The sequence below is a fragment of the Juglans microcarpa x Juglans regia genome, chromosome 3D, assembly GCF_004785595.1.
Source record: "Juglans microcarpa x Juglans regia isolate MS1-56 chromosome 3D, Jm3101_v1.0, whole genome shotgun sequence".
NCBI classification, from domain to species: domain Eukaryota; kingdom Viridiplantae; phylum Streptophyta; class Magnoliopsida; order Fagales; family Juglandaceae; genus Juglans; species Juglans microcarpa x Juglans regia.
In genome coordinates, this window is record NC_054598.1 from 6,631,627 (window position 1) to 6,753,784 (window position 122,158).

Sequence of the window (122,158 nt, forward strand, 5' to 3'; positions counted from 1 at the left end):
AACATGGCAGCTCAATCCTCATATCACAGCCCTATTCTGATATCCTTAAAAGGTCGAGATAGAAGATGGCCACAGGAGGAAAAGACTAGACAGAGAATTTTCAGGTTTGAAGCTAGTTGGAACATACATGAAGAATGCAGTAAGATTATCAAAAGAAATTGGCAGAATCATCCTCTTCAACAGAGTGTTTTAATCTCGGTTCATAGCAGTCTTGACAAATGTAGAGAAGCTCTTGATCAATGGAACAAAAACTCTTTGAGATATCAAAAGAAAGAAGCTCAAATAAAGCTTAATCAGTTGTCCTCTTTACAGAATTCGAATACGGGATCAGATACAGTAGCAGTCAAGGTGCTTCAGAAGGATATAGACAAATTACTTGAAGAAGAAGATCTCAAATGGAAGCAAAGAGCAAAACAGTTATGGTTAAAGGATGGAGATAGAAACTCAAAGTTCTTTCATAAGTGTGCTAATCAAAGAAGAAAGACTAATGAGATTAAAAATCTGGTTTGTGAAGATGGTAAAGTGATTAATGATGAGGATGGGATTGCTGAAGCTTTCAACCAGCATTACCAGGCTCTTTTCTCTACAAAGCAGCCAAATGATCTTAATGAATGTCTGCGAAAAACACAACCAAGAGTGACCGAGGATATGAATAATCATCTTTCAAGAAGTTTCATGGCTGAGGAAGTTAAGGAAGCCCTTTTTCAGATGAATCCACTGGGCTCTCCAGGTCCAGACGGATTCTCAGCAGTTTTCTACCAAAAACACTGGGAGATAGTGGGAGTTGTGATTACTAAGGCTGTTCTTGAAGTGCTCAACGAAGGAGGGGATCTATCTCTTATAAATGATACCTTCATTGTTTTAATTCCTAAGTTAAAAAATCCCAAAACTGTACTGGATTTCAGACCTATTGCTTTATGCAATGTTCTCTACAAAATTATTTCTAAAGTGCTGTCCAATAGGCTCAAATTGGTGCTCCCTCAAATTATTTCTCCAACACAGAGTGCCTTTGTCCCGGGAAGAATGATCCAAGATAATATTATGGTGGCTTTTGAAGCCTTGCATTCTATGACTACCAAAGGAAGAGGTAAACAAGGTTACATGGCCATTAAATTAGATATGAGCAAAGCATACGATAGAGTGGAGTGGATCTTTTTAAAAAAGGTTATGGAAAAGATGGGATTCAATGAGAAATGGATTAGATTGATCATGAAATGTATTTCATCTGTTTCCTACTCCATACTAGTCAATGGGAAGCCAAGGGAGAGGTTTATTCCTTCAAGAGGTATCAGACAGGGGGATCCTCTATCCCCCTTTTTGTTCATTCTTATTACTGAGGTCCTGAGTAGCCTGCTGAATCATGCTGAATCTATTAAAGACATCCATGGTTTTCCTATCCGTAGAGGAGTATTAAGTATTAATCACCTCCTATTTGCAGATGACAGTTTACTTTTTTGTAGAGCAAACTCAAGAGAATGGGCAGCTATTAATAGAATTCTCCTTCTGTATGAAGATGCTTCAGGACAGAAAATTAACAAGGCAAAAACTACTATCTTCTTCAGTGCAAGTACAAGGAAGGCTACAAAGGATTATATCTTGAGTATTGCAGGTACTCGTGCTTCATCTAGCTATGAGAATTATCTGGGTCTACCATCTCTAATAGGTAGATCAAGGTATGCTTCCTTCAAGGGAATTTTGGACAGAATTAGAGGCAAAATCAGTAATTGGAAAACAAAATTTCTCTCCCAGGCAGGTAAAGAGATATTACTGAAAGCAGTGGTTCAAGCTCTTCCAACTTATTGCATGGGGGTCTTTAGATTACCAAAGGCTCTAATTAGTGAAATTAACAGAATCATGCAACAATTCTGGTGGAACCATATGGATAAGGAAAAGAAGATGCATTGGGTCTCATGGGGACAGATGGGTAAATCTAAAGGGGCGGGTGGCTTAGGCTTTAGAGATTTTGAAAGCTTTAACTTAGCCTTGTTGGCTAAACAATGTTGGAGGCTCATTCAATTCCCTGATTCATTGGCTGCTCAAGTTATTAAAGTGAAATATCATCCTTTTTTAGATTTTTTTCAAGCTAAAATGGGTTCTCGTCCTTCATTTATCTGGAGAAGTCTGCAGGCTGCGAGAAGTTTGCTTGAGAAGGGGTCTTTATGGAGAGTAGGGAATGGCCAGGATATAAAAATATGGAATTGTAGGTGGTTGCCTCGCCCTTCAAGCTTTAAAATTCAATCTCCTATACAGGTTCTACATGAAGATGATCCAGTAGCCGAGTTCATTAATAGGGAGACCAAGCAATGGGATCGAAATTTGGTGAGATCTGTCCTGGGAACTGAAGAGGCTGATATAGTTTGTAAAATTCCCATTAGTGCATCAGGTGCTAGTGATAAACTGATTTGGCTTGGAACAAAAGATGGAAGTTTCACAGTAAAAAGTGCATATCACAAACAGAAGGAATTATTAGATTGGGATAAGGGCCAAACTTCTCATGTAAATCAGGAAAGTAAATCTTGGACATGTACCTGGAAATATCAGATACCAAATGCTACTAAAGTCTTCTTGTGGAGAGCATGTCTGGAGTCTTTACCAACAAAATTAAATTTGTTCAAGAAAAAGATTATAAACTCTCCTTTGTGTCCCATATGCTGCAGGGAAGAGGAATCAACTACTCACGCACTATGGAGCTGCTCCTCAGCCATGGATGTGTGGAGTCAAGGGCCAATGGTTTTCCAAAAGAGTTCTAATAGAGGAAGCAACTTCAAGGAATTGTTTGAGTATTTGCAGAGTAATTCAAATCAGATTTCAATGGAGGTGTTTTGTGTGATTGCTCGAGGTATTTGGCTAAGAAGGAACAAATTGGTTTTTGATGATTTATTTTCTCATCCCACTAGTGTTGCAAATCAGGCTATAACAACATTGGAGGATTTTAAATCAGTACAGATTATATCAAGAACAAGTGGGACGCAGCACTAAGCTCAACAAACGGCAGAATTGGCATTGGGTTAGTGGCTCGTGATCATGAAGGAGTCATCATAGTTTCGAAGCAACAATCAACTTCTGGGTTTATGGACCCGCGATTAGCTGAAGCACAAGGAGGATATCAAGCTGCAAGATGGGCTAGAGAGCTGGGAATAAACTCTGTGATATTAGAAGGGTTTTCTCAACAAATTGTCAATGGACTGAATCAACAAAGCAAACGGTGGGATAGTGTGGGTATGATACTGAATGATACTAAAATTTTATTATCAGAAATTGACATGTGGAAAGTTAGTTATGTAAAGAGAAGTGGCAAATGTCTTGCTCACTGTCTAGCTAAGAGATCTGTTGAGCTGGCTGAGGATGTATTAGAGTTGGTTGAAAGACCATCTGTGTAATCATTTTCCTCTTATATCTTTATAAAGTGATGAAATATTTCCTTCAAAAAAAAAAAAAAAGTAATATAATTGATAATCCTTACTGTTCAGCTTTTTTTTTTTTTCCTTTCTATTGTTTTTTAATCTAGATTATAAATTTTAAAATATGAACTTATATAATTTAAAAATAAATAAATTCAATCAACTAATATAATAATATATATTAATTTAAAATAAATTTAATAATATAAAAATTGAACTAAAGAGCAAAAGAATATCAATTTAATTTATTTTTAATTAAATTACATGATTATGTTAGTTGATTGAATTTATTTTCTTCTAAATTATACAAGAATGTCATGTTTTGAGATTTTTAATCCATATTTAAAGAGTAAAAGAAAAAAAATAAATGAATAGTAAAGTAGTAATAAAAGAAGTATAAGGCTGCGTTTAGATGTTGAATTGAGTTGAGTTAAGTTGATAAAATATTATTAGACTATTATTTTTTAATATTATTATTATTTTGAGATTTGAAAAATTTGAATTGTTTATTATATTTTTTATTAAAATTTAAAAAAATTATAATAATGAGTTGAAATGAGTTTAATTAACAAATGAAGCCTCTAAATATCATTACTCTCTGGTATGGTGCTGCTATTTAGCTTAGCACATCAATTTGTCCCCTCAAGTGTATTCTTATTACATTTTGAATTTTTTATATTTATTTTAAATGTTAAAAATATACAATTTATTAGTGTTAATTTTTTTAAATATCTAAAAAAAATAAATACATTATCAACACATTTGAGGAGGCAAATTGAAGGAACAACTTAGATTTTTTTTCTAGTATATTGCTTTATGAGAGGCAGATCGGTTGAGTTTTAATTTCTTATTACTTTAATTAATAATTAATAAAAACATAATAATTAGAAAATATAAAAGAAAATATACATACAAATGCACTGACGATAATTTAAATGATACGTTTGGGAGAGTATAATTTAAATGATAAGAATATTTTTTTTTTTTTTAAGATAACCCAAATTTATAAAACTTTACACCCTAAAATTACGTCTGGCGTTGGTTTTTTGAAAAAAATGCTGGCAGCCGCTTAATTCCTACTGTTATCTAAAAACATTTTTTTAATAAAACTTTGTTACTCACCATCTATACACATTAAATACTATATTTTTATTATCTTCTTAAAAAAAAAAATTATTTTTTAAACTAATTGAATTTTTATACTCATAATCTATACATCACATATTTAATAAAAATAAAAAATAAAAAATAAAAATAGTGGATGGTATGCAATAATGAATGAAAAATTATATTCATCATCTTCACATCATACATTATATATAACTTTTTTAATTTAAAATTTTTTTTCTTATTAAATATATAGTGTATGAATGATGAGTAAAATAATTTATTTAATTTAAAAAAAAAAAAAAAAAAGCGTAACGTATGATATGTAACTTACATAATGTAAGTAATAAAACTCAAGATAATAGAATTGCTTTTTCTAATAACCCAAAAACTATAACAAGAAAAAGAAAGCAGAAACACACTCCAGGTCGTAGACTCATAGTAGCTAAGTAACTCACGCGCTCAATTCTTCCGCTAAGAAGAAGACAAGTGTCGTCTCCATATTGCACCCCAGTAATCACATATACCACGCGCTTTAAAAGGCCGTGGACCCACGCAGCACACAACCCATTGCCTCTCCCTCCCGAGATGACTCCCGCTTCCAAAACTCTCTTCTAAACCCGGAAAACACAGCCGTGGGTTCAAAAATCACACTCCTATCCGTCGGCTCTGTCTCTATCTCAAAATCCCTTCAAAATTCGTATCTAAAACGAAACCGAAAACGACGAGTAGAAGAAAAAGGAATACCCATTGAGATATAAACCATGGAAACGCCTACAATCAAGCACCCGAATCTGAACCAAACGGCAAAAGTACTTGATTTTCCTTTGAAATCCCACACCAACTCACACTCTCATTCTCCGAGCTTTCTCCAGCACAACGGCTTCAACTCCTCCGAGCTCCCAATCTCCGACATAGAGATGATAGCCATACAGTCAATGGAGTACACGAGTCTCAAGGACCTGTTGCCGCTGTCGAGCTTGTCACCGACAAACAACTCGAGCTGGTACGACGAGATCCCGATCAAGAATCCGCTGGTCAAGCACGCGGCTCTGGCTTATCTCCAGCCTATGTCGACGCCTCGGGAGGCCGGGGACAAGGGCTTCTTCGGGAGGCTCAGGGAGCAATATTGCTCTTGCGAGGGCGGTTGCTTATGGTGGCTCGGCTACGTCGTTTCGATAATTAAGGAAGCTTTTCGAGAGAGAAGAGAGATTCTGTATTATGCTGAGGATGAAGGGGAAGAAGACGAGGATGATGATGACGATGATGAGAAGGTTGACTGAGACAGAGAGCAGAGTTGCTTTTTTGCAACCATGGAGGTTTGACCGGTAGATAAGAATTAGGAATTTCTTCAATTTGTGAATAGATTTTCGTTCTCTTTTTTTAATAACAATAAAATAATTAATATTTTTATATAATTTCTATTATACCTTTGGCCTTTTGGGCGGTTGATTTTTGTTTGTCAGGATTAGAGATTGTGTCCAAACAATTAAAATATATGGAACTCTATGGATTCGTGGCGGAGAGTTGAATTTTTTTGCTATATTATATGGCCTTTTTCTCTTTTTTTTTTTTTTTTTTCATCATATGATTATCGTTTATCGAAAGTTTGTTCAGTGGCTAAGGCTGCCTGAGTTGAGCTGAATTTTTTATAAATAATAGTAAATTAAATAGGTAGAATGAGTTATATAAAATCTATTTAAAATGAATTTAAATGTGTTTGAATATTAAGATGAGTTTAGTACTATTTATAAGAAATTAGAAAAAGTTATGAGTCTCACGTATAAAGATGTGTTGAGTAGAAAAAAAAATTATAGGTCTTACATATAAAGAGGTTTTGAGTTGAGATGAGTTTAATAATTTGAGAGTTAGATATTTAGATGTTAGATTCAATTTAAAATTAGATTAAATTGAATTGATCTCAATTGAATCTTGTAATTAAACGTAACCTAACACATCTAATGATTTTTTTATTATTATATTGAAAGAAGAATAAGATAAGTTCAAAATCAGTTTGTTCTTTTGGAGGGGAACAAAAAAAAAAAAAAAAAAAAAAAGCTGTATGAGGACACTTGAATGAATTTTTGCAAGTTCAACTTTCAAGTGTTGTTAACGATTGCAAAGTCAATTTGACAGGACCACATCAATGATGATAATCCATAAAATTTTTATTATTGGTTGTGATAAGAACATAGCAAGCATTACTGTTCTCTTTTCAAATAGTATCATCCAAGGCATAAACTTGGATCCCCATCTTAATTGCAAGCATAATTATAAGGATTGTTTTTAATCATCTATCTAATTCCCAAAATTTGATTATGTTTGGGAGGTAATTACTAACAAAAATATTAGGTTTCGATGAATTTTATGAAATTTTACTGCATACAAATCGGTGTGTTTGTTGTGGGATATATCACAATTTTAAATGTCAAAGCACATTAATCATTTTTTAACTTGGCTCCTGCGGAAAACTTCCATATCAATAATGTGTCGGGTTTATTAAAAATGAGACTTATAAATATATATATATATATATATTTATTTTATATGAGTATATAAAAGAAATTGCATTTATTAAATTTATATTTTTATTTAAATGAAATATAATTAAGATTTGAAATAAAGTTTTTAGCTTTTTATCTATATTAGACGACAAGATGATTAATTTTACAAATTTATTTGTTGAGATACAAATTTTTTGCTTTCAAACATTATTTCCACCGGTAAGGAAGCATGTGATTTAGGACATTCTATTCTACTCATGCCTTTAAAGTCTTCTGTGTATAGGCCCCGTCATCCATGAATATGACATTTCTTCACCACTTCCCCCATTTTTAGTGTCTTTCCGACGTCTCCTCGCGCGCGTGAATACAAGTTGAGTCAGTGACCAGTATTACCCTGACTGTACGTTACGAGGGGATTCAGCGGAATGTTCGTCTTAAATTTACCTGCTCTGAAAGTCAAATTCACCCATCTTTTTTCGGAAATTCCACTACATTTCTTGTGCTCTAAGATTTAAGTTTAATCACGCTCACGCATACAAAATATGTTATCTGTGACGCCTTGATTGACTCCCCATTTGTTTAGTGACCACCTGATGCTAGCTTTCACACCTAGGCTCAGAGTGACAAGAATTATATGACTCATCTGGTTCTTAAAAAAAACACCAAAGGAAAAGGAAAAATAAAGACTCCAGACCTCTTTTTTATCCTCAAGTTGCATATTTCGATTTATGAATTTCGAATAAATTCAGCAATTATATTCCCCATAACTAAAATGTATAACTTTTTCAAGTAATATATACATTGACTGGTGGAAAAGAAAATATACATTGTCAGCTAGAACTTCTGTCTCATTATGCTATTACAACACATCTATGGACTCTTAACTGGTCATGTATCTCTAGTTTCCCAGTTTTTTCAGAAACTGCAGTCGCCACTCGTTTAAGGGGGAAACACAAAACTGCAGTCACCAATAATCCTTACATGAGCAATGCCCATCTCTGAAGTGGTGAAAGACCTTAGAGTCCCCCACAATTATTTCTCTCCTAGTAAACTCTGAAATCTTCTTTGCAGCACTGTGGCAAGCTTCACATATTCTAGTGTTCTTTCTTACAAGAACAGGGCTTCCCAACTTAGTAGATATCAAGCCAAAAGCAATAGCCAGTCTTACGCTGTGTTTCTGTGATGAGTTTGCTCTTCTCTTTCCCAATTCTGATGGTCTGAACTTGCTAACACTGTGAACATAAATGTCTTCCCCTATTTTCCTCGTGATTGTATCTAATACGTCATAAATCATGTTTGTTTCAGCATGGGACTGGTCTTCGTTGATGAATCTGCAACTTTTACCATTGTTTTCGACCACACTGCATGCCTTAGTCCTCTCCAACCCTTCTTTTATCATATGAATTTTAATTCGCTCTACATCTCCCCACCTTCCAGCTTCAGCATACATATTAGAAAGCAAGACATAGCACCCGGTATTATCATGCTCTAGGGATAGTATATGCTTAGCAGCAAGTTCAGCTAATTCTATGTTTCCATTGTTTCTGCTTGCAGTCAGCAATGATCCCCATATCCTGGCTGTGGGGGCCAAAGGAATTTCTGCAATGAATCTCTTGGCTAGCTCAAGATTGCTGGTGCGGCCAATAAGATCAATCATACAGCCATAATGCTCTATTCCAGGATCAATATTGTAGTCCCTCTTCATCGAATTATAGTATTCCCACCCTTCATCAACCATGCCAGAAATGCTACAAGATGATAGCAGGGAAACAAAGGTGCTTTCATTGGGTTTGAAGCCATTCTCCTTCATCTTAGAGAACAACTGAACAGAAAATTTCCCAAACCCATGAATGGCATGTGCCATAATGACCGTATTCCATGAAACCACATCCTTATACAACATGCGATCAAAAACTTCTCTTGCAGTCCCTAAATCCCCACATTTAGCATACATGTAAACAATTGAATTCAAGATGAAGGTATTGGTACCAAGCTCTGATTTAATGATAAAATCATGGATTTGCTTCCCTTCTCTCAATGAGGCTAATTCAGAAAAGGTTGGTAGAATGCTTGCAAATGTAAATGCATCTAATTTAAAAGGCTGGTTCCAAATACCTCGAAATAGACCCAAGGCCTCATTGTTCCAACCATTCTGTACATAAGCAGCGAGCATGGCATTCCATGATATAAGGTTACTTCCAGTCATCTGACCAAATACACGTTCTGCCAGATTCAACGCTCCGCATCCTCCATACATGACAACTAAAGCGGTTTCCAAGACTGAATGAGGAAGAAGACCTTTTCTAAGGGCATAGCCATGGACAGATTTACCCTGTAACTGTGCACAAGAGGGGAGCACATTTATCATTGTGATTACATCAGGATTCAAGCCATCGGCATCTTGCATCCCTTTCAAGCAAGAAAATGAATCAAAAGGACAAAAATTTAACGCATATCCTCCTATCATTGCATTCCAAGCCACAATGTTTCTCGGAGAAATCCTGTCAAACAACCTCTCTGCATAATCCATCCTACCACATTTGCCATACATGTCAATAAGTGATGTCTGAACCTTGTAATCCAATTCAAAACCACACCTGAGCACTCGGCAGTGAATTTCCTTCCCACTTTGAAGACAACAACCTAGAGAACAAGCACCAAGTGCGCTGATCATGCTAATTCTGTCAGGTTTCATTCCAAGTGCCTGCATTTCAAAGAAACAAACCAATGAGCTCCAACCATTCCCAACAGCAACATATCCGCTAATCATAGAGTTCCAAGATACCAAGTCTCTAACTGGCATTTCAGCAAACACCCTCTCTGCAAGCTCAATATATCCCATCTTCGCATACATACTGATAAGTGAATTACAAATGTAAACATCTAAATCCATCCCGATCTTAATGATATTTGCGTGAACTTTCTGCCCTTCCATCAAGGACAACAATCCTGTACACGCCTTGATAACAAACGGATAAGTGAAATTATCAGCTCGAACACCTTCATATCCCATTCTACAATAAACATTAATTGCCTCTCTAAAAAAACCATTATTGGTTAACCCTTTAATCATAACATTCCAGATATACGTATCGAAATGGTTCATTTTCTCAAACAGGTAGAGAGCATGTTCAATATACCCAGCGTCAACGAAATGAGAAAGAGCCCGTGTGAGCGAAAGAGTGCGTGGTTCAACCAAACCCTTTACATTATTCGATCGATTCCTATCATGCGAAGCTGTTTTGGAGATGTTGGGGCTGTTTACAAGCCCGGGTTTCCAGTTTGTTTTCATCGTTTCGACTTGTTTACGCGAAACATCTTCGGGTGCGTTGGAGTTGTAGAAGTGGGCATGAGCAAGCGTTACTGCCATTGTCAGCTGGGGTCGGGGGGGTGCTTTGAACTTTAAGTTCAGGATAAGTAGCCGTTGAAAACCATGGATTTTTGCTTCTCTACAAGAATGACAATTTGATACAGTTCATGACGTCGTTGTCTCTGCGCGTTTTATTTTTCTTGGCCGGTGTTTTGAGCGTTCTAAGCTTTTACGTCCATTGATAGTGTGTCTTAACATATCACCAAGGAAGATGCCTAACAGATCGATTCATTCAAATATATCCCTTTTTTTTTTCTTGACTGAGATATACAAATAATTATCAAAGTAATCTCGAATTAAATGCGTGTGGCATTCACATCTAATTTCAAAGATGTCATATAATTTAATGATCTGATCTTTTCTGTTTGATAAGAGTATCATGTGTTTATAATATATAATCTTAGTTTTAAAACTCAAGATATTTGACATCTTTTTATTAGAATGAGATATCAATTCCAACGACGGTTCAATTAGATATCTTACAATTATAATCCTTCTTTTTATCTCTTCAGTTCTTTCACTACAATAAATCCCAATTAAATTTAGGCATGATACACTTTTTAGTTATTAGTAAAAGTGTAATCGATCCTGTCTGGTTCAGTTATAGATATATTTTAGAACTGAATCGATATACACTGATTTTAAAAGTTAAAGAATTGATACCTTATCGATTATACCCTTAAACCGATACTTCCGATTTTGCCAATTCCGATCCGGTTTGATATGATTTTTCTGGTTTTATTATAGTATTAGTAGATTATATAATTAGTATAACTATACTGTAGTGATATAGTGGATTATATAGGGATATATTATTAGTATAACTACTAATACTATAGTAATTTATATAGTTATTTATATATAGTAGATTACTAATAGTATTAGTATTAGTATTAGTATTTTATATAATATAAAAAATTAATATATATATATATATATGAATTGGTTCGGTCCGCTGTTAGGAAAAGGAAAATCGGAATTAAACCGATTTCAACCAGTTCTGAGAAAAATAAAACCGGTACCGGACCGAACTGGTCTTAAACCGGACCTAACTCATCAATTCACTGGTTTTTTTTCTTCACTCCTAGTTATTGGGAAAGCCCAAGTACTCTCTTTTGGATCCATGAAATGGCTCTCACAGATTTTTTTTCCTTTTGAAAGATACATGAATGAAACAATTAACCTATTGATATTGGAAAAGTTAAAAATTCTTCAATGTAACATTTATGGATTCAATGAAATTCATAGGTATAGAAAGAAGTCTTGTCAAATAGAATATTATAAATTATTAAAAATATATTTAGAAGAATATGATTAAATTAATTATATAATTAAAAAGGTAATAATTAAGAATTAGCAAAATTGTCATGATATTATTCTAGTTCATTCATAGTATGGTATAAAATGGATTTAGACTAGAATTATTATTTGAATTCTAGTATATAGAGTGAAAAGATATAAATACATGGTGCTACGGTAAATAACTGGATAAATATTTTAGCTGCAAAGAGATTTTATAAAAATAAATTCATAAACTGACGTGATTTGATATGATACTTCAAATCCTAAAATTATTTTTATTATGAAATAAATTTAATATATAATATAAAATCACGTTTGTTAGAGGGTAAAATTCCCCTGGCCCATTTGGCATCCCAAACCTAATCTAAAGGGTCATTATTAGGAAGAGACAAGGAGTGGACAAGAAAAAGCAAGTAGATGGAAAGAAGGAATGTGACATAAAAGAGAGAAAAACGAGAAAGAAAAAAAGGCAATTCAGACATGTAAGGGAGAAGTGAGATAAATATGTCATTCCTTATCACTCCCAATAGACACTATAAAAGAGGGATCAAATCAGATAAAAGGTGGAATTCTGTCATACGGCTAAGTGACTATTATGAGAACCCAGAGGTTATCTTCAATCTTCGAATAAAAGCTTCAGAATATCATCTTCGCTAGAAAAGAGGTATCCAACTTCCCTTATACAGAAAGAAAGAAGAAACCATGAGAGACGGTAAAATACCCATATTATAGTGATTCCAAACGACTCGTGAACGTAGCTAGGCCCTATGCCGAACCAGGTAAATACGTGTCTCTATCTCTATTTATATTTTCTGTATTTATTTTCTATATATTTACTACTATAGATGTACATACGACACCATACCACCGCTTCGGATTGTCATCGTGGGTTTCTAACCGTCTCATCTAGTCTTGGACTACCTCATTGAGCAACAAATGATTATTTTTTTCGGCCTATTGTACGATTTTTTGATATTAACAACATTAATTTATGAATTTTTTGTTTGTAGATATATTTTTAATGACTGTAACGTTGTCAAGTAATTGTAGCTTGCCGCGATGAGCACTCAACTTTTGGCATGAGCTTGTGCTAGCTTGCTCCTGTCTAGCTGTCTGGCTTCCCATTTATTAGAGAGATTAGAGGACATTTAAATATTGAAGTGAGTTGAGTTGAAATGATAAAATATTATTAGAATATTATTTTTTAATATTATTATTATTTTAAGATTTGAAAAGGTTGAATTGTTTATTATATTTTGTGTTGGAATTTAAAAAAGTTATAATGATGAGTTGAGATGATCAGTTAAGAGGAGTTGAAGATCCAAACAAAACCTAATAACCTCACGTTCAATTTCTAGTTATAAGTTAGGGTGTGGCTACTATGTCGCCCCATCTTGACCGCTAGTGGTATGCCCAGTGTAAAAAAGTTTTTTTTTCACATTTTTTTAACATATTTAAATACATTTAAAAAATAAAAAAAATATATCAATACATTTAAAATCACTTTCTTAATTATTAAGAAAAAAAAGAAAAAATTTGATCAGTAATCAAATAGAGGTGTCAAAAGGAATAGACATAGTAATATTTTTTTATAAATTATATGACAGTTTCTGTTAGCAGAAACTAACCAACTTTTAATTAGCTCAAGTACAGTTGCAAATTTGTAAAATAGACTTGCCGACTAATCGTTTATATAAATACAATCATCGTGTACAGATCATTTTTCAATAAATGAGATTTCTTTTGTGCAGCATATATGTATAGAAAATACTTTAGCTCCCGATAAGACATTCGATAATGGGTCTCGGTAAAATTTTTTATTTTTTTTTAATTTTTTTATTTAGTGATTAAAGAAGTATTTTGAATGATATTGTAATTTTTTTTAAACGTTAAAGTGGATTAAAAAAATATATGAAAAATAAAACAACAAATGCACTAATCCGGAGAATGTCTTGGTAGCCATCATCGATGGCTAGTGCTACCCTATATGTATATAATATGTGTGTGTTTTTAAATTATTCTATTGTCAAGCTGGCATATGAAGCACATAATATTAATATACACACCTTATTTAAATAATAAAAATTAATTTATAAAATTTAAAATTTAAATTTATCTTTAAAATTAAATTATATATATTCTCTCGCTTTCCTGCATCATAATTTGTCTGTTAAAATTTACCGATAAAATTAAGGACTAGGAATCCAATCTTTTTTAAAAAATTATATTCATTATTTTCACACACTATATACCATATTTTTTTTTTTTTTTTATAAAAAAATAAGAATAAAACTCATAGATGATGAGTTGAAGAATTTAATTAATTTAAGAAAAATAAAGTTAAAAAAATTTAAATAATAAAAATAAATATGATATGTGACGAAGATGATAAACAAAAAAAACTCATCTTTTTCACTTTTTTCCTCTCTCTGTGGGATGATCTCATATCTGCTAGTCTCACGCAAACACGCGCGCAAGCTCATTTATGTGGAAAGGAAACAAAAAACAAAAAAGGCAGTAGCAAAAGACCCACATAACGTGGATATATATGCAACCTTCATTTCTCAAATCATGGAGTATTTCTGTATTTCTTATAGGGTGTAGAAGTAATAAGTTTTGCTGCGCGCAGAGAAGGGCCGAAGAGATGGATTTAACAGGTTTGAGCCACCTCTTTGTAACGGTTTTCCTCTCGGGCTTTGCTAGCTTCACGGTGGTTCCATCCATCACCGATGTCACCATGTTGGCTCTTTGCCCTGGTCAAGATGAGTGCTCCCTCGCAATCTACCTCACTGGTTGCCAACAGGCGGTATGTTTGGGATATAATAATTTGTTTCCCTTCCTTTCCCTTTCTTCGTGGCTCTTAATTTCATGTTCCTCTGCATGCATGCTCTTCATTTCTTCTGCAAGATGGTTCCAAAATCCAAATTTTAGTGTACGTTTGAACTTTCTCCCACCCAAAAGTCTGCAACTTAACAGAAACTCCTGCCAGTTTTGAAGTGGGGAAGGGAATACTAACTCAGGAACTTACTAAGCACGCTCAGATTTCAGGTTTTGCATGCATGTTTAAGAAACTGAGGGAACTCTACAAACAGAAGCAGATGATCTTTACTAGAACTACATAATATTAGAGTGTAATAGTTTCATTATTTTCCGTTTTATTTAATAATTAAGTTCATAGATAAAACTTACATGGTTTCAAATTAAAGGCGGACGTAGATTCGAAGGATGATGGAATAGGGTTTAAATGTGCGCACGTGGACGTATAGGCCAGTAACTCGCAAGGTCCTGATCAATTATGTCTGTATTCGATCCCTACCTAAATTTCAAACCTACCATGCTGGCTATTCTTAGCCATCTAAATTTTATGATCCATTTCTCGGGACTTTTCCTCCAGATCTCGGAATAATTAAGTAGATCTGGCCGGATATCGAATGCTGGGAGCAACCGGCAACGACATGTTTGTTCTATGGCGCCGAATTAACGTGCATGCTCATGCTTTGGCTGCAACTGCTACACATAGATTCTTAATTTGCCAAACTAACGTCTCTAAGGTAGTATCTCAGATCCCCTTCTCCCCGGCCCACAACGTTACTATAAGAAAAATAACATTTGTGACAGATTATTTAGGCTGGTTTTAATAGAAAATAATCATTTTTACAGTAAATAACTGGCCACAGGCGGTGCGTCCAAAGATAGCTTGATTTGGTTTTTTCTGCACTGAGTTTCCAGTGGCCGGAAATGGGCTAGCTTAGATATATATATATATATATACTCAGATCACTCGGTGTTGCATTCCGGCCGACCGGAGTTGGTGATTTGATTTCACAGAAATTAAGGGTGGGTTCTCGATAATATTGTTACTGGCCAGTACTTACTAAAGAGATCATGAGACATAGAGGGGTGGGGGCGAAGGGAATCTGCTTTCGGTGTCTCATGAAATAAGAACATGAGGTACTGGACTATTTTCTTTTTTTAGTGTACCACTTTATTACTTGACAATGAGCGATGAGGCGTGGACTCACCTTTCCGTAACCGGTATTCCTTAAGAAACAAGCAAAAAAAGAAAATAAAAAAACATTAAACACAAATTAATATATATTCACAGCTTATATACAAGTGATGATCAGACTTTGGATCGTATAACATATTAATTAGAACTTAGGAAGTTATTTAATTTAGAAGATTAATTTATAGAATTAGGCGTAATATTATTGTCGGTAACATGTTGCTATCTAGCTGTTGATTAATGTCTCGTAATTATATAATATTATCAAAACGGTACGTAATCACGACATGCAAGGGGGAAAAACGTGTACTTTAATTAATCCTTTTGGTTATTGAATTTATTTATGTTTCAGGAAACTAATTGGAAATATTATAAACAGCTCGATATCGTTAATGTTATTGAATTTACATGATTTCGGAAAAAATGATAAAAAAGCAGATCTTATATAAATCCATTTATATTAATGATGTTATAATATTGCAGATCATAGGATTGGGAGCAATGATAATTACACCCCTCATTGGGAATCTATCTGACGTGTACGGCAGGAAAGAGTTGCTCACCCTCCCCATGACTCTCTCCATTCTTCCTCTAGGTGGGCATTGTTTCCTTTCCCTAATAATATTGCTGATTCCTTAGTGCTTCCGTGGCCCCCATAAACCCACGCATGCTGCATGCTTTAATTTTTTTGTATGCTTTTTAGTGCTTTCAAGGATGGTTGGGTCGCTTGTTCTCGACGATCGACTTTTGACACAAATATCTGTGTTCGCGCGAATGGTCAATTTCTGCTGGTCTACATGTATAGTCCTTTAAACATTTGAGTGCACCGTCAAATTAATTTAGATATTGTCTCAGAGGTTTGCGCGCGTATATACAAGGTTAACAAGTAACAGTACGTACGTTCCGTTTATAATTGTGATAATGCTGCATGTGATATCTGTATATATTTGATTTGAAATTGCAAGACTTTCTAGCTAGCTAGCTATATATAATCTGAGTCTTGTAAACACAGATTGCAATGATTTATTAATCCAACAAAGGTCGTTAACATTTATAATTGCTTTAATTTATTGTTTTCTGTTTCTTTCCTATAAGGCTTTCAAAATTCTTGAGATAGATTGGCTTACATGAGCAGCTTTGACGTAAAGTACTACATGCATGCATGATAGATATATATCGTGTTATAATTATTTAAGAGTGAAGAAAATAATTTTGCAGTGATAATGGCATATAGCACGACGACCAGCTTCTTTTATGCCTACTTCTTCATAAGGACTCTCACTGCAATGGTCGGCGAAGGCAGCATCAATTGCCTTGCTCTTGCTTACGTGGTATTTACCCCTCAAAGCCACACATGATTATATATATATATATAGCTAGTTTATTTGCTTAATTTATATTGTACTTGTCCTAAGCGCCACTGTTCTGCAAAGCTGTTCCAGCTGCTGGATGGCACTTTGAGTTAGTCTCAGCTGGTACAAATAATTAATGAGCTAAGATCACAGACGACAGAACGAAATGCGAGAAGGGTTAGAGAGTAGTGGGAATATCAACGCATCCATATAACGAAGCTTTCCATCATGCTTTTTCTGGCCAGAAATTAAGCAACATCATACGATATACCAGATAAAATCTTCAGTTACATTAATGTGATCATGTGCTGATGTTTCTTTCTTCTGATCAGGCAGATAAAGTCCCAGATGGACAACGGGCATCAGCATTTGGAATTCTAGCCGGGGTAGGTTCAGCTGCATTTGTATGTGGAACCTTAGCGGCTCGTTTTCTCTCCACTGCTGCGACATTTCAGGTTGTCCCTAGCCGTACGTCTTGAACTTCTCCTTGGAATAATCAGTTCTTTACTTTGTATATAGCTAGCTTGTTAATTGTGATTTGTAACGATCAATTTTTTTTTATTCAGGTTGCTGCTGTCATGTCGATGATTGCAGCAGTTTACATGAGAGTTTTTCTCAAGGAAAGCATACCCAATGGGGATGGTTTAAGACAGCCAATGTTGAACGGAACACCTCATGGTGATTTAGAAAAGACAACAACACAGGCCTTCAAGAGGATTCCATCAATTGGGGATCTGATCTGCCTGATGAAGAGCAGGTAACGAGTTGCATAATTGCTCTTGTATTTGCATATATATGGTCATTATAGTAGGTTAATATTATATTTATCCTCAAATTTGGCATGATATATATATATATATATATATATATATATATACACACACATATACATACATACACACTACGAGATCAGCTCCCTGTTTAAGACTCTGGACTCTCCTACGGCCGAGTACTCCACCTATTGTATGCCCATTGTTGGTCTAAACATGATGACTACGTTGTTTATTACGAAATATATATATATATATATATATATATTTATTATCGAATTTTGTCCTAATTAATTTCTTACATTGTGTTAAATTGTGAAAACATCGTATTCATGCAGTACGACATTTTCACAAGCAACAGTGGTTTCATTCTTCAATGGTCTTGCAGAGGGTGGGATTATAGCTTCGTTACTGGTACAGTTCTTCTTTAGTATCGAAGTGCGACATTTATATTAATGATATGATCAGGGGCCAAAGGTTTAATTTGTTTATTTGATTATCTATGGTACGCGCATGCATGCATGGTTACTGGCAGTTAGTGCATACAGCAGCAGATAAGGGTGTTAAAACTTTGAAACTGCAACCACCCTTGAGAAATCTGGCCTACGTTTTATAGTCTCAGGGTAGAATCTTATATATATATATATATATATATAGCTCTGTAACTAAGTCCTATTATAGAAAATCAAAGACAACGCATGCAGTACTTAATGTTCAATGGATAAGAGAAAACTTAGTTAAAAGATCAAATTAGATAAAATAGATATTAATTGTCTACACCATCAACTAATTTTACCGATCGAGAAGTTTATAATCTTACTATTATATCGCGCACTCTACCTTTTTAGTAATGCAATCAAATTCTCTCATAAATACCGACATGGAAGCTTTCGATCCATGCAGTACTTCCTGAAGGCCCGTTTCCACTTCAATAAAAACCAGTATGCTGATCTCTTGCTAATTTTTGGAGTTGCAGGGACCATTTCACAGGTATGCTTTACATAACTCAATTTCTCTACGTTCTGCTATTCATTTACTACATTTCTATCCTTTTTTCTAACATTATTTCTTCCAATACTACGTACTCATTCATTCTCTATTATTGCGTTTGTCATATGTTTGCTCTTGAAAACTTGTGAATCCTGCAGCTGCTTTTCATGCCCATGTTGGCACCTGCCATTGGAGAGGAGAAGTTGCTTTCCATCGGTCTCTTCATGAACTGTTCAAACGTAAGTGCCTTGCTCCAACTGTTTCTCATGTTATCCACGCAACCATTTGTTTGTTTTTATCTGTGCGAGCGAGCTAGCTAGCGATATATAGTAACTGTTTATATATTAAGCATAGAGATGATGATGATTACCTGATTTAATGCAGATATTTTTTAACAGCATAGCATGGTCAGTTTGGGTAATCATTCTTCAACCAAGTCATCTGCTTCTTGCCTAATAAAACATATCATATGTGCTAATATCATTCTAGCTTCCTTCAGATTATAATTTGATCATCTTCTTCTGAGTATCGATCTCTTTATTCATGCTCTGGCTCTCATAGAGTACATATTCAAACTTCAACATATATATGCAGGTTCCTTATGCCGCTACTGTGTTTTCCATCTTTACTGTCTTTGTGCAACCAAGCGTATGTTCTTAACTTTTTGTCTTGGTAAAAGCTACATTTCTTACGCTGGCGTTGAAGTCCTAAATTAAACGTTCATGAAATTTACTCCTACAGATACGCAGCATCGTTTCGAAACAAGTAGGGCCCACCGAGCAGGTATAGTTTCTACAGAGTAGGAATGGAGTATCCAACATATATGTTACTTTGTTCACTTCTTCTGTCTTGACTTGTTTTCCTATATCCTCCCAAGCTCCACCAGCTTGTTCATCTTTTATTATTTTATTTTTTCTTCTTTTCATTTAACTAATAGAAACAGTGAAATGCATGTCAGGGGAAGTCTCAAGGATGTATTTCAGGCATAAGTTCCTTAGCCACCATTGTTTCTCCATTAATCTTTAGTCCTTTAACAGGTATGTATATATATATATATATATATATATATATGGAAGATTGAATTGGAAAAAATAATTTATTATGCATAAGAATAATTCAAATTGACAATTTCTCCTGCCATGGCATCCAGCATTGTTCCTGTCTGAAGAAGCACCGTTTCCTTTCCCTGGTTTCAGTATTATGTGCATTGGGTTTGCCACGGTAAGAGCCTTTTACTTTATGATAAAGCTGATGGAATAAGATTATAGTACTTACATAAGAAATCACAATAGAAATATTGGTCATATTCCAGCAGAAAAGAACGATGGTCCATGCTGTTTAAACTGTATGCATGAAAAACAGGAAAAAAAAAAAAAAAAAAAAAACTGCATATGGAAAATATCATGCATGTCAGTGATGCCAAAGTCCAACAACGCGACTGGTCTTATTCTGATCTTCTCTAGGGCTAGGACTGGGTGTTTCATGTAACTATCCTGTCACAGTCACTGTATAATTTTCTTCCGTTGATCGGGATCGTGCTTCCTTTCAAGTTCTTTTACCCACAATTACAAAGCCTACACGACATGCATTACAGGCAGAGCTTTGATTTCATGAGCTTTTGGAGAGAGCCCTTAAAAAGCTAGTACTAGTTTAGCAGCATTAGAGAAACTCACTTAAACAAAGTAGCTCTTGCTCTTCTATGCACTCAGTCGCTTCAACAAGGTCAGGCTGTTGTATAACTTGGGGGTGTAAGGTTGTTTCGTTTGTTTTTTGGCTGAGATCTGTACGGCGGTGTTTACTCTCTCTAAATGAGAGAGTTGCCATGATAATTTCTGTTCGCTTAGAAATAGGGTGAAATGAAAAATCATTCCTGACCTTCAGTACTCATTTATAATATAAAAAATAAAAGTCAGGATGTTGATTATTTAATTTTTTTTTCATCCTATATCATTTTAATGTTTCAGTTTGTAAATTATCGTTTATGGGAGCTTGACGAATCACATGCTGTCATGCAGATGATTGCCTTTATCCAGAGCATTATGATATGGGGAGTTCCTTCCAGTCACAAAACTGACAATAAGCAAACCACGGAGGCCTAGTTATGTATAGAATATAGATGATAATGTTATAGTACTCTAACATGAGGGGACTCTGATCTCTCTATAGCCATTTTGCTTTGGGAGCAGTCTTGTTCTTTACGAGCCCCCAGAACATACTTCAGATCAAGAGACAACGGGGATTGATTGTTATGCACTAAACTATATATTCAGAACAGCATACAACAATCTTGGAAGATATAATTAAGGGCATTCTATGATTGGGAGAGGAGAACATGGCATATTGAAGAGATTTTTTTTTTTTTTTGGATGACGTTGATCATGATCTTCTTTCCTAGTCAAGTAAAACATGAACCATGACGACCATGACAGACTCATTGCAAGCTGGAGTTGTAAAAAATGAACACTTCGCAAGCAGCTCTATGAGTGGTCGGTGGTCACAGACCCAACACAAAAAACCATTTAAAGCTCAGTACACACTATCTAGAAATGGGATCCATGAGCATCATTCTTTCTACGCCCATTGAACAAAAATTTTAAAGACCCAACCATTGATTCAAAAGCTTTAGAACTGTTGGATACTAATTTAGTTAAACATTTAACCCTCAAGATCATAACATTTCACTACACTTCTGAATCCAACATCCACGGCGGCCCACTCTATCAACACTGACCTGGTAGTAGCCATTTTTCTTTTGACGGCTTCACTCATCTATCAGTATTCAATAACTTAACAATATGCTCGTACATAGTACCAAATCATTTTAATCTAGCTTATAGGTCGCCCCCTCCGTGATTTGAACTCGTGACGTGGTCCCTGTTCTGATCCCAATTGTAACAAGCCCAAGTAATGTAATAAAAAAATGAGCAAGAAAATGGATAGAAACTGTAGCAGGACTCTTCTGGAATTGATGTCACACGTAACGATACAGCTCTCTTAGAGTGGAACACCTCCAGAAAAAAAGGAAAAGTTTAGTATGAATATTCTAATGCCTTCTAACCTCTGCTGCGAAATATAACAAACTCCAGACCTATTCCACTACCCGCCCTTAGCCAATAGTAAAATAACGGTAAAATACTATTTTGAGCGTAAATAGAAATACAAATGATAAGATAAGTTTTGGGCCTGCTAGAGCCCACTAAGTCGACGGCCAGAGGTCTGATCTAGCCAGCATAACTCTTGTAGTCTTGTTCCTTCTTCTACTAAAGCCCAAAACTCCCTAAAGCCCACGGCCCACGACCACACTTCACTTCACAACATGACACCCACTTCACTTCTCTTCACATCTCATGTCTTCACACGAAACCTAGCCCCCTTCTGCCATGCCGTGTGACAACGCCATCTACAAGTAATATACAGCACTTGACGCAATTGACTACAATGAAAATGCTTTCTACCCTATCAGACTCACTAATATATTCCCCCATGGCTTTCGTTGGGGATGGTTAAATTTAAGACTCACTAATATATGTGGATAGGACCATGCATTTCCAATCCCCACCCCAATTCTCCCCACTTACCTTATCTTTCCCTCATGGTAGTTTTCACTTTGTCCAAGGATTGCAATGGAGTAGAATATCTTAGCTGAAAAATGGGAGGAAAGCCAGTCTGGATCATTGGACTAGCCTGCTCTTCCATGAAGAAAGATGGCTATAACCAAGAGAAAGATGAGAAACTCTCTTCAAAAACTGAATTGTGAATTGCTCAATTTTCATCCAGTGTCTTTTGGGTCAGAAAACAGCATTTGAAGAGAATCAAGGAGAGAACAATCGCCTGATGACTATAACCAAGAGAAAGATAAGAAACTCTCTTCAAAAGCTGAGTTGTGAATTGCTCAATTTTGGGTCAGAAAACAGCATTTGACCATCACAAATTATGAAATTGGCCTGCATTGGGTTTAGAGGGAAAACAGCATTTTACCATCACAAAAATAGAATTGGTATTGGGTTCAGGGCAAGTAGGGGTGTAAATTCAAACCGGAAAACCAATCCGGTCCGGAACCGGTTCTTAGAATGTGAAAACCGGCCGGCTCTGGTCCGGTTCGGATTTTAGGATTTTTCGGACCAGACCGGTTGATAAAAAATGTATATAAAAAATAATACTTGTATTATTGTATATATATATTTTATACAAAATATTATATATATATATTAATATATATAAGTTTAATATATTATGTATAATTATAAATTTTTATGTGAAATTTTTATATATAATATATATAATTATATATATTCATATATGAAATAATTTCTTATTATAATTTATAAATTATTACATAAAATGTTAATACTAAATCACTAAAAGTTTATAACTAATACTAATGTTAAATATATAGTTTATAACTAATACTAATATATAACTTATAACTATACCAATAGTCTAATATTAATACACTATTATATAGTCTAATATATTAATAAAAGTATAAAACAGATTTTTTTAAATCAATTTTTTTTTTTTTATAAACAAATTTTTAATGAAAAATTGTAAAACTTACATTTTAAAAAAACCGGAAAACCAGACCGGACCGGAAACTGGAAGTACCGGTTTAGGTGGGTAACCGGTGCGTAATCGGTTTTGAAAAATACAAAACCAGTACATACCGGTTCGGTCCTAAATTTTGTCCAAAACCGGACCGGTTACACCCCTAATGGCAAGCAACAAGCCAATTTACTTGGGCCATTAGGCCGCCAATTGGTTTCGGGCTAACAGAAGAATTTAGAGCTGAACAATCGCCTGATGGGTTTGAAGGATGATGGGAGAAAAAAAAAAAAGAAATTCCATAAGCCCAGTGCATTCCTCAGCCACAGGAGTTTGAACTCGGAACTGGAAAGCTTGAGTCAAGGGATCAATTCCGAGACCATCAACCATGGTAAGATTGCAAGGGTGATCGTATTGGGAAATTGGAAAAAGGATAGGAGATGATGATAGCAATCTTGGACTGCGTAACATCTAATTCATCCCAAAAAAAAAAAAAAAAAAAAAAAAACAAAGAAACAAGAGAGAGTTACCAGGCGAATGCACAATCCTTAATATAAATACATATATTATTAACCCCAGAATACAACCCAGCCATCAGATACTGAATTGGAAAAAATGAGTCTCTACAGAATAACCTCAAGAATATATATGCCAATCAAACTAAGATCCCACTAGACCGGTCAGAATATACATACTCTATAAATGGACCAACCAGCTCACTGGATAGGAAATATGTCATTATCGCCACCTTCTGTGTCCATATATTTGAAGTTAACATTATCCCAGCCATGACCCCTATAATCAAAGCCTGGGCTGAGATAGCATTTCATGTCCTGAAACAGGTTCAAATTATCCACGAGCTTATGAAATGCGTTGCACCCACAACACTACAAAACAAAAATGAAGTATCCTTAGTAGTTAAAGTCACCTCAATAGCATTTATCAATGAGATAGGTACTCAAATTAATAAAGCCTCAACAAGAATATAACCTTTCTGCTATTAATTACCTGCACAAATACAGTGCCATCCGTATAAGCATGGGGGTTAATGGCCCGTGTTGTCCTCTGACTACAAATGTTACAAGTAAAAGAAACAAGCATTCTTCGGCGAGGTGATTTTGTGAACAGAGACCACGGGAAAGTGGAGACATTCTCGGTGCCCGTGCTACTCTCAATCCCGGCAGGAACTGAAGGACCTTCCATACCTGAACCAGTGGTCCAACCTCTCCCGGTAGCTGCGTTCAGCACTAATCCCATTGCCATATCCTATTAGGTAAAAAAAATATTTATTGGTTTAGAGAAAAAGTAAATGAAAGAAGATTGGTTTCTGTGAAGCGTCAAGGAAACTAAAAAACACGATGGTTCTTCCAAATTTTTTTTTAAAAAAATTACATTACCTAGGAGCTAAAAGATTAATTGATATCTTAACTACAACAAATTGGGTTCAGTCAGGAAATCGCGACAACATAAAAGATCATTTCCTTATGTTTGGCTCAATTTTCTAAGGACCCAAGCAAAATTAAAAAAAATCATTTTGCATGAGTGCACGTATGTAAGAGAGAGAGAGAGAGAGAGAGAACCTTTGAGAGAGGGGAAAGGGAGAGATGGCGATTACTGAGAATTGGAAAGCTGTTGATGTCCTTGGAATTGGACTGAGGGCTGTTTGATGCGATGTCCTTCGAATCGGACTGAGGACCGTTTGGCTCAGGATCGTTCCCTGGAATCAAAATATTATTAATCCCATCTTAAGCAAAATATGAATTATTAGAAATGAAAGGGCCAAAGTCGGTTGCTGAGAAACAGTACGAAACCGAATAAGAAAATATGAAGCTCCCCAGACTCAATAATTTATCAAATCAAAGTTTCCGTTTTTGACGTTTTCTGAGGAACCAAAAGGATAAAGAGAATAAAAATAAAATGAGAACAAAATAAGAATTACTACCTTTGGAGGCGAAAGGGAACTGAAATGACCTCGAAGGAGGAGTCCGTCTGGGAGAGAAATTGGAAAAAGGAGAAGACGAAGACATGAAAGTAACAGAGGAGGAGCTCATGAGGGTTTCCATGGAACCGAGAGAGACGGAGACAGCTGACTCAATGAATCGGTCGGACTCGGTCGCCTTTGATACCACCTACGCTTCTGCGTCGAAAAATATCAGTATATATCTCAGAGACCTGAGATGGATTGGGCCCCTTCCATCCAATCTGTGCCATTTAAAGATCTGTTCAGCTTGGCCCATTTTTTGTGGGCCGACTTGCTTACAATTTTTTTTTTTCTTTCGACCAAATGCATAACCCTATTCGCATTAGAGAAATCGTATAATGAAACCTTACACTATACGCTACATTCAATATGTAATTTGTTATTTATTCTTTTTATTTAAACATTATTTTTATTTAAACATATATATTTATCTTTAAAAAAAATACACACATATTTAAGCATTAAAATAGAATGACAAAAATGACAACTCACATATTAATTAGGTGGAGATGTGTAGTATAAGCCTTCGTTGTAGAATTTTTCTTCTCGTTATATTAATTGTACACGTCTCTTATACTGATTATTCATTAATTTATTTTATGTGATTTTAATTCTTATAACTCAGTTATATATAATTTATATGGTTATACGAACTATATCATTTGTTTTTTACTTTCAAAACTTGCAAAGTCTCAATTTGCATCTTAAACTATTTATATTCTATACCGGATACAGAAACCCTCTCAATCCATCTCATCTCATCTCATTATTACAATTTTTTCAAATTGTCATATAAAATATAATAAACAATTCAACTTTTTCAAATCCTAAAACAATAATAATATTAAAAAATAATATTCTAACAAGATTTTATTCAACTCCTTTAAAATCATCTCATTTTATCTCACATCACTATCCAAACAAGCCCAATTTACAACATTTACTGAAATGTGGCCATTATAATTTATTACGTGACTAATTTCTAGTTCATCTAAACATCCATATCCAAAACTAAAAATATCTCTACAGCTTTTAATTTTTTTAAATTTGCACTCCAAATAATACGCAACAGTTTTTAAAACAATCAACTCAATAAGATAACAGTACATCTCAATTCAATAGGTTAAATTAATAAGGGCTATATTAAAAAGAACAGGGTAATCGTATAATCAAGGGAAGTGCAGATGTTAACTTCTTCGTTTTTTGGTTTGCCCAACCTTCTTTTTTTTCATGTGCTGGCAGTACATTATCGTTGTGATTTATAGTCCAACAAAAGAAATTCAGAAGTTGATGGACAATGCTCGCTTATTTTAGTGCAATAACTGTGAGATGATGTATCCAGCGGAACCTAGAAGAAGGTGACTCGGAGCCTAGAAGAATCAAACATACGAATAATTAAAGGGAATCATCTGAGCAAGAAAAAAGTATGTAACTCAATATCTGACATAAATAAGCAACTTATACCGCATTCACAAAGAGTATGAGAAAAAGAAAAGGATTAAGGAATGATGGAGAAGTTGATATAGGAAATAACTAGTGGATGTGAAAACCCAAAACAGTTTTTACTTAAACCCTATGTTATGTACATTACAACCATTTTTCATGGCCAAAAGACTTCTCCAGCATCTCAATAAAACAAGTCATCCTGGCTGATGGTATCTCCTTCATTATCTGAAGAAGCATCACTATTGGCATTGAATGTCAGAATTAGGTCCAAAAGTTCCCGACGCGCATCCGAAGTTTCTCCACTGCGACCAGGGCTTGTCCTCTGCCTTTGCAGAGAAAATAGTTGCAACATCAAATCATCAGGCGAAGCTATACGATACATCCAGCCCCTGGCCTTGGGTTTCTGCTTAAATCAAAACCATCATCAACATTCATCACAACCACAAAGAAAATTATCATTATTATTGCTACCAATAGCAGCATCAATACAGTTGCCATCAATCATTACCATCAAACCAGTCACAGCAATCCTTGACACCATTGTCATTTTTAATATCATCGTCGTCATCATCAACAGATACTTCATCATCATAGAACCTTTGATCATCTTAATACATGATTTTCTAGAGTATTTTTCTTCTACTAGCTAGGTGTTTCTCGTATGGTACCGTACTTGGGTTGCACCATTGGCTTATTAATAAAAATATTCTTTTAAAAAATTGAGGTTTAAGGTTTTTGTCCAAACCAATCAAGCCAAATACAATGGGAAAATATCAAGCTTTTGGGTTTAAATTATAAACTCAAAACTGTAAAACATACCTCTTCAATGTTTGTAGGCAAAGTAGCTCTCTCAATGGCCTTCGGGGTCCATATTTTGATGTCACTTTCAATTCCACTGCTTGCAAGTACCATGGTATGAGGATGACACTCAATACAGTTTACAACAGTCTTATCTGCTTCCATGACACGAATGAGCTCCCCACCTTTTTTCTTCCATATGAATATCCGGCCACAGTCTGATCCACTCACAACATACTCACAATTAGGCCCAAAGAAGTTCACACCTTTCACTGTCTCACAGTTTCTGTGCCCCTTGTAAACTTGAGGAGTACCATTTTCATCGGTCTCCATAGTTGATGGACATGCTGAGAATTGATGATCACCTCCTATTTTGTCACTAGCATCAATGCCCAGAGACACTGGAGAAGCTGGAAGTGGATTAGGTCCCAATCCCATATCCCGTGTAAAGAGATAGATGAATTCATCATTGTATGACACAAGCAGCTCGCTCTGTTCTGAAAAGGCCAAGCCTGTTATTCCAACATGCTCATCACCAATTAAGTGTAGAGGGCAAAAATAGTTTGTGGGTTGACCAAAATCGGTTGATCCATCCCACTTGTATTTGCGGATGTCGTAAAGTCGAGTATATTCATCAGAGCCTGCAACTGCAAAGAGATTTGGATTCCTTGGATCAATAGAAATGGCATTCAGAGGGATAACTGACATGTAATTCCTCCTGTCGTCAATAGGTTGGCATGTGAAAAGTTTTGTGGCAGCCTGAGTTCTCAGATCAAACTGTAACAATAATGACAGGGTCACACCGCCATATAACCAAGCAATCATAAATACTAAGGCCAAAATCATGTGAGAAAAAGGGAGAGGTCGACCAGCAGCATAATGCAAGGGAATGCCAAGGGACTTGCATTTATAACTGCCACCACCATAGCAGACTGGGAATCAACCAGTCATTTAATATTGAAAAGTAAAGATTATTGGCAAAATCAAGTAAAATCAAAGAAAGGATTGATAGAACAGAGAATTCATTTCCTATTATAAAGCCTCCAAATGAAGCCCATCAAATGGTTAGACCTCACCCAACTTTTGCCATACAGAGGTGTTTAGGCTTGTCCCAGTGTAAATCAATTCTCCAGATAAGTGAGGCTACTATATCAGGGATTAAAGTGGCGAGGGGGAATTATAACTTACATGCTGCACCAACCCATCTTCACCACAGGTATAAAATATATGAGGGCTCCCAGGTTCAATAGCCAGCTTATGAGCTCGTGCTTGATGTTTAGCAAGCAATTTAATTTCCACTCTTCCACATTCTGAAATCTCAGCAAGTCTCACCTAAAATTGATCAGGTGTAGCCCAAGAATTAAAAAAGCTCTGTACTCAACAAAATAGAGAAAATTCTTAATCTTGATAGCAAAAGAAAACAAGGTGAAAACTCTTTTGATAGGAAGAATAATAGACAAGCAGCCGTCGTCAAATTGTCATAACAAGATCTCTAATCCACTATCCTGGAGAATGGATATTCATCATATGAAGATTTCCTCTAGAATATTAAGAAAAAACACCAGCAAAAGTTATGGAATGGTCAAGACAACTGACAAAATAATTTGTAGACTACATTCAATTGCTGGTTCAGTTTATGCATGACAAGAAAGGCATTGGAAGTGTCTAAACTCTTTAATATTCAGACACTAAAAGACAAACACCATCGAATTTCAAAGTTGCAAGTCTAATTCGTTTGCAAAATAGCAATTCAAAACTTTCTCCCAATTGAGCACAACTAGCAAATTTTTTCATAGTAGCAGGATCACTTTATATGTGTGTTTATATATTGACCGGGAACTTTTTTTCATTAGTCAATATGGGTCTTGAACCTACAAGGTCACACTCCATCCCACTCACAAGGGAGAACCAGAAGAGAACAAGTCCGAGTCAGGGCTCGTTAGTTGTGGCCTCTAATATCCTTAACTACATTGTACAAAGATTCTAAACAGCCAATTATATACTTAATTAGTCTCTTATAAAGCTCCACTGCATACTGTAAGTGCTTTGGAACAGATGAAATACCTGCCCGTCTGCAGCACAGGTAACAATGCTTCGGTCATCTGTGTAAGGCATGATCTTTGCTTGAAAAACGTTGTTATTATGACCTGAATGAAACGAAAGCTTGACACGCCCAGTCTCCCAATCCCAGAGTATAACCCGCCTGTCATCAGATCCTGAAACCAGAATGTCACCATCTGCATTGAAGCTTACAGTGTTCACACAGCCTCTGTGCTTTTCCAGCTTCGTGTAGATATCAAATCGCCAAACAAGATCCTGGGACATATAAATTCATTTAATTAGACCTTGTACAATATCAAGTCCGCAGAAAAATAAGAGAAGACGAGTTCAAGACTGACACACCAGACTAATATAGGAGGAGTAATTATTAGGTACTCCCGGAGTACCGACACGTGGTACTCTCATCCTATCATAAGATGTCAATAGGAGTACCACGTCTTCCGTACTCCGGGAGCACTTAATAATTTTTTTATAGGAGTGAGATGTTGGTTTAAACATAGACAAATGAACAAAGCAGTCAAAGTATGTCATGCCAAAGCTTATTTCAAAACTTCACCCTCTCTTTCTAGTTTTCTCTGAAAGAAGGGGGGGGGGGGGGGGTAATCAGTGAACGAATTTTTGGGTTTTAAGAAAAATTAAGGGAAGTAAAAGAAAAATGTCTTGAACGACAGTCCAAAGCCAACGACTTTGAGCATTTTTCCTCTTATAAACGATGAAATTAATTCATTCTTGATTAAAGGTAACGATCAAAACGCCAAACTGCAGCCCAGTACCACAAATTAAGTACCGATCAGGAGCTACGCAATACAAATAATATAAATAAAGGAATGCGCATAATCCTGATTGAAAAAGGGAAAATCAACCGAGGTTAAACCAAGCATTAACGAACATACAAACGGAAACACCAAACAGGAATACGAAAAATCTAATTCCCACAACCATAAAGCAATCTTCCAAACGGAACAGAAAATAGTGAAATAAAAATCGGGGATAAGGTTATCCGAAATAGGACCTCGGAGGCGCCGAGGCGGTGGGCGAAGTTCCTGGTGGAGAGCTGGCCGACCTCTCGCTTCCAAACATTGACCACTGCCTTGTCGACGCTGGTTCTCGTTCTCTTATTCATCCTCTGTTGCAATGAATAATCCGATTATGAAAAATAAAAAAAAAAAAAATATATATATATATATATATATATAAGGTCAGTGGGGGCGAGTTGGCTGAGAAACTTTGGACTCGGAGAATCGGAGCGAGAGAGAGCGAGGTGTGAGCAGTTCGTTGTTGCTTACGAAGTCATCGGGACGGATCGGTGGATCATTGATTGAACTCTCTCTCTCTGTCTCTGTGTCTCTCTCTATAAGTTTCTTGAGACGCAGCACGTAAGCGTCCGGAATAAATATGCTCGGGGAAAGGTCACCCTCCGTATGCAATTAGATTCCGACGCGTGCTTTATGAGTAGTGTGGATTGCGTATGTTTGGATAACAAATCAAACTCAACTTATCTTAAGTACGTCAATTCATCATTATAATTTTTTTAAATTTTAATATAAAATATAATAAATATTTTAATTTTTTTAAATTTTAAAATAATAATAATATTAAAAAATAATATTTTAACAATATTTTATCATTTCAATTCAATTCAGTTCAACATTTAAACGTAATTTTAAAATGATTTATGAATAATAAAATAAAAATTGAATTCTTTATTATATTTTATATGAAAATTTAGAAAAATTAATTTAAAATTTAAAAAAATTGAATTGTTTATTATATTGTGTGAAAATTTGAAAAGATTTTAATAATAAGATAAGATTAATTAAGATGAATTGAGAAGGGTTTTGAATGCGAAGTCTAATCAAGGATTGTGATTTTTCAAAAAATTTGGTCAGTAGCACGAGAGTCCCAACTGTGATTCGTTCCACTGAGCAATAATCTCTGTTTTATGCTAAATTTTAGATTTGAGTAAAAGTAAATTGAAATGGTGCTTAAGAAAGATTTATAAAATATTTATTTTTCTAAGTGAATTCACTTAATATTATAAAATTTAAATTTTGGATTTTAAAAAGAAACTGACATCAATTTTTATAAATAAAATTATAAGTATACGTAGGAGCATTCGCATCTGGTATTCTAGAGTACCGGATTTTCTATAATTTGAGGTCTTTTTTATAGTTTTGATCAAAATACTCTCTATATCTAATTTTTATTTTAGAAAAAATATTTAGGGGATGAACAATAGTTCTCCAAATATAGAAAATTAATATTCATTTCTTGAACTATTTTTTATCAATATTTTATATTAATACATAAAATAAAGTATTCTTCCAATGATCTACACTTTCTCTCATATTCATATTTGTCATAGTTTTAAATAATAATTTTAAAAATAATTTAATTAATTACGAAAATATAAAAAAATTAATTTTAAAAATATTATCATATCTACAAAAAAATGAAATTTTTTGTTTAAAATATTCACTAGAATAATAGTTTAAAATATAAAAAAAAAATATTGAGTAGTTAAATTTGTAAATAGAAGTGAGAGAAAAAAAGTAATAGAAAAATATTATTTTAATAAAATAAAAAAATGATAGAGAATGTGATATATGAGATTTTTGAAAGTTGAATAAAATTAAAAAAATTATTTTAAAAAATGTAATTTTTAACTAAATTATGAGCAATGCGATGGAAATGCTCAAATATTACTCAGAGAAACTATAGGCTCACCTATAGTTAATTATTTCAGTTTGTGAGCAAGTATTTTCGAACACGTCTCTGCCAGTGCCACGTCTGTATAACTCACTCTTTTTAGCGAGTGAGATTTGCCTCATTTATGATTCTGTCAATCTTTCTCCGCATAAAAAAAAACATGTGTAAGGCTGCATGTAGAATATTTTTCTAATATAAAAATGTAGTGAAATTAATAAGATAAACTTTTAAAAAGTAGAATGAGACAATAAGCCGTAGTATTACAAATTAGTCATGGATTCCCATGACTAACGCCTCCAGAGCTCTCTATCACACCCATAAAATATAACAGTAATAAAAAACCAAAATTTGAATTGATTTGCATAAAGAATGTCAACAGTTACATTTATAACTCGTACAAACTTTTTGTCAGGTCTTGACTCTTTTGTAGAAGTACAAGATAAAAGAAAAGATGAAAGTCTCGTTTATTTTTAAGAAATATTTTATCTCATTTTACTTTATTATTATAATTTTTTTAAATTTCTACATAAAATAAAATAAATAATTTAATTTTTTTAAATCTCAAAATAAAAATAATATTAAAAAATATATTCTAATAATATTTTATTTAACTTTTTAACTTTAATCTCATCTCATCTTAACTTTAAAAACAAACGAGCCCGAAGTGAACTTTTCCAATCGAGAAATGCTAAACCTCCCGAATTCGGGACACAAAAAGTGTCCCGAATAAGGTTTTTTTTTTTTTTTTTTAGTGATTAAGAAAGTATTTTTTAATGATGTTGTGAATTTTTTTTATTTTTTAAAAATATTTATGATAATTAAAAAAATATATAAATAAATAAATAAATAAATAAAAGAAAAGAAAATATGCTGTTCGGGAAGTAAATTCGGGATGTTTTTTTTTGTTAAGTGTTGTACTACTCTTTCCAATCTGTTTTCAATTTCTTTCAATAAACAACCCAGTACATGTTTTCTTTTCTCTAGGTTTCTCTTATCAGAGAAAACCACATCTCACAAGCATCTTTTTTTACTGGATAATTTTCCTGGGTTTTAATCAATCTCACCAGTGAAGTATTTTCTTTTATAAGCAAATGCTAGCTTATACATCATCAACTTCTACAGAAGAGAAGTGAAGTACTTTCTTTATCACAAGCGTTGGTTACGTCTACGTCATCAACTTCGTTGGCGTCAACTTGGGGAAACTAGGTCTTGCAGAAGGAACAAAGCATGAAAATCGGGGATCAATGATCAGTGGTACTCTACGTCTTCATCTGGCCAATAATGTACTCTGCGTCGTTGGCGTCGGACTGGGTGGCTGCGTCGTTGGCATCAAACTACTGGTGGCGGCAACGGGTGGTGGAAGCAACAAGCAAGAGGCACAAAGTCGGGTAGCAGAGGAAAGGGAAAATAGATCTTTCTAGATTTTTAATTCTAGGTAGAAATTCCATGCAGTGATTCTCATTATTTTAATTTGTGCATAACTGTAATGTCATGTTTTCCTTGGCCGGTGTTAAATGGCTGAAAACAGCCTTATCGTTCTAAAGAGGATTTTTTTTTTTTTTTCCCCTCGGCAAGCAGTAATATATTAATAATGAAATTGAGTAATAGTATATGACGAGAGTATTAATTATACAATACAATAATTATACAATAGAAGGGGATCCTTTCCACTGTAAAAGTTGAGAAGGCTAGGTGGGATCCAATCTTGGGGTATGCTTCCATAAGCTAGTTTGGAAGTTGCCCATTGCGTAAGATTGTGCGTGCATCGATTCTGAGAATGGTATATTTTTTGCACCCTCCATTCTTCAAAGGGTCTAACTAAGTACTTGATGTCTCTAATGATGGGTTGCATGGTCTAATCCGATATCCTTGATGAGTTGGATATTTCTTGTATAACTTGCTTTGAGTCTCCCTCTATGATAACTTTTAGAATCTTCCTTTTGACTGCCTCTTGTATTGCCATCTGAGTTGTTATTGCCTCCCTTACATTTGGGTTTGTGTTGTTGATGAAGTCTGCTTGTATGAAGATAGATTCCCCTTGGATGTTTCTATATAATGATGCAATTGAACTCCAATTTGGTCTAACAACTACATCAAAAGAGAGAGAGAATGTTCCTTGGGGTGGTGGCTACCATTTTTGCTCTTGAGGAATTGTTTTTGTGATCCAGGCTTTGTTATGTTCATTGAATAACTATGTGATCTTGGAGACAAACCAAACTGGAGATTGGATAATTCTTTGTAGATGACCTGATTTGTTGCATAGCATAAGCTATCCATAGCTATTGTAGCAAACAATTGAAAAGATTGTACTTCTTCCTCAGGAATGTTCAGACCATTACATGGATTTAGAATGATTGAAATCCAGTTGGAAATGGGCTGATTTGCAAATTGGAAAATGTTGATTGGCCATTTAGAATGTCTCTATAGAATCCTAGAGAAAGCACAGTTTAGGAAGAGATGAGGAAGGGTTTCTTCCTCCATGGTGCAAAGAGGACAGTTAGTATGGCTTTCATCTAGGCGACGAATGCTTTTAAGAAGGGATCTTATGGCAAGAATGTTGTGCATTACCTTCCAAAGAAAGAATTTCAGTCTGTCTTGAAGCTTAAGTTGTCAAAGTTTTTTCCAGATTATGCATGATTGTTGAATTTGAGTGGATTCATTTGGTCTTTGAAAGGTTGCATATGTTGATTTAATAGAAAAGTTGCCAGAAAAGTGATGGATCCACTTAGTTTTATCACTGTGTGTTCTGAAATTAAGAGTCGAAAGTAGGATTTTCATGATGGCTGTCATTGATTCTGGTGTGAAAAGGGCTTGAAGCATAAGAGAGTTCCAACATCTAAGTTCTTCAAGAGTTAGCTCAGACACCTTCATATCAAGATCAATTGGTGGATTATTTCGATTTGGTTGTTGTTTTAAGGAGTTTATGGTTGGGACCCAGGGGTCTATCCAAACCCTCGTAGTGGTGCCATTATTGATTTGAAAGCAGATGGAATCTTTGATGAAATCTCTTTGTTTTATGAGGCCTTTCCAAAACCAAGAGTCTGTTGGTTGGGCTGCAGTGTCGAAAAAGGAGGTATTTTTCAAGTATTTTTTTTAAGGCATTTCTTCCAAAGACTATCAATATCATTAATGAGAATCCAAGCAAACTTTGAGATGAGTGCCATGTTGAACTGAGAAAATTTTTTCAAGCTAATACCTCCACAGGATTTGGGCATACAGATAAAATTCCAAGATTTTGGGATATATTTATGAATTTGATTTTCCTTTATACCCCACCAAAATCTACGAGTGTATTTATCAAGTTGATTTGTTATAGATTTCGGCATCCAGATTGTGGACGTGGTATAGGCAGGGATTGAGTTGACAACTGATCTGACGAGGGTGGTTCTACCCTCCTGTGAAAGGAGCTTTGATTTCCAACCTTGAAGTCTATTTTGGACCTTTTCCTAGATATCTTTGAAAAGTGTTTTCTTTTTAGTTCCTAAGTATAAGGGCAGTCATGAATATCTTAATTTTGGAGGAGAAACTTTATAGTTCAGGGACTCCCTAATTTCTCTTGCAATCTCAATTTGAGTATCTCTACTGAAATGTATGGATGATTTTGCAAGGTTGACTTTTTGCCCAGGCCAATTGGTGTATGTACTTAAGCAATGTGCATAAGCTTGTGCATTATGAGGTGTAGCCGCTCCAAAGAGTATAAGGTCATCTGCAAAGAGGAGGTGCATGATGGTAGGACCATCTCTAGAGATTTTGATACCTTCAATGTTATTGTTAAGCTCATCTCGAGTGATTAGTCTAGACATCACCTCACTACCAATGATAAAAAAGGAATGGAGACAGTGGATCACCTTGACGAATTCCTCATTTTGGGTGGATGAAACCAGTTAGGGATCCATTTATGTTGATTGAGTATGTGACAGTTGTGATGCATTCTTTCATCCAATTTATCCATGTATGATTAAAACCAAGGTGTTCAAAGATTGAGAGAAGGAATGGTCATTCCATGTAGTCAAAAGCTTTTTCCATGTCAATTTTGATGGTCATTAATCCTTCTTTTCCTCTTTTCTTTTTCAGGTGATGAAAGATTTCTTGTGCCAAAATGATATTCTCTTGAATGAGTCTGCCTGATACAAAAGTTGTTTGATATGGAGAGATAATGCTAGGAAGAATTTTCTTGAGTTTGTTTGCAAGGATTTTTGCAATTATTTTGTAACAGACGTTCGAAAGGCTTATAGGTTTGAAATGATTAACTACATTTGGATTATCAGTTTTTGGTACCAAGGCTATATTGGTGTGATTGATTTCTTTAAGGAGCTTGCCTTGAGTGAAGAAGTTAATGATCATATCTGTGAGATCTTTTTTTATTACATCCCAATAAAATATATAGAAAAGACCCGTGAATCCATCAGGACCTGGAGTTTTTGTAGGAGGGATTTGTGCAATGTTATTTATGATCTCTTCTTCAAAAAGGATCTTGCAGAGGAATTCATTTTCTGAGTTTGTTGTCTTGTTGGGGAAAAGGGTTGTGATGTCCTCCATGTCATCTGGGTTAGTTGAATTAAAGATCGTTTGGAAGTGCTCTTGGAATTTTTGCTTTATGAGACGAGGGTCACTTGTCCAAGTATTTGGCCCAGCTTTGAGATTGTCAATGTTGTTCTTCCTTCTTTTTATAGAAGTGGAGGCATGAAAAAACTTTGTATTAAGGTCGGTGGTGGTTAACCAATTTATTCTTATTTTTTAAGCCAAAGGGATTCTTTTCTTCTTCGTTGTTCTTCCAGATTAATGCAGAGATTTTCTTCCAAAATAATGGACTGTTGAGTTGGAGTTTGAGCTTGAGTTTCCATTAGAGTGTTGCTAAGCTTTTTTATAGTAGACTGGAGGTGACCAAAGTGATTGACATTCCAAAACTTCAAAGCTTTCTTTGTTGCTTTTAATTTTTTTTGTGAGGATGTATGCAAGTGTGCCTATAATGGGTGTTTTCCAAGCATTTTCGACCACTACAATCTTAGAGGGATCTCTTGTTCAGAATTTCTCAAATTTAAAGAATCTTAAGAATTTTCTTAATGATTATGTGGAATGTAAGTATAGGTTGTGAAATGCTATTGATTATCTTTTTTTTTTTAATTATTATCTTTTTACAAGGTTATAAATTATTGGAAGATTAAAAAAGAATCGATAAATAATTTTTCATTTAAAGCAATGATCTATCATATTCTCTTATGATTTTGTAATATTTTATTCTGATATTGTTAAGCCCTAAAGAAACAAGCTACTTTCCTTCATAAAAAAATATGTTTTTCTTTTTTTTTTTTCCTCGAAGATAAGTTCTATTTGTAGTCTCCAAATGAGAATTACGTGTGTAAATTCATTGATGTGTTTCATTAAATGGAAAAAATATCATTTTGAGAGGAATATTATTATAAGTTTAAAATTTTTTTAAAGACAAACTTGTTTAAGTTTGCGTGAGCAATTCCTATTTAGAGACTGTATGTAGACTAACCATTTTGTAATGCTTGTCAAAGCTTATTTTAGCTGAAGACTGCTACCCTCACTCTCGTTCTTGTAGCAATGACCATTGAGGTACTATTGCCTGTTGATTCTGCCCTCAACCATATGTTGATTTTGATTCTCAGAAGAACCCTATAATTTTTAAGGGTGGCTCTACAAATATTGCTGGGTGCTCTCGTTGGGGCTCTCATTAGTGCATTTTAAGTATTTTTTTTTTGTCACGTGCATTTTTTTAACACTCTTAACATCTTTTTAAACAAAAAAAAAAAAAAAAATTACAATATCATTAAAAAATATTTTATTAATTAGGAAGTAAAAAAAAAAAAAAAAAAAAACCCCAACGGGAGCCCAGCGAAAAGATTAGCATTTTCTAATTTTCAATGATATTTTTAGAAGTGTGTATTTGAGTGCACGGAGGAAATCCCCAGAAAAGAGGCATGGGAGAAAGTATCAGCATGCCTACTCAAAATTGGAAAAGCCAGTGTTATCTTGGAATTTTGCTATCAGAACAATAATGACAACATAAATGAAGTGGATGACAACATAATGACAACATTTAAATGAAGTGGAAGACTGCAGAAAAATAAACTAGAATGTTGCCTCTCTCCCTTTCTGTTTTTTTGTTATCTTTGGAAAAATGGCGTGAAATTCTGCTTAAAATCAGAAGAAGAGCACAATATAACGCAGTCTGCTTGGGATTATGATTGAAATTTGGAAAGATGATATTTAAAATAGAGATTCTTAATGGTGAACCGATTTCAGCAATATCTCCATTGATCCATTGTTTTTATTTACTAGTTTCTCATTCTCTGCATCCCTTTCACTTGTCTCGTTTGTTTTTTTATTTATCTCATTTTATTTAATCATTACAATTTTTTTAAATTATAATATAAAATAAAATAAATAATTCAAAATTTTCAAATCTTAAAATGAAAATAATATTAAAAATATATATTTTAATAATATTTTATTTAATTTTTAATTTTTATTTCAATTAATCCTGTCTTATCTGCAAAAATAAAGGAGAAGCGTTTACCCATGTGTGCCCTCCCTCTCCTTCGGCATAACATTCGCATCTTTTCTACGGTTTCATAGAATACTGCCATGCGAAGTGGGTGAGGATTGATGGGATGACGCCAGGGGCAGTACCATTCTCTCAACATGATTGAGTTTCAACTTAGCTAATAAAACCAAGGGTGAGTTCCATGTAGACTCATGTTGTAGAGAGGCCAATTCAGCAGATTACTTTCCCAACGCAGCCTGGCCTACGAAGCCTGGTTAGATAGTAAAAATATTTTATTTTATTTTATATTATTTTATTATTATAATTTTTTTAATTTTTACGTAAAATATAATAAATAATTCAATTTTTTTAATTTTTAAAGTAATAATAATATTAAAAAATAATATTTTAATAATATTTTATTTACTTTTCAACTTAACTCATCTCATCTCAACTTAACTCGACTCACTATCCAAATTACATATCAATATTCTAAAACAAATTGAGCTTAATTTGAATATACAAAACATCTCATCTTATCTCATTTCATCATTGTAACTTTTCTAAACTCTCACACAAAATATAATAAATAATTTAACTTTTTCAAATCTCAATATAAAAATTATATTAAAAAATTATATTCTAACAATATTTTATTTAACTTTCAATAAAACATCTCATTTCATTTCATCTGAACTACATAACCAAACCAAATCTAGTCTAAGCGGGCTAGCTTTATGGGAGAGTTATAACAGAAGAACATGCATCCTGAGGTAACGCTAGCAAGTTTAAGTTCGAATCCTCTTTGTACCATCAGCCAAAAGCTGTAATGCCTTTTGCGCAAGAACATGGATCCTCTGCCTTCTCTAAGTCCACTCCAATGCGAACTTGGAACAGCAATAGCATAATCTATCCACTGGGACAGTACCACGACAAAATCAAATCTTGAACAACCGGTACGTGTATACATTTAAATTTCAAATTGTTCTAGTTCAATGTTGTTCTGTTCAAAGGCTCGAACCTTCGAATGAGATTAACTAACTAAACAGCATCATACAGAAAATCACCTCTCCATTCTCCAGAAAATATCATACTCTGAAAATAAAGCCTTCGAGGGTGCATCCCCCAAAGAGGTCATAAGCAGCTCATGGACGTCCACTTAGTAGGAAAAACTTCATTTTTCACTCGTCCAGGTAGAGGGAAGTCGGGTAGAATTCACAGGAGGCATGGTGCGGACGTTGATGTCAAGTGGCAACAGGCGGTATTGAATGTCAAGCTCACGGAAAACCTTAACCATCTCTTCAACCAAAAGGGATCTCCTTGCCCACTTTTCTCCCATGTCTTGATGGTTCATTGTGTGTGTCAGCCAAACAGCTATCTTCAGCCTGTTTAACCCTTCCACATCCTTGAATATAAACATAGGTGCAGGATACCAGTGCTCCTTCTTGTTCTCAATATAACTGCGGGCGGCCATAAAGGGAGAGAAAAACCATCATATTAGACACTTATCGGCTTGTATATACACAATGTAAAGCAAGCAAGTAGTTATCTTCCTGTACATACCTTATAATTCTCTGTCTCATGATTGCAATCGTATCTGCTGGAGTTGATATATGGAGACAGAATTCAACAGCATCTCCCATGTCAGGACTGCGGTAGAAGTTATTGATGGGCTTAGTAGAAAGAACACTGTTTGGGTAGACAATCTTCGTGTTGTCGTATCTTAGAAACACGGTAGTCAATATGTTCATTTCTTCAACAACCATCTGATTTTTTTTTTTTTTTTAAAAAAGAAAGAATAAAATATTAGGCCCCCAGTTATGAAATGGCCAAAAAGATGGAAAAATTAAACAAATTTGAGATGCAAAATTACCTGAACTCCTTCAATTTCACACCTGTCTCCCACATCAAATGGGTGGATTACAAATAAGAAGATGATTGCTTCAAATATCGTCTTGCACGTGTTGCCAAAAATAAATGCAACAAGGAGGAGCTGAGAGCTTACAAAGACCAGAAATTTCGTGGTCGCAATTCCCAGAATCAGAAGCGAAATAACTAACATAACAATGCCAACTAAAATGTTCACAACTCGATGAAGTTTGTTTACGGCTGTTTTGGTATCATTTAATGTCAAAGCGAGTGCTCTCCGCTCTCTGAAGGCATTCACCTGGAATGATCAAATGCATTACATTACCGTTATAACTACCAAGTAAAACACGAACACATCTATCAAATCATGATGAAAATTCATAGAAGTGCATCCAAAAAATTTGAAGGACTTTAAATATGGTGTTTATACAAAATCCTTCTTTGCGGGTGCCCACGATGGCATAGACAAAATCATCATATATATGCGCAACACCAATTCTCTAATCAATTGTATACAGATGGGGCTTAAAATTGAGCGTATCCCATGTTTGAAACTGCTGTGATCAGCTATATATTATGATCCAGACCCAACAATTGTGGTTGCAGTTTTCATTCCGATCACTCTCAAGCTTGCATGCAGACGCATGCCCACACCCATTTGAAACTAGGTTTGGATCTGAGTTCACTACTACCTAAACCTTGCTTGAAACATAAAAGGTAAGATATTTGTACAAAGTAGCATGAAGGGTAGCGCGCAAATGTTAATATTCATCTAGATAAAACTTAAAACATGGTAAAGAATGCTGCTTCTAACTTATCCTGTATTGTGAAAAGGAGGGCCTTTAAAATAAAACCATTTGTTGCCCAATCCTTACCACCCAGTTCTTCAAGGATGATTTGCTGATTCTCCTGGTCTCAGATGCTCCTTCAAAGAGACTCATGGTTTTCAAAGCCTCATCTTCTCGCAAGAATCGCATCAAGTCTTCCAGGCTGATGTACCTGAAGAAGAAATTTTAATGGAGATTGATTATTAAGTAAACAAGTAAAACTAGGACCACATGCAACACAAATCGCATTATCTGGACTTGTCAATAAAGGGTCTGAAGTTGTCGTATAGTATGTGTGGCAACAAATTACAAGCTAATTACCAGCGGTCCAGCAGGATGGCTCTTCTATGAAATAGGTGTTCTCAAAACATGATTAAAATAACAAGCATGAATTTTATTTAAAAAACACAACAGAGCGATGTGAACAAGAAACCAACGCACAAATCCTTCCTTATCTGGAAACAACTAGTAATAAGTTAACCACAAAAGTTCAAGTGCATTCAACGAAACAAAAGTGATGCAAAATTATAATTAAAAGTTCCAATCAAACTATTAAAAAGGGCACATCACTTAACCATACATAGGCACAATAGTAAGATAGATTGTCAAAGGAATAAGTCAGTAAGGACTTACTTAGCCCCATGCCTAGCGACATTTTGAAATATCTGCTTCGCTGCTGCTTTTGCCTCGACTTCACTCCTAATCTGTGTACTAGACTCATCCTCATTTGTGGCATCCAATAGCTGCTCATCCAGGGTCGTAAGAGTCCCATACCGAACAATCCTCATCAGCCTCTTCATATTCCACGCTGACACATTCTTCGGATTCAACCTATGCAAGTGATCAATGGTTATCCCCTGATCATCTCCCTTCTTCGACATTAGCCGTGATAGCTTCCCGCTTTTCAGTCGAGGGCTACTCTGCAGCACTCCACTCCCTATAACCCTTCCGCTCTTTGTTGGTGGGAAAGCAGCTGCCTTGAGATCAGGGGGCACACTAGCACCAGCGTTCTGTAGCTTCCTGACCTCATCGGCAAGCCTTGCCTCCTCCTCCCCCGCATTCTGTATCTCAATCAACGGCGGCCCTGAAAGCGTCTCAATCACATACTGATTAAACAAAGACTCCTGAATCCTGTCAAAATAGGTGCTGACATGGAAAGAAGAAGCCAGAACTTTGACCATAAGGGTTTTCACCAACCAAACCAAGGTACCCAGCAACAAACACACAAACACCTTTGTCACATACGTAAGCTTATCACTCTTGGTTTCCCTCTCAACCTTCTTATCGAACAAAAAATGCCAAGCTATCAAAACAAGTCCCAACCATAGGCAATTCTGCACGGCATTCCGAACACCGTAAACAAAATAAAGCACCCTTTTACGTAAAACGAAATTTCTTTCTATAAAGAACACTATGATCCTAATACCCCACCCAGACACCAACCTCCCACAGATCAAAACCAAGATAAGAACTTCCCATTTCCACAGCTTGAGCTTCCACAGGTTCTTGTCCCTCAGATAGGGAATAGAAAGAGAGCAAATCAAAGCCGCGATTATCGCAACCAAACTCACAAATTCCAAAACAATCAGAGCGCTCAGCTTCGCTTTCCTATATTCGCCAGGCAAGTCCTCCTCCCAGAAGGGATCATCTTCGTCTTCGTCCAAAGTCTTCGGAAGTAAACCTGACCGGAGCTGGCCCGACCTGGGAACCCGGCCCGATCGCCTATCCGGCTCGTCCGGTGGCTCCATCAGCCTGGACTTAGTCTTCGCTCTCAACAAGCTTGACTTTCTCTGAGCAGATGAGTTTGATGTACACCTCACCACCTCATCGCCCGAATTCCCCGACCCACTGCCGCGACATTTTTGCGGTGATGATTGTTGCCCTTCGTCGAAAGACCGTTCCTTGTAACGACGTCGCACCGAATCGTTTGCTGTCTCAACCCCAGCATTTGAGGGCTGGAAGGAGACCTTGAGCTCCTTGGACTCTGACACCGGAGGTAGGTTCGGATTCCGTGGGTCGGCACGGAGCTCATCCATTTCCAAATCCACGTCCAGGGACGTATCGCCTGACGCCCTCTGCTTGTGCAGAAACTGTGCAATCAGCTTCGACGGCGGGTCCTCTGCCCCCTGCCCACGTCTCGGGAAATCAAAATCCCCAGCATTCCCATTTTTCACGGTGTTCTCACTAACCACATTGTTTCCAACGTTGTTGCTGTCGCCGTCGTCTGTCCAGAAGTCATAGCTGGACTCCCTCCAAATCTTGTTGTTGCCGTTGTTATTACCGTTGGCCACCACATCTGGACTGATGGAACCTCCCTCGTCGATTTTCACGATGACTTCTCGGCGGTCGGAGCGATCAACGGCCCTCACAAATTGGTGATGATGATCTTCTGATTCGTGGTCGACGAGGATGGGAAGCTTCTCGTGGGCAAACTCGTCAGTGCCTCCTCCAGCAGAGATCTTCTGGAAGTGCGTATAAGAACCATGTGATTTGAACGATTTCTTCCGAGCGAAGTCCATAATCTATTGCTGTAAGAAGAACATACTATGCCCTATTCCCTCTCTCTCTCTCTCTCTCTCTCTATATGTATGAATCTTTTTAAGTGGGGGACGACGTTAGGAAAGTTGGTGATTTTCCTGGGGTTTGCACGGAAATCTAGTTGACGCGTGTACCCTGTGAGTACAATTAAACAATGTCAAATTTTGAAGAGAAATGCTCGGAGCCCGTTTTGGCTCCCGGTTGATTTTCTCGATTTCTTTTTTTATTTGTTTTTTTAGTTTTTTTTTTTTTTTACTTAATCATTAGAAAATATTATTTAATAACAGTAGCCTGATTTTAAGTAGCTCACTCAATTTTTATGGTTTTCTAAATTTTGAGTTTTTATTTTTTTTCACTTTTTTTCACATTTTTAATATATTTAATACTTTAAAAAAATTAAAAAAAATCTCAACACACTAAAAATTATTTTTTTAATCACTAAGTTAAAAAAAATTATCAAATAATCAAATAGAGCGGTACAAATAAAAGGATAAAGTAGTATTTTCTATTTAATACTATTGTAAATTCTTTTCTTTTTTAAAAAATATTTGAAAGTGTTAAAAAAATAATTTAAAAAAAATCTTTAAAAAATTTTTTTGCATAATTTTTTAACACTTTTAAAATTTTTAAAACAAATTTACAATACTATTAAAAAATATTTTTTTAATCACTAAATAAAAATAAAAATCGAAAAAAATAAACGGTAGCCCCGCTAGGATTTTTCTATCGAAAGTGAGAGCTAGGTGGCGCAGTGTGCATGGTTTCGGTCGGACACCTTAACAATCATAGGAGCCCTAAGAAGAGAGAACCCTAGATTTTCTACTTAATGACAGAACTGCCACCTTTTTTAATTTTAATTAAAATATTAATATTAGATACAAATCTCCTACAAACTTTTTATAAAAAAATAAATCTCACTAATAAAAAATAATTTTTTTATATTTTTTTTAATATGAAATTTACTTTTTTACAAAGCTTATATAAAATTTATTTATTTGAAATTTGTACAAATTATTTTTTATTTTCTAGTTTAGTTATACAAAATCAAATCATCTTATATAATCATTACAATTTTTATAAATTTTCACACAAAATATAATAAATAATTTAACTTTTTCAAATTTTAAAATAAAAATAATATTAAAAATTTATATTATAATAATATTTTATTTAAATTTCAACAAAACATCTCATCTCATCTGAATTTTATAACCAAACAAATCCTTAACGTAAATGGGTCTAACAAATAGCAGGGGACTCACTGCTGCTTTCTATGTAGTAAACTTTTATTAATAATACTTCATGCCCAATAAATTTATTAACTAAAATAAATATTTAGTTAAAAATCAGTGCAATCCAAAGTACGAATCTATTAAACTTATATCAAAGAATTTAGGACTCAGCTTGTTTTAAATAATTTGCATAACTGAACTTGTCAATGGAATTATTAGTCAAGAAAATGGTACAAGAATTTACATATTTGACAACGTACGTACCAAGTCATGTTTAAATACAAAAACGATCTTATCTCATCTTATCACATCATTACAATTTTTTTAAATTTTCACACAAAATATAATAAAAATAATAATTTCAAAATAATAATAATATTAAAAAAAATATTTTAACAATATTTTATTTAACTTTTATCTAAAATCATCTCTCATCTCACTGTTCAAGGCCAAATATTAATTATTGTGGACCCTTTTTGGTTGGTATTTTATTCCCACTAAGCAATCCCTATTGCTCGACTAATTAGCTGTAGCTATGCAACAAAACTTTTGTTTTTCTATTAAAAAGAAACACACACTCACACCAAATCAAATTTATTAAATAGTAAAAATTAATTAAAATCAAAAGATAAATAAATAAAAATTAAAACCTTGAATATAACTGAGAGTAGGCACTGCCGTTTGTAAAACCTTACATGGTTTTGAATCGGACAGAGACAAAACGGCCGTGTAATGTTGCGTCCATGCTGTTTACTGGCATTACTGCAAACAGCTGGAATGAACGATGGTGTTTTCGGGAACACGCCAGACTTGGTGGAATTGATTGGATTGTGTTTGGTTCCTCTTTGAACTTTAAAGGCTTTAGAGAGATATATCGGACACGTGTCGATACTATAAAGACGGTTGGGTTGGGTTATTTACCTAACTTTTTTGGTTCAAATTTAGCATTATGGGGTTGGACGTGAGCATATGTACAACAGAAAGGAACAATATGAAATTGGCATATATATATATATAAAAGAATGAACACCAAGGCAAGATAGGACAGAAATGGAGGACAAGACAGGGAATGTTTTATTAAATTTTGCTTGTAATTTTTCATCCCTAATTAATTAATATATTAATTGATGGTTCGATGAGCTTAGATCTTATTGGGATAACACGACGTCTACTGTAACTTTAAAGTCAACAAAGGCAGAAAAAGAAGACGGATTTGTTTGTTTGTTTGATACTTTAATTGTCATCTGCCTGAGAGGGAATTTCACTCTACCAGAAGAGAGAGACAACGGAAAAACAAAAAGAAAATGACAGTATTTTTCTTTGCCAGCTATCTTACTGGATCTTTCGCAAGTTTTAATTAGTACGTGAATTTATACGGACCATGACCGTCAATGCCATGGTTCACTTAAATTGGTATCCAATTAGCAGCAGAATGCTCTTCCTATCCCTTGGCTTACGATGATTGATTGAGTACTTTTTCTCATTCCCTCGAGTATTGCCCTTTTTTTCTAAAAATATTAAATAGTTTAAGGATACCCTTGTATCTTTACGACCATTTTTAATTGTAATCATTCTATGTCCTTGATTGTTGATTCCCTTGACTGAATTGACGCCTGATTAAATTTCAAAAAAAAAAAAAAAAAAGGAGTGCAGCTCAAGTATCCGGAGTATATGACAACTAATTACTTGGTCATATATATTAAAAAACAAAAAGGGAAGAAAATGAGTTGGATTTTAATATTTAAATGCATTTGCAAGATAAAAACAAAAAGTGCCCAACAATAACTACGAACCATATTGCATCCATACCATACTGACGTAACGAGTGGCTCCGAAAAGCGAGTGTTTACTCGATTAATTTTAGTTGGTGGATGAAATTTTTGTCCCGCCAACTCGTCTTCTGATCTATGCCATGCAGAACAGACGCGTACGTGATCATGGTGCGTCTGTCAACCCAACCCGCGGAGGCCCTGGTCAATTGGGTGAGCTGTGGACTCACATTTCACAATTCAGGTCGAGCAGGCTAAATGATTATTGTGCAGGATTGCACTTGAAAAGGCTAGACTCACCGTCTGTTTGCTTAATTATTGATATTACACCGTCTAAAATCTCCCACTCTACCGATTCGTTTGTAAAAATAATATTGGAGAAAATTTGGGACCAGATCTTGTTGAAATTGAACCCATGAATATAGATCACACGTCTCTAATGTTATGGGACAGATATCCCATATCGATCACTTTATTTGACCAAAAATTAGGGCAGACCCAAACAGTTCATTCAGTCAAATTCATGGCTGGGGCTACGAATAAAGAACGAAAGACTCAAAAAAAAAAAAAGCATCAAATATTGGACCTACAATGGCAGAAAGTAATCTGGTCAACAATCAAACCTAGCTCACTTTTCTCTGTTTTTCTACATCCCTGTCGATTCACGGCCACATTTACGATACGAACCCACAAATAAATAAATATATCTATATATGCGCGTGCGCGAGAAACGCCTTTACACACCATTTCACGTACATTCATATGCTACTTGCTCGTGCAATTCAGGAATTGGATAGAGAAAAACTCACCGGTATATTTAATATTTATTCTTATAACGCCGCAGGAGATCTGTAATCAGATACAACTCTTCACCCAAAGCATCACCCACTCTTACAGGTTAATGAAATAAGGAAACAGATAATAAGGGAATGGCTGGTTAAAAGAAGGGATACAGCTATCATATCAGAAGAGATAATTTAGAATAAATAAAAATATATAAATAAATAAATAAAAATTCGATCAAGTAGACAATATACTGTACATGCTGATGGTAAAGGTGGCAATAAAGTGTCAGCACAATAATTTCTAAAGTCCATGTTAAGCAGCATCATTACCTCTCTTTCACTGCGCATGGCCCCGTCTAAGAACAGACAAGAAGCCTCCAGATGACTTTTCCTTGCGTCGCTCCTCTCCTTCATCTCCGACCTGTTCCACGTACATACAAATTTACAATGATTAATCTATAGATTACATGAGCTTATTGCTGACCAAACCTGACTGGGATGCGAGACCGGCACATTTTATAGTGTGGTTACTATTTTGAGAGTTGAGGTAAATTGTGAGTAGGTCAAAAGGGAAAGAAAGAGGACAGAAAGGATACACACGATAGGCCTTGTTTGGTGATGCAGTTCAGATAAGATGAGATGAGATATTTTAAATAGTAGTAAGATTTTCAAGTTAAGATGAGATGTAATGGTTTGTTAAAAAATGTGTTTGGATAGTAAGATGAAATAAGAGTTTTAACTTTTTGAAAATTTGATAAAGTGGTAGATCCTACCAATTATTGAAAATATTTTTAATTATTGAGCGGAAAATATTATGAATATATTAAAAATAACTAATATCTATTATTAATTTAAAAACTCATAAATATTTTGACTTTTCCAAAATATTTTTTTATATTATTATATTATGACCTATTTATTATACTATATTTTATAAAATTCGAAATATATTTTTCTAATTATGTTACAATAAAATAAAAAATTCTAATAGATACTTATATATATTAAAAAATGTGATGGTTAGCATCACTGTAGCAGTACTATAGAGGCAGATGAAGCTTTGTAACAAATCAATTGTATCGGCACTGTAGTGTTACTGTAGCAGTGATTGAAAAATAAGAGATGAGATAAGATTTTATTTTCTACCGTTTGAATAGGCAAATGAAAAATAAAGTAGAACTCAGATGTATCTCATCTGGGCATCCAAACCAGACTGATTGTCCTAAATACATGACAAGAACATACCTCGTTGGCCGTTTGCTGCAGGATCTCTATAATTTCAGAGAAGTCTGGTCTTAATGCTGGATCTTGCTGCCAGCAGCTCAAAAGTAACTCAACAAGCTTTGGATGAGTGTTCTTTGGGATGGTAGGCCGTAGACCCTGGAAGAAATTGCAGCTTAAGTAAAAAAAATGTTATATATGCTCACATGCAAAATATTTCTATCCAATCAAATAAAGACAGCCTTTTCACTAATCAATTAGTGCAAGGCAATGGGCCATTTCGGTAACAGGCCTCAATTCTCAAACTTCGGTGGGTATAATTCATAAACATCTACACGAAACATGGAAAACAGTATACAGTTAGTGAACTTATTCAATAACATGGTGAAATAGATATTGTACCTTTTGAACCACCCCAACAGCTGCTTGCAATGGGGTTAAATATTCGTATGGAAGCTGGTAGGAAAAACATAAGATGATTGATTTGAATGTGGCAAATGGAAAGACAAACAAACAACTGTAATCTCTTTTTGTTGGAGGACCGGGTAAAAAAAAAAAATGCTACAACCAAGCATTACCTTTCCAGTTAGCAACTCCCACAATACAATTCCAAAACTAAAAACATCAGCCTTGTGATCGTATGGCTTGTGTTCAATAACCTTCAATATGAAATGACTGTGGTAAGAAAATGCCAAAACGATCAACCACCTCGTACAAAATAGAAAATAAAAATGCTGCCAAGCAAACTGACTATAGCTATACACCCATTGTAAGAACAATAAAGTAGCGCATATACGCCAATAAATTTAGGTTGCTACTAACTGCTTTTTTGTATGATGCTTCACATCCAGTACGTTCTTCTTCCCTTGTTATTTTTTCCTCTCACTCTTTTGAGGTAACATAAGGGAATTATTCCATATTACAAATGAAAAGTTCTACAAGAGGGAATGATGAAAAATCCTTCCCAGCTCCAGAAAAGAGCTTTAGATAGAAAAGTCAGGAATGTCCCTAATAACATACAGGATTTCAAAGCCAAATTTCCCCCACTAGCTGAACCACTTCCTTTCTTTTTACAGAGCCTTGTATCACAATCCCTGACCTTACCTAATTTATAAACAGATATCATCAAAGAATTCTAAGAAGTTGACTGCATTGAAAATCAGTATCATGAAAGACAAAGAAATATAAAAGAATTATCTGCATGTCATCTATTTTCAAGCAAATAAAATATCCAGCATGCTCATGTGGCCTTACAAGTGCAACGCACCATCTTAAATGGATTCATTTCCAATAGCCAGGAATCAAACGGAATACAAAAATAATAATAATAATAATGACTTCAAACCCAATGTATTTAGCCATAAGTAGATAATGTGCGAGGATTGGTAGAATAACTCCATGGTATCAAAAAATACTAATTATAAGCTATTGCATATTTAATATGAATAATACAAAAAAGAAAACTTTAAAGCACACATAGGTGTTCAAAAGGCATACGTCAGTATGAATCGGAACACTTTCAAACAACTTTCTATAACTAACTAAAGGCTCCAAGATTAACCTAAAAGATTCACACCTCAGGAGCCATCCACCTATATGTCCCAGTTTCTGCAGTCATAACCCCAGATTGAGGTTTTACTCTTGCAACCCCAAAATCAGCTACCTTAACAACCTGAAAGAAAAAATTAAAACTTTCATCAAAACTAATTTAGGTTTCCCAGCGATGCAAGACCATTGAGAAAACATTAGAAATAAGAAAGATTTCAAACAATAAAAACAAAAACAAAAGTTGGAAATGTATGAAATTAACGTATATAAAGAATACAGGATTGTGAAACCTTTTACCTCATTGTCATCCATCAAAAGATTAGCAGCCTTCAAATCTCTGTGGATAATATTATTTTGGTGCAAGTAGTTCATTCCCTTGGAAACATCAATTGCAACTTTGAGCAAGGACGGAAGCTTGAAAACACCCTTTTGTTTATGTAAATAGTCATAGACACTTCCACCAGACATAAACTCTGAGATATTGAAGAAGTAAACAAATCTTTAAAATGAAGACCGTCACAAAAAAATATCTACAATATAATATAGCAAGGTGCCAAAATGAAACCTTATTTTAATTGAAACCAAAGAAAATTTTCTAACGTGTTCAAATTCACCTGTTACAATGCACACACTTGGAGGCTTGGTACATGCACCTATAAATTGTACAACATTCTTATGTCGAACTTTCCTGCAATATTCGAAAGAAGCTTGTAGTTTGAGTGAAAAAGTTAAAAACAAGGGAACTAATATTCCTTTCTTTTTTGGCGAACTGATACCAAAATGCAAAAACAGGAAAGTATACAAGATATTGCAAAGAAATCAAAACTCATTGATGCTTTCACGAGATAATTTCTTCAATATATACCACTCATCTATGCAACATATAATCAAATCCACTTCTTCATTTAATCCCAAGAAAATCACATATACACATCCTTCACACGTCTATCAAATGTAGAACCTCAACTATGCATCTGAAATTAAAATAACTTCCCCTTGGGTTTGCTTTGGCATATGTCCAAGTAAGAAAGTGGTGAATGACCACCATAAACTATATACCCTCTATCACTTCTGTCCATCACCTCTCAACAACAATAAAAAACAAAGCCTAGACTTCCATCTTCTGGAAACGGAGGTGTGTCATAGTAAAGATTACGCTTATAGGTGATTATTTACTCAGAAGTGAGTTTATACATGATGAATACAATGAATATGAAGACTTTCATCATCAGGTTGTCTGCTGGGACACTCAACTATAATTTTCTATCATGGGATAGCATATTTATCAATTAAAGTATGTAAAGTGGATATTATAGTGATGGAGAGGTATGATGGCAATTTCAAAGGTGGATTTAAGGAAGGTTTGTTATAGCATGATCTACTACAAAGAATCATCAGATGCTTGTCTCTTTTTTATGGTATAACATCATTTTTAACCTAATTAACAACTACATTTGAAGTAAGTGGTATAACTCAAGGGAAGTACTTTCACACCATGACATACAGAATTCATCAATGTCATCAACAGAGAGTAGATGGCAGGGAGGTAGATATTGTTGTCATTACGTCATCCACATAGTTTCATACGTCAAGGAAGCTGAGTATTCAAAGAGGGCCAGCGATATATCAAAGGATTTCCCATAGCTTTCCCAAAAACAAAATAAAACCAATAGGTAATAGAAGCATCAGTGCACGAACATAGTTAAAAATGAAGTTGAACTAAAACCCCACCTGCCTCTCAACTTGACAATTCTATATCAATGGTTGACATATAGGATGACGATGGTCATTGGTTTCAAAATCAGAAGCTGGGGTCTCTGCAAATGTCGCATTAAGTAACTAATGCTATGTTTCCTTTTAGGATTTTACCACTCTGTATGTTGGTTACATTCAGTCTCAACAACAAAATTAAGGTAAGTTGTAACGCCCCAATGGAAGACCCAAGCCACATGGCCTATACTCCAAAAAGACTGGTCAATGATACAATTGGAGCCCCATTAGAACTTTATAAAGAGCAACTACTCCTCATTCCCAATCAATGTGGGATCTCATATACCACCTACCCTTATCCTTTTTTTGATAAGTAATGCACCTACCCTTATCCTTATCATATGAGATATCTGTCAATGGACGGCGTTGTTTCCATATTAATCATTATACAACTCTTTCCTTATTTCTCTAGTTATTATTTGACAGATTATACCTTCCATGTATAGGGCTAGAATTAGGCGTATATATTATTTATTTCTATGTATAGAATTGCTTTGCAAAGATTATATAATATACGGAATTCTCAAGGCCAAGCATTCGGCCATTTTCACAAATTTGACATGGTATCAAGAGCAGGTTGCTAATTTCTCTGTCTCTTCGATTGCTAATTTCTCTGTCTCTTCGATTTTTTTTTTCTCCTCTCAGATTTGTGGGTTTCCCTATTTCGGTGCACTCTGGGTTGCTTTTTGGTGAACCCGATGTGACTTTCTCAACCTCGTGGCACCCTTCTGGTGTGACTTTCGATTTTTCTTTGCGATCGTGACTCTTGTAGCACCCTTCTGGTGTGAATTTCGACTTCTAGCTTTCTCGGGTTTGGTTTCTTTATTGTCGTAGCAGCATCTCATGGGATTTTTCGGCTTTGTCTAGTTGTCTTTTTTTTTTTTTTTTTTTTTCCTGTTGTTGTAGCAACCTCCTCATGGGATTTTCGGCTTGGTCTGTGTGTTTTTGTTGCTCTCGGCTTCTTTGTTGAACCATGGTTCATGACTTCCGAAACTCTCATTTTATTTTTTGGTCTCTGTTGATTATCGTTGCTTTTTTTTTTTTTGCTTTGTCTTGGGATTCATTTATTTGTGATGGACTCTGCACCTATGTGTGTCAAGTTTATGGGCACAACTTACTCAAAACATTTTAGTTTGAACTTTTCCTCAAGGGAAAAGATCTTTGGGGTCATATTGATGGCACGGATGTCGCCCAAATATCCAATACTGGCAATCCCAGGATTTTGGGGCTTCTCCTTCATGGTACTTGATGCTCAGATCATGTCTTGACTTCTTGGTTCGGTGGAGCCACATATTGTCACCAACTTGCGGGCTCATCACTCCACTCAATCCATGTGGAATTACTTGAAGAAGGTTTATCATCAAGATAATGATGCGTGTCGCTTTCAGTTAGAACACGCGATTGCCATGTTTCAACATGGTAGTCTTTCCATCCAAGAATACTACTTGGCATTTCTGACTCTTTGGCTTGAATATACTGATTTGGTTACAACGGATGTTCCTATTGCCACTCTTTCGACTATTCAGAATCTTCACAAGACTAGTCAGCGTGATCAGTTTCTTATGAAATTACGCCCGGAATATGAATTTATTCGCTCCTCTCTACTGAACAGATCTCTTGTTCCCTCTCTTGATATTTGTTTGGTGAGTTACTTTGCGAAGAACGTCTTAGTACTCAAGCTATTCTAGAGCAATCTCAAGGCAGTTCAGAGACGGCAATTGTGGCTTATGCTACCCAAGGACATGGACCACCTATGAATTCTAAAAACTTGTAGTGTTTCTGCTGCAAAGAATATGGGCATATTGCTGCCAACTTTCCTAAGAAATACTGCTCCTATTGCAAGAAGAAGGGTCACATTATAAAAGAATGTCGTATTTGCCCCCAAAATCCCCCAAAATCGTCAAGCCCAAGTGTTTCAAACTTCTGTTATTGCCCCTCAAGCAGCGACTTCTACAGCACATGACTCTTCTTCAAGTGCTTCCTCTGTTCCTGCACCTCCTGTAGCGAATTACTGCACATCAGAAATGATGCAACAAATGAAAATTTCGGTATTATCAGCATTGGGGTTCCAATGTAACAATTCTACTAAACTCTGGTACGTGGACTCGGGGCCTTTAATCACATGACGAATAATCACACTATGTGTCATTTCTACCCTACGCTAGTCAATCTGCTATTCAGACTGTCAATGGCAATTCTTTGCCAATAGTTGTCGGAGATGCCTCTTCTAAGTTCACTGATGTGTTTCTGGTTCCTCAACTTTCCATGAATCTTATTTTTATTGGTCAATTAGTTTATAACAATTATACTGTTAATTTTTCTGGCGATGGTTGTGTTGTGCAGGACCAGGTAACGGGGGAGCTGATGGCGAAGGGACATAAAGTGGGGCACTTGTTCCCACTACTTTTGTTTGTTCCAACACTTTTTCCAGTTTCTTCTATTTTAAGTCTTTTGCTTGTAATAATATTCCAGATCTTAGTATAGTGTGACAATGTCGTTTGAGCCATCCCAATACTCAGATCTTATCTCATTTATTGCACTCTAGTTTTCTTGGTAATAAAGAAAATTCTTCCCTTGGTAAAAGCAAAACTCTTCCCTTGGTAAAAGCAAAACTCTTCCCTTTCCTTTGCATTCTAATAGAGCTTCTCACTGCTTAGATCTTATCCATGGTGATGTTTGGGGACCTTCTCTAATTAGTTCACATGAAAAATTTAAATATTATGTGACTTTCATTGATGATCATAGCAAATTTATTTGGGTTTATTTTCTTCGCTCTAAATCTGAGATTTTTCGTACTTTCACTAAGTTTTTAGCGTATGTTGACAATCAATTTTCTACTTCTATTAAGACATTACGCACAGATTCTGGTGGTGAATATTTGTCTACTGACTACTGAGTTTCAGGCATTCTTGGCTTCTAAAGGTATTATTCATCAATGATCATGTCCCGCTACTCCACAATAGAATGGAGTAGCCGAACGCAAAAACCGTCATCTCCTAGATGTGGTATATACTCTCTTGTTATAATCCTCTGTTCCATCCATATTCTAGGTCGAGACTCTGAAAACTGCTACACACTTTATTAATCGTTTACCTTCCCAAGTCTTACACATGAAGTCTCCCTATTTCCAATTGTTTGCTAAGCAACCTAGTTATGATAATCTCTGTACCTTTGGTTGTGTATGTTTTGTTCATTTACCTCCTCATGAGCGACATAAATTATCTGCTCAATCTATTAGATGTGCATTCTTGGGATATAATGTATCAAAATGGGTTTGTTTGCTATGATCCTACAATACATTGTACACGCATTTCTGGGAATGTTATTTTCTTTGAAAATCAACATTTCTTTCTTGTGTCCTCTATGCCCTCCTCTTCTACTGTGGTCCTTCCCTCATTTGAGCAGCAGTTCTCAGATCTTCATCAAGTCAGCTCTCGCTTTAAACCAGGTATTGTGTATGTGAGACGCTCCCACCCACCGTCTCTTCCAATGGCTCACCCAATATCTGATACTACCACGCTCTAGAATCAGTCGGTTGAAACACCTACAGAGGCATTGGTATGTCGCTCTCCTCGAGTGTATGGGTTTCCTTCTTCTAGTTTGGCCACTCTACTTCAGTTTTTATTGCTATATTGTCCAATTTTGATATTCCCACATGCTACTCACACGCTGTCAAGCATGACTGTTGGCGACAAGCTATGCAGGAAGAAATTGCCGCTCTAGAGGCCAATCACACATGGGACATTGAGCCTTGTCCTCCCACCATTGTTCCACTGGGTTGCAAATGGGTTTACTCAGTCAAGGTTCAATCTTATGGAAGTTTGGATCATTACAAATCTCGGCTTGTTGCACTTGGGAATAATCAAGAATATGGTATCAATTATGAAGAGACCTTTGCTCCTATGGCTAAGATGACTAATGTTCGTACGATTCTAACTCTTGCTGCTTCCAATGACTGGCCACTACATCAGATGGATGTCAAGAATGTTTTTCTTCACGGGGATCGTAAAGAATGTATTTATATGAAGTCACCCCTGGAATTGTTTCCCTCTTCGATCCCTCTCTAACTTCACATGTGTGTAAACTTCCTCGCTCTCTTTGTTATCTCAAACAAGCTCCGAGGGCTTGGTTTGATAAATTTCGAACCACTTTATTACAATTTTCATTCAAGCAGAGCAAGTATGACACTTCATTATTTCTTTAAAAATCAGACATGGGTATTGTTGTCCTTTTGATTTATGTTGATGATATTGTGATTATTCGTTCCGATTTTGCTTTACTTGCCCAGCTCAAGACTCATCTCTCAGAGTCCTTTCATATGAAAGATCTTGGGTCTCACATATTTTCTTGATCTTGAGGTGCATTGAAGTCCCTCTGGTATTTCACTCAATCAAAATAAGTATGCTAGTGACTTGGTGGCTACAACTGGACTATAGGAGGCTACCTCTGTCGATACTCCCATGGAATTAAATGTCAAGCTTCGCAAAGAGGGTGACTTACTTGTTGATCCCAGTTTATACCGGAAGTTGGTGGATAGCCTTGTCTATATCACCATTACTAGACCAGACATTTCTTTTGTTGTACAGCAAATCAGCCAGTTTCTTCAGACTCCTCATCATCTTCATTTCGCTGTTGTTTGTAGGATCATACGCTATGTTCAGGGCACTTCTGCCCGTGGCTTATTCTTTCCTGCAAGCAATTCTCCTCGTCTTGCTGCTTATAGCGATGTTGATTGGGCTAGTTGTGTTGATACACGCCGCTCCATCACTGGTTGGTGCTTGTTCTTAGGTGATGCGTTGATCTCCTGGAAGAGTAAGAAGCAAGATAGAGTTTCTAAGTCATCTACAGAATCTAAGTACCAGGCGATGTCTCTTGCTTGTTTCGAAATTATTGGGCTTCAAGGTTTGCTAGCTGAGTTAGACTTCTTTGAGACCGATTCTACACCTTTACACACCGATAATACAAGTGCTATTCCGATTACGGCCAATCTTGTCTATCATGAACGCACAAAGCATATTGAAGTCGACTGTCATTCTATTCGTGAAACATTTGAAGCTCGTGTTATCACTCTTCCGCATATTTCTACTGAGCTACAAATTGTTGATATATTCACCAAAGCTCTCACTCACCATCAACATTGCTTCTTAAGTACCAAATTGATGCTTATTGATCAACCCGCATCAATTTGAGGGGGGCTGTCAATGGACAGCGTTGTTTCCATATTGTTCATTATTCTTTCCTTATACAACTCTTCCCTTATTTCTCTAGTTATTATTTGACAAATTATACCTTCCATGTATAGGGCTATAATTAGGCGTATACATTATTTATTTCCATGGATAGAATTGTTTTGTAAAGATTATATAATATACGGAATTCTCAAGGCCAAGCATTCGGCCATTTTCACAAATTTGACAGTACCACATAAGTTCTTCAGCAGCTCCCTCTTTAAATTCTCATGATTCAGATTAGCAGAATTGAGAAATTTCAGAATCCAACATACCGAAATTTTAGAAGTACATTTGTATAGGGTTCTAAGCAATTTTATTGGCACCGGGTGTCCGAGAACAGTGTCCTAATTAATCCCGGAGGTGCACAGGCCCTTGGCAAGGTAGGGTTCTAAGCAATATGAACAATAATTAGATTCTTCCGACGGGCAGGTTTGGGGATAAGATGAGAATTTTGTGTTTTGTTTGAAAGTTTAAAATATTATATTTTAACATTATTATTGTTTTAGGATTTGAAAAAGTTAAATTGTTTATTATATTTTGTATGGGGATTTGAAAAAAGTATAATGATGAGATGAGAATTTTGTGTCTTATCTCACCCCTCAAACTTGCCCGAAAACTACTTTCACACCCACAGTATAAACATGAATCCTAGTTATGCATACTCGCACAACATCAAACACATTAAAAAAAAAACCTATTAGCGGCCAATTAGGGCAAACAATGCAGTTCCCAAACCTCAAAATAAAGACTTCTTGTGCAAACTCTCTCTGCATATCTGAATCCACACGCTCAGGCTTGAGAACTTTAATAGCCACTTCCTGACTATAGTATGTACCTTTGCACCTGATTTGATAAAATAAAAGGAGTAAGCTAATTGAATATATATATTTTTTTTTTGATAGGTAAAAGGCGAAAGAACAAAAAATAGTGGATACCTAGCCAAAAAGAAGAAGCAGAGGAATGAATGCATTAACAATAGAGACTTACAGATCCCCGTATGAACCAGATGCGATTTTGTTTTCAAACTTCAAATGCTTAGGATCAATTTCCCATACATCAGTCCCGTCATTAGGTATTGTCAAATGATCAGGTTCACATTTTGTTACTGTTTGATCCAGCTCGCCTACAGAAACTGATGGTCGAGCATTTGGCCAAGCCTGCCTCTGAATAGCAACCCCAAATTCCACATAGAATTATGGATGCATTATTTATAATATAACTGATGCTGGGAAAAAAAGTAAGGAAGAGAGGGAATATGGATTTGTCATTTAAAATAGTAAAAACTCATAATTATTGCCAGCTATCCTACTTGAAGGAAGAAATGAGTGACAACAAATCACCTCGATTTTCAAAAGTTTCCTTTCCAATGTAGTTTTAAGCTGCTCTGTGTCCTGTTTGAAGGCGAGTCTATCAAGCAATGCTTGTGAATACAAAAAGAAATACTTTTGTAGTACAATTCAGAGAAGTCATAACTAATTAATATCTCCATTTGAGTAATCTAATTGACACAACAGCACATATACCTTCCCAAATGATTACTTCAATTTTTTTTGGAAAGGACACAAAGAGAGCGGAATTATGGTGAATGAGTTACATTGGTATGGTAAACCCAGCTGGCATGTCATAATGCCATACAACAGATGTCAGGTTTTTCCTCAGTAGAACTATTTCAACATAGAAAATCACATAAAGTACCTCATAAGGCCAACCATCAACAACGAATACATCTAAGGAATAACCATCCACTGTTGAAAAAGCATGCGCCTCTTGGATGTTTAGTCCCATCTCAGCAAGCAGGGAAGTCAACTGCAATGTTTCACAAGATCAGTCACCATGCAGAAGAGAATGTAACATATAATCAGAGATGTCATCTCCACAAACTCAATTACTTATGTATCTCATTCAAAAAATTTTGAATTGAGTTCAATAATCGATAGGTATGTTTATGATGAGAATTATGTAAAAGTCCATGCTAGCTCAGAACATGTAATCTGCCATCAGTTTGGCATCTATGCATATGAATAGACACATGCACACAGGCATGTGCAGACACAGCCAGACTTGAGTTCCCAAATAAATGAAACATCATATGAAGATAATAATTGATGTACGTAAATAAGAAAAACCTATCAGATACCTGACTAAGGAGTTTGGGTTTGTCATCTGATGAGAAGGTAATTTCATGCATGGGCCTACATCATTGTAAACCACAAAGATGTAATACATTACAACCTCTCTTCGAAAATATATTAACTTCACATCACAAAATAAATCAGAAATCATCATTTGATGTATTATATTGGGGAATGATTAACTCCATATATGTGTTAATAAGGAAGCTTTTGCCATGCTCAATATTTTGCTCGTATGATCGCCATCTTTTAAATGCTACGTATGGCAAGCTTCATTACCTTGGGTATGGAGCCACCGTCGAGTATATTATAACACGTGTGGGGGTCATCAGAATAAAAGCATTACTAAATTTAGAGAGAGTGAGAGAGAGAGGGAGGTCTTGGTAGAACTGGCCATAAATCATGTATTCGTTAAATTTAATTTAAAAAATCCAAACTGGCAAATCTAAAACAAACCTTATTTAAATGAAGGTAACTGCAACTGATAAATTTGATTTGAACAAAATTAATGAAAATTCATAAGAAAATATTGCAATCTTCAGCACATTGAAAGCAAAATTTTGTGGTATATACAATCAAAGTCCAACATCCAAACAGGATATGTTTGACCAGATAGGTTCCGTGAAATTTCACCAACCCGAACCCAATGAATACTTTAAGATGTAAGTATTTACCGTGAAAACCAAGTGCTGGCATGTACTGAATTCTCCTCATCTAGAGCAAGAGATTTATCTGCTTCAAGCGCAAGGGCTTCAAGATTAGGAGATGAACCGAAGGCAGGTGGTGGATGGATGCTGACAATTACAAAGCCAGAAAGAGATGTTAGACCTGTTAATGGAGAGAATCAGGCAGTAAAGTGAACCATCAAAAGAAGCAAAAGAGTTAAATAACTTCCATTCATGGACTATAAATGCGAGACTTTCTGGAGCTGCTATGACAAATTAACTATACTGTAATTAAATTCCAGGAAGAGGGTAAAAAACCTGTGTCTGTTAGAGCTGTTTATTTTACTTTGGGCAGCTTCTTCACCAGGAAAATCTGAATGCACAGAGTAAGCTGCATTCCCATCAGAAGTTGAATGAACCTGCAAAAAAGTATGATTCACATAATATATTTTCCATGCAAAAGAAGAAGAAAATAAAATAAACCAATAAATCAGCGAAGAGTGTCAAATCATAAAAAGTAGAAGAGCAGAAGGGTAGTATAAACAACATGAGGTTTAAACTTGCTTCCTGACGTCAAATAATATTGGCAGACACAACCAGACCAAAAAGAGTGCAATACAGATTGCGATGATGATAACAAACACCATTTCGGTATAGTTGTCAACGTATCAGAATCATAGTTTCATAATAAAAATGTATGGTTAATCGGAGTCAAAAAAGGCCATGTCATGATTCCTAAAGTATCTTACAAAGTGGGAAAGTGCAATTTTAGAGTTATTCTATTCTCAAGCCGGAGTGTAGAGCACACCAACAACATCACTTAAATTGTAAGATTTTATTTGTAATATTTAAATTTTAAAATTTATTTTTTAAATCAAATTATGTCATAGAAGCACTTTACTAGTTGTGATCGTTTCTTGCCATTCCATCCAAAGTCAAGTGTGAATCTTTGGCATTCCATAACTAGCAACTATATGGGAGTTCCATAGTGGATTACGATCATATAATATCAAGCCTGCTGCCAGTTCCAAAATTAGTGAATGTTATCGAATGTGGCTTGTATTTCAGCACATAAATCTGGATTTCTCGAAAGAAATAGTAAAAATTGATGTTCTTAATGCATCTGATCCCATTTTTGAGTTGAGAACCAGCCAAATATTAGTTAAGGATTTTGGAATAAGTTGCCCCAAATAGGGGCCCTCTTCAAACATCTAGAAGATTCTTGGATGTGACAAAAAATACCGGTACATGTATAATATATGAGCACCAAATCTTTTTTTCTTTTTTTTTTTATAAGTAAGATATATGAGCACCAAATCTTATAGCTATAGCACATGAACCTGAAAATTATGCAATGACTCTATAATGCATTTGAAAATAAATAACCTGCACAAGGTGGACTTCAATTGCAGGCCTATCTGCGGGATCCTGAGCCAAATGCAGCAATCTCTTGTGCATAAGAACATCTTCTGGTCTCTGTACATTCACATCCAACGCATAACTGCATCGCATAATCAAACGGCACAAAAAACCCATTAAATAGAACCACAATAATTAGAACATTTTTCTTCTACCCTGAATCCCAAAAAGCTTTACCAATGACCTTGGCGGAAAAGCAAAATAATTCGTAATCATATCATTGGCGACGTCAAAACACTAATAAGTCCTCTTAAACCTCTAGTAATCCAAATAAAAAAATTATAGCAATGCGAACTAGAATTATCAGATCAACTCCATTCTACTCCGTTTCAATCTTAATGACTCTGAACAGACTTTATGCAATGTAGTCATCCACCGAACATCATCAACCACACAGTCACAAGCGAAACCAAAAACACAATGACCTCAAAATTATATAATATATATATTGAAGATCAACCAAAAGCTAGATTAGTATAGTCATATAGTTATACGTGCGTTAAAAATAAATAGAATTATACATACATGCATGCATACATACATACATACATACATATATGGACAGGTTTGGGAGGGTAGGGTAAAGGTACCGAGTGGGGAGGCGATTGAAGTGAGACCAAAGCTGGTCGTCGAAGCCAGTCTGAAAAGCCTCCTCGTTGTCTGAATCCCTAAGCCGACGGAGAACCTCATTGTACACCTCGAGCTTCTGCCGCTGCTGCCGACTCCTTGCCGGCGACGACGCCGACGCATCGTGCGCCATACTCGCACAGCTCTCCGTGTCCTCCATCACCATTGAAGACCAAACCGAAACAAAACTGAACAAAAGCAGCGAGAAAATGAATGAGCGAGAGAGATCTTTTCGGTGTTTGGTTTACGTGTAAGTGGACGATTTTGCAGAACACAGAAGCAATGACGAGCCTTTTTTGTTTTTGGGTAAGTGAAATAATGACGAGCTTTGTTTAGACGGAAACGCAGATTTGAGAAAAAGTTTCAGACGAAATCGGAGAAAAAAAATGGTCTTAACAGATAGATTTTTCCCTTTTTATGGTACCAGCGAGAGTGTGAGAGGCTGTTCTAAGGGTTCCTCGGTATTTATTTATTTATTTATTTTAGCCTCCGGGTTTGGTTTTTCGGAAAGTTTAACTGCTTAGACGAGTCGGAGTCACTGGGAGATGAATCCGTCTAAGCTATTTCCGATAATATTAATTATTATTATTATTCTTCTCCATAATTAATGAAGCTGGAGATATGTATCAACTTTTTTTATGAACTTTATTATGTTAGCGATTCCTTTGTGCTGCTAATTTACAGTCTTAATCAGATCTGGTAAGTTAAAATAATCCAAATAATATATATCATATGGATCACTATGATAGATAATAAAGAATAATATTTTTTAAGTTATTTTATTTTTAAATTATTATATAAAGCACATCATCTATATTATTTAAAATTTTGCTAGCATAATTATAATTATAAAAAAAAAAAAAAAAGGAAAGAAAGAAAGAATATGTTATGAGTATGAATCCATGATCGGCAAAGGGCCACCTTCATCCCTAGCAATTGGAACCTCAAGTCTCATTAATTCTCTGGCAGCCCCCACTCACTATGAGGCCAAAAAGGGTATCCACTGGCATATTCCAGGTGCCCCACCCAGTTCTAGATAAGCTCGTGCTGAAAATAGATAAAGACAACTCTCTCCTCAGTTTAAATAGTCCGTTATAGTGCGTGTAATTAAAATAAAATAAAATAAAATAAAAAAGGAGAGGGAGATAAATTATTATTAAAAAATTAATTTTTTTAAATTTCGTATTTATTTTTTATTCTTTAAAAAAATTGTGCTGTCCTCGCGTATTTTATTAATATCATTTCTTATTTAAATATGCATGAACTCTCTCTTATTTCTTTTGAACAGGGTTTCTAAATCTAAAATTATGTTTGATTTCAAGATTTAGTTGGGATTAATTCAATTAAGTCTAATTTTAAACTGAATTTAATATCTAATTTTTAAATTATTAAATTCATCTTAACTCAAAACTTCATTATACATGAGACTCTTAATTTTTTTTAACTCAACATAATTTATATATGAGGCCCGTAATTTTTTTTAATTTTTTATAAATAGTAATAAATTTATCTTAATATTTAAATATATTTAAACTTATTTTAAATAGTCATACATAACTTACTTCACATATTTTTTTTTTTATAAATAACTCACTTATATACTCAATTTATTATTATTCATAAAGAACTACACTCAACCAATGCAGTTAAATCAAAATAATCGCCCCTGACCTGCTTCTGTACGTGCTTCCTAGTTGCTGGGAGAAATGGTCCATGAAAGCCATATCAGTAATTTTGCCACGACCCCGACGCTGTGAGAAAGCGATGCGTTTCTCGGTTATCGGTTCATGAATAACACGTGAAGTTTAGGCAGAAGAGCTGTGACTCGGAGAAGACACGGTGAAACGATTAAGTAGTTGGGTCGTTGATGTAACCTTGTAAGGTGCAGAATGGACAAGAGGGATTCGAAACGTGACAATTACGATAAGATATTGATCATATTATTAATTTCCCAGTGTTTGGAAACATGTATTTTATTATTCCCGTATATATACAGCTAGCCTATTATTGAGGATTTCTTGTCGTTTGCTTTTTGGGGTTCTGCTTTATCTATTGCCTGTTTATTTAAAGTCCGAGCAGAAGCCTTTTTAGTTTAATTACGTGATTAACCGTGACTTTATTATATTCAAAACTAAGCATAATGCACGGTTAATTTTTACTTATTTTTTGACCATGAGAAGGTGCCTCAGCATATGTAGTACAAATAATTATAATATAAAACCTCACAAGCTAAACATGTAAATCGTGGATATGTTTTTTTAATAAAATGCTAACTTAAATTAATGCAATTATTAAGTAGCCAGTAATAACGACATTATGGTATGGTAAACAATGCCAAATGTTATATATTATTTTATTTTTATTTTACAATATTCTTCCAATGTCAATTTTTTTTGTTCCTTGTTCTATTATATAATCTACCCAATAATATGAGATCTTGATTAATGGGAGGATGCGGAGGTGGAAAAGGAAATTAGTTGAAAATGTTATCATCGTAATATTATAAGATATAGAATTTAATTAATTTCATGATTAAGGTGCCGTTTGGATCGGAGATGAAATGAGATGGTTTTTAATAAAAGTTAAATAAAATTTTATTAGAATATTATTGTTTAATATTATTATTATTTTAAAATTTGAAAAAGTTTAATTATTTATTATATTTTGTATGAAAATTTGAAAAAAATTATAATGATGAAATAAGATAAAACCGTTTATATATCTAAACGGAGCTAAGATTACGAGGAGATGAAAAACACCAACTACACCAGATACGTAAATTATGAGTTCAAAGGTCGCGATGGCTCTGTTGACCTATACAAGTAGATTGGATCGAGAATAAATTTATTACAAAAATTGTTTATTTATTTTAAATTATTTTCTATAAAAATATTTTTTTTATCAAAATAAATATATTCTAACTATAAATAATTATTAATATTATAAATAATTGATCATAAATATTTATTTTCTATGTTGCGTTTCATCCGTCTATAAAAAGAGTGAGCTCTAGAGCTACACATGGAGGTTTCTCTGGGGGCTACCGTCAGTATTTTCTTTTTTTCATATATTTTTGTAATACTTTTAAATATTTAAAAAAAAAACCACAACATAGTTAAAATATACTTCTTTAATCATTAAGTTAATAAAATAAAATAAAATAAAACCCCAACGGGAGCTACGTGTGAGTTTAGCATTTCTCCCTTGCGAATGGACGTATAACCTAAAACAGTGTGACGTGGGGGGAGAAGGATGGATGACGTGGAAAAGTGACCCTTCGAGGAATCGAAGAGGCAGGAGGTAAAAACAATGCCAGCGAAGCAGCGGGTGGTTGCCGTTGGAACCGACGGTTGGAAACTTGGAATTGGAACAAGTAATTAAATTAAAAATAAAAATTAAATGCAGCCCGAGAGGTTTGAAGATTGGACTCCAAGGTCAGGGATCTATTCCCAGGATACGTATGATAATATAAGTTATCCAAACCAGGCAGTGTACGCTTATTACCTACCTGGACATGATGTTGGTTGGATAAGGTACGTACGTGTCTTTGGACATTTTATGTTTTGTTTTTCAACCAAAAAATCAATCTTGGGTTTCAAGTGTATCAGAAAATAAAAATTAAAAGATCAGAAAACATAAAAGAGAACGTGCGACCGTTTCTAGTTATGAGCATGGATGACACTTAAAATTGACCCTTAATTGTTACCAATAAATTATAACTATCATGATATTGGATTTTACAAAGTGAAAACTCTTTAATTGATATTACGTACAAAGATTAGTTAAGGAAATGAAGTTACTTTCCGCACAAGGTTATTATCAAATTGCTTAGGAATAAATTAAAAGCTTGCAATCTTTTATTGGCATTAATCAAAGGGATAAAGTTATATATTCTCTCGCCCGATAAGGGATTATATATCATTTCAATGTAACCTGTGCAAAGTCAATATTCATTCATTAAATACGTCACGCTTGTACCTACAGGGAATTATCGATACCCCTTCCCCAATAAAAAGATAGAAAAAGTAGAAACATAAAGTATAGTTTAATTGAATTGATAATGAAAATAAGTTACTTTTTAGCGGCCTAGAGAATCTTCTAAGGTGGGAAACTTGAACATGGGTTATCCTTTTCTGCGTGTATTATTTTGATAATGGTGGCTTATATTATATGATACCCATGCAAAATGTGCATGATTCATGAGTTTTAGCGGAATGCATGTGCAAGTAGGAAAAAGCATTCCTACTATATTGTTGATTGTGTTGGGGCTCCTGGCCGGTGTTTGAAAAATTAGGAGAAAAGATAGAGAAAGTTGGTATCCATTCTAAGGGTTCGTTTAGATAGTGAGATGAGATGAAATAAAATAAAATAATTTTATATGAGTTGAATAAAATATTATTTATTATTATTATTATTTTGAGATTTAAAAAATTAAATTATTTATTATATTTTATATGAAAATTTAAAAATATTATTGTAATAATAAAATGAGATAGATTAATAATATTTCTATATCAGAGCTAAAATTGTTTTTATCTATAATTAGAATTCAAGATAGTAATGTCAAATATACGTGGAATAACATAATTATACATCAGAATATCTCAATAACGAGAAATAGACAAACAAGAGAGAGAGAGAGGAAAAAAAAAACAATTATTCTAGGGGCAGTCGGCAGTTGCAAACAGTGAACAATCGGCGCTCAGAATAATAATTTTATTGCCACGTCAATTAAAAAAACAAAAAGGAAAACGAAGAAGTAGAAATGCGATAAAGATGAAAGAAGCTAGCTTCTTCTTCAAGTTACTTTTTTATTCCGAAATGTTCTAAGACTGGTCGTGCGGAAAAAGTGGAAAAAACTCTCAGCTTGATTTGATTGTTGAAAGAAAGTGGGAAAAATACTGAAAATCATCGTCGGGCTGAAAATATTCTTCTGCATTCAGTCTTCGGCATTGTCCACTGTAAATAAACTGGTTAAATCACGGTGTGGGTCTTCATCTTCTTCTTCACAGTACTCTACCGTGTGGATCTTCGTCTTCTTCTTCATCGTGTGGTAAGAAATCACAGTTTGAATTGTACTTTAAATGTATTGGATGAATTTCTTATTGTAGATCATTAGCTGCAAACAAATGTCTATGTGAGCTCCTACTACAAATGTCTTCAAAATCAAGTGAAGGTTTAATCTTCTACACTTTTACTCGATGCCGGCTTGCCAAGTTTCTGCTTTTAAGCACAATATGCCAATCATCAAGAACTGAATTGTATTAATAAACATCAAGTAGATTATGAAATACAGAACTGAAACTTTATATCATGTATTCATGCCAATTTTTTTCTTCCAGCAAAAAATTGTCATAATTCTTATTATACATTACATAATAAGAATTTAATTTCAAATTGATCCATTCAAAACATTAACGAATGAGAGTAATTGCTTTTTCTTTTTCCTTTTTTGATAATTGATTATAAATAATAATAAACAACAACATCCAAAAACTTTATTCATATATATTTTGATAACAGCACTGCACATAAACCCTTTGGTTTTCAGTATCCAAATCAAAGAGATGTTCTGCTACATATTCACCCAGTTCAACACGCCATGAATAGAACAATCTTCAAGAAAAGAACCTCAAATGGTCTCATTTCCATATTCTTATGGCCTCTACTTCATCAAACATCCCAGCTTGGCCAAGAAGATCTAATTGTTCCTGTTTAATTTCGTGAAATATTAAAATGATGGATCATTAAACTAAGATATTGGCGTAGAAGTTCTAGCAACCCAGCTTGGGTACAAACAAATATTAAACCCACAAATGTGATATCAACTGTTTTTTTTTTTTAAAGGAAGTAGATGTTGATTACTAACAAAAAAAATCTTAATCGGGAGGAAGAAATATTAACTTAGCTGATAATCTTTAGTAGAGCTGATAATATTGAAAGAAAAGTAGTAAATGTTCCCCGCCATAGAATGAGACACTGAAAACACACCAATGGAGTTGAAATCTTCCAATTAATCTCCAAATAAATTTAAGGAAGTGACAGGTCCAGTGGTAAAGGGAAATGCCTCATGGATAATACAGCTCAGAAGGGAAAAGTGGACTCAAAAGGAAAACCCTAGAAAGAATCGTACGTGATGATTTCGCACAACTATGACTCGACACGTTTCCATGATTGTTTCATCGAGGAAGGCGATCTTAAGGGCCGCACTAACAAATAGTTTAACCAAAAACAAAAACAAAACAAATAAATAAATAAATTTAAATTACCAGTGTAAGAAATCCATCGATTACCAAAGTCTTTGATCACCTTCTTCTAGGGTTAACGAATACCACAAAGGAGGAAGGGAGGCGCTTCGAGGGAGGCGCTTCGATGGAGGGAAATGGAAACCCAAAGGGAGGGAAGGTGGGAACTTCGGCTTTGAGAGAGGAAATGAAAGCGCAAAGAGGGTGGGAAATGTAAATTGCTCAAAACGGTGCGTTTCTTTATTTTGCCACATCAGCCATGCTTACACGGCGCTTACATTAGCCGACTGACTCTAGAGTTTTTCTATAAAAGACCCATTGGCTGACAGATGAATCAACATTTTTCTACATACAATTATTTTTGTATATTTTTTATACACTTCATTAATGTAATTGACCAAAACATTTATTTTATATTAAAAAAATAACGCAATCAATCACATTAATGAAATGCACAAATATTACACAAAATAGACTGCACATAGAGTTTCGATACTTTTATTTGAAGATATTTATACCACGCATCATTTACTTGGCATCATTTAATTTAAAAGATAAATTTTAAATTTTACAATCAAATTATGTCACGTGAATAGTATCAGAATAACATAATCATTTCCACATTTAGACAAATAGTTGGCAGGCAGAATGTGTAGCTTTGCCAAAGCAATCAGCGACATCATGTTCCATGTCCATTTACAACCAACATCAGAATATTCTTTACAAGATAACCGTAGAGAAATTTGTTAAGATTTTTATCTCAAGTTATCAGAATTTGTTTTATTCTTTTATTCCTTATTTTGTTGTGTATAAATGTAACCGAATTTCCTTAATGAAAACAGAGAAGTTTTTCATAAGTTTCCTTTTTTCTAAATTGGTATAAGAGCCTTCGACTAATCGTCAACCTCAACCATGGTTGCCCCATCTTCTTCTTCCTCCCTCTCTTCCTTCTCTCATATCATTACGACCAAATTAACCAATGAAAATGATCTCTTATGGAAAGTGCAAATATCAGCTTATCTACGGGGTTAAGATTTCTACTCATATGTTGATGGCACAAGTCTTCCTCCCTCTGAATTCTTACCTGATTCGTCTGGCACAAACACAAAAACCAACCCAGCTTTCACATATTGGCAGTGGACTGATCAACTCGTTCTAAGCGTTCTTTTCTCTTTTCTCTCATACTCGGTCATGTCCTGTCATCTAAAACTGCTCGTGCTCTCTGGGTTTCCTTAGCCTCCATGTTTGCGTCCCATTCTCAGTGTTTATGCAAACTGTGATAATCGAGGACGTGGCTCCTTTCGCAATTAACGTCAAGGTCGTGGCAGGGGTCGTCACTTCTACAATAATCATGGGGGTCGCCCCTCTTCTCAAAACAGCTATTCATAGCAGCAATATACTTCGCATCAACCAACTTTCCAAGTTTGCAACAAGTCAGGACATGTAGTTCTCCAATGCATATATCGATTTGATCATGCCTATCAATTCGAAGCGCCACAATCCTTTTCTGCAAATTACACAGCTCCAGACTCACTATCTCATTCCTCTTGGTATCCCGACTTTGCTGCAACTCATCATATTACTAATGATTTTAATAACTTGAATGTTTCATTTGAACAGTATAATGGTAGTGACTCAATCCGCGTTGGAGATGGTTATGAGATACCCATCCAAAATTTCGGTGACTTCTGCCTCTCCTCTACTTCTTCTTCCTTTTTTCTTCGCAACTTATCGCATGTCCCAGATATTACCAAGAACTTAGTATATGTTCTACGTTTCTACATTGACAACTCTTGTTACTTTGAATTTCATTCCTTTCATTTCAATGTGAAGGACAACAAGATCAAGAATGTGCTCCTCATAAGGCCAACACGTAATGGGTTTTACGTTTTTTCTTTCAACTCAGCACAGTCCAAAAATCCTACAACCCATCTTGGAGAAAGAATAACATCGGCCTAGTGGCATAGAAGGCTAGGCCATCCTTCTTTAGCTCTTGTATCACGGGTTCTACATGAAAAATGTCTATCAGTCTCTTCTTTTAAGTCAAATTTTTTTTGCTCCGAATGTCCACTTTCTAAGGCCCATCAATTATCCTTTTGTAATAATCAGGCCTCTTACTCTCGACACTTTCAATTACCGTGTCCTGATGTTTAAGGCCCAGCCCCATATGTTTCTCGGTTGGGTTTCAAATACTATTTTTCATTTGTTGATCAATTCAAATGTTACACATGGTTATTTCTACTCAAATTTAAATCCAATGTTGTTACTGTTTTCAACACTTTTTTGCCATATATTGAGCGGTTATTTAATTCTAAACGTATCACTCTTCAAACTGATGGTGGAGGTGAATTTAAACTTTTAACTCAAATATGTCAAAAATTTGGCATTACACATCGATTTTTGTGTCCTCATACTCATCAACAAAATAACATTGTTGAGAGAAAATATTGACATTGTCGAAACAGGCCTTGCCTTGTTGGCCCACTCGTCTTTACCATTTACTTATTGGGTCGACGCCTTTGAAACAATTGTTTACTTGATTAATATATTACCCTCTCCTACCATTACAAATCAAATACCTCATTTTCTTGTTTACAATAGTGAACTTGATTACAAATTTTTAAGTGTTTGGTTGCGAATGTTGGCCACATATTCGGCCTTATTTTTCCAACAAGTTTAATTTCAAATCAGTCTCATGTTTATTTATAGGCTACATCCCATCTCATAAAGGCTATAAATGCATTGACTTAAACACAAACTGCCTCTACATTTCCATGGACGCGATTTTCAATGAAGCCTCTTTTTCACTTTCTAAACCACAACCCATTTCATCCTCTAATTCTCCTTCCATTCAAACCGTTCCGTTACTCAATTTTCAGCCTTCTATTCTTGGGCTTGGACCTAGATCTAGCCCACCTTCTTCAGCTCATCCTCCTTCAACTCCGTCGTCTACCTTGCATCTATCTTCATCTTCCTCTACAACTCCTTCAAATTTCAACTCTACTCATCCCGCTCCCTTCACTTCACTCGCATATGTCTTAACAAAGCCACTTGTTACAGATAAATTTCATCGCTTTCGATCGAGTCTCAACTTAGTAGATACTCCCTTGGACTCGAATGGGCATATCAGAAAAACATAATCATTAGATTGTGCAGCTCTGCCAAAGCAATCAGCGACATCATGTTCCACGTTCATTTACAATCAATAACAAAATATTCTTTACAAGATAACCATAGAGAAATTTGTTAAGATTTGATCTCAAGTTATCAGAATTTGTTTTATTCTTTTATTCCTTATTTTGTTGTGTATAAATGTAACCGAATTCTCTTAATGAAAAGAAAAGTTTTTCATAAGGTTCCTTTCTTCTAGATGATAGTCATGTGTGGTGTCATAATTAATTAGGATATTTTAAATAGATGCTCCATATTTTAGTTGGTATTCGGGGTGTGTAATTCATACTAATTGTTGAATCGGAATTTATTAATAGAAGTGGCCATGCATGTTGTCGATGGCAAGATGAATTATAAATAACATAGTGGTTAGACGTTGAATTAATGTCACTAAACAACTGAAAAAGGAAATTATATCTGTAGGAGGTAGCAAATTATAGGATTGCATTGAAACTGGACAGTGTCTAGATCCATTGAATATGGACATATATCTTTGCATTGGATACACTTTGTACATTATGCAAATACTACATTTTGTATCTTAAAAAATGTGTCATAAACAATCCTAATTTACACCTTATAGTTTCAAAGTATCAGAAAAAAAAAATGAAATCAATAAAGTGTAGAGATACTTGTAAGAGGAGATAAAAACAAGACAAAAGACAAAGACGAGCCAATTCTCAAAAGAACCCTTTTAGAGAAGTTTAATGTCGACTCTTATTTAATTTTTTTTAGAAGGTTACTATAGTTAATATGTTTTTCTAATGAATAACTTTAATTAATTTTGTAAGACATTGGTAAGTTAAAGAAGCACGTTGAATTTTGAAACTTCACTTGCACAATAATTAATTGGAAGTACCATAGAGTCTAGTCTGGTCTAATAATTATTTGGAGCTTGAGGAATAGTGGGATTGGACGTGACTATGATATGATTGGATGACTCAAAAGTCACTTGTATGCAAGTTTCACTTATTTAAAAAGTCTATCATTTAAAAAAGAAAAATTCTATTTGTCTCGACATGGGTCTAACATTTTTTTATCAAGAATAATGCTACTCATCATCCTAATTTTCATGATCCTTTCATCATTTTATGATGTGGTATTAGGTGATTGAAAATTATTTATTACATTTTACTTGTGAACTTATCATTTAATGCCACATTATAGGATGATGGGAGTTGAGATGATGAATAGATTTTTTTCTTTCATCAATATTGGCCCAGTTGAGACTCGTCCATGCCCAATCCCAATGGACAAACCAACCTTCAATCTGTCCCTATCTCTATAATCCACCCGCCTTCCCCAGTCCCTGAAAGCCCTCCTTTGATCTTGGGCCTAGCCCTCTTTCTCAACTCGAGTCTTAACTTCAGCGGCTTTCATCGTTGATGAACACCTGCGCTAATAAGAGAAAGAAGTGGGGAGCCTATGCCTTGAATGAATCAATAACAACAAACTAGTTGAATGAGGAATCAAGAGACGAATAGGGGGAATGACCTATCAATTATTGGTGGACCTTTCCTTGAACCGGTCACGGAGCTATCAACTGAGTTGTTTAGGTTGTGGAATTCCATCTCCAATTGGGGGCTTCGATTCGAGGGTGATCAAGGAGACCCAAACTTTAGATCTCTTCTCTATGGGGGGAGGTTTTTTTCATATCAAGAGTGTGTTGTTTAGATTTTGTGATTCGATCTTGGTTACACTCCTATCTCTAAAGATCGCTTCGCTTGCTACTAAGAACTCAAGGAACTTGAACTTGTAACCTTGATTTTGAGATTTGCATAAGAGACCATTGAACCCTCTAGCGACATCTTTCAAAAGCCTAACGAATAGAATGTTCGTATCGGAAGCTTAATATTGAAAAGTAACAACTTGTCAAAACTCCATCTTTTTGGCATAAAAATCGATTTCACTCATAATGGGAGACTAGAAGAGGAAGGATTACCCATTCTAAAGTCATGAATCCTGAGTTTAAGAATTTCTTATCGAGTTAGGAAAGTGGGAATTTTTGCCCTAAAGACACATCTCTCTCCGTGAAGTAAGATAAAAGTATAATCTTTTTTTTTTTCCTTCCCATTATGAGTGCCAAAAACATGGGTTTCATAAAATCTGATCGTTCTTATCTCCCTCTTATGAGTGGAATCGGTTTTTTTTTTGAAAAGGTAAAGCCAAAAAGTATAACTTGTATAAATTAACAATATCATTGATTTAATGACAGAAGAGGTTCCTATGTATAGAGGGGACCTCGCCGTTTAAAAAGTAATCACGATGGTGTTCTTTGTAGCAGTCAAAGGGATTGGTTTACTTTTGGACATGCTTCGTTTACTCTACTCTTCTTCTTTGAACATATTTGGCATGGTGCTGAACTTTGTTTATAGATGTTTTTGCCAGTATTGACCCATATTTGGATGCTCGAGTAGAATTTGGAGCAAAGGATCGGACTAATGACGTATACAATACTTGAATTCTCAATGTAGATGCTACATAGTTGGTTCTCATCTTTTAGAGATTACAAGTGTAATAGGAGCATCCGTCAACAAAAGGATCACCCCATTTTTTTTTATTTAGTAATTACGGATGTATTTTTTAATGATGTTGTGATCTTTAAAAAAATGTGAGGGATAAAAATAAAAAAGTCAAATGGCGTTATCGAGACCCATCATCGGACTGCACCTTGTAGCCGAACTCTTTAAATAAATATTTTTATTTATTTATATTAGATTTATTTATATTTTTTTAAGAAATTGTGTGAGGTTTCCACTCTGATTTTGTAAATATACTTTCTCTGTACCTATTCTTCTTTTCCCATCCAATCCAAATATGGGTTATAAAATGAAAAACGCTTTGGATAGGCTCCTTGAGATCCAAACATTGCTATAAACGAAAAATACTATAAAATCAGAAAATTACATTCTTAGTATCATGTACGTTGCTTAAATATTTATAAATATAATTATTAGTATATAAGCTATATATAGTTATTACCAAATGTTCGAAGTTTGGTTATTAAGTAGCTATGATATAAATAGACAAATAGATCAATAATATAATATAAATAATTTATTTTATCATATTAAATACCTTGTGAAGAAAATTGAACTCATTCAAATAATCAATTAGTTTTTTTTTAAATAAAAATAAAACATAACTTGATGATAAGTTTGACTCGTATTCAAATAAAAATAAACTGAATAAGGATTGATTAGATACCAACCACTCAAATTCGACTCATTTTCACCGATATTTATTGATTGTCTTAGTTCATCAAATAGTTTTCCCAAGTCGCCAAGCAAGCCTGTAAATTTTGGATAAAAGACAAATAGTCTTTTATTTATCATATAATAAGATTGTAACCTTGTTATTGCCGAGCATTCATTTTGAGTGTCTTGTGTTTAAATGTGTCTTAGAGCTAGTTTGGATTCAGATATTAGATGAGATAGTTTTAGATGCAAGTTAAAAAAAATATTGTCAGAATATTATTTTTAATATTATTATTATTTTGGAATCTGAAAATATTGAATTGTTTATTATATTTCGTGTGAGAAGTTGAGAAAGTTGTAATGATAAGATGTGATAAAACATTTCTTAAATCCAAACGAGACCTTAGCCTTCCGTGATTGACACAAAAATAAATAGTAATACAAATATAGTGTTTTTCTAATTTTTTAAAACTATATTTTAAATAAGTGATATATTTATAAAATAATAATATTTCTATAATTTTATTTTATAAAAACATAGTCAATGGATAAGATATTTATAAAATAACCATGAAAAAAATGATGGTCCTTGTAAGGGGAAAAATTTTATCATTATTTTTTAAAACTTAAGCATGTGTCTGACTCCCAAATTCAGTTGAGTTCAGTCTAATTTTAATCTGAGTCTAACATTCAAATATCCAACTCTCAAATTATTAAACTCATCCCAACTCAAAACCTTTTTACATGTGAAACCCACAATCTTTTTCAACTTAAAATATCTTTATATGTGAGACTCACAATCTTTTTCAATTTCTTATAGAAAGTATTAAACTCATCTTAACATCCAAACATATTTTAAACTTAGTTTAAATAGATCCAACATAAATTTTCTTCATTACTTAACTCACTACTCACAAACGCAACTAAGAGTATTCTCATTGGCTTGATCAAATTTCTCTTCAAAATTTAGCCAATATTATACTTTTTTACATTTTGCCTATTCTATTTACATTCAATCTCCACATTGAATTAGCCATTTACTCTCTATATAATAATAAAATATTATTAATTTAATAATTTTTTTATTTAATTTATTTGTATCACATTTTATTATTCTACCAATTTAATATTAATAATAATTATATTCTAATTAAATTAAATTAATATTTATTACATTTATTAAACATTAAATTAAAATTAAATATTAATATTAATAATAATTATATTCTAATTAAATTAATATTAATATTTATCACATTTATTAAATGTTAATATTAATAATAATTATATTATAATTAACTTAATAATTAATATTCTAATTAATATTACCTAATTTATTTATTTTTATCACATTTTATATTTAATAATAATAAATTAAATCAAAATTTTTAATTATAAAAAATACCTACATATTTTGTGAGAAAAATATAAATTAAATATTTTAATATTTAACTAACCTACTATTCACTTATAACTTTAGAGAATCATTGTAATAAAAATTTAAAATTTTATAAAAATACCTAATTCAGTACGATAGTTTTTCGAAATATATTGACTAAAATTTAACTCTCATTTTGATCAAACCAATGAGATGCTCTGACAAAATTTTTCTCAACCCTTCATCGAGCAGTTTGATGGGCTCAAGGCGTATTCGCCAAAGACATGTACTAACCACTGACAATGAGAATGCGATGCTTGTACTGACGATTAGACTTGTACTACCTCTTAAGGATCCTCCAGAGTCAAGCGACCTTTTATTTTTTAATAATGCATTTTTCGATCAGACATAAGATGTTATTTGGGACAGATACCTTAATTTACTCTATTTAATTATTATAAAATTTTTAAATTTACGTATAAAATATAATAAATAATTTAATTTTTTAAAATTTTATAATAATAAATAATATTTTATTCAATTTTTATCTCATTTTATTTTATTTTAATTATCTATTTAAACATTTTTTAAAATTTAAAGATTAGTACGTAACAGTTATTTCTTGCAAAATAATGTTATATTCAAGTTTAAGTAGGCATTTTTTTAAAATAAAAAGTTGTGTGTAATATTAAAAAGATAATGTTTTTATATAAATTTTATATTTATTCATTTTATTTAAATGAAATGCATAAATTTGTAAACTTTAAAATTATAAATATCATTTCTTATATTTATATTTAAGAATTTTTTTAGAATTTTTTTTTATTAAATATCTTTTTAAAATAATTATATTTATAAATTAGTGTGCATGACATACATTTCACTCTACTTATATGATAATTTGGTATTTATAAAGAACCTGATTTTTAAATTTCTCTCATAAATCATTTCTGTCTAAATTATCAAATGTGACGCGGTGCTAATCGGACACTTGTCATATTTTATTAACATATGTATAACAGGAAAATGATTTAATTTTGTTTAAATCATAAAAAGTAAAAACCTCGAAAAATAATTCAAGAAGTAATTTAATATTATATTTAAAAATAAAACAAATAACAAAGTTGGGTAAAAATCAACATAGCAAATAGCTAAACTGTTTATTCTTTTTTATTTTATAATTCATGTGAAAAAGATATCAAATGACATGAATAATATTATCTGAGATGTTAATAATGTCACGTTCGTACAGTGATGCTAGTACGAAGGCTACTCCCATCAACTCTTCTAGCTGTTTAGGGCTTTATGGGCGTCCTTGAGAACCATCAACGGGGGGTCGGCCCACCCCGACGTCATCTAATTTCAGGCCCATTCAACATGAAAATTGATCAGAAAGTACCACTCAAATGAACTCTAAATTTGTACATCCACGTGTCACGTATCTGGGGGGCCAATTGAATTGAACATCTTATCCTCATAGGTTGTGTTATTAATGACCGGCATTTTAAACTCAAATCATTCGTAATCTAAATCTACATCATGAAAGATAGGATCGGAAAATTGGAATTTTGCAGCAGAATTAAATCTCATAATGATTAGGGTTTGGATGAAAGTCCAGACAACCTCGCTTTATGAAGAGAGAATACAGAATACAGAATCCATTATTATTCTCCCCAGATGAAAAGTATTAGAATCACCGGTAATCAAACACACAACATATTTCATAATATATATTATAAAATAAAAATATTTTACGAATAGAAGATATATTTGCAACTTATTTATTAACTTATCAATTAATTGACGTGGAAGCTTTCAATATCATTTAGTTATATTTAATTTATTTTTGCAAATGTTATTGATCTCATAGAAATGATTTATTCTTTTTTCTTTACGAGTAATAGACTTCATTAATAACTGCTAAGGTGGTAGCTCAGTTGGTACGAGCTATTATTCCATAACCTCAAAGTCAGGAGTTTGAGTTGGGCGTAAGTCGAAACCACCTGCGAGAGTAGTGCTTAACCAAGTATCTATGAGATGGACTTTGAACCGGCTGACAGCTTGGTGGTGTTGTGGTTACGGGCTCGTCCATTGAGCAGTAGCTATGGCTCAAATCGGACATTCCACAGCATAAATGGGCTCCTAGTCTCTTATGGTCACGCCTAGAGAGGGTAGCTATACTGGTTGCCCCTACCTTCACTTTTTGAGAGGACAAAAAAATAGACTTCATTAATAACAACAGTTAATATAGACATATATTATGTAGCCTAAAAATAATTATAAAGACGATCTTTCCACTATCAAAATCCAGTAATCTTTTTATTAATATGATATTTCTGCAGAAATTGTTAGAAACTGCTCATTACACAATGAAATGCATGCATCGATTATTGGATCGATATATTTTGACTGCTAACCAACTTTCAAATTCTTGGAGTAGGAATCTTGTGTTTCTAGCTATTCCTTTCATTGTCCAATCTGTAGCTTTTTGAGGCTGCTCTGATATATAAATGATTTATTTACAAGGATATTTGCAAATATTTCCTTAAGAGAAAAAATATTTGTGAGAAGTTTTGCCATCACAAAAAGATTCGTTAAAGTAAATCATAAATTGACATAATTTTATATAATATATTAGATTTACTTTACAATAAAAATAACTTTATAATCTAACGTATCACATCAAGTAACGTAAGTTCGACTCGTGAAATTTTAGCACTGTGGTACGTATATACTACATGTCTTGGCAACAAAGGCCTTCAGCGTGGCCGAAACAATTACCCAAATGAAATCCAAATCGAGTTCATTGGGAAGAATTACATAGAAAATAATTGATAAACAAACGCGTTTAAACTTATTTAAGTAGCAAACTTTACAGACATTCCCAAAGTGCATTGGTTGATGAAATCGAGTGAGGAAATCGAATTTTCTGAACTCTAACCACATGTTCATGATAAAAGAGTTACACCTATCCCAGATCGACACTAGCAAGCAATTATTTCGCAGGCATGTATAAATACACATTGGAATGTTATTGCGCGCATTATTCCATCGGTTCAGCATTGTTCTCAGCATCCCCCATCTCTTCATCATCATGCTCAATCTCGCCTTCGAGAAGCCACTGTTCGAGTTCGTCCACCTCCTCATAGTCATACGCCTCATCATAGTCAAGCACGTGTGAACCATCGGAGCAATCCCATCGATTAGCCCCCAATTTGCCACCATGGCATTCCACATGCAAATATGGTCTATTCCTAGCTAAAGCATCTACCAAATCCCTATTAACACTTCCCCTGACGCCCAGCCATCTCAGCCTTGGAAAGTACGGTTTCTTCAACCAACGGAATGCAAGTTGTGTGATGCCACCACATTCATATAGATCCAGCAACCTCAAGCTACTACCATGCCATCGGTCCTCATAAACCTGCATCGAGGCTAATGCCATGACAGCTGTGTCGCCAACGAGTGGGCAAAACTGCATCCGAAGTTCAGAGAATGGAACCCGACTTCTTGCCAGTAGCAAAATTCCGTAATCAGAAAGGTTAGGAATATTTGATAGGTCCAATTCTCGCAACTTCATCCTACAAGAACCATCAAATAATGCTGAAATACATTTATCAGTGAGTCGCCTGCACCCTCGAATGGACAATCTAACAAGTGAACCAATAACCCCCGGTCTTAAATATGTCAATCCCACATCACTTATATCTGAGCCATCCAACAGCAAAGTCTTCAATTGAGGAAGAGTGCTGATGGCTCGAAGTGCTTCATCCCCAAGGTTTTTGCAATTTCTCAGGTCAAGAATTCTTAGATCCTTGTTGGATACCAAATTCATGACTGCCCGATTGGTTAAAAGATTGCAAAATATCAAGCTAACATGTATCAAAGAAAGGGAAGTTGCAGAGATATCATGAAAAACTAGATCAGTTAACTGGGTCCCCAGAGACACCTGAAGCTTGTGTAGCCTAGAGCATGAATGCAAGATTGTTTTGAAACCTGTGTCGGTAACTCGACAAAAGCCACCAAGACATATGCTTTCCATCTTTGCACATTTATCAGCCATGAAGAGGACTCCAAGATCATTGACTCGTCTAAAATAGGTAACAATGAACTCCTGGCGTCGAACCAATGAGAGACGTCTCAGTTTCCCATATTGATTGAGTTGTTGAAGGCCATAGTTGGTCAAGTCAAGTCCGATTTCTGGTTCAGTTAATGGTGCATCTGAAAGATCCAAATGGGTCAAGGAGACTAGACCTTGAGATATTGTACCAACCATAGTGTCGGTTATATGGTCTACTGATAGGCACAATTTCTGAATGTTTGACAATATGGATGGTCGAACATGATTTGGTGACTGATGGGGTCCCAAATTTGGGCTAACCATCTCAATCACTGTTTCTGAAGGAATGTAGTCGATCTCAAGAGAAGTGAGTTTTTCAGATGCCAAAGCCCAAACTTGAGCATCAAACGAAACATCAAACATCAGGATCAGTGCCTACAAAAAGATTGCAATAAAAATCAGACAAGACACATGAGAAAATTATAAAATTGCATGGAAACAATTATGAAATCAGACAACTGTACATCTGGAAAGAATTCTGGAAAGATAGATAGAGTTTCTCTAATTAAGCTGCATGCAAGATCCACATAGTATCTACAAAAAACTTCAGCATATGCTACACTTTTAATTATTAATCAGGGTGGCCCCAAAATACCAAATGGCCAAGAACGAACAATATGCCTTTCAAGCATGACAATGGCAAGTGCAAACTTCTGAATTCAAAACAATATGGAAGAAAAAAAAGTCAAACGAATATGATAAGTAACCATCACAAGTCAATATGAAATACAAAAGTTACTAAAATAAGTATCCATATTATCCAATGCATTACAAATTGAACAAGAATTTTATCAAAATGACGCAGTCCTGTATTTGATATTTTAATCAGGTCAATAACCAAATGGTAGTAACTTACTAACTTCACCCTTACTCACAGGACAATATCCATCAACATAAAGGAGGGATCTAATAACGATCACAGGAACTGAGGCAACAAGCTAAAATACATAGAACTGTATTTATGAATAGTACTGCTGATCACATGTTACTTCAATCTGTAAAAAAAAAAGAGGGATGCTATTCATCATCCCATACCACACACTTTACATAGTTTAAAATTATTTATTATTTTATTTTATTTTTGTTAAACTAATTGAGTTGTTCTATTTATCATCCATACACCACATACTTGTCATAAGAAAAATGAAAAAAAAAATTTTAAATAAGTGAAGTGTGTGGTGTGTGGGAATGATAAGTAGAATTATTCTTACACTCGGACATTCTCTTTTTTCAACATTTACTAAGTGTTCTATATTTAATTACTCTTCCAGTTAAGCCTTACTTCTAGCTGAGTGCAACCGCAGAGCAAATCCTTCAGATCAGAAATATCAATCGTCTGCCCTCTTTTTTCGGCCACTGAACCCAAGCAGAGAGACCTGAAGAAATTAAACACCCAAAGCTAATAATCCCACCACTAAAATTAGGCAACAACTTAAACCATGCCATTATAAATCTAATGATCACGTATATGTATCTTCACCGAATTAGGATCCTCTTACGTTTTTCTTTTTGGCTAAGTCCACTCTGAAAGTGTTAACAATTAGTTTTTAATTAAATAGATACGATTCTTCATCTCAACCATACGACTCAAAAGAGATGCACAGATTAAAATCCTACAGCTACGCTTCAAGCACAAAAAAATAGAGAGAGAAAACCTTAGATCCGGGCATCGCCTGCCGATCTCAGAAAGAAGTTTCCCGCTAAAATTGGCGCAATTGTGCAGGCACAGTTCGTGCAATGGAGGACGAAGCAAGAGCTTGATTGCCGAATCGTTGAGGCGATCGCAGTCAATTTTAAGGCTCTTCAGGTAAGGGTTTGGAGGCTGCAACAAAGGCCGCAGCAAATCCACTGAAGGAGCAATATCCTGCGACAGCAACCGACCAGAAAGAAATTAACCGAAAATTAAATGAAAAGGGAAGGGTAAGAGAAAAATAATAAAGAAACTTTTGGAATAACAAAATCCAAAAGTTATAAGTTTTTTAATCCATCTTTCCGTTTCTCAGCACCGAGTAAAACTTTGGGGAATGTTTGTTTAGACATTTTTATAGAGAAGCAAACAAGGCTGCTCATTATATTGCTAGAGAAATGTTGATAGAATCAACATGCGGTGGGATTGTATTCCGGACTTTTTTACCTCAAACTTGTGGTTTGATTTATGTCTGTAATTCCTCTTTGGATTAATGAAGTTCATGGTTTGTTATAAAAAAAAAAATGTTAGAAGCCAAAATTCTAAATGTTTTCTCCATTTCCATGAAATTCTCGGCATCCAAACGGGGCAAAGGGTTTTCTAAGGAGGTATAACGAGAGAGGAAGTTACTCACGAGGAGGTGGAAGGTGGGGAGGAAGGAGAGGATCTGAGAGGCGCAGGTCCTGAAGGCGGTACACGTGGACGCGGCACAGCAGATCGATCCGACGTCGAGTTTCGTCATGATGGTGGCGAGTAGTGCCGGTGGCAGGAGCTCCAGGCTCTTCTCTCGGGGCTCGTTGGTACCCATGGAATTCTCGGACAAATTGGCTGTAGGACCTCGCGGTCAATGTGTTCCCTATCGCCACTGCGTGGCATGTTAGTTCCGACTTCCGAGTGCCGACCTTGAGTACGCTTGGAGTTTACCCACGTGACAGATTTTTATTGGCTACAATCTTAGGGTGTTTCTTCTTGTTTAATAGTATCAAATCTGTTAACGCCCGAAAACACAAAGTTCGGAAGGAAAGAAAGATTTATTCTCGGAATGAGCTTAGGTGGGTGGGGGCCTCGATCAGTGTTGTTTGGAGCTTTCAACAGTAGTTTAGTGCGATTGTACGGTATTGATGCGTTCATCCATAATAGTAAATAGTATTTTAATACAGAGAAAATAAGAATAAATGAATATACAGATTTAAGTAGTTCGACACTCGACCTACATCCACCAGGGTTTGGAGATGGAAGATTCTATTATAATATGTTTATTTACAATCTCTCATTTCCTCTTATTTTTCACTGTACAATGGAAGCTAGACATCTACTAGCTGGAGAAGATACTCTCTCTGGAACTCTCTGACTTGAGGTTGAAGAAGAAGAAGTCGAAGTCAATCCAAAAGTCCCCGAAACTGTAGGCACCTTGATATGAACCTGCGGGAATGAAATCCCTTGAATTCAAAGTCAATTTGAAAACTCCCCAAGAAAGCTAAAATCAAGTCAATGGATGAAGAATCTAGATTCGATGAGAATTCATTTCAAGAATCTAGATTATATTAAAATCTAGATCCATTGAAGAACCTGTCTCAAGAACCCATATTACAAAGGAGGAACGTCACAAAAGTTGTGATTTACCTTTGAGAAGTTCAAAAGTTCAATCAAGAACAAGAGGAGATAAACTCAACTCACAATGAATAAATTTATCAAATTTCATAAATTTCTTAAAATGAGGTTATAAAGAGTATTTAAACCTAAACCTAATTAAAACCCTAGCAAAAATAAAGCTCATTTTACCCAAAATAACCCTGGATGAACGGTGCCACGGCTACAGTGTTGCGGCTACAGTAACGCTACAGTAACGCTAAAGTAACCTCTAGAAACCCTAGTTCAATGAAATAATAATTTTCCCAACATGCCCTTGCATAGGCCCCCTTTAAGTCATTCCCATAATAAACTCAATTATTCTAAACTAAAAAAATAAGTCATTTAAATGAATTAAATAAGTTGAAAGCCTTCAAGTGCCCAAAGCCTTTAAGTCATGTTGTTGTCCTCTTCCATAACTTATCAAATGAATCGAAACTGGATATTTATCCTTCAAACCCATTTTGAACGTTTGGCTCTTGCTAGACTCGTCTCAAATGGATTGCATCAATCATTTCACTTCTTCCTTGATCTTCTTAGCTCTTATTTTTATATTTAGTCCATATGGAACATACAAATGATCTTTAAGTCTAGACCCACTTTGGTTCCCATCACACCCTGTCCTTTTTATCTGACCATCTTCATGTGTACACCTCAATAGTGGTGAGGATGTTTGCTTTGCATGTCTGACCCCATCTCCCTTTTCCACTTTCTCCGAACACCGTCACCCCTAGTCCCTTCTTGTCTTCTTTCATTTTTTCATATTTTTGTCTTTTAGTGATGACCCATTTGATGGGCTGAATCTTTAAAATCACTTTGGGTCTGGTGTATTTTACCCCCTTACAAAATTCTTCACATTTTTTTACGGTGTTCTTAACTTCTTAAATACCAAAAAACCAAAAAGTGTTCATTTGGTTTTAAAGAAGTAATATTTTGATATTTTACTACAAAACTATCTTCAAAACCCTAAACTACAACCTGAACATGCACGGGAAAAAATCCCTCCAATAAAATCTCTTAGATTACCATGTCTCTTTTTTTTTTTTTTTTAAAACAAAATCTCCTTTTTTTTTGAGATTACCATGTACCCTTTAAAGGTACGAGACATTGTTTTAAAATAAGATTAACGGTATTAGATCAACATAAAGAAGGGGCTAATTTCATATTAAAGGAGGAGCTACCAATACCATTAATCCTACTACAATACGTCTTCTAGGGATTTAATAGACTAGTTGAAAGACACTGTTCCAAGGAAAACTTTCATCCTTCTGAAACTCATTGGCTCGCTACGCAATGAAATCCGCTTCCTGTTCTCATGAATCTGCAGTTGAAAGGGGAAATGCAATATGTTTAACTATATAATACATGCCCATGAGCCGTTCCTCTAGCTCTAGGCTGAACAATACGCGCTGTGTTGCAATAATAGTTGAGGTTTTATGGCACTTAGATAATAAACTCGTTCTAGAACAAGAGTTGAGCCAAAATGGAAAAGGAGAAAGAAGAAGAAGAATCAGGCCACCAGATATCAGCAATATATAATCACAACTGAGTTACTGATACAAATCGGGTAGTCCTCATCGATGCCGACATCAGCTCTGCTGAAACTCCATTAACTTGCATCACCAACACTAAAACCTCTGTCAGCAGCATAATCCACAAAGCTATAAAGAGGTACCACACTCTCACCATACTTCTCAAACCCATCCAATTCCCTCTTGGCCTTGGCCCTAAGCTCCTCTGCCACCTCCATTGCCTTATCAACTCCATACACTCCTACATAACTCTTCCCCTTCTTTGGCTCTTTAGTTTCCTCAAATTTCCTCGATTTCTCTTCCAAAACATCATCCACAACTTGATACAACATCCCAACAGCTCTCCCATAACTCCTCAATCTCTGTATTTCGTCATCTCCAGCACCGGCTAGTAACCCTCCACACACTGCAGAGCACTCACCCATTTCCCCAAACTTCTTTTCTTGCACGAATTCAACAGCATTGGAACTGCCCTCAAGGTCAAGGAACTGACCAGCAGCCATGCCGGTGGACCCTACAGCTTGGGCAATCTCTGTAATCACACGTAGAAGACGGGCTTCAGGCACGAGGTCAAAAGGTGTATGGGAGACAATGTGGCGAAAGCCGAGTGGAAAGAGAGCGTCCCCGGCCAGGATTGCCATATCAACTCCATACATTGTGTGGTTTGAGGGCTGGCCTCGGCGTGAAGGGTCATCATCCATACAGGGAAGGTCGTCGTGGATCAGTGAAGCTGCATGAACCTGTTTAAGAACCAACGGAAATGACTCGATGAACCACAGCGGGAACGGGAGTAATAGTAAGATTCATTGTACAGGTTTTGAAACTAGAAAGAAACTGCCTTTCGGAAATTGTACAGGTTCTCAATTCGTTTTTTTGCCTAACCTTAAATTTTGGAAACCCAAAAGATTACTAGAAAGAAACTGAGTTTATTTTTCGGATTCAATTACGGCAAATTTCCAACGTAACAGAAGACATAACAGGCATTTAAGTACAGTTATATTGATAAGATTTAATTTATAAAATTTATAAATTAAAATATGCTATATAAATATTTATATTTAGGTATACTCACACAATTTTCCTATTCACATTTACAAATATCCGTCTTTGCTTCTCAATAGAGTCGATCGAGTACTCGTCAGTAATGTTAAATATAGTAAAAAGTAACTAGGAATTAAAAAATGAAAGGAAAGGGTCAGGGAAAAGCAGAACCATTTCGAGGGCGCATGCGGTGGGGAAGGCAGCAAGGCGGTTGCCACCTAAGAGCTCGCAAGCGGCGACGCACATGACGGGTGGTGCTCGCTTGGCCCCCTTTGATAGCACCGAGTACCGCATGGCCTCGTAGATCTTCTCCGGGTACTGCACCCGAATCGCCTCCTCCAGACTCTGGTTTATCTCGCCAATCAAGGTCGTCCAGTATCCCTTCAGATCGAACTGGGTGGAAACCAGAGAAGAAGACGACGAGCAGTGAATCGGAGGTGCTTTGAGGTTTGTGGGTATTCTTCTTGGCAGGTAGAGATGAGGTCCGGACGACATTACCGGCGAGAAAGCCATCGCCTTTACTTCTTTTTCTTGGATACTATGTTTGACAACTCTTTCTCTGTAAGACTCTACCTTTAAACTTTTATCTATTTATGAATCCCTCGAGTGCGACTCTTGTTCGAATTGGGATAGTGGAAACGTGTGAAGTCAGTCACTCGAAGTTTCGGACTCTGAAGTGGAGGTTTTAGGTGAATGCTGTGATTGCAGCGACTCAGGAAGTTGGGTTGTGAATGTGATCTGTCCAATGAGAGCGGTGAAGGATAAAATTGACTTAGGAGTTGGGAGGAGACTTGGGAGTTGACTTGTTTATCACATCTGATTTTTTTCCTATATTTTATTAAATCATTAGGCGCTCTATTTAAAAATTAATAAAAAAATTTATTTGAAAGTTGGTGTGTAAATCAATCTTCTATTTTATTAACAGAACGAATTGCTTTTCTTTTCGGAAAAATTCAAGACTAAAATCTTTTTTATAAGTAAAATATTATAATGTGTTTGCACTTTACACACCAGTTATCAGGTAGAAAAATTAAAGAATTAATAGAGCAACGCATCCTCCTCATATTTAATATCACAGGGAGTGACTCGATGACAGGACGTTTCCTCGTAGAAATTCAATCCATATTGATTATCCATTCAATATCTATATAATAATAAAATATTATTATTTTAATATTTTTTTTATTTAATTTATTTTTATCACATTTTATAATTTTATTAATTAAATATTAATAATAATTATATTTTAATTAAATTAATATTAAAAAAAATCATATTTTCAAAAGTCAATACTAATAATAAAAGTATTTGATTAAATTCATCTAAATTTCTATCTAAATTTCTTAATTACAAATAAAATAATATTTTTGTTTGGAGTGAGAAATTAATATTTTAATATTTACTTAGAGTGATAAATTAATATTTTAATATTTAATAAATCAATAGTAATATTCTATCTTTGACTAAACATTTTAGTTGAAATCTAAATTATTTTAGATATTTCTAATTTAAGTGGAGTTTTTTTGACAGAGATTATTTAAATTTTGACAATTATTCTCATTTGACCAAATGAACGAGAATGTTAGCGGCCAAGAATGAAAGGAAATGAGGTAATGAGTTCCGATCTAATATCCAGCCCGATTAATACCAGCAAGTCCAAGTGAAGTAATGCCTATATCCAGCTGGGATGAGTCTCCATCCCAGACTATTGCTTTTAAAAGCTCCCAAACGTTGTTGATCGGATCTCTATCTTGGAGTCCCCATGAATGTACCCAATCTCTCTGCCTCTTTGTCAATGCGTTGGTCGAATTTGCAGACTAAACGACGTCCCTACACTTTGGCCCTCCCCCTCAGAGTGGCTGTAATGGATCTGGACCGAATCGAGTTTTTGGGTTATCAAGTCGAGTTGAATTCAAATAATTCAAGCTTGAGCTCGCCGAGCCGATCCAAACTTGAGCTGGTCAAACATAAACTTTAGTCGAGTCGAATTATTTATTTATATTTATCTATACTCTTTAACAAGCCTAAGCTCAACCGAATTATTACATGTTTTGTTTACACTCTTTTTATATATATATATATATATTTATTTTTAAATGAATTGAATAATTAAAAATATCAAATTACAAAAAATATATAAAAAATGTAATGAAATTTGTACAACTAATACATCAAACTTATATTGAATTATAAAATTATAATATTTTTATGAATACATTTCTTATATGGTTTCTACATTGTAGTACATGAAACTACCAAAGTCCTACATACTAACTATATACTATAAATAATCATTTAAGTACTTAATTAACTAACATATAATTGTGAACTATATTCAATATATAGGAATAAATGACTAGGCATTAAGTAACTGTGTTATATACTACATATTTAATTACAAAGGTAACTATGCTTATATTATTAAATTTAATGTGTATAGAAGCATGTATATATGTATATATATATATATATATATCTGTGTGTGTATAAATTAATGCTGGACTCGAGCACGAACCAGCAAGACAGTTTGTATTTTCTTGTTGATGTGTGCTCAACTTCATTTGTTTATATCGGGTCGTATGCTCGAGTTATTGGACAGAATGTCCTCGTTCGCTGTGGATAGCTAAGCTGGCAAACATCCACGTTAGTATGAAAAATTCCTTGAAACTAAGAATTGTAGGGCTTTACCCCAGAGGGGAGCCCTTCCAGAAATTCTCGAAGGCCAGGGACGAACCCAGGCCTAAGAGGGGGTTTGGAAATAGTTTTCAACCAGCAATAGACGCGCCTCGGTTAGAACCTCACTAGCTGCGTCATTGCCCCAAGCGCAAAGATGCGTTTCGTCTTCATTTTGCTCTAGTTTTATATTCACCCATGCAATTCGGTCTGCCAAAACAAAGCAATGTGGGACTTAAAATTAACTTTATGCACAACAAAAATTTTCCGTTCGGTTTCTCCCTCATTTTCAGCACCTGAGCCAGTGAACATATTCCTTTGGACAATGCCAGTCCTCCGGCTCCCACTCCCAGCTCTCGCTGGGTGTTATCGCTAGCATATTTTTTTTTTTGTTTTTGTTTTTAACTTTGTGATTAAATAAGTGTTATTTAATGATTTTATTTAATGATTTTATAAATTTTTTTAAAAGAGTATTTACAAGTAAATACATGTAAAAAATAAAAGCAAAAAAAAAAAGAAAAAAAAAAACACCAAAATAACTAACGAGAACCAACGGTGGCTATAGTGCAAGGAAAATGATATTCTCACCAATGGTTCTTACTACTCGGTATTATCACTGGAATTTTTTATTTTTTCTTAATAATTAAGGAAATATTTTTTAATAATATTGTATTTTTTTATTTTTTTAAAAAATATTGAAAAGTGTAAAAAAATACACGTAAAAAAGATAACAAAAAAAAAAGAACAATTATGCCTAACGGTAGCTCTCAGCAGTGAGAGCTAGCAGCGGTAGATGTAGCACTGCCATTTTCATTTTCAACGTTACGTTTATTATTGTACGAAATTTTAGTTTTTTAAGCTCAGTTTGGATTGAGAGTTATTTTCAACTCATCTCATCATTATAATTTTTACAAATTCTTATACAAAATAGAATAAACAATTCAATTTTTTAAAATTATAAATAATAATAATATTAAAAAATAATATTTTAATAATATTTTATTCAATTTTTAACTTTCATCTCATCTCATCTCATCTCAACTCAATAGTCAAACCTTACCTTAATGGAACGCGTGTGGAAAAGACAGTAAAAGTAAACAAACTTTTCCATTATCATAGATGCACTTAAAACACCAAGCAAACTGCATCAACACAATGGTCTTATAGCGGTAGCCATGACAATTAACACAAACTGAAAGAAATTAGAACACTCATAAAGACTAAGAACCAGGCACATTCCTTTGACTTACTATATATATGAATTTAAGGAAATGCCTCAATTACAGATTGCACAGCACGAATGGGTTTCGCCCGGTACCTGCTAAATCCTGCCTTCCCAAGAACAAGTCCCCACTCCTCTAAAGTTCTCTCTTTGCCCGTTGTAGTATGAGCCATCATTATCATGTCTAGCGCCAACCTCGCATCTGTTAGTTTGTCCGATATTTTCGCTTCTTGATCAATTACAGCCTCAACAATTATCACCTTCCCTTTGTCCTCCGGAATAGCTTCTCTGCATTTTTTCAGGATTTGGATGCATTCGTTGTCTCCCCAATCATGCAGAACCCACTGCGATTCACAAACGTAATACATAAAGGAATATTTAAGCCAATGAGCTAGACATCGTCAAGGATACTAATCAAATAAATGACATACGTTGATGACAACATTTTCATCGTGGACCAAACTTACCATTAGGAAAGCAGCATCAGCCTTTGGAACACTTGCAAACATGTCACCTCCGACATGTTCAATTCCGGGAACTCTGCCGCATCAGAGACAACATGGGGAAGATCAAAGTTGATGCCTCGAATCCATTGACACGACTTAACCAACAACTGCAAAGTCGTTCCGTTGCCTCCACCCACGTCCACCAAACTGCGAAGCCCGTCAAATACCTCTGGACAACCTTGAAGAATCGCAGGCACCACCAACCTGGCATCACACGCCATTGCTTCATTGAGGAGACGGCTATGACCAGGATTTTCTGCTGCATACCTCCATATGTCTTCACCATGAACTACATCAAACGGTGCAGTCTCATAGGCTAGGACACGGGCACTTAGGCTATGCCATGGTGCCAGCATAACTGGGCTGCTCTCAAACAAAATAAGAGCAGCCATGCTATGTTCTCCATTCCGCAAAAGACGGCTAGATAGACGTGTTTGTGCATAACCTGGGGAGCCTTGGGTGATGGGCATCTCTTTGAATATTCCGCGGTGCGTTAGGAACCTCATGACGCGGTAGAGTGGGGACGGATCGCAACCTAGAGTTGATGACAACTCGGAGAGTGTCATAGGGCCTCCTCCATGGCTTTCAATGGTATCAGCTATCCCAAGTTCAATGGCGCACTTGACTACTGCCATTTCTGTGAACCCGAATATGTATTTCCAGATACCCACTTCCGCTTGTTCTTCTCCCTCATCCCACTCTGATCTCTGTGTATTTTCCATCTCTTTCTCCCTCTGTTTGAGCAAGCTCTATTAATTGCAGATGTGGTGAGACATTTCAGGTTAAAGCTTCATATATATATACAAGAGTCATCTATGTTTATCATTTTTCAAGAATGATTGCCGCATCAGGAAATGTATTTGTCACAATGATACTTTCATGCCACCACTGCTATTTTTTTAACGATAATTCAACAGGGAAGACTGGCCCTCTAATGTGGACGAGTGCTGCATGTTTTTTATTTTTATTTTTTTATTGTAATTAAAGATAGCTAGGCCATAGACAAGACGTTTGTGCATGCATTCAAATCACGTTTAATTTACTAAAAGGGAAATACCCAATGTATAAATAGATTACGTCAAAATAATCTCACATATTAACATGATTTTACGTGATTTGTCAGATTATAAAATTAATTTTATTATAAAATATATCTAATAGATCAAATAAAATCATATTAGTTTGTGTGATTATTTTTATATAATTCATTTATAAATATAGCATTACTCTTACTAAAAAAGTGACTAAAAACTTTTACTCATAAAACCCATGATTTAGCCTTGATCAATGAACCGGCCGTGATTACACTGTTAGTTGATGCAATTGTGCATGTTGGGTCTGTGGAGTCTAATTTGTCAAATGAGAAAACGTGAAGCGGAAACAGAGAGAATAACCTAAAATATGTTTTTCAAGAGTTTTTGTTGTATGCCTATATATAACTCCACAATTTATTCCTATTTTTCACTGAATAGACTCCTCTACAACTCCATAAACGTAGGCACGTTTTCAAATTATGTAAATCTCTATATCATGTGTGATTGTTATATTTTTCGTTGCCTTTTGCTGGTTTGTAACATCATTGGTAAATTGGTAAGAACTTGATGGATTTTTTGCAACAGTGCACAATCTAGCCCAACTGGTGATCACATTATCTTGATTACATAATTAATGTGATAACCCATTTTGATAAAAGATACAGGTATGTGGTGTATTAGATCATACATTGTTTGAAAATGATAAGTTTTTACTCTTTATAATGTTTTAATAGACTCTAATTATATCATTGACTAGTCTTTTTAAAATATAAGTCATGCAGTTATGATTCTATAAACACCTAAGAGGAATTTTGATTAATGTTGGAGTATAGGTTAGAAAATTGCAAAACTCTAGGACATGATTTTTAGATATTAGGCTTCAATATTTAATTATAAGAATGACATAAGAATTTTTTTATAGGAGTATTTTTTTTTAAAGATCAGGCATTTCATTGGGCATTACAATTACAGTATTAGTTTGAATCTTCAAGTCCTCTCAACTCATTTCAATTTATCATTACAACTTTTTCAAATTTCAACATAAAATATAATAAACAATTTAACTTTTTCAAATCCTAAAATAATAATAATATTAAAAAATATTCTAACAATATTTTATCATCTCAACTCAACTCATTTCAACATCTAAACATACTATATATCCACAATGTCGGGGGCAGAATATACCTTGTTCCGAACCTTTAACCAATATTGCCCTTTTGTTTTGTTGGTTGATACATGAACTCAGGTTCTTCATGTGTTCGTGCAAAAACATGTGCTATGCTTAATTTATTCGATCTTTTGTTTTGTTGGTTGGTAAATGAACTCAGGTTTTTCATGGGTTCATGCAAAAACATGTGTTATGCTTAATTTATTCTTTTTTATGTACCACACCAGCATTTTTAAGCTTTAGTGCAGATACGGGATATTTCCAAATCTCGGCCTCATAATATTTTATAAAATTTTCATGCAAACTTTTGGGTGCGGTAAGTCCTTTGGTAAAAAAGAAAAAGACAGCCATTATGGTTAAAAAAATGAGTTGCGTTACATATACTCATTTTTATATATTTTTTACACATTTTATTGTTGTGATTAACTAAAATAATTATTTTATATTAAAAAAAAGTGATATAACCAATCACATTGCATATAAAATTTTTATAAAAAAAATATATATCAAAGAGACTTGTCTTGAACGGTCTTAGACTTGTTTCCAGTATAATTCTAAATATTATAAATGTGCAACACGACCTTAATTTAAAATCACAACTTCTAAGCTTAGGGGCTGATGGCCTTTATAATTGTAGGCTAAGATCATATGTATAGATATATATATATATATATATATTCTAATATTTAACGGAAATTAATATATCATATAAATTTTATAATGTTTAATGAGAAAGAAATATTTGAGATAGACAATTAATGCAAAGAAAGATGTTGATCCAATTTTTCATGCATTCATGCAAAGCATGTGCTTTTGCAAAAGATGGAATCCAAAACCCCAAAACAGTGATAATTGGCAGATGGATCGGTCCATTTATATAATCATTGTAGTAATTTGTCGGCCATATATGCATTGCTTACAAAATATAATAAGATAAACCTGAGGCAGAAACGTAAAATAAGAGGCGTGAATTTACCAAAGTGGAAAACAAACGTGTCAGGTCCCATGTCCCTCATTTACTAATAAGCAATATCCCATGTGAGATTCAGATAATTATGTTCATGTAATGTGTTATTAAATAATAAATGGACCACAAAATCACAAAGGTTCAAATCCAGCTCAAGCTTGAAAAACAAAATGCTCCCTATGAGAAGAGAATCTGGGATTGATGAATCTTACGTTTGAATAAAATAACTTACAAGGAGAGATACTCTTTAGGTAAAACGATTGAATTCTCTTGATAATCAAAAAATGCAGAAACCATATATAGATGTGAAAAAGATGTTGGGTTTTTTTATTTGTAGCATGACCTTGTTTTACGGTTGTTTGATTTGATGATCCAACCAGACAAAATTTTATTACGTTATTTTGTTTTTGGATTTTTAACTCGCCCTCGTTTAGAAGGAGGGGAGGTTTTCAGGGACAAATACTCTAAAAAAATCTTGGACCCTCTTTTGCTTTTCAATCCTTTCGATCCGACTGCTTATTATGTGTGTGTATATATATATATATTGTATTATTTTCATATGGTCGCCATATTGCCGCATTGTATACGTTATCGAAGCACATAAATCTTGTGTTCGTGTGTGATTGATTTTATTTTTCTACTTTACTTTTTGTTCTTAATAAAATATAGAGCAATTATTGTAGACACTAATGGTAATGCTCCCCCGCATAGCCAAACGGCTTTGTTAGATATGCTGGCTGTGAGCAAGGTCCACATATAGACTCAGCTTGTCCTAAAAGAATGCATAGGACAAAACAATTATATGGTATTATCCTACAAGGGTTCCCTACCACTACCAGGGCCAAAGCTTGGGTCCACCATATACATCTTGACACATCAGCATGGGATCACAGATTCAGACTTAAAAAAATTAAGAAATAACTTTATCCAATAAAGAAGAAAAAACAATTTATGCCCATTCAAAAGAAACTTTATTTTTCCTAATTTTGGATCGGTTTGTCTAAGGGCTTTTATCACTCCCCTGAAGTGAGTGGTTGAATGAAAGTTGATCTTTTTCAAAAAGAAGCAATACCGACAATAATATGACCAAAATGGACAAGTTTGATCATGAGTTTTGCTATATAACTTTCACCACACTTCACACTTCACATATTTTTAATATTTCTTTTTGATTTTTTTTGAGTTTATTCTTTTTAAATTATTTCAAATTTTTTATTCATTATTCATATAATAAATATTTGATAAAAGAAAAAAATAATACAAATTAAAAAAAAAAGTAGAGTGTGAAATATTAAGAGGTTGTGAAGATTTATTGTAAGAATAAATATAGATAGAAGTCACTGTTAGGAGTAACTATTTTGTACATATGATATGACATCATCTAAACCACATATCTCCCAAATCTAAAATAAAAAAATTAAAAATTAAAAATAACCATACAATAAATATAAAATATACACTGCTACAATGATTATTTTTTACAATGATTATATATAGAAGCCACTGTTTATTGAAGCCAATTTTGCACACATTAAGTGTCAAAATATACACCACATGTTTGAGAGGGAAAACGAGAGAGAGAGCAGAGATGAGAGAGAGCGACAACATAGATGAGAGAGAGAGAGTGGAGATGAGAGAGAGAACGAGCGAGAGATGAGAGAGAGAGCGAGACGAGAGAGAGAGAGCAGAGATAAGAGAGAGAGAGCGAGAGCAGAGATGAGAGAGAGCGAGACGAGAGATGAGAGAGAGAGAGAGAGAGAGAGAGAGAGAGACGAGAGATGAGAGAGAGCGAGACGAGAGAGAGAGAGCAGAGATGAGAGAGAGAGCGAGAGCGAGAGCGAGAGCAGAGATGAGAGAGAGCGAGCTGAGAGAGAGTGAGACGAAAGAGAGAGAGAGATCGAGAGCAGAGATGAGAGAGAGAGCGAAGATGATGAGAGAGAGTTGATGAGAGAGAGTTGATGAGAGAGACACTGGTGAGAGAGAGATGAGAGAGAGAAGCCAAAGGAAGAAAAAAAAAACAATTGGATGAGAAGACAATTGGATGAGAGGCATCCACCTAGTATGTACATTGTGTGCACCACTACAGTGCCGTATAGCACTTCTCTTACTCTTATTGTAATCCATAGGACTGACAACAGCAGTCAAGAACAATGCACGTTATATCATGTGATGAGAGTTGAGTAATGTTCCGTACGAACTTCTTGTAGGGACTGAAATAACCCACAAGGCACAAAGACGTCAGAATCTGAAAATAATGCACGGGTGGGTTCTCAGGTTGCTGTTCCACCAAGCAAGATCATAAAAGACTGCGTAAACAATCACTAAACAGTTAGTGATAGGGTTACTTTTTCACTATCTATTTATTATTTATAGTCTTCTTTTTTTTTTATCATTTTTTAAGTAATTTTTTAACATCAAAAAATTAAAAATATATATAATTTTTATATTGTTGTTAATATATTGTTATTATATATTAAATTAAAATTTTAATTTATATATTAAATTAAAAATTAAGTAAATTTTAAAATTTTAAAAAAATAAAGCAGTAAAAAGATAGTAATCTATCATTTTTCAACACTAAAAACAGCACAGCATTTCTCGAGAACTCTGGCATTATCATCACAGCCAAACTTTGACTAGTTGTATAGGGGCAGGATTCAACTGAAATCTACCCCTTAAAAAAATTGGTGTATGCTACATTGAGCGGCGAACGCACGGTATTCTTTAGTAAAAGGCGAAAGAATAGTTCGCTCTGTGCTCACCGCATGGCTCCATATCTAGCATTTCCAAGGGTTCTCGCTTTGGGTTTTATCCTCCCATCGATGTGGGAGTAGCATTCCTTGTTTTTGGCACAGCAAGGTGGTATTAAACAAGTTAAGATGAGTGATGTCTTTATTTGTTTTCACAGATAAAATGAGATGAGTTGATATTTATAAAATTAAAAGTTGAATAAAATATTCTTATAATATTTTTTTTAATATTATTTTTGTTTTGAAATTTGAAAAAATTGAATTATTTATTTTATTTTGTATGAAAATTTAAAAAAATTGTAATGATTTGATGAGATGAATTATGACAAACTTCAAATTGCATAAAAAGTTTTGGCTTTGATTTTTTGAAATAACCTTTAATCCGAGTGAATACCATGGCTCCCATCTTTTATATAATTGCATGAAAACTATGTGTTGTTGCTGGGGTAGGCCACGAGACTGGTCTTCAAATTGCCTTAAAAAGCTTATTTTTTGAAAAGGAAAGGAAAGGAAAAGAATGGAAAGAGGTGTTAAAAAGGCCTCCTCGAGTACCAAATTAATCCGAAGAGGACTCGTGCACACCTGAAATTTACAGCTCGTGGCTTTAAATGCTACCCCTATACAACATGATGCAACCAAAATTATATGTAGTTTTTGAAGTTATGGAACTTATTAGGGGTTAAGAATAAAAACCTCGACATTGATGCATACTGAAAATACCAAAACCTTTCCATTTTTTTTTTCTTCTTCCAAAACGCGTTCATTTACAGAACATTCAAGTGAATCAACAAAACCAGGTCCCCGACCTCAACTATTTCTCGCACATCTACATATGGCCTTTGTTCCTGGATATTTATTACATAAATATTTCTTTACAAGGAGGATTTCAGCTTCTCCACCTCAGTCAACAAAGTGGAATTTCCTTCACAAGCTTCTGTTAATACCTCCATCTTCTTATCTATACTGCCCCTCTCTAGCGGTGAACCACCATTTTGATCACTCATCTGAGATGCGGATGGCTTGTTATATCGAATAAGATTCATCATCATTCCCTGTAACATTCCATAATAAACAATTAATGTACTCTTCCCTTCTGTTGCTCTATGGAAAACAAGGGAACAACAAAAGAGACGGCCACGCAAAGCTAACTCCAAAGGTAGTATTTATTTATGTATTGTAACTTTGTAGATGATGAGCTGTTCCATATCCATTGACATATACAATTTCTACTACTCTCAATTCGAAATACACACAAACAATGATGGTATACGTTCATGCTAGACTCGATCCATTTTACCAGACCCATATTGGAGTTTGACAGATATAGAAAGTTTGTGTACCTCATGGTGCTGCTTCCGGGAATAGTCTCGCAAAAGAGATTTTACAAGCTTGTTGCGCAGCAATAACTGATCAACTGCATGAGAGTGAAATATGAAAGAAGAAAGGTGGTGGATAACTAGTGTATATGCAACTGATCCTCGGGCTGCAGCCCTGTCAAGGGCACCAGAACTCCATGACTTCACATAAGCCTCCAGAATATCAAAATTGTCCTGCAAAGGGACCAATGACCATACATTTTCATGAAATAAACTAATTTCTTGGGTATTTTATAATTTTTCTGCTAATAATATGAAATATATGTAAGGTGCAACAGCAGCGGGTTTCAATATGAACAAGCTGATAGTTAGGCAGCTGTACCTCAATGGGTTCTAGGTATCCTTCGGCCTTGCCAATGCATTTCTCTAGAGGTGGTAGAAGATCAAGAACACAAGCATTAGTTAAGATATTCCAGGCAGCAAGTCGTGTAGGGGCCTCAACATGACGGTGCAGATAGACTGCAACTTGCCGGCCAAAGATCGAATCACCATAAGATATGGCAGAAAACTGCTCCACAAGAGTTTCAATAAATGTAGAGTAACTTTCATGTATCTCTGACTGAAACATTAGAAACTTGGCATTATCTTTATTTCTGGATTCGGACAATAAATCTACATTATTCTCCAAACCAAGGTCAGCACTTATACCCGTTCTTGATTGGTCAAGAAGCTGCCCATAAATATCTTGCAACGCTTCATAAACATCCCTGCTCTTCTCCTCTTCAAGCATGCCCATCCCGACAAGTAAGATCACAGATAAAGAATGTAATTTCCAAACTAAAGGTACCCACTGAACAGGGGAGGGGGCATCGGAGGATTTGAAAGTGGACATGGCTTCAATGCCTAAATTAAAGAAAAGTCCAGCTTTCACAGTTTCAAGCAAATCATGAGGGTCCTGCACAAGATTTTGTGTTTGATCTCTTTGCAGGCCAGCATGCTTGCCATCACAGATGGTTGAGATTGGACTCAAAAACCAATGCATTGGAAGTGGGAGTCTCTGGTGGGCCCACTCTATTACTAAAGAAGTACACTCTTGACATGTCTTATTATTTGATGTGTCCAGGTCTTCATATATGGTATCCAGAGCAACACTGCCCTTTTTAAATGTTTGATTTCCAGAGGAACTATTTCTGACCATGTCTTTGGACTTCACCTTCATAGACAACCATCTGTTTCTGAAGTGAGAAGCTAATGTTTTACTGAAAACCAGGAGGTCCTCTTCTTTATACACAGAGGGCTTAAATCTCTTATTAAGGTGAAGAAAACGCTGAATACAGAAATCAAGGAACTTTAGAACATGGACTTGGAGTAAAATATTTAATGCCTTTTCGAAAATATACCTATCCCTTGGCCCAGCAGTCAAACAGACACCTAAGACACAGTTTATCCTTTGCATACTCAAGGTCATTTCTTCAACCATGGGTGTACCTGTAGAAGACAGAAACTGAAAGGTTTCGAGCAAGTTAATAAGAAATCCTGCATCTATTTGTCCCAACAGAGCAGCAGCAGACCAAAATCCTCCACCAGATGCACCCCACCCAACACCCAACCCTGGAGCAGGGCCTCCCCTACCAAATATCTCAATTGACTGAATAATGTGCCACTCTGAAGCAGCCAACTTCATAAAAGTATTTAACAGATTTCTCAATTCCACCATAGAACCCTTAAGTATCCCATTCTCAAGTATTTTAGCTTCTCTTGAGACACAATATTCTTGGGTAGGACTGCGGACAGCACTCTTGGCTAGCCGGATCAACTTATCAATGTTTACAACTACCTGAACAACTCCGTGAAGGCAACACACAGAAGCTAATGACGTTTCGTAATTACTTTGCTGTCTCAAATGACATAGTTCCTCAATGAACGAGCCACCTCCAGTCAGGTATGCTGAGGCACCTGAAAAACTCAAAAATCCATTTTTAACAATTTCGAGTCCAACCTTAGGAACAAACTCTGGCAGCCATGGCACGAGTCCGACACTTCCATGCAGGTTGTCACTGTCCTCTGGGATCACCCTTTCAAGCACTCTGCAAAGCATACGCAAGACAGCCGAATACACCCACAACAATGGAGTTACAGAAATATCTTGGAAGACACAGTCACTTTCAGTTCCTTTTTGCCATTCAAAGAGTTTAGAAATGTGCGGATCACTCTTCAATGCTATCCACTTTATAGCTAAATCAACCATTGGACTGACACAACTCCAAGACCAGATCTCTGTATTGTCACCAGCATGCTCCTGTGAAAAGAGATTTGGAAGTCTTCTAGCCAAAGCCTCCAGAACGAGGTAGGCCTCCTTAGAGATGGAAACAAATTCACAAAGAACACTCTTCTGTACAAGTTTTTCTATTGTAGGTGGATTCAGCCACAAGCACAAGGTAGGGAAAATATCAGAAAAGTAAGATACACAATATCCATAATGAATGCAGACCTTCCAAAAACGTAATTGTTCAACCATCAAAGCTGATGAAAGTTTATGGTTCTCTCTTCCTGATTTTACCCAGTGGTCAAGGGATGAAACATGTTGATACAAATGCCGTGTCATAGTTTGGAAAGCCCCATTCTTTATAAACTCGAGACAATTCTCCTTGTGTGATTGAGCCAAGACCTTGTTTTCCATATCAAACGTAAAAAAATATTAGCACTTTACCAAGCCAAATACAGGAAAATTCTCGATTGAAAAAACAATATAAAACTCTCCCAGAAAGAAAAAGGTAATAAAATATCTTACCCGTAAAAGGCTAACAGATTTTATTTTAGAAGGATAAGTTTCTCTAGTGTCTTTCATAGTAAATCTGTGGACAACCATTTCAACAAGCCTTTGGCATTTCATGATTGCATTTACGCATCTTGGGGAATGCCTCGCTATCCCAACAAGTATAGAAAGTATGCATTCCTCTAAAGCCGCTGTAGGATCTGTCTGAAGCCATACAAATGAATACCTATTAGAAAACTTGAACATGAAATACAGTAAACAGTGTGCATTCCTCTAAAGCCGTTGTAGGGTCCTTCTAAAAACCATACAAAGGAAATACCTTTTTTTTTTTTTTTTATGAGTAACATACAAAGGAATACCTATTAGAAAACTAGAACATGAAGTACAGTAAGTACCGAGATTTTGGGAGACCATTACTACAGACATATGATAAGGGATAGAGCATTTCAAAAGAAACATTAAAAAAATAACAAGTACAATAGTAAATGATGTACTTTCTTCAAAAAGTTGTAATCATCAATTTTACAAGAAAACTTCTTTCCGCGATTTTTTTTTTTCTTTCTGTGATTTTATCGTGTGCATCTATTTGATGACAGGACGTTTGACATATATCAACACAAAATCAACATGCAAATCAGATAATTCTTATCAAAATGACCACCCTTTATTTATTGGAACAGATAATGAAGCAAAGATAGACAATGCACTTGTATTCATAGACAAAAATGCACTTTAAGTTATATAATGAGTATATGTGTGAACATGTTGCAGACAATACACACACATGCACCCACAATCACATGGCCCGCACCCATATGAAGAGATAAATACCGGTGTTTAGATCTTAGAGTTTCTGAGCCCAGCACCTATTTCCAGAATGCAATGAAACACAGCATTATAAGCAAAATGAAGATATTCATTCATTATAGCCTTTCCAATATGATTCAAGCCACTAGCAATGTCAATTAGAAAAATGAAGATATTCATTCATTAAATCCTTTCCACAATGTCAACTACCTCACAGTCTAACTTAAGTACTTTACAACACAATAGAGGAAAGGCAGGCAATACAAGCATCAATGCCAACAAAGGAGGAAGAAGGAAAAGAGCAGGTGAATTCAGAGAATGTATTTCGTATATTAGCATAGTTGACTCGAGCATGAAGAAAACGAAGGATCTTCACTATCATCATGCTTACCTCCAACAGATAGAGAAGCCTTGGAAGGATTCCCATCCGAACCAAACCTGCAGCAAAATCCTGTCCACCAACAACAATATCGTCCTGAATTGTATGTTTCCCTTCAGATTCATCATCCACCATGTCCTCGTCAACAGGAAGAATATTAGAAGGTTTAGCATTGTACTTCCAAAATCCACCATGCAGGAAACCAACATCAATCTCTGGTTTGCTACGGAACACAGGGGCAGTAAAGATCTCCTTCTCATATGTTGCTGTTTTCTGAAACATATTTTATTAAATTGAGCACATAATAGTTATAGAATAAGAAAAAAAAAAAAAAAAAGGAAAAAATCCTCTACCTCCAACATCTCAAAGAAGTTCTCATTCACATCACAACTTAAAACACATTGAATGACTTTGGCACAAGCTAGAACTACAGAGCTGTGGTTGTCATCAAGAGACATCCTACAAATAAATAAAACACTACTTAAATCACAGTACTTGAATTCAGCAAGTATCCAAAGTTCAAAAGATGGTCAAACAGAAAAATATATAAAAAAGGAAATAAATTTAGAAAACAAGGACTTTCATCAATAATAATAAACTAGGAAAAATTGCTGAGGTATAAAATTTAATCTCAATCACCAAATATACCTCAAACTTGGAAATGTGCATAAAGCAGCACAAAGTGACTAAAAATTTGGAATATGTTCAGTTGCATGTACCATAGTTGACTTATGAAAAGATTTTTCTGAATGAAAGGAAGCAATGCATGCCCTCAAACAGTCCCTGAATACAACAGTGGACAAGTTAAAATGTATGATACAGGAAGCTGGGCTATAACGATTAACAAGTTTCCCAGGTCTGTATCTATGCACCATTATTATTATTTTTTATACATAAACAAAAATGTGCACCATTATTGTAGGACGTAACTTTTTTTATTAGTAAAAAATCTTCATTAGAAAGCGCAACCAACTATACAGAATGTATACACAAGTGAAACCTATCAAGAATGAAAAAAGATACATGAAAATCATGAAAGTTATAAGCATTCAAATGGTATCCACCTCAGTGATAAAATAAGCTCAGGTTCCGGACCCAGTGCAAAAGCCCATACTGCCTCCCAGTCTATATATCTGTTGAGTTTGTTAGCATTTCCCAAAGGGATTCCAACTTCAGTCTGATTAATACCATGTAATGCCTTCTCAAGCAATGAGGAGATGATATGCAAGGCAAGGGCTCGTTGTCCTGGAACCTGAAAAAGCCAAACATAGACAATACTAAGAGAGAATGGAAAAATGCAGCAAAAACTATAAGATGCCATTAGTAATAATTCCTATATCCTAGAGAGGTGATTTTCTGAGTTTAACTTATTATAAACTGGGACACCATAATATCATTAATTTCTTGATTCCAACATCAGCAAATGTATTGGGGTGCCCAATCAAACAAGATATAGTCCAGCAAACATCATTTTTTATGACATGAAAGTTCACTAAGGCAGGGCCCTTCAAACCCAATCCCTGAGAAGTAAACTTGAATACATGACCCCACCCACCAGAACCATGTATTAAGTAATCTAGGAGAACTCTTAGTGCGGAATCAAATCCAGGATGTTTGAGTGTACAACTCATCCCAAGCATGCCCCTTGACAACTAGGTTGCACCCTGTCGGGTCAAACATATACAATTAGAAGAGTTAAGCAACACGATACAAGATATAATGTAAACTGACCACACTTCGAGTAAGTGCCACAGCTTCTTTAATTGTGTAACCTGCTGCACTAGGGTCGCCTTCAGTCCGTAGGAAATCACGCTCCGTAACCTTGTCAGCACTATGCCCATTCTGAGTGGCAATACCACCTAGAGCAAGAGAAATAAAGATGTATGTAGTCAGTATCATTTAGAGGCATAGGTATTTTTTATCTTATTTAGTAAGAATAACATTCATGTACTTGCATTTTCTATACTTACAATATTACTTCTTTGCTAGGTATTTAATCACCAAAATCTATTAAGACTTTTTGACAACGGAATCAAATCACCTAAAGTAAAGTTGAGTATATAATAACAAAAGATAACAAGAGGAATCCGTAGGCAACCAGGAATATTGATTATCATTTTTGGCTCATGTACAAAAACCAAGAAAATTTTAATTGATTACATATAACATCAGCTCTAAAAAAACTATTAACAATCATTATTCAACATAAGCTTCTATCGAAATGTTGCAACACTTCTCACTGTAAAACCTAATACCAGCATAATCTATCTCATCAGATAATGGCAATCAAAACATTACAAACACAATAGCTTCTGAATATCACACAATATTTAGCCTATATCGTTTTGCTTAAAATGCCGAAGTAGATCAGTTGTTTTGTAATTCCATTTACTTAAGCATAAAAAAATGCATAACTAGGTAAGCATAAAAAAATAAATGCATAACTAGGTAATGACATGCATGAAAGACTAAACAAGCCTTTCTGATTAAATAATCAAAATCTGGACCTAAGAAAATAAATTACATATCTTTCTCTTTTGAGCCAAAATCATGCAAAAATTAGGTATGAACAATTACCAGATAAACAATGAAAATGCAGATGTTATTAAACATAATTCAAAAGTAACAACTAGAAAAACTTCGCCTTACCATTCCCAGGTACCTGGACATAATCATTCTCAATCAAAGTCCCATCCAAGGAAAATCTTAATTCCCTTACAGCCTCAACTCTGTCACTCCAAATATTCCATAAACTGCAACTGGCTGCTCCAGATGACTTCTGCAACTCACCATTGTCTTGCCCACTCCGTGTACCATTAGATGTTGTCACCATCTGAGAGCTATCACGGTCAAAATGTGCAAAACCTTTTGCATCTTGTGTATTCTCATTTTGGAGAGTACTTTGTTCACCATAGGTGCTGACTTCTAACGTTGAGCCTTTTTTATTCCTTAGTTTGTCTTCACCCCTCCTTTTTAGTGCTTTTAGAATTGAAGGGTCCAACTTCTCCATTATCTCTGCCTGTGCTTGTGCAATCTCATCAGGTGACATTTCCTGTAACCGGGCACGGTTCTCTGCATCAATCTGGCTCTCGAGTGACAAGGTCTCTTGTTTCGTTCTCTCCACAGTTGAGTTAAAAGGGCTAGTATCTTTAACTTTCTCCTTCAGACCTAGTTGGTTTAGGTTATCTAATTCCATGGCATTGACTAAACTAAAGCATCCATCACCAGAAGCACTGATCATAGCCTCACCAGATTTGTCTATATGTCCATGAGCATTTAAAATAGGTTCCATGTCCATTTTCATTGGAGAAAACACATTTGCATCAGCTAAGGATGGGTCGCTTGACATGCTTGTCTTTGCTGTATTTACACCTTTTCTTTCTTTTTCATTTTTCTGATGGCATGAGAGATCTTCTGCTTTATTTGCCGCAGACGACTTATCATCCGAAACAAGCTCTCTCCACCTGCTTAAATCCAATCCTTTTTTCTTCTTCCTCTGCACTGGATTTGCAAAAGGTGCCATTGGATCATATTCCATGGAAACTTTATCTTCCTCATCATCCTCCTCGTTTCCATCACTATTATTATCATCCTTTACACTAGCCGCTGGACCCCAATGCTGATAAATTAAATAAAACAATGCGTCATTTAGAAGGAAAACGGTATAAGTAACTTTTTAACTGCACAGCAGTAGTAGGGCATTAAGACCGGACCTTTTTGTAGTGCTGGCAGGAATGCAAGTGAATGAATCTCATGCTCTATATCGTTTATTTTCTCAGTAACAACTGATTTAAGAACTTGAACCACATTCCGGCCATATTTATCAGCTCCATTAACCCATTAAAAGAAATGAATGATCCTTTACAACTCTAGTGGCATCTTTCTAGTTTCTCGAAAATAATTTATTTAGAAAAAAAAGTTAACTCAAGATAAGTCAAATGATCCTAGTAGGCTCACTCACTATTAGTTCCTAAGTAATGAAAGTTTTAAATTCCAAAGTTGATTCCTTTTCTTCTTTTCCACATTTCCCAGCAACTAAACAAGTACTAAATACCAAAAAGAGAACAAGATATTAGGGTTTGTACGATTATAGCTGGTGCAGCTGCTCGGAATTAGAAGAATTTGAGGTAAAGCAATGATATTATACCGGACCGTGGGAGCGGTGGCGAGCGACGGGGAAAGGGATAACGGATGGATTGGGAGGGGCAGTCTGGCTGCTCGGTGTCTTGTCGGAGATTCCCTTTTCGACAATCCCACCCACTATGCACGAAGCATCGCCCTCGCTGATTTGGAGAGCGTTGGCACCGAAAATATTCGGTCGATAGGAGGAGCTCTTGGGTTCGCTCCGTTTGCTGCTTTCCTGCTGCTTCTTCTTCTCCATGAGAGAGAGAGAGAGAGAGAGAGAGATACGGTGGTGGGAGGGCGGGATTATTCAACAAACGGGTGCTCTACTCTAGAAGCGTTTCACACAAATCGACATTATAAACTTTTAGTTGTTGAGGCGACAGAATGTTTTTAAGGGCGACAATACAGCCGCAATATATATTAAAGGAGGGTTATTTTTTTAAAAATGAGAAATTTAGAGATATTTACATATTTACACATGATTTATAACATATATATATATATAAATTTAGAGACTAATTTATTTAAAACATATTTACCACCTCTTAATTTTAAAATTTTCACATGATTTTATAACATATAAACATAGTTTCCTGAAATAAATATTTACATAAGGGAACTGCCTCCTTCCATCCTCCCATGCAAGGTGATCCGATCACCTAAACCTAGGTGGTACTCGACGTGACCACCTATAGAGTGGCAACCATCCCTCTCAATATGGTATGACCATTTTCCTTTGAGTCAACCATTGTAATCATAATTTTAATGAGATATTTAATTATTTAAAATCATATTAATATAATGATGAGAATTACGATAAATAACATTATTTTTAGGTAATAATCTGTGTCGTATTGAGTACAAATTTAACTACAACTAAAATAGGTAGATATGTTGCAACTATAAAAAGATTTTATTAATTTATTTTATAATAAAAATAAATTTACACTATCAAATATCTTTTATTAAAAATATATTTTATAATAAAAATAATTTTACACATTAAAATATATTAATTTATAAATTTATTTTTATAAAAAAATTTTGTGATTAAAAAATGTCTCATTAGATATAGTGATAATCTTTTATGAAAATCTAAATTTAAAAACGAGATTTAAATTATTGAAGATAATATTTCATAATATAATTTTCTTTTAAGGCTCGTTTGGATACTATTTTATTTCATTTCATTTAATCATATTATTATAATTTTTTTAAATTTTTAAACAAAATATTATAAATAATTTAATTTTTTTAAATTTTAAAATAATAATAATATTAAAAATTAATATTTTAATTAATATTTAATTTTTATTTAAAATCACACTCCTCTCATGTCGTTATTAAACGGCAGTTCGTCTTGTCAATCGAGATTATCTTAATATTTTACATTATTTTTTCTCCTCCCAATTTTTCCCACGGTTTCCTGAGAAAGGTCCCCCTCCCTCTCCTCCGGCACCCAATGGCGGACTGGTCTCAGCTACCCAAAGAACTTCTAAACCTAATCGCCAAACAACTCCACAGCCCCTTCTACCAAATCCGTTTCCGATCCGTCTGCTCCTCGTGGCGATCCTCTTTCTCTCCTAGACCTCGCCGCCGCTTGCCTGGTCGTTTCCCTTTCCTACCTAACGATGGAATTCTCTACGCCACCTGGGGTTTCCAGCTTTCCAGGCGCACCGTGTTCCTCATGGGATTCCCTAATCCTCGTTCCCAAACATCCCTGACTCCTCCTGGCTCGTTAAAGTGGAGGAAGTCCATCCCGATCGAATGCGCTTCCTGAACCCGCTCTCTCGGTTCCAACTCAAGCCCTTGCCAAAATCTTTCCCCAGGGTAATGAACCTGTCGGACCTCGAAGTATTGGAATTGGGTCAGGAATACGTTCTCCACTACATGAATTTCCGACCCTTCGGCGAGTCTCTGGGCGATGTGGGAAACTTGTACATGGAAAAAGTAGTTTTCATGTGCTTGGGCTGCGAAGAAGCCGATGAGTTCGCGTTGCTCACGATTCATGTTTCTGGGAAATTGGCCATGTTCAAGTCTGCTCATAAGCGGTGGACTATAATCCCGGATATGCCTTCGCCGTACGACGATGTCGTTTTGTTCAGTGGGGAATTTTACGCGGTTGATGGTACGGGGAGGGCCGTAGTTGTTGGTTTGTCGTTGAATGTGGGTTTGGTTGCGGAGCCCGTGTTTGGCGGCGACAAGAAGTTTCTGGTCGAGTCCAATGGTGAGTTGTTGTTGGTCGATATGTATCTGAGTGTGGGGGACTTAGGTGTTGGTGATGGTGATGGCGATGGTGATGGCGATGAGATTGTTGAAGAGGTTTATGATCGGTATGTGGGGGAGAGGACGGTTCGGTTTAAGGTTTTTAGGTTGGAGGCTGAGGGGAAGAAGTGGGTGGAGGTGAGGAGCTTGGGGGATCGGGTGTTGTTCTTGGGGGATGATTGTGCATTTTCGGCCTCAGTGTCGGAGTTATCAGGTTGCACTAAAGGGAATTGCATATTATTTACGGACAATTTCTTCTACATGAGCTGTGAAGAAGGTGGTGTTAGTGGTGATGATGTGGTTTTTAATGGGCGTGATATAGGCGTGTTTGATTTAGATAACGGTCGTATTGCACCTTTAGATTATTTTCCCGAGTATTCGAAGCTGTTCTGGCCGCCTCCAAATTGGGCCACCGCAACACCGGTGGCAGTTAAGTATTGTTCTTGGCACTAATGAAGCTTTTCAGTTAGTTTAATTTGTTCCTACACGGCTTGAATCGTTCATCGGTATGAGCTTCTTATAGTAATCATGTATGCTCATATGATCTTTAGCATATATTCATTTCTTTCATTGTAGTGGACACTTTTCTTTAGATGCGACGTTAATAGCTATCAAATCAATGCTTGGTAGTTGGTACAAACAACTCGTAACTTGATATGTGCTCCATTTCCTTTTTGCTCTAGGTTATGTCATGTTGATTTACTACTTGAATGTAACTCGCACTCTATTGTTGTTAGTTCTTTTATTTTTGGCCAAGGCTCGAAGGTTGAGAAGGTTTCCCTGTGCTAGACAGGCGAGAATTGGAAATATAACATTGCTAACTACTACTCAGCCTGATAAACTGGGTAAACATCAAGCAGACTATGACAATTCTTATCATCCATGAGATGGAAACGTTTATAGTTGAAGGGTTCTTAGTTAGCAGGGATGCTCAAGTAATTATTGTACTACGAGGTAATAGAGAAAGTTGAGGCATTGTTGTGCCTTAGTTATAGTCCCAGGACGTGGGTTCTGTTTGCCCAAGGGCAGCTCAGAGGGCTTCAGAGCTGATCAAACTTATTCAAATCATTTGTTCCTGAGCTTATTGATTTGCAGGGCTAGGTTTTATTATTATCAACTGGATAGGTTGGCTCCAAGGATGGATCTTGAGCAATATCATTCTTGGGGCAGCAAAGATCCTTCCTCCCATTGTATGCTAACAGAGGCATTGCCTCTGGTACTTGGTGCAACCTCTTAGAGCATTGATCTATGCAAGAGGTCTATGACAGCTGATAAAAACCAAAAATGTTTCGAGCCTCCTTCATCATGATTCAGATCTGTTTAGTTGAGCATCGCGTAGCAGTTATTTGAGGCAAACAACTTGCGGATGAGTGGGGTGAGGGAAGGCCTGAGCTGTGTTTATCTCTCCAAACAGGCTGGGTAGCTGAACCTGAGAGAGAGAGAGAGAGAGAGAGAGAGTTCTTGAGAAAAGACCAACGTTCTGATCTTTCAATTTAGCAGGTGTTCATGGATATCAAAACCGAATATACATTGACATGGCTTAGTAGAATGCAACCAGTATTCCTGTGGAAATTCCTTTTTCTTTAATTTTGCATATAAATATTTTCTCATCGATGTATAATGGTTTTTGAAGTGCTAATTTGGTGACTGCTACAGGTGCAAAATCAATTAGAAGAACTGGCATTGTAAAGTGATGATTATCTTCGTGGTTTTATGGCCGTCAGGTAAATTGACAAACAGCTTGGTGCTTGCTAGGATCTGGAGCCGTGAATGCTTCTTAATTAATAGCTGTTGGTGTTTTAAAATCTTTTTGTACACATTATTTTGCTTATATGCAATGGAATTGGATCAGTGCATGATTTTCTCTATCAGTGATTACCAAACTTCTCAAAGTGACTCAAGACACTCCCATTTATTACAAAAATGAGCCAGGCAACACAGATAAAACCATGTTCCTGGCCATTGAGGAACTATATTTCTCATAATTGATTACTTCTGAAATTCTTCATCTTCTCAAAGAATCTCTATGGCATCAGCATATGGTAAATGGTTGTTCTTCAGTGCTTTGGAGTTTTGCAATTCTACCTTTGAACAAAATGTGCATATGCTAAGTACACTCCCCCCCCAACAAAAAAAAAAAAACCAAATAAACATTCCAATTTTGTTTGATGTCCTCTTGCAATGTTGAAGATTGGCGGGTTTCAAAATATGCTCTGGATATGTATTTCTGACAAGTAACTTTCTTATTAGCCAGAAAAGATATTTTCCCTCTGCAGATTCAAGTGCTCGGATGGTAGTAAAAAGAGGAACTTGATCTAAACATCTGTTGGGGGAGAAAATCACAGGTGGGAGTAGTAATGGACATGGAACGGCACCAATCTGACTTTTTGTAAAGATTATTGAATAACAGAGTTCGACACGGACTTGGGGCGTGCGCCTAATTAAGCAATTGCAAGATGCTGACTCTTAGTTGTTGCTCTAGCAAATCTCGGCTTTTGATAATGCATTGTCGCAGTTGAGACTTGGGAGGGAAACAGGGGAGCTATTGGCAACGGCTTTGCTTCTGAGAGGCGGTGGGAGCACTAAGAGGACAGGATTGTTCAGTAAAAATAACTGTAGTCAAGAACTTTTTTGTATTTTGTTTTTCTACGCTAACGAAAGATGCTCATTTCCCCCCCTTAAGATCTCAATTCTATTATATAATTACTTTTTTGTATCATCATGACGACTCTCTCCACCTCCCGACTCGAAGACGTTTTCACTGATCAAAACTATGCAGTTTCCCTTGTACCCAGGAAAAGCAGAAGCTGAGGTACAAAACTTGCAACGATCACCCCAAAATAGCACTCCATCCCCCAAGCTTTCCAGCCCAACCCACTTCTTCTGACCTTTTCAAACTTGACCGCGAAATTGATCTCGGCACCTTGACTTCCAGGACAGAAACCCTACAGGCTGCAGGCGACAAACCTGCACAAACATGGAAACCAACTGCAACTCGCCACTCCATTCGACAAAGACGTTCCTCTTGCTGGGAAACGCACAAGGCAAGACCAAAGTTCAAACTTGCTTACAAAGGCTTCTTATGAATCGACAACAACAGTTGTTCTTGTGCTTTCAATTAAATAAATCTTGTTCTTAAATAGAACCACGTCATCGTACCATAGTTGCTGTTCTTCAATCATGTTCCATTGCTCATTTCCCGATATATAATCAACCATTTTGCCACGAGCAAGGCTGGCCAATAAGAAATCCTCACATTCAGAACTCAAGCACGGGAAAAACAGCCTTCATGGTGATTTTCATGCACGCATGATGAGCTGAAAAAGTCTTATGACCCAGTTTAAAGAATCGGAAGTTTCTAATGTCCAATGCCATGGGAGTTGTTCTTTTCGAACTTGTAAGTGGCCAGTGAAGGTGCAATCTCCTGTACTTGTCTTCCTCGATCTTGACCAAATAATGACGAGGAATAGTTTTGTCAGGATCAACTTCAGGTGATTCGAAAAGACAAATGGTGTTCTGCATAGGTAAATCATATCGGTCATGTAACGGCCGTAAGAGCGGCCTAATTTTGACTAAAAAATTTATTTTTATAAATTTAATTAGCTGTTTTTCAAGGAGACCAAATAAAAAATATCTAAATTTATTACTATTAAATTAAAATATTAATTTTAATATTTTTATTTATTTTAATTTTAATTGTAATTAGAATATTTATTTATTATTAAAAAATACATATTAATTTTCTACCGTCCATATTATTTTAATGGATATAATTTTTTAATGATCTTTTTGAAAAATCGAGCATTAATGGACTTAAAAAAGTTTGGCTAAAATCTTGTTAAAAAAATCACTTTTATAAATTTAACTAACCAATTTTCAACAACATCCAATAACACTCTCCAAATCTATTATTAGTCTATTAGAATATTGATCTTAACATTTTCATTTATTTTAATTCTAATTGTAATTTGAATATTTATTCGTTATTAAAAAATTACACATTAATTTTTTAACGCTCATATTATTCCTAACGGATATAATTTCCTAACGATCTTTTTTTTTTACAACAGTCATATTCTTTCAACTGTAGGAGACGGCGATAACTGTTGTTCCTTCATTTGAATATGTTGTTCCTTCGTCTTTCTCAACTCTCGGCATAAAGCACATCAACTGAAGTTGTTGCTCTTTCGTCTTTCCCTTCTTGCACGGGAGTAAGATAAATTTTTCTTTATATTTTCTTCTTGCGCGGGAAGAATAGCAGGCAACAGGAAGATAATTGTTTATGGTGAAAATAATATTTAGCCAGTCCAATGGGTTGGCTAGATTTGGCCAGTGAATAAATCTTGGGCTAAAATTATTGTTCATTTATTAAGTTTATTATAGTGAATTTTTGTGCAACCTAGCTAAACTTTGACCAAAATTTAGCTAAGTTAAATTCACTACTTAGAGCATTGACAATGACGTAGTCTAAATTTTTTACTAGAATTTGAAGTTTTGGGTATGGTCCAAACTTTTAGAGAGGTTAATAAATATTAGACTAGTCATCCTAATCAAAATAGTAATATAATATTATATATTTTAAAATATTTTAAAAAAATAATATTTTGTATATACACTTGTATTTAATATTTAATATTTTGTATTAATATTAAAAGAGAGAGGTAGTTAAATGGAAAAATCATAAAATATTAATTTGAGTATTCTACAGTGACTCTCCAAATATGATTAAGAATCATAAATTACTGTAGTTTAAAATTTTACAAATATTTTTTTAGATAATTCAATGCAGAATTTTTAATTTTAAAAAAATTAAAATTTAGACTTGAACTTGACAATGATCAAGTCATTGCCAATGCTGTAATGCTCTTATTGGGAATGGGAAGCCGGCTGGGTAGGCCAGGACGAGGTTAGGTTGGGATCCTCGACCAGAAGAGAGAGGAAATCCTCGACGTGAGATTCCATTCCAATAATTGGACGTATAAATCCTACAACATAATTTTGGGAATCACGGATGTTCATGAATGAGAATATTTTCCACCAAGTCTAACTTTTATTTAAAAAAAAAATGGTTACGTTTTCTGAAATGTTTTGGAAGGGTGAGGTCCGAGATATGGTGACATATATAGTGGTTGAATCACCAAACCAGCTCTTTAAACTGCCCAGAAGAAAACAAATTGAAGGATCAGATGTTTAAAGATTGTAAATTTCACATCGATATTAACAACCGAAGAGTCCTCTTGCGGGACTTGAGGATGTTAAACGAAGATCAAATGTCGCTTTCACAGCAGACAGGAATGGATGGGATGCCTCGAGTAAATTAGAGTGGGGCTATAGGCGTGAATGCATCAGTGTTGGTAGGTTAGCTAGAAGGTTGCTTTCTTGGCGTTTCTTAGTCCGGACAAAAAGAAATTATAGCATTTGGCATGGCTTGCTTTGCCCTCTTTAATGCTTTTAAGATTTACCTTGTGCTGAAAGTGATTGTGCATAGTTTTAAGTGAGAACCCTTTCCCTCAAGAGTTTGCAGTGCGTACTCAAGCATACTCTCAACGGAAACGCGAGTTTGGCTTTGACATGGGAGAGAGAGAAAAAAAAAAAAAACGAAACAAAACTTCAGAGCATTAAAAATATGAGAAAATATAATCTTTTCACTTATCACCTGATAAAACTCCATGATCTAATGTCAAAACTTTAAACCATCCTAATTATATTGCTAAAAATATACAATATTACCCCCTCCCAGATTTCTCGTTCTCACAGCCTCAGGGCTTTCAGTCCACCTCTGCAACTTCTTTGTTAGTTTAAGTCAACTGTTCTAACTTAAATTCACCTAGAAGGGTAAATTACTCGGACTCAATCTCGTTCCGGGGCATTTCCGGGAACCCTTCTGGCACTGAGGTTCCCAGTATACGACCACACTCGGTCTAAATCAGCAACGACTAGTTTTTCAGACTTCAAATCGATTGCATCCTTAGGAGTGGTCCTCCTCCGAGAGGAATGTGCTCTCCCAGGGCTTCCCATTACTGGTGTAGAACAGAAGGTTGGAGTCGCAAATGGTGAGCCATACGGGGTGTGGTGGATTGAGAAAGGGCTAGGAGACATTCTTTTCTGAATAGGAAGACCACCTAGACCTCCCCTGTTGAAAATGGACATTGATTCCGCTGCAGCACATTGCTTGGTCGCATCATCTACATAGAGAACGTCATCTATCCTGGCCATTATGTTAAATGCCAAGCTTTCCATCACTCTTGAGTAGCTTTCCAGAATTGACTGCCCTACATCCTGCCAGAAAATTTCTAACATGTTTTACTTCACTGGAAAATTCCTACCATCTATTCCCAAAAGATACCGCACGGTCGTAGCATGGTAATTGGTAAAGACAATATGGGAAGCTTCTTCAAACAGAAGAAGGGAAAAAACAAAGAACTCTAAATCAAATTCCCCATTCATCTCTAATAAGACTCAAGAAAGATTTGCCACTTGTACTGTAATGGGAAGTAGGCGATTTCCTGGACCAAGAAATCCTGTCCCTCCCTCTCCCCCCTCCCATCCTAGACCAAGATCTGTCAGTTGTCCTCTTAAGGCTCCACTAAAATGGTCCAGCTACAAAACTTAATCCAGGAAATGAATCATTCACTATTGCGTCTCTTGAGGTTCTTACTGGTACAGACCACACATGTTCTGATTGTGAATTATGGCAACAAGACTATATAGTTAGAAGTATGTACTGGCACCCACAGCTTTCAATATCACAATGCCCCCAACTTTCCAAGAAACCCCATTTCCTCACTGCACCATTTGAGCCACAATGTATTGATAACCAAATTCTTTTTTATAAGTAATGAAAACCAAAATAACAGTGACAGATATTGTTGCAAATAAGCCAAAAAATTGAGTCACTGCATATTTGGCATCAATAATCAAAGTAATGCGTGTTTGTGCATGTGAATCTATTTGTAAAATGTCATGTTTTTAGATCATAAAAGTTTATGAGAGCATCATACCTTATTGTATTGGATTTTGTTCATGTCTAGTGCAGTTTGTGGGAGGCCAGGGAATCGAAGCCTCAAGCTCTGTAAGAGGGTCTCTGCTCTTTGGGCCAAAAAATTATTCTTATCAGTATCAGCAACAAGGCCCTTGACCTTGCCACCCCAAGACGAGCGCCTAGATTTCATGTGAGTTGCGAGTTTCCTCTGGTCTTTCTGCTTCCAGACATGGGTTGCTGCCTCCATCCTGTTAGCTATCTCCAGAGTGTGATGCTCAGATGAAAGGTCCAGGCAATCAAGTAGACAGTCTGGAGAGAACTGCTCAGCAGTTATGTAGCGATAAATGATATCACCGAGACATGTTTTCCCACTCTGCAATGGAAATCAAACAACAAAAGGTATCAATATCCTAATGCACAAGAACAAGTTTTTTCCTATTTTTTTTTTTTTTTTTTTTGGTTATGGGGGTTGTAGACCCATTTGTTTACATTCTCATTGATTTTTAATAAAACCATTAGCGCCTACCATATTACTTAAAAATAAATTTTACACAAGTTAGAGAAGCATGCCACAGCATAAAATGAGAGAGGTCAGCGGTTAATAAACAGATAAAGATTCAAAGATTCAAGCATCTTCTCGTCTTCTAGACACTGTTTAAATAGGGATTTAGCACTGGAAAAAAGACCACAGGTATATATCCACCTACATCTCCTTCAATTAACAACCATTTCCAACGGCAATTGGTTATAATGGACCACTTATAAATTGCAAACACGGTAAATGGGTCAGATGCAGACTAATATATGAAGCAAAGCCGATGAAATGCATGCAGACTTATACATGCTAACTGTGTAATGTTAACATCACAATTAACCAGCGTGGAAACCCATACCTTGGGTAATGTCTCCAAGTAAGCACTGGGGATCTCCATCTCAGCTAGCACACTGCTATTAATTGCCAAGGCCGCCTTCAGTATCTGGTTTGCACAGTCCCTACACTGCTGCAGCCTTTTCCTTGCACCATCTGACAACCCACATGGCTGTACTTTTGGACATGGCAGCCACCACTTCTCTTCCTGCCTAACTGAAGGCCTCGCACCCCGCGATGTGTAAGCATCACAATCTTTTGTTTCGCCCACAACTATCCCCCGATCATCGTACCAAAATTCTGTATCACAAAACCCATCAAGTATACCAAGCAACATCGCATCAAGCTTTTTAAGTGCAGGTAGATTTATATACAAATCCGAGCGTGGCCTAGTTGCCATGACTTCGTATGTGCCTCCACCAGGGAACTGTTGTATCGAGGGGACGAGCTCCACTATGGAATCACTCACACATAAGAGCCACTCCATTTCTCGGCGCCACATTGCCTTCTTCTGCAGCGCAAGTGGCTCTAACCTCCACAGTTCACCAAACACGGTAGCTGCCATGGGAAACAAAATCAAAGTATTCAAACCATGAAACCAAGATATTACCAGGGAATAGATTCACATAAATACATATATATATATATATATATATTTAAATGGAAGAGCAGAGACAGCTGACTGACCAGAGAGATTGGTGATGGCATTTGATATGGCAAGGGCAGTGCACACTCCTTTCCCTCCACCAGACATGTCTTCTCCGAGAAGAAGCTTCGCAAATCTCTCCTTCATCATCTCAACCTCTGATAAAAAAATAAAAAATAAAATCAACACTAAAATTATAAAGTTCTTCTAAAATTATAAAGACTGAGATCTCAGCTTAACTATGCACGGTAGAGACGCTGGAGTAAATTTGGCAAAAAACAAAAAACTGCAGTAACTATTTTGACGCCATGCGTTCCATCATGCTTCTCATTAACAATACAGTGCATCGGCAAAAAATAATTTGAGTTCAGAATTTTTTTGTTTTGAAAGGAAACAAACAGAGACGACAGAAGTTTAAAGAGGAGACATAAAATTACTTGGACAAGTAAAAATTAAGCACACATGTGTCACTCAGTGTCCCGGTTTAGTAACAAATTTAGAGCTAAAATATTCAATAATAACTAAAACTAAACAAGACAAAAGAGACGGACTACCGGATAAATCTGTTTCCCGTTTCTCAGGCTTCTGATCCCAAAGCACCACATCCTTGCCTCCAATCACTGGCAGCATCACTGGCGCCATGAGACCGAAATTCCGGACGAGGGGACGGGGAGAGGAGGTGATAGAGCTGGATGCGCCGCCCTCGGCGTCGAACCGCCGACAGGTAAAGCTACTGCAGCTCTCGGACTCGCTGACGTCAGCGCTCAAGCTGTAACTCCCGCAACGCTCGCTCTGCTCCTGGTCGGAGACGTACCCGTCCTCCTCCTCCTCCTCCGAAATGCTTCCCATTTCCACTGCCAAGATCGGACTCTCTCAACACGGATCTAGAGCAGTCAAGCGGACATCTGCTACAATGCGATGCAGCGGGGCAAATTCAAGCGAAACCAAACCCAGAATTAAAACAAAAAATAAAAAAAGGGCCGCGTGGTTTGAAGCGGTAATGTGAAGATGATGATTGACGAAAAAGAAAAAGCGGGTATAAAAAAGCTCTCTGCCTCTCTCGGAGATAGGTTTACTCCCAACGTACTCTTTCTCCCGCTATATTTCAATAAAACAATATTACATATCCTCTCTCTCTCTCTCTCTCTCTCTGAACTGGCGATGGTTTGGTAATGCTAGTGGACCCAGTGCTACTAGTGCCACTGCTGCTTCTGTTATTGATGGGAGCAAAAGGTCCAAGAAAAGCAAAAGAGACGGCGTCTGCAGGGCTTAGCACCCGACACGCCCACTTTTCACCCGGTCCTACTCTGCACCCTCCTTAATTAAGACGTTCCTTCTAACCCAGAGGCCCACCTTGCTTACGTGGACGTAAACTTCTATCGTCGGTTCCCCATCTGGCAATGTCGTGTCATGAACCTTAGTATATTGTAACGAAGAGAAATGTTTACTCGTTATTCTCGTCTCACACGTCAATAAATAATTTGTTATATAGTTTAGTAGGAATAAAATTAAAAAAATAAAAATAAATAAAATGAGTGATGTGTGAAATGATAAATAATAAAACTTATTGTAAAATTGGAATCAATGATTATTATTTATTATTACTTCAAAATTTAAAATTTATCTCTTAAATTAAATTATCTCACATAAGTACTGTCTATATTATACACCGATTTAATAATATAATATTTTATTATTGGTAACAAATAATGTCTAATTTTTAACCTTTTTAACTATAAATTATTTTATTTTCAAGTCAGTATTTAAAACACACCATCAATATTACTTCAATAGTAAGATTTGATTTGTAATATTCAAATTTTAAAATCTATCTTTAAAATCAAATTATATCATTTAAGTAATTTACTATATATATTCTTCATATTGAGTTATAAATATAATTTTTATTTAAGAGATAATCAAGTATATATTTTAAATATACAAATATCGTGTACTTTTTTTATAAAATAGTAGGCATCAGTGTCAAGATATTTTTACAAGAATTTAAGGCTTGCATGCTTAAAATTTGTACTTGCTCGCTTATTAAAAAAATCTACAGTTAATTTAAGAAAAATAATATTTGCACTTGTAGTGAATGCTCTATAATTTTTTTAAAAAAATGAATAAATACGAGATTAATATAAAAAAAAATTGTGAGTAAATATAAGGCTAATATGAAAAAAATAATAATAATTATTTAATAATAGATCCCACATTTTTTTAAATAATTATATGATATTTTTACATTGTACAATTGTATGTGGTGTTACTTTTGAGTTAAACATCTCAAATTTGTATCTAAAATCACTCAATTATTATTTTATTTTTTTCCGGATAGTTTGATTAAAGCGAGGCGTTCTCAGATGATGAGCTCTGGATCTCCACCCCAAGTCTGATTCATTTTTATCTTAAACTAAGATTGATGGTTAAGATTGTATTTATTTTCATTCATTTCAAAAATCATGATTGAATTAGGATACAAATTGTAATCTTTAAACTTTGTGAAAGCAACTACAAAGTTTTTAAAATCTATGTCCGGTTTACAAATCGTCCCAAATTACTGACTAATTTCAACTCTTTTTTTTTTTTTTTTAAATAGATTTCATTTCATTCGCTAAATTTGAAGTTACAGCTATGACTAATTCATACAGAAAAAAAACCTAAATTACCAACCAAACTACACATCTAATAGGGACTCCCATGTCTACAAATTTATTTGTAACGAATATTATCTTAACTTCTATAAACTCTTTCCTGACAAATGTCAAAGAGAAAAACGCTATGTAAAAACATAATTAAACAATCCCCTTCCTCCAAAGGAGGCGAGATACCATCACCCTCCATTCTCCAAAGAAGGCGATGTACCGTCACCCTCATTCTTAAAAAAAGGCGAGGTAACTATCACCTTCCGTCCTCCAAATGAGGCAATGTACTATTCTGCTATGGACATCAAATTCAATAGTCTATTTTTTTTACAAAAAAACTAACAACAAAAGACAGAACATAAAATACATAGGAAAAAATTGAAAAAAAAAACAAATCTTCAAATGTAAACACTGGACTGAACAAAAGCACTAGGCAAAGGGCTATAATGGCACGTGAAGGACACACGCCACTCTAGGAGTTAGCCCGACTGTCGATCTTGAAAACCCGACATCGCTGGCCCCAAAAACACTGAGAATGGTGTTGACAGAAAGCTTATTGCGGCCTTCAACCTGCATGTGCGTGCTACACGCCGCTCATTTCGGTGCAGCGTTAGGTAGACTGGAAGATCGGCAGCTGAGGAACACCATGGTGGGGCGCATTTAGTATTTTGGTCGCCGAAAAATCCCAGATCAGCGTTTCTCCTTTATTTGACATAAAAAACTCACACAAAAACAAAGACACAATAAAACAATGTCTGAGCAAGCAAGGAGGGAGGGAGGAAGGAAGGGGGCTGAAGCTCCCACCCCCTTCAAATTGGTTTCGTTTTTGGGTGAGGTTTTAGAGAAAATGGAGAGGTTCTCTCCGTCCAAGCAACCTATCTAGTGACTATATATGCATTTCAACTAATCTTACATGTTCATTATAACTCACTTAAATTTTCACACAAAATACAATAAAAAAATTGTTACAGACACAAAGAGATTATACAAAGTAAATTCACAAACTGATGTAACTTCATAGAATCCGTTAGATCTACTTTATAATAAAATTAATTTTATAATTTAATGTACAATATTAAGCTACATCAGTCTGTAGGTTTATTTTTGTGTAATCACTTTATGGTTAAAGTATTTTTTTATAATAAATAATTCAAAATTTTTAGATCCCAAAAAAATAATATTATTATTTTTAGTAATGCTACTCATTATTCATTTTCTCATCATCTAATGATGTGGCATTAGATAATTGAAAACTATTTATTTTGTTTTACTTGTAAACCTATCATTTAATACCCCATCAAGAGATGATGAGTATAATTTTTCTGAAAAATAATGTTTTAATAATATTTTATTCAATTGTTAACTTTCAACTCAACTCACTATTTAAACCTTTCATAAAGCCTATGATTTGGATAAGAGTCGTGCTACATGTATCGATGGTGTACCCTGGCAAATTCTCCCGGTCATTTGGTCTTCTTTTTTATTTATTTCATTTTTTTATACACTTAAACATTTAAAAAAAAAACATAACATTATTAAAAAAACACATTCTTAATCACTAAAAAAAAAAAATTGTATCAAAATCCATTGTTGGTAGGATGCTCGAAACAACTAGCATTATTCTTTCGATAAATTCTAAGGCTACGTTTGGATTCAGAACTCTCTTTAACTCATTTCATCATCATTACAATTTTTTTAAATTTTTAAGCAAAATGTAATAAATAATTCAATTTTTTTAAATATAATAATAATAATAATAATATTAAAAATAATATTCTAACAATATTTTATTTAACTTATCTAAAACTCTCTCAAGTGATATGAATCAAAGGTCGAATACCGTTGAATTGCAATAAATAAATAAACACTTTTATAATGAAAATATTTTCCCATGAAAAATCCTTTCAGAATTATTATTAGGGAAATGTTAGGGAGTTGGTTTTGGGCTTCCGTTTATGTTGCCAAATGTATTTTTTTTATTTTTGTAGTTTTTTTTACTTAGTGGTTAAAAAAATATTAGTTAATAATATTATGAATTTTTTTAAATATATAAAAGTGTTAAAAAAATATTGTGGAAAAAAAAAAACTAAAAAAAATAATAAAAAAGACACCGAGCAAAATAAACGGGAGTCCACTATCATTTTTCTTATTATTATGGTCCATCGATGGGATATAATTCCCACTATTGAATGTACGACCTGATACAATCTAGACCGTTGAAAGGCAAGTGATCCAAGATGATGTGGGCCCTACCGGTCATCGACGGTCCAGGTTCTATCGCACCTGAGATTTAGAATTCTCATCAGCTAGTGTCTACTGATAAAGGACAGACATTGTGTGGAGGAGAGTACTCTCTCTTGGATGCCATTACGTATTCAACCGGTCTTACGTTAACACGTTTTCTAATTTGGCGATTTGCGGTCTCCGATGGTCAGATTCACGTATGGCCCAAAGCAGAAAATATTACCACGTTTCGAATCCCTGCTGCCGGATCCCTCGAGACGGATTTGGATTACGTCATGAAAAATACTGGAACCGGATGG

General features: G+C 35.2%; 13 protein-coding genes and 2 non-coding genes across 30 annotated transcripts; 3 read left to right on the forward strand and 12 right to left on the reverse strand.

Annotated features, from left to right (window-relative positions):
- Positions 1–4,884: 4,884 nt before the first annotated feature.
- On the forward strand, positions 4,885–8,693 carry LOC121256270. 4 transcript variants are annotated; one of them, XM_041157003.1, is made up of 2 exons: positions 4,885–5,836; positions 8,567–8,693. In XM_041157003.1, exon 1 carries the CDS (start codon positions 5,273–5,275, stop codon positions 5,789–5,791), a length of 519 nt encoding a protein of 172 aa, XP_041012937.1. In that variant the 5' UTR covers positions 4,885–5,272; the 3' UTR covers positions 5,792–5,836; positions 8,567–8,693. The 4 variants fall into 4 exon arrangements, with proteins under 4 accessions (XP_041012937.1, XP_041012938.1, XP_041012939.1 ...); XM_041157004.1 differs by lacking the exon at positions 8,567–8,693 and adding an exon at positions 5,975–6,051; XM_041157005.1 differs by having other exon boundaries at positions 5,100–5,827; positions 8,567–8,692.
- LOC121256269 (pentatricopeptide repeat-containing protein At4g35130, chloroplastic) lies at positions 7,777–10,541 on the reverse strand. Its single transcript, XM_041157002.1, has one exon. It carries the CDS (start codon positions 10,380–10,382, stop codon positions 7,977–7,979), a length of 2,406 nt encoding a protein of 801 aa, XP_041012936.1. The 5' UTR covers positions 10,383–10,541; the 3' UTR covers positions 7,777–7,976.
- Positions 10,542–14,170: 3,629 nt separating this feature from the next.
- Positions 14,171–21,121, forward strand: LOC121256154 (tetracycline resistance protein, class H-like). Of its 5 annotated transcripts, none has more exons than XM_041156819.1 (14): positions 14,176–14,490; positions 16,174–16,285; positions 16,909–17,021; positions 17,375–17,497; positions 17,609–17,799; positions 18,151–18,226; positions 18,716–18,802; positions 18,961–19,041; positions 19,187–19,219; positions 19,397–19,450; positions 19,544–19,585; positions 19,761–19,839; positions 19,953–20,023; positions 20,767–21,121. In XM_041156819.1, exons 1-14 carry the CDS (start codon positions 14,233–14,235, stop codon positions 20,899–20,901), a joined length of 1,455 nt encoding a protein of 484 aa, XP_041012753.1. In that variant the 5' UTR covers positions 14,176–14,232; the 3' UTR covers positions 20,902–21,121. The 5 variants fall into 5 exon arrangements, with proteins under 5 accessions (XP_041012757.1, XP_041012754.1, XP_041012753.1 ...); XM_041156821.1 differs by having other exon boundaries at positions 14,183–14,490; positions 20,818–21,121; XM_041156823.1 differs by lacking the exon at positions 16,174–16,285 and having other exon boundaries at positions 14,171–14,490.
- A 2,771-nt stretch (positions 21,122–23,892) lies between these two features.
- On the reverse strand, positions 23,893–25,493 carry LOC121256586. Its single transcript, XM_041157430.1, has 4 exons — positions 25,287–25,493; positions 24,925–25,061; positions 24,353–24,610; positions 23,893–24,231 (listed from the first exon to the last, which is right to left on the reverse strand). The coding sequence occupies exons 1-4, from the start codon at positions 25,405–25,407 to the stop codon at positions 24,061–24,063; spliced, it is 687 nt and encodes a 228-aa protein (XP_041013364.1). The 5' UTR covers positions 25,408–25,493; the 3' UTR covers positions 23,893–24,060.
- A 1,260-nt stretch (positions 25,494–26,753) lies between these two features.
- Positions 26,754–31,017, reverse strand: LOC121254976 (DDB1- and CUL4-associated factor 8). 3 transcript variants are annotated; one of them, XM_041155240.1, is made up of 6 exons: positions 30,917–31,017; positions 30,643–30,756; positions 29,634–29,885; positions 28,758–28,901; positions 27,591–28,346; positions 26,754–27,174 (listed from the first exon to the last, which is right to left on the reverse strand). In XM_041155240.1, the coding sequence occupies exons 2-6, from the start codon at positions 30,751–30,753 to the stop codon at positions 26,953–26,955; spliced, it is 1,485 nt and encodes a 494-aa protein (XP_041011174.1). In that variant the 5' UTR covers positions 30,754–30,756; positions 30,917–31,017; the 3' UTR covers positions 26,754–26,952. The 3 variants fall into 3 exon arrangements, with proteins under 3 accessions (XP_041011174.1, XP_041011172.1, XP_041011173.1); XM_041155238.1 differs by having other exon boundaries at positions 30,857–31,017; XM_041155239.1 differs by having other exon boundaries at positions 30,849–31,017.
- Positions 31,018–39,795: 8,778 nt separating this feature from the next.
- Positions 39,796–44,184, reverse strand: LOC121255856 (mechanosensitive ion channel protein 6-like). Of its 2 annotated transcripts, none has more exons than XM_041156391.1 (5): positions 42,180–44,167; positions 41,595–41,718; positions 40,724–41,017; positions 40,414–40,616; positions 39,796–40,310 (listed from the first exon to the last, which is right to left on the reverse strand). In XM_041156391.1, the coding sequence occupies exons 1-5, from the start codon at positions 44,063–44,065 to the stop codon at positions 40,025–40,027; spliced, it is 2,793 nt and encodes a 930-aa protein (XP_041012325.1). In that variant the 5' UTR covers positions 44,066–44,167; the 3' UTR covers positions 39,796–40,024. The 2 variants fall into 2 exon arrangements, with proteins under 2 accessions (XP_041012325.1, XP_041012326.1); XM_041156392.1 differs by lacking the exon at positions 39,796–40,310 and having other exon boundaries at positions 40,497–40,616; positions 40,724–40,745; positions 40,856–41,017; positions 42,180–44,184.
- A 3,862-nt stretch (positions 44,185–48,046) lies between these two features.
- On the reverse strand, positions 48,047–62,944 carry LOC121255861 (serine/threonine-protein kinase STY46). Of its 4 annotated transcripts, XM_041156399.1 has the most exons (16): positions 62,447–62,943; positions 61,824–61,938; positions 60,756–60,856; positions 60,447–60,566; positions 59,778–59,832; positions 59,336–59,446; positions 58,981–59,031; positions 58,628–58,803; positions 58,376–58,483; positions 51,254–51,327; positions 50,937–51,112; positions 50,668–50,763; positions 49,670–49,750; positions 49,494–49,547; positions 49,116–49,250; positions 48,047–48,291 (listed from the first exon to the last, which is right to left on the reverse strand). In XM_041156399.1, exons 1-16 carry the CDS (start codon positions 62,647–62,649, stop codon positions 48,208–48,210), a joined length of 1,740 nt encoding a protein of 579 aa, XP_041012333.1. In that variant the 5' UTR covers positions 62,650–62,943; the 3' UTR covers positions 48,047–48,207. The 4 variants fall into 4 exon arrangements, 3 of the variants coding, with proteins under 3 accessions (XP_041012333.1, XP_041012334.1, XP_041012335.1); XM_041156400.1 differs by lacking the exon at positions 59,336–59,446; XR_005938865.1 differs by lacking the exon at positions 48,047–48,291 and having other exon boundaries at positions 49,237–49,250; positions 49,670–49,766; positions 62,447–62,944.
- A 16,273-nt stretch (positions 62,945–79,217) lies between these two features.
- On the reverse strand, positions 79,218–83,365 carry LOC121255698 (F-box/LRR-repeat protein 10-like). 2 transcript variants are annotated; one of them, XM_041156183.1, is made up of 4 exons: positions 82,916–83,365; positions 82,250–82,458; positions 81,877–81,970; positions 79,218–80,969 (listed from the first exon to the last, which is right to left on the reverse strand). In XM_041156183.1, the coding sequence occupies exons 1-4, from the start codon at positions 83,087–83,089 to the stop codon at positions 79,518–79,520; spliced, it is 1,929 nt and encodes a 642-aa protein (XP_041012117.1). In that variant the 5' UTR covers positions 83,090–83,365; the 3' UTR covers positions 79,218–79,517. The 2 variants fall into 2 exon arrangements, with proteins under 2 accessions (XP_041012117.1, XP_041012118.1); XM_041156184.1 differs by lacking the exons at positions 81,877–81,970; positions 82,916–83,365 and having other exon boundaries at positions 82,250–82,411.
- Positions 83,366–85,324: 1,959 nt separating this feature from the next.
- Positions 85,325–87,241, reverse strand: LOC121255988 (heterodimeric geranylgeranyl pyrophosphate synthase small subunit, chloroplastic-like). Its single transcript, XM_041156564.1, has 2 exons — positions 86,655–87,241; positions 85,325–86,182 (listed from the first exon to the last, which is right to left on the reverse strand). The coding sequence occupies exons 1-2, from the start codon at positions 86,994–86,996 to the stop codon at positions 85,520–85,522; spliced, it is 1,005 nt and encodes a 334-aa protein (XP_041012498.1). The 5' UTR covers positions 86,997–87,241; the 3' UTR covers positions 85,325–85,519.
- A 1,922-nt stretch (positions 87,242–89,163) lies between these two features.
- LOC121256789 lies at positions 89,164–89,315 on the reverse strand. The gene has a single exon (XR_005939080.1). It is a non-coding gene; the product is annotated as a U4 spliceosomal RNA (small nuclear RNA).
- A 936-nt stretch (positions 89,316–90,251) lies between these two features.
- On the reverse strand, positions 90,252–91,678 carry LOC121255875 (acetylserotonin O-methyltransferase-like). The gene is given in 3 exon segments (XM_041156417.1): positions 90,252–90,722; positions 90,846–90,919; positions 90,922–91,678. Coding segments are annotated over 3 exon segments (1,062 nt in total). The 5' UTR covers positions 91,607–91,678; the 3' UTR covers positions 90,252–90,419.
- Positions 91,679–96,708: 5,030 nt separating this feature from the next.
- LOC121256790 lies at positions 96,709–96,827 on the reverse strand. The gene has a single exon (XR_005939081.1). It is a non-coding gene; the product is annotated as a U5 spliceosomal RNA (small nuclear RNA).
- Positions 96,828–97,517: 690 nt separating this feature from the next.
- On the reverse strand, positions 97,518–106,557 carry LOC121254786 (transcriptional elongation regulator MINIYO). Its single transcript, XM_041154936.1, has 10 exons — positions 106,232–106,557; positions 104,734–105,703; positions 103,816–103,943; positions 103,149–103,336; positions 102,438–102,543; positions 102,097–102,357; positions 100,914–101,102; positions 98,505–100,790; positions 98,147–98,356; positions 97,518–97,858 (listed from the first exon to the last, which is right to left on the reverse strand). Exons 1-10 carry the CDS (start codon positions 106,463–106,465, stop codon positions 97,679–97,681), a joined length of 4,752 nt encoding a protein of 1,583 aa, XP_041010870.1. The 5' UTR covers positions 106,466–106,557; the 3' UTR covers positions 97,518–97,678.
- A 1,034-nt stretch (positions 106,558–107,591) lies between these two features.
- On the forward strand, positions 107,592–111,147 carry LOC121254977 (F-box protein SKIP23-like). Its single transcript, XM_041155241.1, is given in 4 exon segments — positions 107,592–107,920; positions 107,923–108,903; positions 110,131–110,198; positions 110,665–111,147. Coding segments are annotated over 3 exon segments (1,263 nt in total). The 5' UTR covers positions 107,592–107,671; the 3' UTR covers positions 110,164–110,198; positions 110,665–111,147.
- A 2,954-nt stretch (positions 111,148–114,101) lies between these two features.
- LOC121256133 (rop guanine nucleotide exchange factor 1-like) lies at positions 114,102–118,147 on the reverse strand. 2 transcript variants are annotated; one of them, XM_041156788.1, is made up of 5 exons: positions 117,525–118,147; positions 117,012–117,128; positions 116,350–116,882; positions 115,476–115,829; positions 114,102–114,753 (listed from the first exon to the last, which is right to left on the reverse strand). In XM_041156788.1, exons 1-5 carry the CDS (start codon positions 117,817–117,819, stop codon positions 114,325–114,327), a joined length of 1,728 nt encoding a protein of 575 aa, XP_041012722.1. In that variant the 5' UTR covers positions 117,820–118,147; the 3' UTR covers positions 114,102–114,324. The 2 variants fall into 2 exon arrangements, with proteins under 2 accessions (XP_041012722.1, XP_041012723.1); XM_041156789.1 differs by lacking the exon at positions 117,525–118,147 and adding an exon at positions 117,211–117,377.
- Positions 118,148–122,158: the final 4,011 nt, after the last annotated feature.

Excerpts from the sequence above, each read along its gene's own strand:
- LOC121256269 (XM_041157002.1), bottom strand. The coding sequence starts at position 10,382 with ATGGCAGTAACGCTTGCTCATGCCCACTTCTACAACTCCAACGCACCC.
- LOC121256270 (XM_041157003.1), top strand. The coding sequence starts at position 5,273 with ATGGAAACGCCTACAATCAAGCACCCGAATCTGAACCAAACGGCAAAA.
- LOC121255861 (XM_041156399.1), bottom strand. The coding sequence starts at position 62,649 with ATGGTGATGGAGGACACGGAGAGCTGTGCGAGTATGGCGCACGATGCG. Across the intron at positions 59,833-60,446 it reads GCCAGCACTTGGTTTTCACG|GCCCATGCATGAAATTACCT; the intron begins GTAAATACTTAC and ends ACAATGATGTAG. Across the intron at positions 59,032-59,335 it reads TTGATGGTTGGCCTTATGAG|GACACAGAGCAGCTTAAAAC; the intron begins GTACTTTATGTG and ends GCCTTCAAACAG.
- LOC121256586 (XM_041157430.1), bottom strand. The coding sequence starts at position 25,407 with ATGGAAACCCTCATGAGCTCCTCCTCTGTTACTTTCATGTCTTCGTCT. Across the intron at positions 25,062-25,286 it reads GTTCCCTTTCGCCTCCAAAG|GGAACGATCCTGAGCCAAAC; the intron begins GTAGTAATTCTT and ends TTTTGATTCCAG. Across the intron at positions 24,611-24,924 it reads CCCTTTCCCCTCTCTCAAAG|GATATGGCAATGGGATTAGT; the intron begins GTTCTCTCTCTC and ends TTTACCTAATAG.
- LOC121255698 (XM_041156183.1), bottom strand. The coding sequence starts at position 83,089 with ATGGGTACCAACGAGCCCCGAGAGAAGAGCCTGGAGCTCCTGCCACCG. Across the intron at positions 82,459-82,915 it reads TCCCCACCTTCCACCTCCTC|GATATTGCTCCTTCAGTGGA; the intron begins GTGAGTAACTTC and ends TTGCTGTCGCAG. Across the intron at positions 80,970-81,876 it reads GCGGTTGCACTCAGCTAGAA|GCACTGATCCTGATGTTTGA; the intron begins GTAAGGCTTAAC and ends ATCTTTTTGTAG.
- LOC121256133 (XM_041156788.1), bottom strand. The coding sequence starts at position 117,819 with ATGGGAAGCATTTCGGAGGAGGAGGAGGAGGACGGGTACGTCTCCGAC. Across the intron at positions 116,883-117,011 it reads TGCCATCACCAATCTCTCTG|CTACCGTGTTTGGTGAACTG; the intron begins GTCAGTCAGCTG and ends TTCCCATGGCAG. Across the intron at positions 114,754-115,475 it reads ACAAAATCCAATACAATAAG|GATGTAGGGCAGTCAATTCT; the intron begins GTATGATGCTCT and ends ATTTTCTGGCAG.
- LOC121255856 (XM_041156391.1), bottom strand. The coding sequence starts at position 44,065 with ATGGACTTCGCTCGGAAGAAATCGTTCAAATCACATGGTTCTTATACG. Across the intron at positions 41,719-42,179 it reads GTCGCTAGGCATGGGGCTAA|GTACATCAGCCTGGAAGACT; the intron begins GTAAGTCCTTAC and ends TTTCTTCTTCAG. Across the intron at positions 41,018-41,594 it reads CATCCTTGAAGAACTGGGTG|GTGAATGCCTTCAGAGAGCG; the intron begins GTAAGGATTGGG and ends TGATCATTCCAG.
- LOC121256154 (XM_041156819.1), top strand. The coding sequence starts at position 14,233 with ATGCAACCTTCATTTCTCAAATCATGGAGTATTTCTGTATTTCTTATA. Across the intron at positions 19,042-19,186 it reads TCTTCATGAACTGTTCAAAC|ATATTTTTTAACAGCATAGC; the intron begins GTAAGTGCCTTG and ends GATTTAATGCAG. Across the intron at positions 20,024-20,766 it reads TGTGCATTGGGTTTGCCACG|TTTGTAAATTATCGTTTATG; the intron begins GTAAGAGCCTTT and ends TTAATGTTTCAG.
- LOC121254786 (XM_041154936.1), bottom strand. The coding sequence starts at position 106,465 with ATGGAGAAGAAGAAGCAGCAGGAAAGCAGCAAACGGAGCGAACCCAAG. Across the intron at positions 102,544-103,148 it reads GAGCTTATTTTATCACTGAG|GATGTCTCTTGATGACAACC; the intron begins GTGGATACCATT and ends ATTTATTTGTAG. Across the intron at positions 98,357-98,504 it reads GATACCTAGAACCCATTGAG|GACAATTTTGATATTCTGGA; the intron begins GTACAGCTGCCT and ends GTCCCTTTGCAG.
- LOC121255988 (XM_041156564.1), bottom strand. The coding sequence starts at position 86,996 with ATGGCTTTCTCGCCGGTAATGTCGTCCGGACCTCATCTCTACCTGCCA. Across the intron at positions 86,183-86,654 it reads CCGCATGCGCCCTCGAAATG|GTTCATGCAGCTTCACTGAT; the intron begins GTTCTGCTTTTC and ends GTTCTTAAACAG.
- LOC121254976 (XM_041155240.1), bottom strand. The coding sequence starts at position 30,753 with ATGAATAAGAGAACGAGAACCAGCGTCGACAAGGCAGTGGTCAATGTT. Across the intron at positions 29,886-30,642 it reads ACCGCCTCGGCGCCTCCGAG|GATCTTGTTTGGCGATTTGA; the intron begins GTCCTATTTCGG and ends TATATGTCCCAG. Across the intron at positions 27,175-27,590 it reads TGCCTACAAACATTGAAGAG|AAACCCAAGGCCAGGGGCTG; the intron begins GTATGTTTTACA and ends TGATTTAAGCAG.